The sequence below is a fragment of the Alosa sapidissima genome, chromosome 4 (assembly GCF_018492685.1).
Source record: "Alosa sapidissima isolate fAloSap1 chromosome 4, fAloSap1.pri, whole genome shotgun sequence".
Classification (NCBI taxonomy): Eukaryota; Metazoa; Chordata; class Actinopteri; order Clupeiformes; family Clupeidae; genus Alosa; species Alosa sapidissima.
The window spans coordinates 10437026-10580707 of record NC_055960.1 but is presented as its reverse complement, the minus strand read 5'-3'; the positions used below and the strand labels follow the sequence as shown (position 1 = coordinate 10580707).

The following is a 143682-nucleotide window of genomic DNA, read 5'->3' as shown; positions in this document are numbered from 1 at the left end:
TCTGGTAAGTAAATTACTCTAAAGCTGTCATTAACTGCATACCTTAACCCCAATAGAGTCTTAAGATATTACAACAAAAAAATCAGTTTGTGGGCTAAAAACTTAAAAGATAAATGCCAGCTAGCTAGCTAGCGTTAACGTTGACATCAGTTGCCATTAGCATTTATAAGTTAATGTTACTTGCAACATTGAGACTACCGTCCCGGAAAGGGAAGTGAGAAACAAGAAACTCGTTTTAAATCGTGTTTCTTACCTTTTAACATCCACATTGTTCTTCCGAACTTATGCTAACCGTTTCGCTAGCTTCTAAACAAATCCATGTGCTTTATCGTTACCTTTTTCCACAGTTTGAAATAGCATAATGCACAATTTCTCCAGCAGAGGCGGGAAATATAGATAATCCTGCCAAGTTCCCTTTAAGGGTAAATTTTGAAGCTGCTGCTACCTAAAAAGACACTTCTGACAATAATAGAGATTTGACAATTACAAGATAGTATAATGAACCTGTTTCTTTTTGCAGTATCCTGCACACCTCGTCAGGGACCGGACACAGGGGCAACAAGCACTGCAGAGGAGCCAAGACCTCCCTGCCCAGACGGAAAGGTACATTTCATAATTCTAGACTATTCCGTTCTTTTCCCTCGGTGCCATTGGCTGCAGGAAGTGTTGAGTATGAAGTTGTTTGTTAAATTACATTATACAACAGTTATTGTGCACATATAGGGCCCTATCTTATACCCGGCACAAGGTTTAGTGGAATCCTGGGTTTGCATATACAGTTTTGTGTGCAAGCAGATTCCTTCTGCAAAGAAGCGCTCACTTGTCGACAAAATACCAACACCCTGTTTGATGTTGGGCTCCTTGCTTTTAAAGAGAATAACAGATGTCACAGATAACAATACAGATAACAATAACAGATGTTTTTGTAAGGGATAATGTATGGAATGGTGGTCATTATTGGGAAAATAAGTCCCAACAGGCGTACCGGACCCCAACGTACCAGCGGAGGGTTCTTGCTTCGCCCTGAAAGGCCTTATTTTACCAATATGGTAATATGTCTCTTTCAAATCAAAAAATCCAGTGGAAACTAGATGGCAGAAGTGTGTAGGCCAATCGGCCCACCATTTTTTTTCTACTTCGCCACCTACAGATGTTTTTTATGTAAAAGTTAATTAATGATCACATACGTTTAAATAATGACAGTGGGTCTAGTTATATGTGATAACAATGTGTATGGGCAGTGGGCAATAGGCCCCCGGAACAGTTTATACACGGGTTTCCCGTTTACCAACAAAACTAGATGCGCGTGCAGCCGTGGGGCAGAAGACGCTTGGTGGCCGTCCACAACGTTATAAACTTAACCTAAATAGTCGGCTGCTGTAAGCTACAATCAAATTTTTTTGTATACCCCTGTTGTCTCAATGATAATAACATCTCATTTCAGACTATATTTCAAAGTTTGCCGTTTATTTGCATTATTAATATATTTAAAAATATATTTGTCATTTTTGGCGAAGACATGCATTCCGTTAGGGATATTGAACATATTTAACATTCTCTAACCATCGTGATTTCGAATTGGTGCAGTTTTCAGTACAAAAACTTTTGCTCTTTTGCATTAGCCTGACGAGCCAGACCCACATTAAAATGTAGGGTCTGGGCACTCACCGTTCGAAGTGCTCAGTCCAAGGGGCGGGATAATTGGTTGTCTTTCAAATTACCTCTGCACGCAATAGGACAGCGAGTCCCATGCGTTTCCCACCAGCGGAGCTAGTTGGCTAGTTCAATCTTTTGCCATCTTAAAACAAGCTTAACTCGTGTCACACTGTTGGCCAACAGCAACATCCATCTTCTTTGTTTTCAAGTAGCAGGGAATTCAAGCCAAACCGTTGCAACTCTGCCATCAATCATTATGTTAAGCCCGCCTAACGACTCTATACACGATTTGATTGGCCTGATAGAAGTTTATTTTTTCGAGCTCACAATTAAGTCAACGGAGAGTTGCTAGACTAGCCCTGGAAGCAAATGTAATTTGCTGCCGCTAGGGTGCGTCTAGATTTCTAGGCTACTTTTGCATTGCTCTATGCTGTTCTATGGTGCATTCTGCCTCTTGGTTGCGCACGCATGTTTTTGTGACGTTGCATAGAAATCCATCTATACAGATAAGAGATGAAAATGATAATGTGTTTGGTTTGAGTATTTGTTGACCGTCACGCATTGAATGTGTTTTGCTTAAAAATGCAACAAAAATGCATGAATCAATCAAACGTCATTAATCAATGACAAATGGTTAACCCTCTAGGCGCCACGGTCGACTTTTGTCGACAAGATGCGGTACTGAATAAAACGGCCGATTTAGTCAAATAGGGTGTCATATTTTGTTCGACCTCCACTCCACTAGATGGCAGACATGTCATACGTCATCCCTGAGTCCAAAAAAGAAACAAAACCTTCGCGCTACAGCGCATTGAATCAGTGCGTGCAATACCGGAGCTAGTGTGCGTGTGAGCCACTTTATCAGAGCGATATTGTCAACGTCAGCGAGTATTTGCATTAGATTTTCGTCTAATGGCATCAAAAAAGTTTACCCGAAATGAAGTGTTGGGTCTTCTATTTGCGGACCCTGATTCTGAAGGGGAATATCTGCCTTCAGAAAATGACGGTGATTCGTTTAGTGAGGCTTCAGATGCGTCCGTGCCTTGCAATGATGCAGCTGGACAAAGTGAGAGTTTACTCCATAGTTTAGCTTACACCAAGCACAAAAGTTGAATCGTTTGCCCAATGTCACTGGTGGGAATAATGTTTCACGGGTTCGGAGTGTTCATCGGGAAATTAGCAGGGTGTTAGTGGTGTGGCGAACGAGGCTGAGGTAGCCTAATGTCCATGTAGCGCTAGCTTCTGTCTTCTGAACGTGTGCCTCTTCGCAATCGCGGCGACAGTAACGTGGTGGAGCCTTTGTCTAATGCCACTGGGTATGTTAGACGAGGTCGAAATGCTTATAGGACAGTTAGGGGGGAACGTAGAGGCAGTGTGGGGAGTCACAATGAGAATGACAGTAGGCCTAGTCCGAGCTGCGCAAATTCTTGACGCGAGCGCGAGGCAGATCTGGCCATGCTGCTCGCATAGGCTGCTCGCAGCAGGAGCAGAGGTGGTGACACGGGGCAGGGGAGCCATTAGGCCATGCATAGTCTTTCACAAGATGATGGGAATGCCGGCCCTGTATGGATAGGATATGGATAGTCATCATCTCTACAGCAAAAGGCCTGCTACATAAAAAAAAAAATGGTCAGCCATTTATTAGTAATGATTTACACTGTTGATTATCTATTTCCCTGACCATTTAGGACATATGTGTTCTTTTTTGTGTGTTCATGTCCTTGTGATGTGTGTGTCTTTGTCAGCTAAGAAAAAAACAACAAAAAGAAAACAAATACTAACATTGTCTCTTGTCTTGTCTCGTTATCTCACTCCTGATCTGTGCCTTGCCGTGGCAAGTGAGCTTTTGAACTAAACAGGTCTTGTCTACTTGTGTTTGTGTGTCATCTGAATAATATATATGTGCCCCATACATGGAATCAGAGTGCCTACTGTATGTAGTAAATGGAAAATCTCTACAGCAAAAGGCCAGCCTACCGCTACATGCATTTGGTTTGTTTCTGCCATTTATTAGTAATGATTTACACAGTTTGTTTACTACTTAGTATTTACCTGAGCATTCAGTATTGTGCAATATAGCATACAGAAGGTGAGGGACATTTTGGGGGGAAAGAAGTGGTGCATTTTATCATTCAAACATGCGACTTTTCATAAAAATTCTATAATCCAAGATGGCCGCCACCATATGACGTCATAATATGCAAATTAGATATAAACATTTAATCCCTACATAAACTTTGGGTCATCCTTAATATTTCTCTAATTTACAGAAAGATATAGCCTTTTGAAATGAAGATGTCAAAATCGAACGTTTCGAGAAAAAAACCTCTGGCGCCTAAAGGGTTAATAAAATAATGAATAGTAAATCAGACATATAATGACGGGCAGACTGTAAAGACAATGATGTAGCCTAATGACAAACACCAGAAGAAATCTTGACTATTTAGTGGCAGGCTGGTTGCGTGTCAAGGCTCAGTCTTTGAAGTTGAAGTAAATTCAGATCGGCCCATGGATCTCCTAATTTTTTGGATCCCCGATCCAGCAATTTTGTCAATATCGGGGCCGATATCCGATCCAAATATCGGATCGGTGCACCCCTAGCTGAAACTGAATCAAACATTCTTTAGAACACAGCTGATAGTCCGGCAGCCAAATGCCATAATATAGCCTAGGTGAACCGTTTTTTTTGTTTGTTTGTTTTTTTTAGAGATGGTGCCCGGTGATATCCCTTGGGCAATTTTCGATATTAAAACTTTCTTGTCCAATGTGGTGAATATAAGACGAGACACTACAGGTGAATAGGGTAAAAAATAACTAGCAGATATCACACCATTGACAGTGGGAATTATGTGTTTCAGCGGTAATTACTTTTTCCTGCAGAACATCAGGAAATCCCATTCAAGTCATTGGAACATACCCATGACTAATTAAGCCCAAAACATACCCATGACTAATTAAGAGGAGTAAAAAACACAATTAAATGTTTGGAACTTAATTAGTTGGAATTGGATCTTTACTCTTTTTCCCTCTTAGATACATCTTGGTGGTGGAGCATATGTGTCCTCTCGGTCATGGGCATGGATTCAGGGGTCCAAAAACGACTCCAGATTCTGCAAGAACCTGTGTGTTGCAGTCTGGGGGTGTCCATGGTTCTTAGACTACGGTCCACTGAGGGGAAGATCTGCAACAGGATGAAATCCTGCTGTGGCCAAACCTCCTCTAACGCCAGAAAAATATCAGGCAGTTAAAGGTTTGTATTTTATATCATTACACGGCTCTTCACAATGCAAGTAGAACGGTCCATTGACTTGAATGGGATTTCCAAAAGTTCTAGCGGTCATTATTTTCAAGGAAAGGACCTCTGAAAAAAATTATGACCGTTGTCAATGGCAACGGAGTTTGTGCTTCTAATTCAGGTCTTTCATATCACTACGCAAGGACTGGAACTTCATTCAAAAGTGAAAGCAGACGGTTGATCAGCTGTGTTCTTAAGAATGTTTCAATTTCAGAGTGTGTTGTTGCGAACAACAGTATTTGTTTCTCAGCAAATGCCACGATGAACGGTAACAAATAGGCTAGGCTATGTAGGCTAAAGTCATATCGTGGGGAGGTTATTATTTTGTTTTGGCAAGTAGCCGTGTAATAAGCTGGATAATGTATAGAACGCCGGTCATTATTGGGAAAATGAAGTCCCTTCAGGGCGGAAAAACAGTCTGGTTCGCTCTGTCGGGACTTATTTTCCCAATAATGACCGGCGTTCTATACATTATCCCTTACGTGAAAGATGTTGAATAAGAAAAGAAGTAGCTTTAGCCTACTGCAAACTGCTTTTCACTCTTAGAGAACATTTACAATGTCAATATCAAAACATCATGTTATAGAGATGACACTCTTTGTAATCTCAATTGCAGCAGATCTAACTTGAACGTTATGCTACTCCATTTAATTGGGAACGCTCTGAGCGCGCACGAGAGAGAGAGAGCGAGCGGCAGGTTCCAGCTGGCTTGACATTGTTGACAAGTGACAGTTCATCATTTATAAATAGTTAAACAGCACCAAATTAGCAGTATTTTTTAAGCAATTAATATTTGAAAACAAAATTACTTTGTCAAATAGTGATAGTGAGGGTGGCTGTCTTTTTTGGACAGTTGCATCATCAACATGCATATTGCGATTAAAATCTCTATTGTAGGCCAATTTCTTTATTAACCCAATGTGGCCCTTGAGCCAAAAATTTACCAGCATGATAAAGAAAGGTGAAAGAGGTGACTCCCTACCTTTGGTGGCCATAAAACTCAAATAGGTCTCCTGTCATGAATCATCCAGGACCTTTCAGATCCTGAGCCGGGTTTTCCTGTACCTACCTGGCTGGCGGCACTTTTAGGTGCTCCATTCCCAGGTGGTCAACTCCATGCCATGTTTTGCTGCTGACCTACTGCATCACCTGTCCCCCTGCTCTGCTGCTCAGCACACCTGTGTCTGATTACTTAATCAGGCACAGTATTTAGGCTGGGCTCTTGGAATCCTTCAGTGCGGAGTTATCGTGCTATGTCATCTGGATGTAACGGCGCCTCTCCCTCCTCTCCCTCCTCTCCCTCCTCTCCCTCCTCTCCCTCCTCTCCCTGTGGAATTACGTTTTGACCTTTTTGGACTGAACTTTGTTACTGAACTTTGGACTGATCTCTGACCACGATTTTGGATTACTGTTTTTGGATTGTTTGCCCTGGACCTTGTGTGTTGTGCTCACTCTTTGACTTTCAATTGTGCTCTGCCATTGCCTGCTGTTTGCTTGAAGCGGTTTTTCACTGAACATTAAATCACAGTTTAACCCGTTACCATTTTTGCTTGTGTCCTACTTCGGGGTCCAACCAGTACCTCTGGCCTACTGGCCGTAACAGCTCCATACTTATACCATAATCAATATGTAGTATAAATAGTATTTCTCATCTTTGCTAAGCAAAAGTTTTATTTGAAAAGAAGTAAACCCTGGCCGTTATAGATGCCTGACCCAAATATAAGCAGCTTGAGTTCGACGAATGAAGCAAATAAAAGACTGGGCTATTTATCAAGTTTTTACGCATAGGCTATTTTCCATTTACATATTTTGCTTCTACATATTATCAAACATTGGGTGGAATCCTGTCTTTACATGTTATTTTGATCCCAGTCAACAAAAGTATTTAATTCACACTCCAGGAACAGTTTTGTACAATATTTTAGACTAGGGGCTTGGTTTTCAATATGTTCCAATACAATCACAGGGATTAAGTTTGTGATTACTGAATTATACAATAGTTTGTCAATTTTATGTTGGCAAACTCTTACCTAGTGTATCAGCTTGACATCTACTCTTGTTACAGCTATACATGTCTTTTCATTTGTGGCAGTCTAGAGGATAGGGCCTTGTCTGCTGAAAAGTGAAATATATTGATAGCATAAAAATGCTCTGAGGAAAAACAAGATGCACATAATATTTAGGCAATATCAAAGCTGTTTGGTGTGGTGCAGTTAACAGTGACCTATCACAATATCAAATGATATAAAGCAGTAAGTAAGTGTTCTGTTCTCTACCTATAAACTAACAAATATTGTCTCAATTGTCTTAGTCTGTTTACCACTGTGATAAATGTACCACAGTGATAGCTTAAAAACAGCATAGGATGCTCTTGATACATTGGCATAATGTGATGTGTGCTTACAAGACACATTGCACTCAGATGAATGGAACATAAGACTATTGGCAGAATTTGCTGTTAGTAGGATTCAAGAATGTACATTTCAAATATGATACATTTTTATAGTCAATTTAACAATTATCAATCCATTTTGTAGATCAACAGTCTGGGGTTTATGGGCTAAAAAGAGGAAATACATCTCTTAAAACTGTTGCAATATTGTCATTGTCGAATTTAGTTTCAAAATCATAATGAAATGATAGTCATTAAAACCATGTGTATTTTAATTGTCAGAATACACTTCTAATGCAAGCACAATTGACAAGACAGTTTCTATGGCAATAGTTATATTACAAAAGCTATATTAATGTCAAATGAAGACAGTAGACAGAGAGTTTCATGTACCTCAAATAAATCATAAGCTCAGTTGTCAAAAAATAGTTTTACATACATTACAGTTAAAAGGCTGCTACACAGTAGATTCATATAAACAGCTGGATGCTTTGCCCTTTCACCCCTCTTCTCATGATGTGATGACTTGCTTTATGAAATCACTTCCATACTCTCTCAGGGCCTGTTCATTAGTGTATAACACTGTAAAGTAATACCTGTGCTGTTGCGTTTTGACCTCTGACATGTTCACCCCACTTTTACATTGACTTTAATAGAGGGCCTGACTTTTTTCGTCCTGCATGTCAGGTAGCGCAGCCAGTACTTGCGGAACTTCTCATCCCTGAAGCCGTAGATCATGGGACTGAGGAAGCGTGGGATAATGTAGACCAGCAGATAGTTGACGTAGCGGATCTCCAGGTGGTGCATGGGGAAGAGGCGGATGAGAGGGGTCTGCATGGAGGGAACTACAAAGGCCAGCATGCACAGCAGCAGCTGAACGCCGTGCAGCAGTACAGTGTTACGGGCCCTCTTCACCGAGATGTAGTCAGTGGAGGCAGCCCTGGCGGTCAGCATGATCTTGCAGTAGGTATAAAACAGCGTGAGGAAGACAAACGAGAAATAGACAGTGTCCACTATGCAGTTTTTTACATAGATGGAGTAGTCCCCAAACAGTATGGCATGGTCACAGAAGATGTAGGCGTAGAAATGGGCCAGCGGCTTGTTGGCCAGTGTGATGAAGAGGTCGGTAAAGGGCACCGCGGTGGTCAGCGCCAAAATGGCCAGGATGAGCCGCAGCGTGCGGCTGAGCGTGCAAATGTGGCCATAGTGCAACGGGAAGCAAATGGATATGTAGCGCTCGATGGCCATGCCGGCCAGGATGAGAGGCGTGGCGCGGGTGGTGGTGGTGGCGGCGATGATGAGCACGCTGCACACGGAGGCGTGGATGCGCGAGAAGGCGTAGCTCACCACGTAAAGCGCCGTCACCAGGCTCAGCTGCACCGCGTCGTTCAGCACCATGAAGATAAACATGATGTAGCGTGGGTCCTCGTAGAAGAAGTTGTGGCGCAGGAAGGTCGTGACCATGCTGCCATTGATGACGCTAAGGGCCAGCCACACCAACATGGACACAATGTTTTTGGTCAGTGCCGCACTGAAGCTGTCTTTTGGGAAAGACTTGTTTGGAACAGTGAAGTTACCTGACAGGGAGACCAAGGTGGAATTCATGTTTGCACAACAAGCCTCCCAGTTTAGCTTCCTGAAATGCAGTAAAGTGGAAATATACACATTAAACAATATATTTGTGGAAGAAGAACCTTGATGGACATGTACAAATACAAATACATAAATAAATAAAGTCATATTTAGCAGTCAGTTTAGGATTGTGCAGTCTATTTTATATCTATGAAGTCACATATTTTTGCTATTTCACAACAACTTTTACTTGGGGGAATGTATTGTAAATACATCAATTATAACAACATGTTAGATGATTTTGCTCAACTAGTATTACTTTTTTGCATTCAGAGTTCACACCAAAGCAGTATATATGGATAGCATGGTGAACACACCACATGGCTGACATAACACAGCTTACCTCAGTCAGAGTTACCTGACTGAGCTTCAGAAGTTGTTACCTGCTCTTTTATAGGCTGTGTTTCACCAGTTAGGTGAGTGGGATTAACCAGGTGTCATGAGACCTGAAGACTAAAATCAAAACAGTTAGGTCTCAGTTGAATTGATCATACTCTTTTTGAATGCTTCTTTATTTATGTACTCCTTTACAGAGATTGCAAGAATATTTGGAGTGATGAAAAATAAGAATACTTAACTGTGATATCTATGTGCTCTATATTCAAAATGAACATGTATGTTTTCTCTTTTTGCATATGTATGTAATAGGTTTCTATATACAATAGTCTATTAAAATATAATTTCAATTAAAATATTTTTAATTATAGTGTGTTTGGAATTGTGTGAATGGATACCAATTTTGTTTTTTATCAAACTGAAGCATGCGTCAGTGAAGGTGTATATGTCAACTTTAAAAAAAAAATGTTAAAGTAAGACTCCGGTCTAAAAACAACCCATGGACTAAATGTAAATGTACCAAGTGTAAACTTTCCTTGGGGACAAAAATGATGTTAATCAGAGTAGTTTTGAGTAAGATTGGAAAATTGCATTTGCAAGGAAATAGCATATAGCGTAGTCTTGAGGGTAAGCTCCCTATGTCAAAGTGAATTGTTGTTAAGTCTTTGACTACTGTAGGCTCAATATATCATTATACTTCTATGCTATTGTGGGGATGATCCCTGAGCACAGAATGAAGTAGTTTTACCTTTGTGTAAAGTGTGTAAATAAGGTTTATAAAGGACTGTTTGTGTGGTCAGTACGTTTCCTATTCACCACCATATTGCTATAGGAATCTCTCAAGATGGTGGTGCCCGGAAGAATAGTCATAGGCCTTTTCCACAGACAGAAAACCGGCTCCGTTCCCGCTCGTGAACCAACATTTGAACCGGTCGGAGCATTTCCACCAAACAAAACATGGTTCAGAACGTGGCACTTTGGTTCGGAGCTTCGGTTCGGAGCCTGCAAACCAGAGTGGGTGTGTCACTTTACCTTTCAGAGGGGAGAAGGCTAAAAGCATGAGTTTTCCGTCCATATCAACTGTTGCCACGAGTAAGCAAAACTAGTCAACTAGCATTACACTGCAGACGTTGACTAGCATTTTAAACAGCTAATTTCTGCTGTTTTTACTGGGCAACTTTTCATATCATTCTCCCGTTTATGCATTAACTTTTGTTTTACATGCTGTTGTGATTTTATTTAGTTATGTAGCTTTATGAAAATATATTCTTCTTATTATTATGTAGTTGTATGAAAAGATATTCTGTACATTGGGAAAACTGTCTGAGGTCCATGTGGTGAAACAGCAGGGGGTGAATATAGCTAATGTATACATACAGGCTGGGAGCTCACATACAAGGGCATGTAGCTAGACGTTTACCTATAAAAGGCATAGAGACCTAGGGAAATTGGTAAACCTCAAGCGCTTGCTCAAGCAGGGTCAGAGGTCACTTGCAGAAATATACAATGAGTATCTAGGCCAGGGGTCTCAAACTCAAATGAGCTGGGAGCCACTGCCAATGTCATCTGATTGGAGGGCCACATCAGTGTTAAAGAATAATACAAAAAAGAACGGCTATTTCCTAAAATGCAATGTTTTTTTTCAAATACTGTATTTTCAAACACAAAACTACAAACAGAAAGTGCAAGTATTTGTATCTATGTTTAGACACCTGTGCTAGCAACCTTGCAGCTTATAAATAAAATAATGATAAAATAAATATTAATACAAATTATAAAAACAAACAAAAAGCATAAAAACAGGTAGGTGTGTGTGTGTTTCACACCAAATAAAAATATTTTCCTCTCATAACTTTTTTAAACCTGGCAATAGGCGTCAGGGTTAAGAAAGCAACAAACACCATTGGATTTTTATATCAAAATTTCAAAAGGCCATGGCTTGAAAGTGGTCAGAGATAAAGTCCTACTGTAAATGTAAAAATCTTTGAGTATAAACACAAGTTTATGAAGGGGGTACATTTACCCATCTAATTTGCCACTGGATGGCAAGCACCTCAAATTATGCACCTTTCAGTAAATACTGGATGCACATATTTGAGCAGGTTTATTTTATTTTTTGTCATATTACCCACATAACAAATTAACAGGAAAACACCTAAGATGTAGGCCTATACCAACAATAGTAAACTATTACTGGCCTATAACCACAAGGCCTACAATAAACCTGGTCAAATCAGTTCCTATCGAGGGTGACTTTGTAGTTCTTCAGAGCCCTATTTCTACAAGCCCTGCTGTCTGTACCATGTCCATTACGGACACTATCATCACGATTAGCACTGCAACCTCCGAGCTATGTTGGGCAGAGGGTCGAAATAAGCATGGTATGGACACCGTCGTATAAGTTACATGCAAAGACACACCTCCATTCACAGTCGCACCGTGACTATCACTGTCAATAGACGATCGATCATAATCTCCAAAAGGATATTCTCCTTCAGAATCAGAATAGGTGAATAACATAGCCTACCTAAGACTTCATCACACGTGAACGTTTTTCAACATTTGGTGTAGGCCTATTTCTGCTTCAATTTGTGCAAAACTATGGCCTGCATCGCGTCATTACAAATGCACGTCTTCGTGTTTCTCGCGTGTAAGTATTTCCTGAAAACTTTGTGCAGCGATTTTGGGTTTGAATCAAGCTCTGGATGTCTATCAAATAGTGGAGGAGAGTAGCCTACAAATGAGATTTGTCACCGTACCTGGATCTATTGTCTGTTTTAATCAGTGTCGTTGTTTGTCGCTATTAAAAATACCCTCAAGGGCCGGATTACATTATTATTTTGACATACGTCGCAGGCCGGACCTAGATGCATTACCTAGAATGGTAAGAAGGACTTAGGAGCAGTTCTATTCTGAGTTAACAGAAACAAATGATGTTACTGAAAAAGGGGTATATAAGCTGTGTAAAGACAGGATGCTTGTAGATTGCTTCACAAACCAATGCTCTGGAGTGCATTAAAGCCATCATCTGCAGTATACATCCACGGTGTGCGGACTTCTTTTTGAGTTTGAGTTTGTATTATTTAATTTCGATCTCTCGATTCAAAACTGGTGGAAATGTGGGCTGGTTCACGAGATAGCACCAGGGTACAAAGAATTCTGAATGGAACCGGTTCAAGAATGGGTTTGCTGTCAGTGGAAAAACGCCTTCAGAGTATTGCCTTATCATTCCTCCAGTCACCGTCATCTTGTGTGGAGTCCTAGCAAGATGGTGGAGGATAGCTTGCCTCGAGTCTATTATGTTATTTCCTTGCAAATGCATAATCAGATCTTACTCAAAACTACTCCAATTAACATAATTTTGGTCCCCAACGATAGTTTACACTCATACCCTCATCATCCAAAAACAGGTAGTTTTTTTTTTTGTTTGTTTTTTTTTTAAGAGCAGCATTTTTTAACATATATTTTAGATCAATACAATACTTTTGAGTTTGCTCAAGTTTTGCTAAAGGGACACTGTCCACATAAACAGTGCTGAAGTATTCCCTACTTTGGTAATATTATGGTGACCTTTGAACTTTATAGGATCTACATGACTGAAACATAAAAAAAAACATTAACATCTTAGTTCAGAATAAACTATCCCCAAGTAGTGTTGATGTCACACATAGACACAAATAATGCTAATGATTAAAAGTTGTATTATTACACCATATTCATATCTGCTTGTTGCATGACGTGAGCATAATAGGCTTCGGCTGGTCAATATGTCCAACACAATACCTGCTCATTGCCTTGTGCATATTATGACTTACAGTGTGGCATGCTACTGAGCAAAAGCGTTTTTGTGTTACCTTTAGGAAGGAATTTGAAGGTTGTTCATTACCCGACATATGACATATGAAAAGATGCTGATGAAAGAGCATGATTATTGCACAGATGTCTGTTGGACTAGTCACAGTAAAAGGACATTTTAATATGTGCAGTTGTACACAATGCCACAATGTCTTGAGGAAGCATGCAAATGGCATGTTGACTGCAGGTATATCCACTAGAACTGTTGCCCATGAACTGAATGCATGGTGTTTTCAGTAATACAGTTTGTAAATCAATAAACCTTTTATGGGCATAGAACAAGTATTTTACTTCAACTCTGGGAAATGGGAGCGAAAACTAACATGTTGAGTTCATGTTCAGTACAAAGATCTTGTAATACAGAATATACAAAGATCTTGTAATACAGAATATACAAGTAATGGTAAAGTCATTTCAAATGGACACTAGCTGCAGCACCTGTACTGTATGTCCAATTGTTTATACATACGCATTATTAAATGTGACATCTTTCTATATATTACATCTACAAAAAGTGCATATATTTAGATAATAAAAAAATCTAGCTATACAATATGATGACAATAGAATGATGACATTTCTAATATATTACAGTGTTGTAGGAATACAAAGTTTTATATCGTAAGTACATCTATAACTTTATTTACATTTCTCGTAACATTGAACATTTGTCAAAAATATGTCTTCTGATCATGTATTAAGTATGGGTTTCATGTACAAAGCACATAACAGGATCTTTTGATGATGGCACAGACACAGATACACACCAACATCAAATGTATGACTTTACAACCTCAACCTCAAAAAAATATAAAACGATGAGAAAAACTTCTAAGCCACTTTGTCTTCTTCTCCCTCATGATGGACTTCCACGCTGCACTGCTTGCACAAAAAGTACCTTTTCAGATACTTCCGGAACTTCTTGTCTCTGACCCCGTATATGATGGGGCTCAGGAAGCGTGGGAAGAAGTAGACGATCAGGTAGTTGGCGTAGCGGATCTCCAGGATCCTGGTGGGGAACACCTGGGTCATGAGCACGTCCACGCTGGGCGAGATGTAGGAGAGCATGCACATCAACAGCTGGGCGCCGTGCAGGAGGATGGTGTTGCGCGCCCGCTGCGCCGAGTGGCTGTTTGTGGACATGGCCCGCGCCGCAAACAGGATGCGCAGGTAGGTGTAGACGAGTGTGAAGAAGACGAGGGAGAAGTAGAGCGCGTCGAAGGCCTGCCGCTTGTACAGCAGCACGGGGTCCTTGAACACGTTGGGCCGGATGCAGAAGACGGCCGTGTGGAAGAAGCTGATGGGCTCGATGGCCAGCGTGACGAAGAGGTCCGTGATGTCCGGCACCACGGACACCAGCCAGATGAGGCCGATGAGGGCGTAGGTGCGGCGGGCGGTGCAGATCTGCGCGTGGCGCAGCGGGTCGCAGATGGCGATGTAGCGCTCGATGGCCATGCCGGCTAGGTTGACCGGCGTGTTGCGGGTGGTGAAGACAGCCACCAGGATGAAGAAGCAGCAGAAGGAGACGTTGATGGTGTAGAAGATGTAACTCAGTACGAACAGTGTGATGGTGACCGTGAGCTGCACGCCGTCGTTGATGACCATGTGGATGAACAGGATGTAGCGAGGGTCCTCGTAGAAGACCTGGTTCCGTAAGAAGGTGGCCACCAGGCAGCCATTGACGTAGTTCAGGGTGACCAGCAGGAGCACCACAATTAAGTTTTTCACAAAGGCTGTGGTGAAGGTATCTCTCACAAGAAACTGTGGCATCGAGGAGTTCATTATTATCACTATCAGAGAAAACAGAGGAAACACTTAGATAAGTCCCAGACTAGACCTAGTTTGTCAGTTACAGTGGAAACATTTTATTGTACAAAAAGCCACATACTCTAGAATTAGGGTTGTACACACTTTGATCAAATATCCACGTTTTCAAATAATGTCTAGTATCGTACTTTACATTATTAAGCAATCCAAAATGGAACTTTAAATCTGTATTTTATCCCATCATTGGCATATTCAAAATGAATAAATGACCACAGCAGAATTCAAAAAGATAAACAACCACAGTAGCATGCTGTGCAGTTGTTTCTCACACAGACGTTTATACTACACATTGTATCATTGTATCATTACACCTCTTTGCACACACACACACACACACACTCAGTCCAGTAAGTTGGAACATTAGGTTTAGGAACTAAGGATATTTATTAACTAGGTTAATAACTTTTCTATTGTCACACAGCACATGATTTGTCATCGGCACACAAGTTACAGAAACAGAAGTATCAAATAAGAATATTATGAACTAGGTTAAGCTCTCACAGAAGAATCAATTCAAAATGTTTAAGATCTCACAGAAACACAAGTGTCAAAGCAAAAGCACAAGGTTAAATTTCATTTCTCCCTAACACTGCTTATTCATGCATTGTATGTCTTAAAATAACTGGCATAGTATAATATCAACATGAAAAGTAGGGGTCATCTGATAGAACATTAACTGACATGTATAACAAAAAGCATCAGTGATACAGTGTATGGTTGAAATACATATATGTTACCAATGTATACTGTATGTGTGTATTACTGTATTACATTCAAGCCCAGCAGAGACTCACCTCAGGTCAGCCGGCCCACAGCAGAGTGAAGGAGAAGCTGGTGTCTCTTTATAAATATTTTGCCAACCTGCTGAATTGTGTTAGCAAACAGCTACACAGGATTAGATTACATGGTATCCCAAGAGTAAAAAAATCCACACGTAATCAACCTGGGCTCTGTAAAGTATCTTGAGACAAACTATGGTGCTTTATCGTTGGTTCTTCAGCCAATATCCAGGTCTCAATGATCACTGCATTTAACCGTATGTCTATACAACATTACAAATGTAAAATAATGTAATGAGTGATCTGGAGTGAAACGGAAGGCAGCTTCAAAGTTCGTATTCTGTTGTACTGAAGTTGATACACCAAATACTATTTGGTCCTCTGTGTGCGTGTACGTCTGTCTCTGTGTGTGTACTGTATGGGTGGGTTTTCATCCAACACTTCAACTATATACAGTACAGTAGGTTAATGTTATGTGTTGATCAAATCTTGCCTGGCCTTGAGGCAGCAACAGTGGACTACTGAAGACTAGAAGAAGGTGTGATGCACCAATCAATCAATATGTGAAATGCTCGATTCAGAACGCCTTTTTTAATGAGAAAGGATGACTAGAAGAAGGTGTTACACCAATGAATCAATAATTTAAATGCTCGTTTTTTTTGTGCGCCTTTGAGATGAGAAAGGATGGTTCTTTTATGTGTGACACCAGCTGTCAAACACAGGGGAGGAAGTGTGATGGTCTGGGGCTCTTGGGATCGATCCAGAGTAGCAGACTTGCACAAAAAGAATAATACCAAAAGGCCTATCAGCACATAAAACCAAGGCACTCATTCAAAGAAGAAAAATATTTTACTGTCCATGAGAATTACAGGTCTTCAGCCTCTTCTTCACAATACAATTACTTATTATTTATAGCCTAAATTTATATTATTAAATATCATAATAATAATCCACTGGGTTGGAGAGATTCCGAGCACAGGTCAGTGGCTATCAAGAGAACCATATATGAGGCTATCTACACAGGTTAGCTACTTAGGGCCTCTCAGAGTTGTGCTCTTAAAGCAACACTAATGTATGTCTTTATAGGCATTCTTGTGTTAAATTTTCAAAATCATTTTGATGGTGTGTGCTGATGAAGGCCAGATAAATATGTGCTGTTCCTACTAGCCATCAAGGATATGCAAGATAGATTCTAGTTCTGTGCTGCTGGGTCAGAACAGTCAAGGAAAATACCCCTGCTGAAAACAGCTAGAAACCAGTTTATACTGGTAGCTGGTTTAAGCTGGTTTTAGCTGGTCTTTGCTGTTTTTTTTCCAGCTCTTGCTGGTCTTTGCGGGTTTAGCTGGTTGGGCCACCAGGTGGACATGCTGGCGTGACCATTTGAGGAAGCTGGTCATGCTGGTGTGACCAGTCTGTCATGTGGAATACAGCTGGTGTAAGATGGTCATGCTGGTGACCAGTCTGCCAAGCTTGATATTGTTGTAGTAAGATGGTCATGTTAGTTTGCTAGAATGACCAACATAAGATGGCATGGCCAGTTGAACCAGCAAAGTAAGACCAGCAACACCAGCTAAAATGACCAGCTTGAGGTGGTACAACAAGCAAAACCAGCTGAATTGCCATCGCAAGCTGGGTAAACCAGCTGAAAGTATGTTTCCACAACTTTTGCTGGTCTAGCTGGTCAATCATCATAGAGTGGTGAAACAAGCTGGTTAACATGCTGGTCAACCAGCAAACCACCTTAAGCTGGTCAGGCTGAATTTTCAGCAGGGATGAAAAGCTTTTGCATGATATTGCCAAATACATACTGTATACAAAGAGACAAGAGTTATCATGTTAGCAAGCTTAACAGTGCTCCACCGCACTCTTTATGGTGCTTGTGAAAGTGTTTCATGTGCTTTAGGTAGTCTTGGCTTTTGTGTCAGTAAGGTTTTTTTGCATGCACGCCTTTTACATTGTTAACACATTTATTTCAGGCCAAAACTCTACACTGCTGCTTATTAGCTCTATCCAATATTTCATGTTTTCTTGTTTTATTTGTCAGTTTTATGAGTTATTATGCATACCAGTAGTTTTTGGATTTAGTTTTTAGTCTGAAGTTCACTGTTCTTATGACCACGGCAGCAGAAACTCCACAGCCACCTCTACACACATAGATAATTTGCAAGTGTTTGCCTTTTCTGCAGAGATGCTTAGTGTTGACAGACTCATTTTGTGCCATGTTGACATTTCTCCATAAGACGTAAGATTCTGAAGGACCTCCAGAGGTCAGCTCCGCTGCATGCATAACCTCAGTGTTATCGTGTAACCCATGGCTTTGAATACATGGCCTTGTATGAAGACTCTGGCCGTGTCTCTAACCTTTTGTAAAGTAATGTTTATTTTGCCTATTTTGGGCAATGAAATGTACATATGAGTGACCCAGTCAGTGAAAAGTCACCCAACAATTCAACTTCATTTTTGTTATTATTATTATGTAAATGATCCAAATATTCCTGTCCTTTGCATTGTTGCCGATTATTTAGAAGGATGCATAACACTAAAAACTCCACATGACAATATTGAAAGATTGGCAAAATGTTTTGCAAAAGTGGAGACATTTTGTATAGATTTTGCCATACATCAAATTAAATAATTGTGAATTGTAGAGTATATCATGGACCAAATCCCTCACTCCAAAGTGTATCACCTTAACATTTGATGAACTAGTCTCAAGCAGAATAACATCAACTGCATAATTGTGCAGTTGCAGTACAGACAAATAGGGCTTAGTGGAAATAAATCAACCACAATAAGGCACACACAGTCAGAATAACAGAGAACATTGAAGTACAGTAAATGATAAACAGACTTTACATAAACAAAAAGGAAAATAATTACAGATATGATCTGCAAACAGTTTTACATACTATGGCCATGCAATAGCAAACATACACAGCTAATACCTCTCAAAGAGCTATGTATGTGTGTGTATATAATAATCCTTTTTCAAGGTATATGTAAGGCAGCCATGGCCTACTGGTTCGCGCTTCGGACTTGTAACCGGAGGGTTGCCGGTTCGAACCCCAACCAGTAGGCACGGCTGAAGTGCCCTTGAGCAAGGCACCTAACCCCTCCCTGCTCCCCGAGCACCGCTGTTGTTGTTGAATTAGTGTGTGCTTCACCTCACTGTGTGCTAAGTGTGTTTCACTAATTCACGGATTGGGATAAATGCAGAGACCAAATTTCCCTCACGGGATCAAAAGAGTATATATACTCTTATACTTACTTATCATTTAACTCAGTGAATCTATCGCTTTCAGCATCGTGTAGAGTTGTTCTTTCAAGATTGTATTGTCTCATATCACACATATGTCTTTGCACTGACTTTCACAATGGCCATTCAAATACACATTTGAAAATTACAGTTTTACACTGCTTTACAATTATCACACATTTCTCATAAACTTCTAAAATAGGGGCCTTATTTGGAGATTTTCTTTAAAGAGCTCATATTTTCAGAGGGTTGTACCACATTACACTTAGAGCACAGGTAGTATTTTTTTAAGTACATGCAAAATGCCTGATCTCTCAGTCCATAGATTATTGGACTCAATAACCTTGGTAAAATATGAACAATGACATAGCTTGTGAAACGCATCTCAAGCAAAAACATGGGGAAAATATACATAAGCAAGCTGTCAAGCAGAGGACCGATATACGTGAACATGCACATTAAGAGCTGTGCACCGTGGAGGAGAATAGTGTTCCGAGCCTTTTTGGCGTCAGATTTGGCCGACTTCGCCGCAAACATGATCTTGAAGTAGGTGAAGACCAGCGTGAGCCAGACCAGCGACAGGTACACCATGTGGGAGATGTTCTTCTTCTCCACCAGGTACGGGTGGCGGAACACAGAGTCCCGGCTGCAGAAGATTCTAGAGTGGAAGAAGGCCAGAGGTTCCGTGGCCAGGAGGATGAAGAGGTCCGGCAGGATGGGGATGGCGCCCATGAGCCAGATGAGGCCGATGAGGGCGTAGGTGCGCTGCGTCGTGCAGATCTGCGCGTGGCGCAGCGGGTTGCAGATGGCGATGTAGCGCTCGACGGCCATGCTGGCAAGGTTCAGAGGCGTGTTGAGCGTGGTGAAGATGGCGATCATCAGCAGGAAGCAGCAGAAGGAGACGTTGATGGTGAAAAGGATGTAGCTTATGACGTGCAGGAGGACGGCGATGGTCAGCTGGATGATGTCGTTGAACACCATGTGGATGTAGAGGATGTAGCGCGGGTTCTCTGTGAAAATCCGGTTCTTGAGGAAGGTGTGGACGAGCGTCCCGTTGATGTAGTTGATGGTGATGCACAGTGCCACCACTACCACATTTTTGGTCACTGCTGTTGCAAAAGTGTCCCTGAGTCTGATGGTGGTTACATTGCTTGAGAAGTTCATTTCTTTCATATATGGCCCTGTTCAGCACACATCAATATCAAATGTATAATAATCACATAAACACAAGTGAATGTAAAAATAATTCAGTGACTATACATGTAAACAATACTCTCAAATTGCTATACTATTGCTCCATTGTGTTCCGAGTCATATACAGTCAGGGTGTTAAATGGTGTAAGTGAAAATCTATGAAGTACAAAATCAGATCATTTCCTAACTTCTCTAGTCAGATATGGATAACTGCAGGACCTTATATAATACAATTTGATCCAAAGAGCAGACTTAATATTCCCATATGCATACACAGGCCTATCACACACAGAGACAAACTCACGTGACACTTGTGTGCCTGTGTGAGTGTGTGTGTGTCGGTCTGTATGCTCTGAATTGTAACAGCAATGTGAAAGGATATATTTGTCATACAACATACAGCTCTGGAAAAAAATAAGAGACCAGTGCACATTTTTCTGATGTCATCCTACAGTTGCTGAGTGACAGAAATGTTGGTCAACTGAAAAGTATGAATATGAAAAGTATGAGCATGTGCAGCACTCAATACTTAGTTGGGGCTCCTTTTGCCTCAATTACTGCAATGCGGCGTGGCGTGGAGTCGATCAGTCTGTGGCACTTCCCAGGTGTTATGAGAGCCCAGGTTGCTCTGATAGTGGCCTTCAGCTCTTCTGCATTGTTGGGTCTGGCGTATCGCATCTTCCTCTTCACAATACCCCATAGATTTTCTTTGGGGTTAAGGTCAGGCGAGTTTGCTGGCCAATTAAGAACAGAGATACCATGGTCCTTAAACCAGGTACTGGTAGCTTTGGCACTGTGTGCAGGTGCCAAGTCCTGTTGGAAAATGAAATCTGCATCTCCATCAAGTTAGTCAGCAGCAGAAAGCATGAAGTGCTCTAAAACTTCCTGGTAGACGGCTGCGTTGACCCTGGACCTAAGAAAACACAGTGGACCAACACCAGCAGATGACATGGCACCCCAAACCATCACTGACTGTGGAAACTTTACACTGGACTTCAAGCAACATGGATTCTGTGCCTCTCCTCTCTTCCTCCAGACTCTGGGTCCTTGATTTCCAAAAGGAAATGCAAAATTAACTTTCATCAGAGACCACTCAGCAGCAGTCCAGTCCATTTTGTCTTTAGCCCAGACGAGACGCTTCTGACACTGTCTCTTGTTCAAGACACAAGGAATGAGACAGCTGAAACCCATGTCTTGCATACGTCTGTCTGTCTCTAACGCTTGCCTACAAAGTAGTCTCCGGTTCTGCTCCCACCTACTTGAATGCCCTCATACAGTCATATGCTACCTCCAGACCGCTGCGCTCCTCAGACGAACGACGTCTAGCTCTACCACCGGTACGCTCAAGCCAATCCAAACTTTTCTCATCTGTTGTTCCTTGTTGGTGGAACGCACTGCCAGCTCCTACAAGGGCAGAGACATCCTTCTCCATTTTCAGAAAACTCCTGAAGACCCAGCTCTTTAGAGAACATCTCCGCTCATAGCAACACTTACAACAAGTCTTACTGATCCTAGCACTCACCAGCCGTCTCAAACTAACAAGTAACTGTTAAAAACAGCACTCACTGATGCACTTATTCTTACTGTACTCTAATGTTTTTAAATTGTCCTAAAATTGTTGAGAACTGCTCTAAAACTTAAACTGTTTACTATGTTGTTAGTCGCTTTGGCTAAAAAGCGTCAGCCAAATGTAATGTAATGTAATGTAATGTAATGTAATGTCTGAGAGTGGTGGTACTTGAAGCACTGACTCCAGCTGCAGTCCACTCTTTGTGAATCTCCTTCACATTTTTGAACGGGTTTTGTTTCACAATCCTCTCCAGGGTGCGGTTATCCATGTTGCTTGTGCACTTTTTTCTACCACATCTTTTCCTTCCCTTGGCCTCTATTAATATGCTTGGACACAGAGCTCTGTGAACAGCCAGCATCTTTAACAATGACCTTTTTTGTGTCTTGCCCTCCTTGTGCAAGGTGTCAATGGTCGTCTTTTGGACAACTGTCAAGTCAGCAGTCTTCCCCATGATTGTGTTGCCTACAGAACTAGACTGAGACACCATTTAAAGGCCTTTGTAGGTTTTTGAGTTAATTAGCTGATTAGAGTGTGGCACCAGGTGTCTTTAATATTGAACCTTTTCACAATATTCTAATTTTCTGAGATACTGAATTTGGGATTTTCATTTGTTTCATTAGTTTTCGCCAGTTATAATCATCAAAATTAAAAGAAATAAACACTTGAAATATATCAGTCTGTGTGGAATGACTGTATACATTATACAAGTTTCACTTTTTGAACGGAATTACTGAAATAAATCAACCTTTTCATGATATTCTAATTATATGACCAGCACCTGTATAACACCGTGGTGGCCAGTGTACTGAGTCCTCTGAGGAAGACACAGTGCGTTGAAACGTCAGTCGATTGTGCACCACAATAAAAAAGTTCTCTGAGTGCTCCGGTCACCACTGAGAGCTGTGTTGGAGAGGGACACATTGAGCAGACTGAATGCTGTAATGGACAATACTAGACACCTTCTCCACAGCCTCCTGGAGCAACAGAGGTGTAGCTGCAGCAGTCGGCACCGCTCACTGTACTGTAGAACAAAGCGTTTTTAGGAGATCCTTCGTCTCCACTGCAATAAGACTGTTCAACACCTCCTGAAGTCCAGTCACACACACACACCCACGTACACATCACATCTGCCACAACTTAACCACAACTTTACTGACTGTGCTGTGAAATGGATTGGCACTTAACCTATTTATTCTACTGTATGTCTATTTTAATATCCTGTGCGACTGATGATAAGTGGAAGTGTGGTTGTTTTTAAGCTACTAGACAGTTGCATACCCTCCTGGGATGAATAAAGTTCTATCTCTCCCTCTCTCTATCTATCTATCTATCTATCTATCTATGTACTGTATGTGTGTAGCCAGTTGCGCCACAGCATCCCCCATATATGGCTACTTTTAACTGTAAATTTTGATGTGGAAGACTTGATATCTATGCCCCTTGTAGGTGGCGATTTTCAACGCCGTTTAGCGTTAAGACAGTACCCAGTTAGATGATCCCACTGATTAACATTACATAGTGCAATATAGCATTACGGGTGCATATTTCCAATGTCAGAGACTTCACATAAGTTAGTGTAGCATCACAATGAGATTGAAGCTGGTATCGGTAAGAGAACCGCATGATTATACAAACCAGTCTTAACTGCCCATAAAACAGTTATATAAAGCAAAAATATTGTATGCTGTCTTTTCTGCCTGGCAATAGTTGCCATTCCTAGTTTGACTACTGTCTGCATAGTTTGTAATACTTTGTACACAGTTGGCCAGGTACTTGTTACAGTGCATGAAAATGCACTGTTCTGTTATCCAAAGTCTTCTTCTTATTATTATTATTACAGTGCATGAAAATGCACTGTTCTGTTATCCGAAGTCTTCTTCTTCTTCTTCTTCCCACCAAATTTCTGCGTCTAATTCAGCTTCAACCGTTTAACGTAGAAACTTCGTTCAAACTTTGTGATGTAGGTCTTGAAAAGGAGACTTGAGGAATGTATTTTTCACTTTTGTGAACTTAATACTTTTTGAGATATTAATAAATGGTTTGAAGAGGGTGAATGGATAGAAAGTTGGATGGAATGTGCCTTATATCCTTGTAGAATGGAGAGACACAGAGAGAGTTGGCCTAGTTAAGCAGAAAGCAGTTGATACAGGTGCAATCAGTTTAACTAGCCCTTTGATGGGTCCTAGTAGTGAGCAGCTGAAAGTTGATACAGGTGCAAATCAAGTTAATTAGTCCATTGTGATGTCATAGTCTAATGCAAAGTCTATGGGGAAAAATAAGCTTGTTTTTTATTAATATCTCAAAAAGTATAAAGTTTACAAAAGTGAAAAATACATTCCCCACGTGTCCTTTTCAAGACCTACGTTACAAAGTTTGAACGAAGTTTCTACGTTAAACGGTTAAAGCTGAATTAGACGCAGAAATTTGGTGGGAAGAACAAGAACAAGAAGAAGACTTCGGATAACAGAACAGTGCATTTTCATGCACTGTAACAAGCTTATTTTCCCCCATAGACTTTGTATGGGGACTATGACATCATAATGGGCTAATTAACTTGATTTGCACCTGTATCAACTTCCAGCTGCTCAACTAGGTCCCATCAAAAAGCTAGTTAAACTGATTGCACCTGTATCAACTGCTTTCTGCTCCAAAATAGGCCAACTCTCTCTGTGTATCTCCATTCTACAAGGATGGAGGCACATTCCATCCAACTTTCTATCCATTCATCCTCTTCAAACCATTCACTCATCTACCCATTAAACTATCCCATCAACATCCATTAAACAATCTGCCTATCAACATCCATTCAACTTTCTGTCTATCAACATCCATTACACTATCTACATTCAACTTTTAAACTATATACTCTGTCTCAGACTTTAAGCATACAATCTGGCTCTCTTAAGACTACTATTTCCTCTGCCCACAACTGTTTCAAAATACATGTCCTCACTACAATAATTCACTATTAAATAATGTAACTATTTAAACTACTCAACTATTTAACTGTTTAGCCATTTCAACTGTCAGTTGTTATCAACTATGACTCCTGCCAACTGTTTCCCAATAAAAGTTTGTTTGGCATTTTATGTTAATATACAGTATGTTTATATTTTCATGCACTGGTAATTTCCTCGAAATTACATTTTCTAGTTTGGTTTAACATTCCTGGTTAATCTGAGACTAGAGCAATCTATTATGGCACCTGGGGTCATTAGTGGGGCCAATAAGCAGGCTAAGGGGACTCGTTGACATTTTAGTCTCCTCTGAGCCCTGCCAGGCGAGAGCGCAAATACACTGAAGGAAAGTGCAAATTCATCCCCTTAGCATTCATTAAGGGATCCTGGCAAAGGTCAGCTCAGGACTGTTGTTTTTTAAAAAGCGCATTCCGCATCTAAGGGATTTATTAAGACCTCTGAGGAGAGACACAGTGAAGTTCATTAAGTGGAAAACAAGCGGAACACCAAAATGAACCCGTTGCTACACAAACACTGTCTCTTTGGAGATCTCCCCAGGGCAAGGCAACCGAACAAACACATCCAAGTGTTATGAAATTGGCAAACGTTCTTGTAAGCCACAGGTGACTGTTGTAGGAAAAAAAACATACATTAGATGATGAAATAAGCAAATATTGTGACATTGATTTGGCAAAATAAGCAAATATTGTGACATTGATTTGGCAAATGTCAATGTCAGTTTTTGAATATGAAATTAATGTAAGGTATACTTCAAACTGACTGTGATGTACAATTCAAGAAGGCTTACTGTGCACAATAAAACAACATAGGCCTTATAATTAAAAGTTTCATTTTTATTTCATCCGTTGTAAGAATATAGAGAATCCTCATACTTACAAAAATGGATATTAAAATATACAAAAGTACAAGTAACCAAAAACAGGGATATTTTTTTTGCTTTACACTATGACCATTTCATACAAGGAGAAGAAGAAGAACATAATGCTTCTTCGTAACGATGGCAATGCCTCAAAAAATATAGGCAGGCCAGTTTTCTCCTTTGGCAAAGTGTTCCTTATTTAATAAAAAAGAGTGGTCTGCACGGACACCTGGGCATGCTGCTCATTCTGGTGGTCTTCATTTTCCTCTCCTAATATTCTCGACACTCACTCACAAACTATTTCACATTCTGTTCTAGCAATCCTCATGATTTAGGTGGTTTAGTTCTCTCTCTCTCTATCTCTCTCTCTCTCTCTCTCTCTCTTTAGTAATGCCTCCATTTCCAAGAGCTCATGTGAGTAAAATGACTTATACATTTTTATGTCTATACAGGGAACAACTGCATATATTTCCTATACTCTATATTATTCTGTCTGATTTTACATCACACGCTTTAGGTTTTGTATGTGTATGTGTGTACTTCTGTTGGTCCCTGGAAGCATTAGTGTTCTAATTTCTTTAAGGCCCTAAATTGATTGTTTTTTTTGAAGAAACAATAAAAATATTGGTATACAGATTGATACAGTACTGTTGTGATGATCAGGCTATGGAATGTTCTCCAGCACATTTGAATGGCTGAGGAAACATCATGGAGCGGTACAATGCAAACTCGTCTTAGTCTCCACACAAAATGACTCACACCGATGAACAATTTCACATAAATAAACCTTTTTAAAACTATAAACTGTAACTTTGATCAAGTATAAATAGGGTGCCATGAAATATGGGTGTAAATGTTCTGGGGGATTAAAAAAAATAATAATGTTCAAAGGTCATGGATACTGTTGCTTTAAATGAGCTTCCAGTCTTTTTGTTTTAGTAAGTCTGCATGGGAACATGCACTGGTACTTAGGATATGGTTGAGGGAGACTACTCCATAACAACCTTTTTCACTCCTCGCTGTGAAGTGCCCTTCATAGGCAATCACTCCCAACCCCACTTCCTGAACGTCTGCAAGGAACATACAAAGAAGAAAGCGACAGTGATATCACAGAAAAACAAAAAAGCTTGCTGCTAAACACAGGAGTCAGAACTAACGTTGGGATCAACCTGATTTCGTCTGTCATACAGTTTGACTCCTTAGTGCAGTGGGTATGTCTGTGACTATGACGGAACTCCAGCTCCTTCTTTCTATTTTCCTGATTGTCTGGGGGTGGACAAGGCCTTCTTATTTCCTGGTCAGAAGCTGGTTCTCCAGGTCTTCCAATCGGGCAGTCATCGTAGAAAGTGCGGTCTGGTTAAGGAACTATGCCACTCAAGGATACATTGTGTATATTGTGAAAGCCAATTCAGGATCTGTTAAGCATCAAAACTTATTTGCCCCAGAAGAACTCCGTTAGGACAGAGAGAAGTAGCTTCTGAGACAAGGCTGGCATTGTGCTCACTCACGCTGTCAATTACAGGAAAAACAAACAAAGCCAGACCCAGTCAGGGCAGAGCCAAACAGTGCAAAATTGTCCTCCCAGAGACCCTCCTCGCACACATCTGTTTCTGGACTCTAGATACTTGGACAAGGAGGCCTTCTCCGCTTTGATGAATGAAGGGCACTGAAAGATTAGGTGTGTCAGGCGTGACTTCACAAAGACTCATTGAGCCTCTCGTTCAGGCTTCCTGTGAAGAGACTGAGCAACACAACCACCCTATTTCCCCAGAGTGGACAAGTAGACACGAGAGCTCGACAGAAGTCGGCTCCAAAGAGCTCCCCTCAAAAAATAATCGTCTAGACAGAGCATTCTGCCAAAACACTTTCTTTTGGCTCCCCAAAATGAAATTAATGTCCCTCTTTGTCAGTATAAGTCAGTTCAAAGTTATGTGTAGTTCCATGAGTCCTTTGAACACAAGCAAGTAAATTAGTTGTTTCTGTATGTGTGGTGGAGAGATGACAGTGCTGTGGATGTACGTGACTGGCAGTGGGATACGAATGTGTAATACGTTTGTGAACTCATGGATTTGGTAAAGGATATGTTTCTGGTTCAGCTGGTCCAGGGCTGCCATGGTGGCCTGCTGGAACTCAACAAGGCTTTCACAAGCACATGGGTCCTTCACTTCAATCTCTCCTTGGCTCTCCTCTGCAAAAGGCCGGTAAGGTCAGACATAATTATATAAACAGGTTGATATTTTGCCTCACACAAATTAATTTGTGATAGTGGTTTACCGTGTATGCATTGTTTCAGTAGCAAATAGTGTTTATCTATTGTATAAGTGTCATATGTGTTTCTTTCAATACATTTTTTTCAATCATTACAAATAAATGCCAAAAATTGCACTCTTTTTTACATTTACTTTCTGTTTTCCTCCTTGTACATTTTCTCTATTATGTCTATGCATTTTCTCTACCTTGATAACGCCTACACTAGGTGGTGCTAAAGGGCAATAAATGTGTGCTACACAAACAACATGAGAGCTAACATATATATATATATATATATATATATATATATATATATATATATATATATATCTATGGAGCTAACTCTTGCTTGAATGTTTTTCTTGAATTACTTAAACATAATTAGGTATTTAAGTAAATATTGTACTTCTGTATACCCTGTAGTAAAATTTGGATTAGAAATTGATTGCTTTACCTGCACAGACATTGAGTTTAAGATTCTCTGCGATCTGATTGATGGCAGTGAAGTCAGCACTGTAGAAGAAGTGCTTGTCTACTGGGTCTGAGGCGATCTCACGGAGCTCATCCTCCACAGCTTTCCCAACACCCACAGCATACATGGTAATACCTAAGGAACAACAAGCATATACATATGTATGTTAGAAATAAAATACTGAATGTGATTTAATGAAATACACAACAAGACTATGAAAAAAAACCCTTTCCAAACTGTAGTCTTAACAGCTTTTATTAAATACATTGAATTACAAAAGACAGTGAAATAATCACAGATGGGCCTTTACTGACTGCCTACCTGCGTCCTTGGCTTTCTTAGCCCACTCTGTGATGTCATCCTGAGAGCGTCCGTCAGTGAAGACCAGTCCGACGCGAGGGATCCTGCTGGCATCACGAGCTCCCTCTGCCTCCGAGAAGCTGTTCTCCACCATGTGCTTGAGAGCCAGGCCCGTCATGGTGCCCTTCTCCATGTACTGGACATTCATGACTGCAGTCTTGATCTCGTCAGCCGTCTGGTACATGTTGAGGGGGAACTCTGTGCGCACGCGGCTGGAATACTGCACCAGGCCGATCCGTGTGCCACGCACCGACACATCCAGAGAGTCCACCACCTGGTTGACAAACTTCTTCACCAGTTCGAAGTTCTGCGGCCGTACGCTCTTAGACCCATCGATCAGGAGCACCAAGTCAATGATGGCCGACCTGCAGGCTGAATGCAACATCATACTGAACTCGGTTAATCTGACACAATGTTTGTGGGCCTGTTTTTCACCAAATTATCATACAAAAAATGGTGTTCATGATCCTACAAGGATTGATTTCAAAACCTACAATAACATTTATCAATATAAGAACATAATATCTGCAAGTCTTCTTGGATTGCTAATGGTTCATGTTTGTATATTAATCTAAACTGCTCAAATAATTAAGGAAACACTTACAGTTTTCCACAATTGTTAAAACACATTTTTTTAAACCTTCCACCCTTATCTCCATTCTCAAACTACATTCACAGAATGTCTGACAGTTCTTGCTAAATAAAACACTCGCCTCAAAAGTTTTACTTGTGCTCAGAACCAAACAGTGTCAGAGTACTGATCCAGTGTATGATTGAAGTATTCCCTTAATTTTTTTGAGCAGTATATTTTCTTGTAGCTGGAATTTTTCGATATGTTTGCCATCACTTCCTGCAGCCCAGTGTTATGTACATTATGCCTGTACATTCCTCACTGTATCTAAATTCACATTATAAGGAAACTGCATATTCTGACTATTCGTAAATAGGACTAATTGCACTGCAAATATTTCACTGATTACAAGTGTTTCCTACAGACTTCTGTAGGTGTACAGTATGGTATAAGGAGGCATACTTCCACAGGTCTTGCCATCGTCTTGCAGAAGCTGGCCCTCAGGGCAGATGCAGAAGTAGGACCCTGGTGTGCTGACGCACTGGAACTCACAGCCATGCTCCACTGTGTTACACAGGTTATCAGCTGATGGACAAAACAGACGGTGCACATGTTGAGAGAGGTGTAGATGGTTATACTGTATAAGAGCCTACTCAGTCCACTGTAAAATCAGGATACATATCAGGATACATACCAGAGAAGAACAGTTAAATCTAATTAATGCTTTACACTTACACCTGTGTTGCCTAAGGAGCAAAATGTCATAGAGCAACGTGGCCATACACCTCTCAATTAAACCATACTTAAGACAAGTGTTAAGAGATTGTTGCATAGCAAATGCCTAAACATGTAGAAAAAAAGTGTAACTCTAACTCTAGTTGGAACAGAATGTCACCAGGTTCTTAAAAGCAACCAGAAATTCTCCATTGATGTAGTGATAAATGAACAACGCTTCACTTGTTATTCTTGGCAGCAAAGTTGTCCAGTGAGATGGTCTGGAAAGACCATCACACCAGAAGACCTCAGATGAGTCCACCAAAGTTTTGTTGATTTTTAACATTCCCAGCATATTCAATCACCAAGGGCGGTGTTGACTGTTATTCTGGGCTGAGCACGATTTTTTTTTTGGAAACACTTCTGGTTTGGAACACACAGAATAGGCTTTAAAACAAAACACTTCCATTGTCTTCTTTTTTTCCTCCTCTACTTGAAACACACCTACAGTAAAAAATGGTCCATTAGGTCTCTACAATATGTGATACTTGTCTCACAGCAAAATTGACCTCCATACACAATTATCTTATTTATCTTTGCTAGTTGCAGCTGTTTGAGACTCATTTGTTTACACAGTAAGTGTTTGTTTGTGTCTGCTGTTATGTTCTCATAAAATAATAATTACATATTACAACAGCCAAAAATAAGACAAAAAACTGGCTGGCTAGTAACAATAGACTTTTTGCAAGCCAATGACAAATGATACACCAATGACAAATATGTAGATACCTGGGTTCTAAGAACAACTTGGTCACCGCACACTCTATCTCTTTTTCCTTTTATTTTTATCCCAACATTTCGGCCTGTCAGCCTTTGTCTGGGTTTTAACCAGAAGCTTATACTTACGGATGCAGGTCTTGCCATCCTCCTGCAGAGTGTATCCTTCATTGCAGCGGCAGAAATAACCGTTGAGCACACTGACACACTCATGTTGACAACTGTGATTTCCAAATGAGCAGTAGTTGATCACTGGGGAGAGAAACACAGCTGAGAAGTTACTGATCAGTGACACAGCATAACCGGAAACATAGCCTTCGATCTGGAGTACACATCAAGGTCACCAAGGTCTGATACGTGTACGCTGTGTGTTCTTTTTTTAACATAACCTTGTCAGGTGGCTTTGAATATGTCAAATTAGCCAGCCAGTGCTCTGTTATTGTACATTATCTGTTAGGAGAGTTAGCATGCTAATGAGGCTAAGCATGTGTTCTAGATATGTAATGGACACATGGAATGTTTTAGCTTCTGAAGTTAGTTTTTCTCAGTCGATTTGGTGCTTTTCTCAGATCAAAATGAAAATTCTCATAACTATTAGTTCAACCTCCACAACATTTAGTCATTTGTGCACATCAAAGTAGCAATTTCTCCTTCCTATGAACAAATTGCAAATGCTTTTGGACATGTATCAGTTGCTTTCATACAATTTTCTGCTGTTTTATAACATTATCATTTGCTTATGTCTTGTCAGTCAAAATTAACTATACTTATGGATGCTGAATAGTTAATAGTCTTCATTTCATTGCTTGAGTCATTACATACAAAATTGTTGAACTAGTTATCAAATTCTGTTACAATGTTGTAGAATTGCAAAGAGCATATACAGTAAAAATGTGAAACGTACATATTCAGTGTCTTGTACTCACTTACTCCTCTACCTACAGCAATGTGTAACTTTATGGCTGTACAAGTACTGTATAGTGCTGTCTTGAGCATGTTCAGACCTTTTTTTGCATTGGAAAACTATGAAAAACATGACAAAGCCATTTGACTATCTTGTTCATGAACGATGGTGTCAAGACTTCTCATTTTGATGACACTGGCAGTTTCATTGACATGAATACTTGCTTTTGTGGAATGGACTCTCCATTTTGAGAAAGTAACATGCTTTTGCAGGTTAGGTTTTGCAGTTGGCACTAATTGCTTTGAGAAATGCACTGTGCTTGTTTTGAGAAATGCTGGGCAACTGTTAATAGTGATGTGAGAAAAGCACCAAAGTGACTGAGAAAAACTGTAAAAGCAGGAACTTGTTTCTTGTGATTGTCACTAACTTGTGCAGGTCTTCTCGTCCTTATTCAGGTTGTACCCTTTGTTGCAGGCACATGTGAATTCACCAGGCGTGGGGTTGCAGATCTGCTCACAATCATGTTTGCCCTCAGCACAAAGGTCAATCACTGGAACACAATGCAAATGTCTAAAGTGTGCAGTGTTGTGGATAAAAACAAACAATAAAAGACCAGTCCTGTGAAGCTATCGTGGAATCAAATTATAATCCAAGGCATCTATCAGACCAATGTGGCAACTCCACATCGAAATACAGCCTGTGTTCTTTGGTGCTAACAAAATTACTAGACTGAATTAGTGAAGCTGTAGGACAAGTTAAACAAATATCAATAAAACATGCACATATTTGTCAGGTAATTAGACTGTAAGACTTCTGCCATGCCTAGTGCTATTTACACAGCCATCACTGATTTGGCATCTCCTGTGACTGTTTTTGCATGTCATGCTGCATAGCTAGTTAGCAAGCTAAGCGTTGATCATGGATCTAAAGGTAGCTATGTCTTTGCTGGTGGACTTGGTGTTTTGTAAGAGTGAGTTGTATAATTTATTCTCTAGAGCCCTGACATCACTAACTTGTGCAAGTCGTCTCGTCCTCATTTAGGGTGAACCCTTTGTTGCAGGCACATGTGAATTCACCAGGCGTGGGGTTGCAGATCTGCTCACAATCATGTTTGCCCTCAGCACAAAGGTCAATCACTGGAACATAATGTAAATGTCTAAAAGTGTGCAGTGCATTGTCAACAGTGTTGTGGATAAAAACAAACAATGAAAGACCAGTCTTGTCAAGTTGTTGTGGAACTGAATTATAATGCAATGCAACTATCAGACCAATGTGACCGCTCCTAATAGAAAGACAGCCTGTGTTCTTTGTTGCTACTGAAATTACTAGACTGAATTAGTGAAGCTGTAGGACAAGTTAAAAAATATCAATAAAACATGCACATGTTTGTGAAGTAATTAAACTGTAAGACTTCGGCCATCCCTAGAGTTACTTACACAGCCATCACTGTTTTGCATGTCGTGACTATTTTTGCATGCCATGCGGCATAGCTAGTTAGCAAGCTAAATGTCGATCATATCTTCAAAGGTACCAATGTCTTTGCTGGTGGACTTTGTGTGTGTATGAGTAAGTTGCATAATGTATTCTTTAGAGCCCTTTCATCACTAACTTGTGCAAGTCTTGTCGTCCTCATTCAGTGTGAACCCTTTGTTGCAGGCACATGTGAATTCACCAGGCGTGGGGTTGCAGATCTGCTCACAATCATGTTTGCCCTCAGCACAAAGGTCAATCACTGGAACATATTGCAAATATCTGACGTGTATAGTGAATGAAATGCCTGGATGTATCACAGATCTGAAGGGCCAGCACTTATCAGTAAAGTCAGATTAAGTCTGTGTCTGAAAGTGAGAATTAGGATTAAATCCACAATAATTGGTGAACACCAACTACAGTTAGTTTTTAAATTGATATGCTAATTTTTGTGGTGACTGTATTAGCCCATATTTATCCCCACCATTTGACACATTGAGGAATATTTAAAAGGTATCAGTAGATCAATGATATGTTTGTCAAGGGAACACAAAGATTACTTTATGCATTATCTAGTTAGTTAGCAATTGAAAAACCTAAACATGTGTCTTGGGTGGCCATTGTTTTTACTGGTTGAGACTATGTGTCTACAGTGCACTAGACTACTGGTATGTTCCTGGAGTGTTCTGAGGTATAGTTGATGAATAACATGAATTGTTTTCTTTTGCCTCATCACCACTAACTTGTGCAAGTCTTTTCGTCCTCATTTAGGGTGAATCCAAAGTCGCAGGCACATGTGAATTCACCAGGCGTGGGGTAGCAGATCTGCTCACAATCATGTTTGCCCTCAGCACAAAGGTCAATCACTGGAACATAATGCAGATGTCTCAAGTGTGAGGTGCATGGATTGTTTGGGGTCATTTTTGTGTTTGAAGTGCCAATACACCTGTACACCCAGGAATGATAGACTTTTTTGCAAAGACAAGTTGCTATTCATTGGTGATATTGCCTAGCCTGGCTTCGCTTGTTGGTATCTCAGCTCATTTTCTCACTGAGATATCAGTCTGGAAACGCTTATCTTATCAACGTTTCCGTCAGCCACCAGGATGGGGAACCAATCAGTTTGCCAGAGGGGATGACATCACAAATTTAGAAATGGAAAGTTGCAGCAGTAGAGCTATATGAAGCAAAGCAACTGTAGTAGCGTAGCGACGCCAGCAAACTTCAAAGAATTGGAGCTGAACGAATGTGTACATTTATACAGCAAAAGTAAATACTGTACATTGTTTCCTTGTTGCCGATGGTGTTTATTAGGCACTATCAGTTTGCAAAGGTTAGTGACGAAGTAGGAGGTAACATTAAGAATCCCTGATCAATGCAATTGGTTAGGCTGGACCAATGATTTCAAAGTTAGGATGCTATGATTGGAAACATTCCCCAATGGAGCGTTACCAGACCCTACTGAAACCAGGCTAGATAATACCTGCTGGACCTTAGAAGATTTGGGAAATGATGGTATACAGTATACAGGCAAAACATGCATGTTTATCAAGAAAGTCAAATGTCTGCCATGCCTGTTGCTAAATATGCAACTATATTATACAGTTATTGCAATGATTTCGTAGCAGCTAGTTAGAAAGCTAGCAAGCTAGAAGCCTTAACATTTTTTCTAAGATAGCTATGTCTTCATTGATGGATAGTGTGTGGGTGTGGGGGGCATGCTAAATGCTAAACTTGCCACTAACAAGTCATCAAACAACATCAATAATTCTCTAGTCCCCTGACATCACTAACTTGTGCATGTCTTGTCGTCCTCGTTCAGGGTAAACCCTTTGTTGCAGGCACATGTGAATTCACCAGGCGTGGGGTTGCAGATCTGCTCACAATCATGTTTGCCCTCAGCACAAAGGTCAATCACTGGAACATAATGCAAATGTCTAAAGTGTGCACTGCATGAATTTTGAAGTGTGACCATCTACTTCAGACTGATTAGCCAATTTTGAGTTGTCCAACTGAATGAACCTACTAACTTGTGGACATGTTAGAAACATTGGCAAAACATGCATTTTATTAAATTAAATAATAGATTTCTGACATGCTAGATACCAGTTATGCAGCCATTACAGTTATTGTATGTACTATCTTAGCTAGTTAGTCAGCTAGCAAGCTAAAAGCCTGATCATTTGTTCCAAGGTTGCAATGCCTTCATTGATGGACAATGTCAGTGTGTGTATTTGTTTCTAGCTATGCACAGAGGGGGGAATTCTCCTATGTGTGTAAGGGTGCGTAAGTAAAAAAAAAAGCTCGTAACTATGTACGTGCATTTCACTCTGCACAAATTCTGCCCTTGGCTTAAATCTGTCATTTACGTGCAATAAAGGGAGTTACGCGTTTTGAGAGGAGCAACCCCAAAATTTGAGCGTTTCTTATGTATATAACTCTTACGCGCATTCTGCCATGGCTTAAGCACCTTTCCAGCTACGCACTCCGGAGGGCTGTGTTAAGGTTGAGCGCCACTACAAGGTGAAACAGCATATTGCTCGATGTCGGCAGTAGGCCTAGTTCTAAATACATGTAGGTTACACAGAAGGTTACAAATTAACATTACAGTATCAAATTTGGTGCTTAATATGCTGATACATACAGCTTCATGTTTTCCCCCATTATAGTGTCACACGGTGGCATATTTCCCGACATTACCTTCTCCATGATGCTACATTGTTAAATAGTGAAAACCCTGTTATAATCATCCACTTTGGATATTGGAGCTTACCGACTGTGCATCTTCAGTCAGTTTTAACTTGACGTGAAGTCATAATCCCAGAGCCTACTTTGTTCGAATCTGTCCATTTCTTTCCAATTTGACCGATACAGTAGGCTACAGACGTCTGCACTATTGTCGAGCAGCGTTTATATTCGCCTGTCTCTTAATTCGTTTGTAGGTTGGTATTGTTATGCCAGTCTCTCTACTGTATTCAAAACTGCAGGTGTCAGTCTACTACAGCTTGGTTAGTATAGATTAATTGATATTATGAGAAGCAGCTGCCATTGAAACTTTCTTTCTCAACAGTGAGTTTTTAAATTATGGATCTACACACCTCAAGCACGTCTTGACTCTTTATAAACAAACCTGAAAGCAAAAGTGAAATTTCGTGAAGTCAATTTTTTGTTAGGCTATGTGATGACACCATTTTACTGTAGGCCTTCGCTATTCAGTTCACCGTGCTTACGTTTTCAAAATCAAAGACAGGTTTGTGTTCTTTCTGGATTTAAATGGCATTCCAAAAGTCAATGAGAAAGTCCACGTTCCACGTTTTCAAATCAACCTAAATTAACGAGGTAGTGGATCAGTCTGGTTCTATTTTAAATAAATCACGCCTCTTTCATAAGGCCGCCTTGATTTTGAGTTTGCGCGCTGTGGGCGTGACAAAAGCGGGAATTGGAGAATACCCGTAATACAGAGGTGCTTAACTGAAGTGCTTAAAAAAAAAAAGCTTATGTGCGATTTACACGCGAATGGGAGAATTCCCCCCAGAGACAATGGTTAAGATAACATAGAGTTGTTGGTGAAAAACATCAGTTATTCTCTTGCCCTGGCATCACTAACTTGTGCAAGTCTTGTCGTCCTCATTCAGGGTGAACCCTTTGTCGCAGGCACATGTGAATTCACCAGGCGTGGGGTTGCAGATCTGCTCACAATCATGTTTGCCCTCAGCACAAAGGTCAATCACTGGAACACAATGCAAATGTCTGAAGTGTAAAATGAATTAAATGCCTGGATGTATCACAGATCTGAATGGCCAGCACTCATCAGTAAATTCAGAATAAATCTGTGTCTGAAAGTGAGAATTATGAACACCAACTACAGCTAGGTTTTAAATTAACATGCCAATTTTGGTGGAGACTGTATTAGACTACATATATCTGCACCATTTGAAATATTTAAAAAGTATCAGTAGATCATTGATATGTGTGTCAACAAGGGAACAAAGATTAATTTATGTCAGTTGCACAGCCATTTGATGCATTATTAGCTAGCAAGCCAAAAGCCTATGTGTTTTGGGTAGTCATTGTTTTTACTGGTTGAGACTATGTGTCTACAGTGCACTAGACTACTGGTATGTTCCTGGAGTGTTCTGAGGTATAGTTGATGAATAACATGAATTGTTTTCTTTTGCCTCATCACCACTAACTTGTGCAAGTCTTGTCGTCCTCATTTAGGGTGAATCCAAAGTTGCAGGCACATGTGAATTCACCAGGCGTGGGGTAGCAGATCTGCTCACAATCATGTTTGCCCTCAGCACAAAGGTCAATCACTGGAACACAATGCAAATGTCTGACGTGTATAGTGAATGAAATTAGGGGGGTTTAGCAGCCTGTATGCTTTTAAGGTCTCTCCACCCAGTCAATAGGTTTTAGCCTGATTGAGTAAGTCCTATTCTTTGGTGATATGACATTGCCTGACTGAAGGTTTGCAGCTGCGAGAAAAGCTTAAAATAAACATAAAACTTGCATATTTTTCAAGTGAACTGAATTTGCAATTTCTAGCATGCTTAATGTAATTAATGAAGCCACTACACTTATTAGTTGTGATCTATTTAGCAAGCTAAAAGGCCAAACATGTTTCCAATGCATCTATGTCCTCAATGAAAGGTGATGTGTGTGTGTGTGTGTGTGTGTGTGTGTGTGTGTGTGTGTGTGTGTGTGTGTGTGTGTGTGTGTGTGTGTTTTGAGTGTGGCAAGGGGTAATGGCTGGTGAAAAACATCAGTTATTCTATAGTGCCCTGCCATCACTAACTTGTGCAAGTCTTGTCGTCCTCATTCAGGGTGAACCCTTTGTTGCAGGCACATGTGAATTCACCAGGCGTGGGGTTGCAGATCTGCTCACAATCATGTTTGCCCTCAGCACAAAGGTCAATCACTGGAACATAATGCAAATGTCTGACGTGTATAGTGAATGAAATGTCTGGATATATTTTAGATTCAAAGTAGCTAGGCATATCAATCTGGTTCTTACACTGGAAAAATATATTACAGATTGTTTTGCCGGTCAAAAGAGGTGTCCATATTCTTTGTTGACATTACTAAACAGAACCTGAGCAACTGTTGTTCAAGCCTGTGTTTTGTTACCAAATATTTTGGTAAAACATACAATTGTTTTCCACAGAAATAACAAATTGAGATATGTCTAAGGCCAATAATGCAGTCATTAGTTATTGCATGCCACTTGTTAGCTAATTAGCAAGCTAAATGCCCAGATTTGTGTTGAAAGTAGCCATTTCCCAATTTGTGGACAGTGTGTGTGTGTGTGTGTGTTTAAAGAATGAGTTACTAGTGATAAACATCAGAAAACTCTTTTAGGCCCTATCATCACTAACTTGTGCAAGTCTTGTCGTCCTCATTCAGGGTGAACCCTTTGTTGCAGGCACATGTGAATTCACCAGGCGTGGGGTTGCAGATCTGCTCACAATCATGTTTGCCCTCAGCACAAAGGTCAATCACTGGAACATAATGCAAATGTCTAAAAGTGTGAGGTGCATGAATTTGTTGGGGAATTTATGTATTTGAAGCGTGACAACCTACTTAAGTCTGTGTTCACGCTCAGAAACTAGTCTTTGGACTGATTAGCCAATTTTGAGTTGCCCAATTGATTGAACCTACAAACTTTTTGGACATGTAAAAAACATTAGCAAAACATGCATTCTATCAAATGAAATATTAGATTTCTGGCAAGCTGTCTGCCAATTATGCAGCCATTACAGTTGTTGCATCTAGTTTCTTAGCTAGTTAGTCAACTAGCAAGCTAAAAGCCTGTACATTTGTCCAAGGTAGCAATGGCTTCATTGGAGGACAAGTCATCAAACAAAATCACTAATTCCCTAGTGCCCATCCATCACTAACTTGTGCAAGTCTTGTCGTCCTCATTTAGGGTGAATCCAAAGTTGCAGGCACATGTGAATTCACCAGGCGTGGGGTAGCAGATCTGCTCACAATCATGTTTGCCCTCAGCACAAAGGTCAATCACTGGAACATAATGCAAATGTCTCAAGTGTATAGTGAGTGAAATGTAGAAATGAGTTTGTATTTAAAATGCCAATAGAGGTCAATATGTTCCCAGGGCAGATAAAATAATATAGATCATGTATGTTTATTGTGAAAATATTGTTAAATGTCATGCAATTAGGTTCCCTTGTATATGTCACTATCGTGCGAGTGGTTCTCTATCAATTTGGACTATTCTCTTTGCATTAAACACATCCAGTTATAGATATAAATTATTCCTAGAAAGATCTAAAATACCTGAAACAGTATTGGGAAGTTGGCCTTGAACTCAGATGCAACCTAAACCCTTTCTCCTTCAGCTATACCCCTCAGATCTACCAAGAACCACCACCAGCCCAGAGCCAACCCCAAAAAACTAATCCTGTGCCACCTCTAGTTCAGCCAGTGGGAAATTGGCTTTTTTTTGGCCACATCATCACTAACTTGTGCAAGTCTTGTCGTCCTCATTCAGGGTGAACCCTTTGTCGCAGGCACATGTGAATTCACCAGGCGTGGGGTTGCAGATCTGCTCACAATCATGTTTGCCCTCAGCACAAAGGTCAATCACTGGAACACAATGCAAATGTCTGGAGGGTTTAGTGAATGAAATGTATAGATAACTGGTATATTTCAGGTGCCAAAACAGGTGTCCAGCAAGGTGTCTGCAGATTTATAACTTCTAAAGACCAGTGATGTCCAAGAATAAAGCAGTTTCAGGTCAAAACAAAGTGAAATTGTGGGGGTGGGGGGGCTGTTAACTTTTTTACACGGATATGTCAATTTTTAATAGAGCTAGAGCCCTTGTTGTTTTATATAACTGACCCTACCAAACTGACACAGTGGAGCCTGTGGACAAGTTTCAATATTATTGAGCAAACATGCACATATTTATAACAAAATAATATGAGACATCTGGCATGCCTGATGCCATTAATGCAGCCGTTACTGTTATTGCCATTATGTTAGCTAGTTAGCAAGCTAAAAGCCTGACCATGGGTTTAAGGTACCCATGTGTACACTGGTGGACAGTGTGTATGTGTGTGTGTGTGTGTCTTCTAGGTAGAATTGGTGATATTAAGATGAGTCGTTCCCTTTAGTTGCCATCACTAACTTGTGCACGTCTTCTCGTCCTTGTTCAGAGTGTATCCAGGGTTGCAGGAGCATGTGAATTCACCAGGCGTGGGGTTGCAGATCTGCTCACAGTCGTGTTTCCCCTCAGCACAAAGGTCAATTGCTGAAACACAATGCAGATGTGTTTTGAGTTGCAGTTCATTGGACACAATATCACTTGTGGGTGGGTGAAAGTTCTGACCATTTTTTAAATATTTTTGACAATCATGTGACATAGACCGCTAAGTCCTATTTGACCGTCATGGATTTCCCATAATGCAAGGCGACTTACGTGTACAGGTCTTGTCATCCTCATTCAGTGTGTAGCCTGGCATGCACAGACAATGGTAGGAGCCTGGTGAACTCTCACAGATCTGCTCACAGCCATGGTCAGAGTCCAAGCACAGATCCATTCCTTGACATATATAAACACATTTTATATCCCATTTGAAATGCTTTTCTGTGAACAGTGTTTCTGTGACAATGAAGGTTGAACAATGTCCAGTTGTTTTGCATCTACAGTCATATTGCAGTCACATGCAACACAAACTGCTAATAGTACAGGACAATGTCAGTTCATCTCTGGACACTGGAAGGGGATGAAAATGCACTCTTACCACAAAGTTTGTCTTGGAACTGCAGGCCAAACTGATGGATGAGGTCGAAGCTCTCAACCAGGAAGACGTGGTCCTCAAATGGAGGAGAAGCCATAGCTCGCAGGGAGGTCATGTCAGCCCTTGCCACGCCCACGGCATAAATCTCAATACCCGACTCTCGGGCGGCTGCGGCCACCTCCGCCACGCGGTCCTGAGGACGCCCGTCGGTCACAATGACGGCCACGTGGGGCACGTCGGGCCGGGCGCCCTCCTCGGCGGAGAAGGCCACGTTCATGGCGTAGCGGATGGCCAGGCCAGTCATGGTGCCCTGCGCCAGCGGGATGATCTCGTTGATGGCCTTCACCATGCCCGGGAGGCGGGTGTGTGTCTTCAGCGAGAAGACGTTCTGAACCTGGCTGGAGTACTGCACCACTCCCACGCGTGTGGCGGCCGCCCCGATGTCCATCTCGTGGATGATGTCGATCATGAACTTGCGCATGGTCTCGAACTCGTGGGGGCGCACACTGCGCGAGCTATCAATGATGAAGACGAGATCCACTGGCCCAGACTTGCACTTCTCCTTAGCGGCTGTAGATGTGAGAGGGTTTATACATGAGACATTACTCAATGGGGGAATGAATAAGCTCAGAAGGATAAGATGACAATTTGTGGCTTGGATCCCAGACAAATAAAATGTATTAGTCACAATAAGGTATTTTAAGATGCTAAAATACTGAGAGCAGTTGTCATTGTATCATGTGTGTTTCATAGTACACTACAGTTTCATTGATATTGGATTATTTTCATATGACCTAATGATATCCAATAGCGTTAATCTGTTTATGGTCCTGGTGGAAGCATTAGTGTGTGGTGTGGTGTGGTTGTGTCTGGCTGACCTGCTTTTTTTGGTCTGGCCTCTGACACCACTGCCAGGGTGAAGAGCACAGTCGCCAAGGTCAACGGGGCTCTCATGTTCAGACCTCTGGGTTCGGATGCTGAAGTCTTGTGCTGGATTCAAACCGCCCTGCGCGGGGGAAAAAAGAGCTCCAGGTCACAATGTGCACTTAAAGCACCGGCACATTCCTTAGCCAGCCCTTCCATAAAAAAAACGTCCGACGCCAAACAGATGGCTTAGGCTGCACAGAAGCCATTCCTGTCAGACGCCCACGGAGCGGGAATAAACTGCTCCTGAAGCCCTCATATGACCGCAGGCAAAAGAGTTCAAACACTACGTGAGGTAATTGCTGGAAAATAACAATGTCTGGGAAGTGTTTCCATAAAGACCTCTTGTCAGATCTAACAGCCATAACAAAAGGCTGTTCTCTCCTTTTGGTCAGACTGCGACAGTTTATCTCTCTCTCTCTCTCTCTCTCTCTCTCTCTCTCTCTCTCTCTCTCAGTGAGTAAGAGTTGAAAAACTCCCAAAGATGTTGTCACTGGCTCTGTCCGAGCTGGACAGCACTGTAGGCTCTCAGGCTTTCCATTCTGATCTCAACTCAATAATTTATAGAACTTGGGGTGAAATTCCCAGTATAATTAAACCATGTATTGGTTTTAATAACAATAAATTCATTTAATGTATACATGTAATGTATTGCATATACAACCCCATACGTGTCACTTTACAGAGCACATTTGTTTTAACCTGACAACATGCTAGAATGACAGTGAACTGAGTATGTCCAGTCCACACTGACATGTTAAAAAAGCGAATATGTGTGAGTGAAAAAAAGGAAAGTACGGTAGCCAGCAGGGTGAAATAGATGCACAGATCGGCCTCTCTCTCTCTCAAAGCAGTGGCCCCCTTGATGCCGTGGCCCCTACAACCTTCTGTGGAGACCCCGGCACATAACTCGGGGGCCTGTCTCAGGAAGCAACTGAAGCAGCCTGTAACCAGAGCCTGGCTCGATGCCCGTATGTGTCCCTCCACCACAAAGAAGCCCAGTGTGCTCCAGCCCCTACACACCAGTTCAGCTCCCAGGTTCCTTCACCACGGGTCACCACAATATATACACTCTAGAATTAAACACTGAGAAGAACCCATGCAGCGCCATTTACTATGTTTACTTAATGTTTCAATTTTAGTGAAAGGCCTACTGCTTAGCTCGACGGCTAGCCAAAGGAACTGTGTGTTTGGTGAAGGTAAGGGAGAAACTGCAATATAACTCAGGAATATGTGAACATAGTCAGCAAGACTAGGCAAAACCACCAAGGGTTTCCTCTGAATAGTTCACTGTTATTTCATCCCGTAACTAGCCCCTATAATTTGTACCAAAGCTCACATTTATAGTCAGTGTACGTGGGTGGGTGGGACAATAATTGTTTGCCTGTGGCTGGTATGTCATGACCAGCATGTTTTCTGTATTCATCCATTGCAGACCTTAAGAAACTAAAGAGCACATGTTGCTGACAAGTTAAAATTGATGGCTCCAAATGGCAGAGCTCCCCCTTTGGGAATATAGACGGTAATGCAACTTCCATGCCTCCATCAAGCTGGAGGCCGGGAGAAGGCAGTAAACCGTCAGTTATCATTCCTGGCCAAGGGGACTTTTCAGGAAGTGCAGCTTGCTGAGTTTGTTGCTGGTAACTTAATACATAATACAGGTGTTGGTCTTGTTTGCTTCTTAAGAGGCCCTTAAACACGTGCCCCATCACAATTACTCTCCCAGCCAGGCAACGACTGTCTTCGCTCTCCACCTGTGTGGCCAGTAGTGGTTAGTCGCGTCATATCTTTCAGAGTGTTTGCAGAGAGTGTGGATAGGTGAGAACTCAACAGGTGACAATCTCTGAAAACAAACACAGGAGGTGGGGGGTTGGAGGGTGCGACGTAGTCACATGGCAAGAGACACCAGAACACAGACACACCACAGAAGCCGTAAAAGAGATTTTTGGTTCAGAGAAGTGGTGGATGTTTGCCTTTTCCCCCCTTACTTTATTCTCCACAAACTCTGTGTCAGGAATAGGTTCAACTGCAGACAGATGAGAGAGACATTTGGTGATTTTCTAACTTGTGCTCTTCTGACACGTCAAAAAAAAAAAAAACACGTTTTGAGGTGGATTTTCCTGCCAGTGTGATGCAGGATCACAGGGTTCCAGATTCTACCAAGGACAGTAGAAGGGGTGAGTGGCTCTGCATATACACTACTGGCTGAACAGAGGGACACTGAGAGTGAGAAGAGAGTCTGTACATTGGGTCGGTGAATGACAGCACCTGTGAATACCAGGGGGGACCATGAACAGCACTGGCTTGTGGCAAGACGCTAGAAGAGGTATAGAGAGCACTCTTACACCATACAGTATCCCTGTGGTAAGCTGTTTAAACATTTTCAAATAAGCTCAACCCCAATCATCTCCATGGGGAGAATCATAGTGTAAACATTTAAACAGTTTGACATGGAGCATTGATTAAAAATGTGAGTGATGACATGAATAGAGAGAAAATAAGAGATAGGAGGGAGAGAGATAGAGATGTCTCTGGTTAAAATGTGAATGACAGCTTTCCCACTCTGACATGAGGAAACATGCTTCTTTTTACTGATGGATTGAAAGCAGATGTGGGCTTTGCTACCGCTAGCATTTCCCCCCCCCCCCCCCCAACACACACACACACACACACACACACACAACTCCAGGCTGCCACTGTGCACCCGCACATGTCCCCCCCAAACATGCTTCTCAGCAGCACGGAGTTCTCTTAGAAACAACAAACAATAACACAGAAACGGAATCAAGAACGGGAAGAAAACGTGGAATACACAATGAACCATTGTTTTCACGCCATGCGCTAAATGTTGGAGAGATTAATGTTTGCTGATGAGTTAAATTATAGGCTGAATCAAGCCCATATGGCCTGCATTGTAGCCGCTTCATACTGCAACGTTTGTATAACGTTTTTTCTACAATTACACATTTGTACTACAAGTAGTAGTTAATTGCAAAACCAAAATAGGCCTATGTCACTGTATATACAACTGGGGAAATGCCACTCTCGTTTTCACACAATGCTTTGAAAAGCATTATTGGGCTATATCCATGGCTATATCTCAACCTAGAGTCACCTTCACGTAAATGGACGTAAACTGACTGACTAACAATATTCCCAAGTGATGCCAGTGTGGCTACTCTCATACTTTGTTACGAGACAAATGAATGCGTCAATCAATAATGTTCAATGAGACAGAATTTAGATAGAATTAATTTTCTAAAAGTTCGCAGGCCCGGAGTTGAACAAACACCCATAACTAGAATAGCTGACCTATTGTTTTATGCCCCCAATTAGCACAATAAATATGTTGTGAAAGCAGTAAAATAAGCTTTTGAAATGTTGGTAGCAGGATAGACAAGGATAACATTAGCTAGGTGCGCTTAATAAAAAAAAAATTTCAGACCAACTTATTAAACTGAGACTGTATCATCAAAGGCTTCAAAAACTCTTCTCTGGCTAAGGTATAACAATCGGCTAGTGTGCGATAAAAATGTAATTTACTTTGACAACAAGAAAAACATTTCCGTATACATAATAATAGGGCTATACTTTTTTTAAAACAAAGCTTAACATAACTTTCTTGTGACTCTTTCGCAGAACTTCAGCATTTGGAAACAATTGATGTCCCGCACCTGTATACACCTGGGAGTTCACTAACTCACCTGGGCACGCTGCAGAGAACAGAACTGCGCTCTGCTGAATGGGACAGGTAACAAGACGTCGTCCACGCGCAAAACTCCGTTAGAACGAGTCCAGTGAGAGTCAGAGGTGGTATCCAGCTCCTCCAAATGTATCAAGTGAATGCTGATGCTCACACTCAAATCTTCAGTGGTTCTCTGTGTGAATAACCTACTTGGAAAGTTGCTCCTCAGAGAGCGGTTTTAACTTAGTTGCTGCTCAGATGTGGAGTGAACGGCAAAGAGTTTGGACAGGTATTTAATCCTAGAACCATGTTTAAAAATCTAGACCCCACCCCCAGTGAAACGTGAGGGCAGGACGACTTTGACTTTTTTGGGGGGGGGGGGGGGCAGTACAGAGATCCAACAAGATGCAGTCTCAGAGAGCACAGGCTTTTGCTCCTATAATATTAGGCTATATTATTATTATAATATACATGTTATGTTGAGAATAAATATAAATACCATATGTAAATATTTCAACATAAGAAATTTATAGTCCTACATATAGCCTAATACCTGATCCACAACTACAACTGGCACACCATAAACATCAACAAGAACGGAGGAACATATATTTAAGATGCTGTCTTTCTTTCAGAACAAGTTCTTGTTTTAGACCCCCAACATACCATAGTGGTTCAGCGTCTTTGCCCTGACGTGCTCCCAGTGTGAAATGCCATCAGGTCTGCTCTCTTGACCCTCTGACCCCTGGAGGGAAATCCCAAATGAAACCTCTTGCTTAGCTGTGTTTGGACAGACAGCTCAAGCATAGTGCTTTGGCTGAGCCCTCACTCCACACATAAGCCAACCATTTTCACATCATCGAGAATACCATGGTTAGGAAGGAAGTATGGAAATGCTTTTAAACGGATGTTTTATGGTCTTTCTAGTCTCTCCAAATGGCATGCACATGGCATCTGTATGTCGTGACAGTGGGAAGGGGAAGGTTATACAACCCAAATTTCGCAGTCTCAGTTAATCATGAATCGTCAGTGCTTGTTCATCCTCTCCCAAATCTAAGACCTTAGTTCACCTCTATTGTGAAGGAATCGCCTGTAGCTGGGCAGCAGCATGGTGCAGCCTTTCATTGACCAGTCCTCCACCGTCCAACAGGCCCTTAGAGAAACACACAGCACTGCGGTGCCAAAGACAATTAAGACTGCTCCATGCGCAAAATGGCACCCTGCAGACTAGTGCATTTTCCACTAACCACTTTTTGTTCGTGATTGCTTGTCTTTTTCCCGTTTTTGACATGTAGAACATTACGGACCATATTCCAAGCCTAAAAATGCTAGCGATAAATAGAAACAGATTAACTCAGTTTGAAGCCCATTTCTTAGGAAACTAAGTGATTTTGCGGAGACAAAAGAATAAAGGAACTCTCCAATAAGCCATTGTCATTCCCAAGGGGGGTGGGGGTGGGAGCAGGAGGGGGTGTGCGATCTTCGATAACAATTTGTTTTCCCAGATATCTCAATTAATTCTTGTTGCGTAATTACTTTTTTTCCGAAAACCTCTCTACAAATTAATTTCACTGCTATCCCCATCTGCCATGGGTGTCCATAACTGCTTCTAGAAATGTCACTGTTTGTTATGAAATTTACATTGGCAGGAAATGTTCCATTTTTTTCTGGTCAAGGACAGAGCCAGTACTTTAATACACTTGACTTTTTTTTTTATCATGCACAGTTGTAATGAAGGAGCAATGAAAAGGATTAAGTGGCATGCATGCATCACCATAATGTTGATAGGCCTACATTACTGTAGAGGCTGCTGTAAAACTGAATTGCTGCCTGACACGTTTTGCGCCAGCTGGAGGGTCAAGCAACTGAAGTGACCCTTCAACCACTGCTCTTTCATCCTGCAGCATTGTCTGATGGGCAAAGGTTGTGTGTGTGTGTCCTCACACGATCTTCTGCTTTCTCTGGGGTGGGGGGAGGTTTGTCCTCACACAATCTTTTGCATTCTCTGGTGGGGTGGGGGCTCCACACTCCATTCAGCTTTCAGAGAGTGCTGTTTTTCTGATCACAGTAGGACTCATCTTGTAATGTTCACCATATGGTGACTTTTGGAAGTGGGTCTTCTGATCCTTAGTTACTGTCTTTGTTACCAGTGTTTATTTACAAGACCCTTAAATGAGTAATATGCATTTTGCATGATATTGTGACACCTGAACTTCACATTATTGATCACATTATTGATCTGAAGAACAGATTTGATGATAATTTCATAAAAAGACAGGCACGGTGGTGTTATCTGGTCTCTGTTTTTCATTTTGCAACGTTTAAAAAAAAGCTCAGAACGGCAGAGAAGTGGAAGAAATGATGTGTGTGTTTACAATGCTGCATCATTACAGAGAGCTGCGCTTGGCGTTATGGAATGTGTTTGCAAGGGCCAGAGCCAAATGTAAGCCATGTGAGGCTGCCAGGCTTCCTGGTAGCTTCTCTGTCACCGTCTGGTCGGGACGGTGTTATTTCACTCAGCCAGCCTAGATGGCCAGGCTAGGCCAGACAGACATGGTATCGGGTGCGTGTGCTGTGCTACTTACCCCTCAGAAGCTGAGCCCATCGCATAACCACGGAAAACCATTTCAGGCGTCTGATTGTATATGACTAACCCCATGCGGAGTGTTTAATGTCATCATAGCAACCTGAGTCCCAGAGTGCCTGTGGCTCAAAGGAAGGTATCCAGTGAATAGAAACCCCTCTCTGTGCCTGAAAGGCAGACAGAAAGCATTTACAGATGTATTACTTTAAAAGAATATCTATATGAATATTGCAAAGACCTGAAATGAAAATCCGAGCTACTACATTTATTTTCATCAGCCTGAGGCACAGAATCAGTGAATTAATATTCTACTGCTGTTCTCAGTATTCATCACCTGCTGTTCTCAGTATTCATCACCAGATATAAGCAAGTTTCAGATATAATCAAATTCATAACTCTCATTAGATAGATAAATAAATAGATAGATCGACAGATAGATAGATAGATAGATAGATAGATAGATAGATAGATAGATAGATAGAAACATGTTTTGTGATCCCGATGGAATTATAGGCATCCAGTAGTTTATGATTGTATATTAGTTCAAATGTCCTGTGTTGTGGTGGTTTAATGATGCAGTGTTCCTTTCAGGGTGGACCAGAGTTTCTCCTCAGTGCCCAGGATCACCCGCGACTCTGTGAGACAGTACCTGCAGTTTCACCCAGACCAGACCGTGCGCATACTCCATGCCCGGGTGGCACAGAAGTCATATGGCAATGAGAAACGGTACTCTCTCTCTCTCTGCCTGTCTCTTTACCTCTGTCTCTCACTCTCTCTCGCTCTCTCTCTCTTCCCCTGTGAGTGTGTGGTCTTCCCATGGCTATATATTTTTACACCACTCTATACACCAGTCAATAATCCTTGGGTTGCTGAGTCAAGTGGGAATACTGCAGTGGAATCCTTTTTGAGAAATGTGTGAACCTTGCCTTAGTCACACTCCGAAACCATGGCGGTAAAGCCCCACTGTATAAACATGGCCCACCTCATCTCGCTATAGGCCCATACCATCAGGCCAACACTTTGGTGAGGTGAGATGAGGACTGACACATCACCACTGTCCACCCACATGCCTCAAGGCCTCCTACGATGGTCATGGAGCAAAAGAGAGAGAGAGAGAGAGAGAGAGAGAGAGAGAGAGAGAGCAAAACAAGGCGGTAAATAAACTCTGCGTCTGTCCCATAGATTCTTCTGCCCCCCGCCATGTGTTTACCTCAGCGGATCAGGCTGGAAACTCAAACAGGAGCATCTGAAAGGTCAGCACCTCTGCCACTCAAAGGTGGAAAAAGTAGACAAGTCATCAGTCTTTTGCAGTCAGTGCATTTCTCACCTCTCCCTTACCAATGACTGAACGGACATCATTCAGGGTTGCTCTGCTCGTGTCCCCCTCAGCTACCGGACTCGGGGAGGCCAGTTGTCGACTCTGCGGATATATGAGCCTAGACAGCACGGAGGGCACCCAGGCAGACACCTTCAAGCTAAACTTTGAGGAGCAGTCTGATAACAGGGTGAGAGACATGACACGGCACTAGATCAAGGTTAAAGGGGACGCTCTTTTATAGGCAAACGCACATCGACGTCGTTTGAAAGTAAATGTCAAGACGGGGCGATATATTTACCCAGTCTAGATTAAATTGCATTTTTATTTGAGGGCAGTATTGACAGAGTCAACAGACCCTAGGGAGACGTGGTTTTAGTCACACGTACACACACATACTGTACAGACACAAGCACACACACACTCTCTCTTTCTACTTCCTCTAGATGTTTGCCTGTGCTAAGACCCTGTACATATCGGACACGGACAAGCGGAAACACTTCCGCCTGGTCCTGAAGCTCTTCTTCAGCAACGGGCTAGAGGTGGGCTCTTTCTACAGCAGGCTGATCAAAGTCATCTCCAAGCCGTCGCAGAAGAGACAGTCCATGAAGAATGCTGACTGTGAGAAATGAGCCATGTCTGTCTCTCTCTCTCTGTGTATGTGTGTGTGTGTGTGTGTGTGTGCGCCTCTGTGTGTGCGCCTCTGTGTGTGCATATGTGTGTGTGTATGTGTGTGTGTGTCTGTGTGAGAGCCTGTTTGTATGGCGGGGATAGGAAAGGGATCACAGCCAGAGGTCAAGCTTGCCACTGTCAACAAGTCCAGTCATTTGACCTCCTGACTCCGGAACACAGTCGAGAGGCATACTTTCTGTTGACTTCGGCAGTGCAGAGGTAAAAGAGAGAGGTGCCATAAGTGTTTGACAGCTGCGATCACAAGTGAGGTGACGTCGAATTTCACACAGCACTGCTGAAGATCGGACATTGCGCAGTTTCAGGAACAGGACAGGAAGCACATATGTATTTGTCATGCTACGCCTTCCACTTGAGTCTGTGTGTGTGTGTGTGTGTGTGTGTGTGTGTGAGTGAGTGTGAGTGAATAACTTTATATGTCGTACAGCACATTTAAATGCCATTCCATTCCAATGCCATTCCTCCTCTGTCTGTTTTAGTGTGCATTTCCTCAGGATCTCGTGTTTCCCTGTTCAACCGGCTGCGCTCTCAGACAGTTAGCACACGGTACCTGGCTGTGGAGGACGGCGCGTTTGTGGCCAGTGCCAGACAGTGGACTGCCTTCACCATCACTTTAGGTGGGAACAGTCAAGTAACTCAAGTGACAAGTTATCTCCCATGCATGGCTGCAAATTGAATTAATAGCCAAAGACACTACAACTCTTTCATGATGCCAGTAACATTGTCTGTCTGTATTTGCAGTGGGAGACGAGTCGTCAGAGCATGGGGAGTATTCGGTGTGTGAGGGCTACATCTGCTATGGCTGTGTGGTACAGCTAGTCTGCACGGACTCTGGAGTGTCTCTGCCTCCGATGGTAGTGTTTGGCTACACATCACACAACAGCAGCCACATTCTCATTCCCTGAGTGAACAAAAACTGTAGTGCCCTGTCTGTACTTTTCTCTTTTCCTCTCTTCTCTTCTTTTTTTCTCTCCTCTTCTCTTTTCCTCTCTTTTCCTCTCCTCTGCTCTGCTCTTCTCTCCTCTCCTCTCCTCTCCTCTCCTCTTCTCTTCTCTCCTCTGCTCTTCTCTCCTCCCCTCTCTTTTCTCCTCTCCTCTTCTCTCCTCTGCTCTTCTCTCCTCTGCTCTTCTCTCCTCTTCTCTCCTCTCCTCTCCTCTCCTCTTCTCTCCTCTCCTCTCCTCTCCTCTCCTCTGCTCTGCTCTGCTCTGCTCTTCTCTGCTCTCCTCTTCTCTTCTCTTCTCTTCTCTTCTCTTCTCTTCTCTTCTCTTCTCTCCTCTCCTCTCCTCTCCTCTCCTCTCCTCTTCTCTTCTCTTCTCTTCTCTTCTCTTCTCTCCTCTTCTCTCCTCTCCTCTCCTCTCCTCTTCTCTTCTCTCCTCTTCTCTTCTCTTCCTATTTGCCTTCTCACAGTGCCAGGGTTGTTGTTGAAGTTAAGGTTTCCAATGTCTGAAATATTGCATAACACCCAGCCAAGCTTTTGCAAATATTCTGTACAGATTTTGTTCAGTACACACAGATTGAATTGCTTCTTAGCTTAATATTGACTCAAGTGTACAATATTTCAAGCTTTATTATAAAAATAAGGATTTTTAGTATTTTTTTTAGTGTTCATTTTGGCCTGTATCACAGATGTCTTAAGGCTTGCAGCTATGTAGACGTCTGCCCTGCTGGAACCTCTTAGGGAGGTCCCTTTGCCTTCTCCCACCTGGATATTTGCTGATATAACACTTAATCTATCCCACAGTGGTGTTCTAATAAAACACAGGATGATTTAGGTAATGTGCACCTTTTTTTTTGTGTGTGTGTTTTTTTTTTGTTGGGTGAAGCAAATTGCTGATGGGTCAGTTTCCAGAGCAGAAGAGTATTTTCGTATGTAAAGTTCACCATGGTCTTGGCCAGGTGGACAGTATTTGCATTACAATTGAAAGTCATGAGAAGTGAACCAGAGAAGCAGAAGGCCCGCCAGGCTGTGGTGTATATGAGTGAGTTCATGCATCTGTGAGTCAGGTACCCCTCAAGGCCAATCCCGTGTCTGGTGGTCTACGCACAACCATTCTTAATTAGACAGTGTACACTGAGAAAACTGTGGAAGTAGCAAGTTAGTGTGGTCTCAGGGCCATCTAACATGTAATAGACTGCTTCAAGTCTCGCAAGTGGTATGCCTGTATATACACATGCAGATGTTCCATATTTGGTGCCAAGTGTAACAGACCTTTTTGCATAGACAGAACACATTTTGTGCTATGTAATGCATAATTTTATTCCAACAGTGTCACACAAGTGTCCTTGTGAAAAGAGCTTTCAAGATCAGTCTGTGCACAACACGAACAATCTTTCATTTTCTTGGCATGAACAAAGGCATTACGACGTATGTGATAAAATAGCTCTGTCTATGAAGTCATCAGTGTATCTTGGACAAACTTCTCTCATATCATTTGAATTGATATGAATAAAGTTTTAAGTATGACCCGTAAAGAATGTGCTATTTTTCTATTTCCTTTAATGGCCCATCTCTAAAGAACCGTAAAGTGAGGTTTCCCATAACCCTTTTGTGTTTTATGAAGGTCATTCGGAAGGTCAATAAGCAGCATGCCATTCTGGACGTGGACGAGCCAGTCTCTCAGCTGCACAAGTGTGCGTTCCAGTTCAAGGACAACAACCAGATGTACTTGTGTCTCTCCAACGAGAAAATCATCCAGTTCCAGGTAAATATTACAAGCCATCCATGATTCAGTGTTCCACAAGAAAAAGACAGATGCAGCATTTACCTCCACAGTCATGCTTTTAGTGAGTAGAAGAGTTCTTTCTAAACTAGTTAAAATATTATGTGGCTTTGTAAACCATTCTAGCATGTTCTACAGGACCTATTTCATGTTGAGTCCCTTTTGTTAGGGTGGTATAAACTTCAGCTAAAAGCATAGTCTTCCATAAACTGCGGAAATTACTGGCTACAGAAAAGGGTCAGAAGAGAAACCTATTATTAGGCATAGTGAGACGTGTGTCAGTGAAACATTCATGGAATTTATGGACCTGTGTCAAATAGGAATGTAACGGTATGAAAATTTAACCTCACGGTTATAGTGACCAAAATTATCACGGTTTTCGGTATTATCACGGTATTTCTAAAAGTGTGTTCAATATGTTCAGAAAGCACTGATACTGTAGGCCTACACAAGCTGAAATAGTTTCAAAAAGTGTCCCACTTTTTTCTTCATGTTTAATTGGCTATGTGCTTATAGCTTAACTTACCCTACCATAACTTGGGAGTTTGCTATTTCTGTTATTTGGATGCAATGAGTGAGACCAAAGTAAGCGGACGTGGAATGGATTTAATGTGGACGCGAACATAAAAAGACGCAGAGTGGCTACAGTACATGATACAGTGCACATTTTGCGGTGAAAAAGTTCCGCCTCAGGTGTAGCCTAATCCGAATCGTAGTTAAAACCATCAATTAGACAACAGAATCAGTAGGGTACCAGTTTTGTTCCATTGTACCAGGCCTACTGTATGTCAAAAGCAGGCTCGGATGAAGCTGGGAAGGATTAAAAACACGGTTTCCACACACCGTGGTAATCAACAGTGATAATTATGATATTTGAAATGAAAACGGTAATTATTATTGTCAACATTTTTATCGCGGTTTACCATTATACCGGTAATCGTTACACCCCTAGTGTCAAAATATCAATTTGGAGTGAGCAATGGGACAAATATGGTGAATATCACAGACAAACGAAATGCTTCACTTGCAGTTTCTTTTGGAGTGATGGCTTTGTCTTTCACCATATCCCTCTCTTTTGTGCGAGTGCAATCTATCTATCAATCTATCTATCTATCTGTCTAACTATGTATCTATCTATCAATCCATCCATGTCTACTTCTCTTCGCTGTCTCTTGCACAGGCTTCTCCATGTCCGAAAGAGCGGAGTAGAGAGTTATTAAACGACGGCTCCTGCTGGACTATCATCGGGACGGAGACGGTGGAGTACACCTTCAGTGAGAGTCTCACCTGTAGCCAGGGCTCCATCAGCCCTGTACCTGTCATCACGGCGCTGGAGGTGAGGACAGAGGAGGAGATTAGGGGCCTATAGGGACACAAAAAGCATGCTCCTGTAATGACAAGGCCTAGTATGGAGCATGACAAGGCCACTTGAAGGCCCCTTAACTAGGAGAATTCTCATCATGCTACATGGCATTGTATGAAATATCTTTGTTGAAAATGTTAAACTAAAATCTACATGAGATAGAAAATACTATTTTCTAACTAGATGCCACCTGTCCACCATTTAATTATAAGCTTTTTTGGTGGTAGATGTGCTGTACTTGAAGCATGTACAGTCACCATTGTGATGTGCTCTTCCATACCACAAAACAAAAAACGCCGCCTTGTCAAACTCTGCTCTGTCATTTTCACCATTTTCTCAAAAACATGCAATTTAACACATTTTGTGAAATGTCATGGCTGTGACCATATTATTGTGGACGTTATGTGTAAATTAGGAGCGGACCACAACACTTCAAAGTCCATGATCCAAATACAGTGGAGACATGAAGGAATGTATAAGTATATATACTCTTTTGATCCCGTGAGGGAAATTTGGTCTCTGCATTTATCCCAATCCATGAATTAGGGAAACACTGCACACAGTGAACACACAGTGAGGTAAAGCACACACTAATCCCGGCGCAGTGAGCTGCCTGCAACAGCGGCGCTCGGGGAGCAGTGAGGGGTTAGGTGCCTTGCTCAAGGGCACTTCAGCCGTGGCCTACCAGTCGGGGTTCGAACCGGCAACCCTCTGTTTACAAGTCTGAAGCGCTAACCAGTAGGCCACGGCTACCCGTGTTCATGTACTATACTGCAAATGTTACAGTTTCTCTCAATTGCGTTACAGTTTTTCTAGATCCACTTGGTCTTCATTGTGTTAATGAAGACCAAGTGGATCCCAGTTTCTTTAAGCAGGTCAAAGCAATTGAGAAAAAACTGTATTACAGAGGGCGATGACTGATGGATGTTCGCCAGGACATTTTTTGTTTTGTTTCCAATTCAATCCTCCATACAATCACAGAACGTGCTTAGTCATTTTGTACGAGATGGAAAATACCTTTCTCTATTGTTTATTTTTTGTTGTCCATCTGTTTTAATCTAGTTGAATGGGGGAGGCCATGTAGCCATGCTGGAGTTGAATGGTGAAAATTTTGGCCCTCACCTAAAGGTTTGGTTTGGAGATGTGGAGGCAGAGACAATGTTCAGGTAAGATCTCGGTTAGACATCCATACACATTTTATGTGTCCTTTATATATTTCCTTTGAAACTTTATACTTCATCATTAATTATTTAGTACTTTCTATACGGCTCTTCAGAATGTTGCAGGAAGTTACATTAACATGAATGGTCCTTTCCAATGCTCTGAGGTCCGATAAATCTCTATAATGACCATTGCAAAAAAATAATGACCGCTGTCAATAGCAATGGGTTTTGTGCTTCTGATTCATGGACAATACATTATCCCTTACAACTGGAATATGATTAGATATGTATTATAACTGTACGTACAGTTAGAAATCGCCATAGATAAAAATATGAGAACTCATGTCATGAGAAAACTTGGTACAAGTTTGGGTTTGGTACAAAATATGGCTACAGACATTTGTTGTTAAATAGCTGGTTATTTTCTCTGAAGTGCATATTTCTCTCAAGTCAGACAGAGAACATTACATGCATTTACAAGTAACAGCAAACTTGCTGCAACAAGTTGCTGTGACTCTCATAAGCAGTGAACACATTTTTATCACTCAGCCCAGGTGAATTTTTCTGGTGTCTGACTTCGAGTCTTGTCGTGTGCACTTAAAGAGGTCTGTTGCACATTTTTATCACTTCCGCCCCTTCTCCTTGTAAACTGCAGGAACCCTTGAGAAATTACCGTGTGGGATATGAGTGCTTCTCTTTCTAAGTTGGCCCACATACCAGGAATTACAGGCAAAATCTTTTCAAATATATCAGAATGAAACGCGAGAAGGATGGCAGTACTCTGTTTTGGCCACACTCACAAACCCTTGGCCATGCAGTTGAAGCAGAACAAAGACTAGCCATATTTGGTGAAGAAAGGGAAAAAAAATACCAGACGAATAGTAGTCTGGAGGGAGCTCTTTAAATCTTTTCACAGGTCATTTAACCTTTGCCAGCCGCACGGGAGAGTCAAAGTGTCAACGAGTAAGCAGGGTGGGAGTTTACAGCCTCAGGGCGCCATCCTGATAGCGAACCTAACAGCAATTCTAACAGGGCTGCTGTGGTTTAGATCTTTAACAGGGAAAATGGGCTATGCATCTACACCATGGAAGCAATCAGGTGCAGAGGCAGGAGGGTATATGCCAGCCAGATTGCTCGTAAACACAGCCAGAACCACTTTGGTAGAAAAGCTAGCTAGATTTAGCCTAAGTTTGCTGGTTGAAAATTACTTAAGCAAGGGAGGCAAGTGCTTAAGGGCTCACAACAGGCTGACAATAAATCTGTTGACTGACACCTATTGGTGTATTCTATTCTATGTGAGTAGTACTAAATGCTGCATTAACAATATCCTAGTGGCACTGTACATTTATTGTACCTTTATTGTATCTTGATTGTTGTTAAGTCGCTTTGGATAAAAGAGTCAGTTGAATTACTAAGGCTACGTTTATACGGTGACGATGAAAAGAGAAGACGCAGAAGTGGCGTCTCGTCTTCATTTTTTTATTCGCGTTTAGACGAGCATTCTCAGGGGGAAATCTCTACGCAAGAGTATGTGATATTCGATTGGATATGCATTCCAGACCGCTGGGTGGTGGTGTGAAAGAAACCCGGTACGTCACGCGCAGACATTCTAATTTGACAGTTTAGCCAGAGAGGTAATCAAGGATCTTTGGTTTAGCCGTTTAGACGGAGACGCAACCCGGGTCGTCTTCAAAACTCTACACTCTGGAAGGAGTCTTCAGATTTTTGCGTCTTCAAGCCCTGATGGCGGGGTCGGCGTGTAAACAAAAGGCACTTATGATAAAATATTTTGTCATCTTCCTTCGCAATCGTTCTCGTATAAACGGCCCCTAAATTCAAATGTATCTGTTTTACACTGAGAGTGACTGTAAAGGATGAGGACATGACACTTTCATGACACCTCTGAGAGGCGTTGACCTATTTGGCCACCCATTTAGAACCATTCAGAGTTGTCTGAATAGAATAAAAATGGAACTCTGCTGTTGAATGGTTGATAGCTATGGCCAGTGGATCATTTGATGTGACCATGTAAAAATAAAAAAGTCTCAATTTTGACCATTGCTCTTCTCTTTTAGCCTAGAAATCTAGACGCACCCTAGCGGCGGCAAATTAATTTGCTCAGCCTGTACGTCTAGTATCAAACCATAGGGATTTCTATTGGCTGACGCCGTGGACATCATCCAATCACAGCGCTCTATTTTGTTAGAGAGTCTTAAGGCGGGCTTAACAGGATAACGACAGTCCTGCGACGGAGAACAACAAGGAAGGTGGCTATGGCAAACGAAGAGCGGTTGTTTGAATCGGCGTTGGCATCAACTTTGGAGGAGTTGGACTTGTGCTTTTCTTTGAAAGTTGAGCAACACAATGCACTTAAGTCATTCCTTTCGAAGAAGGATGTATTTGCTGTTTTGCCGACCGGATATGGATATGGTCGTAGCGCTGGCCTATTGCATGCCTAGGCAGTTTGAAAGACAATTCTCTGCCCGCCCCTTGGATTAAGCGAGGTGAATGGGTCGATTCCAGACTATACATTTCAATGATATAGGATGGCCCGCCAGGCTACTTCTCTTTCCCAATACTACTACATTTTATTATCTCATACAGTATGTCACCGTACTGTATAGGTGGAATTGGTGTGGGTGAACCTGGTTGATTAAAATATGTCACGTTTTAATCCCTCCCTGTTTACTGCTTCCTCTCCTGTCCAACCAGAAGCCCTAAGTCCATGTTGTGCGTGGTGCCCGACGTGTCCGTGTTCAGCGGGGAGTGGCGGTGGCTCCGGTGCCCCATCACCGTGCCGCTGTCCCTGCTGCGACTGGACGGTCTCATCTACCGTAGCCCCTTCTCCTTCACCTACACCCCCGAGCATGGCGCCCCGGCACAGCTGCGCCGGCCCAGCGCCGAGCACACCGCCGACTCCGACACGCTCATCGACACCATCCACCAGGAGTTCACCCGCACCAACTTCCACCTGTTCATGCAGAGCTAATATAGCGCCATGCAGAGACATCTGGCTATGAGTGTGTCTGTGACGCTTTGAGTGTGTGTGATGCTTTGAGTGTGTGTGATGCTTTGAGTGTGTGAGACCCTTTGAGTGTGTGAGACACTTACATGCCAGGGGTGAGTAACAGTTTCCACCGTAAGTTGTATGAATGTAATAATTATTCAGTAGCCATACATCTAGACACAGTGATTTGTATAATCTTAAAGACAACCACGGGTGCCTAAATTATGTGGATCCATGTGTCTATTATGTGTTTGAAGTCTTTGCATGTGATTGATGGTCATATACACATTAATCTGTCAGTTAAGGATTATGCATTCTTATCATCATCATGGCATCAGTATGGATAAAAATTACATAAAAGAGTAATAACCAAATCATTCCATCACATTCTGCATTTTTTGTGTATTCCGTACAATCCAAATGTTTGGCATGTTTGGCATGTTTGGCATTCTTCACCTGCCCTTGTTATCTGTGTGCCTATTGAAAGTATTGGATGGCAGGGGCAATTACACTCAGAGAGCCTCAGCCAAGGGGGCTGCTGTGCTGTTTTGCTCTTGGCTTCCAGCTGCCTCTGATAGCTATCGCTTGACCTGGGAAGACCAGCAGGCCAGTACCCCAGAACAATGCAGCCTTGTAGTGCAGATCACCCTGGCTGAGGCTGCCTGGCATGTCCCCAAAGCAATATCTTCTGCACTTCAGATACACATACCAGTTAGCTGAATTCCTGAACAAATGGATATAATTGGATAGGACATCATAGGATAGGATACGAGCACAACTTACAGTATCACTGCTGCCATCAATAAATCATCTGAGAGTAAAAAAGGTCTATCTATCTTGCGTGTCCAGACATTTGAGTTGTATGCGCCAAATAATAAAAAATAATATGATTATGTAAAAAATAATTTTAAATAAAATTATGTGGAAATAAATTCCATAGAATGGTGGTTGTTTTATTCTGGATTGTTCACTGCATTCCAAGTGCTCTTGGACGGTGACCTTGTTAATGATCAGTTGATGAAATGCTAACCATGAATACAAGGGAGATCCAAAAAACTAACCAAACTAATATAATGAGAATATATTACTTTTAGTGAAAGATGTGCAAGAAAATGTCAAGGTATTTAAAACAAAGCACTGTGGCCAGTGATTATTACATAAGTTAGTCCAAATGTTGAAATGCTTACCTTGTCATTTTCTCAAATTCAAACATAAACACCACATTCAGGAAAGTGCTCATTACATAACCGGGAGGGTTGGTGAGTGAAATTTGGATTGTCTGTTGGGAATAGTGTGGTGGGGCGCTCAGCTTCCTCCTAGGTTCTCACTTTTTACCGGCTCGCGTGACACTGGCAAGATAGGACAACACCTCTGTACCCATACTAATCTCTGTCACGTGTCGGGGAGTTACAGGCCCTCAAAATTTACACTCCGGAACACAGAGGAAGCTGCTTTGGAATGAGGGGGACATGAAAGAGCCCATTCTTCTACCTCCAGTTCACTCCGTCTTTTCTGTTATGGTCACGAAACGTTCAAAGGGAAGCCAGCTGTATTTCCCGGTCCCCTCACATGGCAGATATCAAGTAGTTATGCGACTACCTTTGGTGCTGAAGGACTGAGGGAAGGAAGAGGCCGGCTGGTCAGCGGGGTAGGGGAACAGAATGCCCTCTCCTGGCAGTGTCAACAGTCACGTCCCTATGCAGAGCGGAGAGAGCCTGGAGCCCAGCGCTCCACTCCACCCCAAGCATAAAGAGCGCTCTGTCAGCCTGCACCTCCCGATCACTGTGGCCTTTCTCCAATACATCAGTGCCATCATATCAAACTGGATGGCACTGGCCTGAGGGTCTGGTTGCAGACGTGGTCCGCCACCCGCCCCGGCGTAGGTTGCTTGGGCTCAGACACGCACAGGAAGCTGGGAGTAGAGAAAAATGTCTGCACTGAGTGCTCTTGTGATTCTGTGTCACTCTTGGCCAAAGCTAATCAAAAATACTCAAGCTGTGAGAGTATCATAGCCCAATGGTGTAGCCTAACAATTATTCTCATTTATCCAAACTCTAAACCTATTATGAGACTGCTGTTGCTTAGTTAAATAACATTCACTTTTGTTAATGCACTCTTCAAGCCAATTTTCCTTCTCCAACAAATTTACAGAATGTCTTACATTTGTGACCCAGGTCAGATGTTAAACAGAATGCATGCACATATGTAAGTGGCACTCTTCTTAACGTAAAGCCTGTATTATGTTCATATATCACTCAGCCGACATCTCAGATCTGTGTTTTTTACAAGAACCCCATCATTACAGGACACTTGAAACACTCAACATGTGTAAATACAGCCACTGAATCCAGTTGTTCACTTGTACTTGAAGAATTTAACAAATTTTAGACAAGACGGATAGCGAACACAGAACGTCTCTGTCAAATGCCGGGCTAAAAGCTGTAGACCAGACAGCTTGCAAGACACACATTAATCTTCTTCCTGTGATGAACAAAAACACTGTCAAATGTGTCAAAATGTGTGTCTGTATGAATGATATCGGAAATAGACACAGACAAACAGTATTTTACTCTCGTTTCCTGGAACTCCATGCCATGATCTGCAATATCATATATCACAGACAGTCAGCTTTTCTCTTTGTTAGCAGAGCTTGTGAGTACAAGGACCTTTTTCCCTGTGAAAAAGCCTCTCGTCTCTGCAGGGTACCCGTAATGATTCCTGACCTGTTATGGACGCACTGACCTTCACATCCTTCCGCCAGCCTGTGGAGAATCCCTCACGTCCTCCTCCTCAGCTCTGGGCGGCTATAGAGCAGAGAAGATGGGATAGGAGGCCGAGCCGTGCCGTCTGCAACAGTCATGGTTCTAGTTGGGAAAATGGCAGCACGTGAGTATTCCTGGCATTTGGGGTATTATTAGAGGGCCTCATTAAAACAGAAAATAAAGGCAGAGCTGTGGGTAGGGGAGCCTGTGATTCAGGTCTATTAATTATGTGGTTTATGGGGAGAGAGAGAGAGAGGGGGAGAGAGAGGGGGTTATCGTTGCTGGCGTACCCCTCCTTTTTCAGCCCAGCTCACCTCACCAGGGCAGTGGTCCGCTGGGATTCTCTTTCCTTACAGGAAGTAGGTCCCCTTTCAGTGTCAATAAGCCTCTCCACTCTCTAACCCTTCCCTTTACGCCAAGTCACATGTACAAACACACAGAGACACACATCCAGACACACTTGCATACGTTTACAGTCACCCACACACATGCTAACACACACACACACACGTTAGCCTGATCTGAGCCCATGAATGAAAGGTCTGTTAGGAGGTACTTGTGTGAAGGGTAAAGGAGCCTTTACCTAGACCCACAAGATTAGCCTATATACATCAGCATTGTGGATAGTCATAACAGATCATCACTTTGTCTCATTTAGAATGGTGGGGGTCGTTTTCCAGTCCATTACAAAAGAGTCAGTGTTTAATTTGTTTGTTTTGTGGTTTTGTTGTGTTGCCAGCCTTGCAAACTCCTAATGCTGTGGTCCTCATGTTTACAATTAAGGCACTCCATATTGGAAAAAATGCACATATACAATGAGAGAGATTGTTTTTGTAGATTCAAATAACAGTAATATTGTAATTCAAATACAGACCTGGACACTGAAATTGGCTATTATCTGAGCTTACTGGTACCTCATATCAATCATTTGAGTTGATAAATCACGCATTCGGTTTCATTGGCATGCACACAAAACAAGTGTTGTACAATTACATCATTCATTGTTGACCATTTTGGTGACATAATCCGTACCGTACTCCATTATTCTCTGCTTAAGGGGCTCTCCTAGGTTGCAGAACAGGTCGTGATATGTGCCCTCTGATTTAATTGAAAAGCCAAACGTTCAATACTTCCTGTCATGTGTCATCAGTGAGACAGACAGATTTTGATGATATGGTTTCGATGGTGACAAAGTAGTTTTTACTTTATCTTCTTCATCTTAAGTCGTCCACGCTGTGACAGAGTTCCAGTGAAGTCTCTGGGTTGAAAATGTCTCTAGCAGCCAGCCTCTGAATCCTCTGTTGTGGTTGTGATATGACAATATGTGAGCCATGCTAAAAAAATATGTTTGGCCAAGTCTAACAGTGTAAAAGAAGCCTTTTTGATCTATCCCCACTGACACATAGTTGGACAAGGATCTTTGGCAGAGACTATAACAGTCCACTGTGTACTGTAATGTAACTGCTGTGCTTGAGACCAAAGGAGAAAGATTTTACGATATCACAGACCTGGTTTGTTCTCAGACTATCTAATACGCTAGCAAGCCTGGTATGCAAAATAGCCAGTGATTGAGACAGCAACCTGGCAGCCACAGGATGGAATCTGGCTCAAGGGAGCCACTAACAGAACAACGAATAGATTGGCTCAATAACAACATAATATTGACCGTTTCAAAAGAGTACCATTATCAGCATCATAGTTGTTTCCACAAGGCTTCCGTTTTAACATTCAATATGTTATCTTAATGATAGATTGGGAACAAAATAATGTTCAAGCATTGTTTTTGTTTTTCTAGCTGAAAGGTTCTATAAATAATCATCAGGTAATCTGTTTCTACATGAAATGATTTTGTTTGACAGAGCTGCGTCAACAATAATGGAAGCTGCTTTCCCCAATGCCTTTGATCTGTAGAATTGAAGGGTGTCTTTGTGTTTTTTATTTCAGATGTGGGTGGCCACATGGTGTGATGTCGGGAAGGAAGAGAATTGAGATGATACTTTTACTGGAAAAATGGGCAGAGCATCTGATATTGCTCTTCAGGACAAAGTTGTTTCACAGGGACTTCCTTCTCAGTTTCATCTGATTTGCTGCAAAACTACTCGAAAGGTCAGACAATGCACTCTTTCAGTGATGATCTTCAAGTTATCTTGAATTAATTATTTAAGGCATCTTTGATCTATCGACTGTGAGTCCAAGAGGGCCAAAAGTCCAGACCAGTCAAAATTACATAACTCAGCATCATCATCACGTTGCAATATTCGGGGAACGTAGAGAGCACATGGATGAGGCATGTGGGAGAGCGGGGTGGGGAGGCATTTTGGCCTCAGCTCAGCCGCCAGCGTTCATACTGAGACAGACAGCCGAGAACCCTTCTTTGCTTTGGACGCTGGGTGGGCCCTAGATGCTCATGGACTCAGCAAAGAGCCAGCGTTGTTGTTATGTTGTCATGTTGTTATCCTTTTTCTGTTTATTTGCCGAGGAAAAAAATAATAAAAATAATAAAATAAGAAGGAAAAAATAGAACGTGCTTGTTAGAAAACGCCATCAGGTAAAGAGTGCGGACTGCGGAGCCAGGGGGTGTGAGCGAGGTCTCGGTATGAGCTAGCAATGCTACCCCTCCTGCAAAGTTAGCACAATGACTGTGTTTTCATTGAGGGGAGGAGGGAGACGGTGATAAAAGTGAGGTTTATGCCCAGGAAATTTTAGTGAAAAATAATCCCAGCTTCAGCCTCCGTCCCCTGCAGAAGCCAAAAATAACACGGCGGGCTGTGTGTAGCTTATTGTGTGCCTTCCTCTCACTCCCTCACTCCCTCTCTGACTCCAGCCGACACTCTTGTCCTCCATCTGTCTTTAGGCCCTCTCTGGCTGGCACTGCAGAATGTTGGCCTCCAAAAAGTGCTTTCCAGGTGAAAATGGCCACAGAGTATTTGTTAAATAAAGCAGTTTTATTACTCAACTGCTCTTGATTGCATTGAGAACAAATCTGTCAATATGAGGAGGAGAAGCAAATAGATGCCATGTACACAAAGAAGAGAAATCACAGACAGCAGTGCCAGACATTATGCATTGAAGCAGGACCTACAGTCATTTTTACAGGCAAAATTAAATACAGCTATTTCAAAAGTATTCATAATTGCCCATAAAGATTTTAAAACACTCTAAGACATCCCAAACTCACTGAGGCATATTTATCCTATTCCTGAAAAATCAGACCACCTCTTATGATAATCCTTTAAGTAGCCAAAAAAGTTCAAGTCAAGGTCAATTTATTTCCCTGTGATAAATTAAAGCTTTGAAGAAAGTTGGAGGTGTTGATATGATTCTCGTGCAAACCACTGTGACCACGCTTGACCTCATTTAATCGTGTTCTGGACTCTGAGTGCATGTCTCACGGTTGTGTTTTGCCCTAGTGGAAAATAGAGTTAGGATCTGGTCCATTATAATGGCTAACTCTCAGGTGTGATGCTCAGTCTTAATCAAATTTTGCATGGAAATTTACTTCTGCCTCACGAGACAGTGCTTAATAGAAATGCCAACAGTCAAGCACACCATGCAGTCACTTTATACTGCACCCCAGGAGCATTTGTGTTTCATTATTCCTGACGTGCAGCGCAGTATGGTGAATACATCCCTCCCTTGAAGTGAAAAGGCCCTCGGGTACCACTCCGTCTCTTGTTATCGCAAAAGATTCCCACTGGAATTGAGCCCAATCACAAGACTGCTTTGAAGTCTCCCAGTCTGGATGCTTCAAATGGTTTCTGAAGAACAGCCACACCTTGAGGTTGAACACTCTTGAGAATTCATTAGAAACAGAATCAGATGTTTCCTCTCATCAGATGTCACGTTGCAGCACTGTGGGTCTGCAACATTACGGACGGAGAACTTAATCTCACCATCATGAAAACATCAACGTGTGTTTATGAGTAAATACAGATTACTGCACCATGCCCACGCAGGGGAAGAAGATATACACACTTTAACCTTTAAAGGTGCCCTGCCACACCTATTTCATTACTTTGTGGTAATGTCTGAAGTTCTACCATGGACTCTGTAACATTTTTTGCCCAAACATAAATGATCACATTCATCTAATCTTTCCTAACGATCCACTAGCTGCCTGCCCCATAAGCAGGCTGTCAAAAAAACGCATCTCTGTAGGTAGCCTAGGCTCCGAGATCTGTACACAAAAACAATTGCTACCAACAAGGGTTGGCAACCCCTCAAAGGCAAAATAAAGTGTTTCAAATAACCGATGAGATGCGCGTTTAGGAGAGCTTTAATTGTACGGGAGGGAGTAGCGAGCTAGTTCTCTGTTTTGTTTAAACATCAACAGAAGTGACATATCCCCGCTATCGCTAATACAACCTTTAAGCCATCCTTGCATACAAAAACTGTCACTGAGCTAGACGAATTCTGTGGGCACGGTCTCAACTGGGCGAGCTCATGAATAGTAATGAGCTCATTCAATTCCACATCAGACTGAGCAGCTTTTGTAATTGGCCTGATTTCTCCGTTTATTTCTTTTCAGTGGCTAGAACTGACAGAGGAGGTAGCAGTTCATTTTCACATTCAAGACATAACACAAACACATATGGACCTAACATATTTCAAAAAAGATATATACGGTATATATATACAAATATACAGTTAAGAACAAAATTATTCATACCCCTTGCAAATATTGATGTAATGTTGATTTTCTCTTGTGATTTTCTAATGTTGATTTTAAAATTATTTTTATTTTTTTAACATTTTTATGAAAAATGGCATGTCCAAAATTATTCATACCCTTTTTAAATAATCAATGGAAACATCTTTATTTACCATCAAAGCTCTTGAAATGGTTCTTATAATACCTACCAAGCCTCTCCATGTCTGCACAATGATTTTAGACCTCACCTTTTTAGCAGCAATCTGGGTTTTGAGGCAGGAACGATTATTTGCCATCACTTTGGCCTTGTGCTAACTTTTTTGACTGATTAAAGGAATTATCCGGAGTAAAATGCACTTTAGATCAATTTACAGATGATTGGGAGTACATACGTTGAGTTGACATCAAAATCATGTCATTCTGATGTGTTTTGAGAAAGTTCGATTTTACCGTTTTTAGTCAAAACTCATTAGCCTGGAAGTGACCCGGGCATGTCATTTCGCCGCTACAAAACGCTATTTTTATACCTCTTCTACAGTTCCAAACACTTACGTGGTAGTAAGTAGAGGGTCCCTAAAGCCAAACCGAAGTATCCCGAGGTCTTTATGTGGTTGGATAGAGAGTCCAGAATGGCATCTTTAGGGGAAAGTCCGTAGGAGTCGATTGCCGGTTGTGGAGTGACACGCTCTAGAAATTCACAATTTCGTCGTCGTTTTTTTTTTTTTTTTTTTTTTTTAAACATAGTCCAGTAGTCCAACTTCATTTCAATTTCGAAAGAAATACTGGACTATGTTTTTTTTTTTTTTAAAAACGGCGACAAAATTGTGAATTTCCAGAAAAAAAGTGTGTGGCAGGGCACCTTTAACCTTTTAAGTTCAATCAGATATCAAGGCAAAGAAATGTGAAAGCATTCCGCTCAGGTAGGGCCAACACAGGAGTAACTGAAGCAGATGAAAGTGTATTTTAGGTTTTTGAGATCAGTCTCATGATCGCTTTGGTGATTGATGAGGTGATAATACAAATTCTCTATTAAAGCAGGTTTCTTATGCAGGTTTTTTAGCTTAATATGCTAGTTTTTTAGCTTAATTTACCTTAATTTAACAGCTTCAGAGTCATTGGAATGGTTATATGACTTTTTTCTGGGTGAATGGTGGCCGTCTCGCTTCCCCCTAGCGCCTGTGAGCGGAAAAACCACCCTTGCAACTGTGGGCCGGCGGGCCGACGGCCTCAGTGTCAGGAAGTATAACGTGTGTAACGAATTGCTTTACTGCATTCAAATACACATACATGCCAGGCATCGGCTAGAAAAAGGTAGCGATGGAGTTTCTCAGACATTCGTCATGACAGAGCCAGCGAAAAAGAAGCAAAAACTGAGAAAACAGTAAGGAAATTGCCAATACTGCATAGTTTACCTTTAACACAGAAAAAGACTAACAATTTCAAACATTATTAATGTGAGTATTTGGCCTTATACTGTTACAGATTTGGCCTTTTGATATCAGAGGAACTGTCTTTTCCAAAGGACAAAATGATCATCTGACATTTTAAGGTTGCCCTTCATCTATACACAAGTAGAGGTGCAAAGGGACTCTCTGTCTCTGCATTCATCTCTCACTTCCAAGCTATTCACAAGTAGACATTTTCTGGTATTACATTTTACGTATTCCATATAACCAGTATACCCTTTCCATGTAACTTTGCCTCGTGCAGAACCTAGGTTACTGTCCATTTACCATTCAATCCAGTTCCCAGGTGAGAGTATGTTGCCAAAGAAAACCAATATGAAGTCTTGACATGAGTAAGGCCCGTCCCTCAACTGACTGACGTCTGCATATAGTGGATTGCATGTCTGCAAGGTGTGCTGTGCCAAGGACTGGAACTGAATGAAAATGGAGTCAGTTAAAGGAAACCACATGATTATGCAAGGTTTTTAGAGAGCTTTAAATTCTAAGAGTTCTATTAATCAAAGTAATATAAATTGCAGGGTTTTTTACTTGCCAAACCTAGAAATCACATTGATTCTAATGACAAATACAACCGGAAACCCAACTGAACTGTGCATATAGAAAACACATGGCAGAAATACCAACAGTTGAACTTTGACTTGGGCAAATAGTATATGTCCCGATCTTTTGCAGTGATATGGCTTCAGCTTCCTCTGTTTATTAAGGACCTCACATTTCTGTTGAGGAAATGAAGACCCAACCCTTAAGAATAATGATGGGAGACAGCAAGAGGAAAATTGTATTAAATGAACCTTCTTTGTCTAGTGTCCATGCTAAACGGTATAGAGAAACTGTATCCTTTCACAATCGGTATTCTTTGGAATTATGACCCCCCCCCCCCCAGGTGTGAAAAAGAAATATTGCAAAAAAGAAACTGACTGAGGATATAACACACGTCGCAAAAGGAACATTGAAGTCATGTGCAAGAGTAAACCTCAAACAACTGCCTGGAAAAATGAAACATCATTAAGCATTTTCTGGAAAACTGCCTAATATTATTCTGAAACTATCACTAATAGATAATTGTCTTCAAACAATTATCTTCAAGTACTGCAATTGTGGAACTTCCATTAGCACAACTATGCCCTTTCTACTTTAGAGTCTCCAGTCTATTCATGAGTATATTCTCAATCTATTACTTCAGGAATTGAAAGGTGAGTGCTATAGGAAGAAAAGGCTGGCATTGTGTTAATGAATGGAGAACTGTATATAGTTCAGCAGTGTTTCCATAAATTGGGTAATGGCTCACTATGAGGCACAGGTCTTTATTTACACAAGAGTTTCCACTCTGTAGATACGCAGTAGCCCACAGAGTCTGGGGGCCAACAATGCACCAAGTGTCTCTGGCTAGCATGCAGGACGTTACACAACCTGCCAGCATACCACAAGATAAAGATACCAGGGAGTATTGTGCTTGGCATTCACTATTCACTTACACTTTTTAAGAGCAAGGTGATTGATGTTTTATTTTATAATCATTTGAAATTTGACAAATTAGGCCTATTACGCCACCTACTCTACTGAGATGCATTGGATCCCTATAATGATAAGGATATGCAACAGAGGAATATCATGAAGGGAGGAATGTAAACATGGGCTTAAATACCATGGACCATTACTGCTGAGGCAAAGAAATCTATCCTCAACATCCAAGTGACATTCATTTATGGCCCCACTCATTACCCAGCTCACCTGTTCAAAAAACAATTTGCTGTGTGTTGGAATTACACCCATAGTCAACACTTTAGCACCACCTGCTGACCACCTATACACATTACAACTAAGACAAAAAAACTATGGAAGGCTCCTTGTCCTTGGGTTAGAGCAGCCCATGAGAAAGAGACTGGTGAAAACAAAGTGGCCAAGAACATGGTCTAGCAATTAGATTTAAAGATACTTAATGAAAACATCCAACAGTTTTCAATGGTGATACGGAACAAATGGATTAAACACCTCTCTCCAACTATCCAAAGAATTTGTCTTGGTCCCTTAAGAGTCAGAAATGTTCGGTCAGCTCACCATCTCTCACATAAGTGTGACATTTGCTTTTAAATGGTGTAAATGCAGACAACCTGATAGGTCACAGACTGTCTACAAGAGACGTCTCTCTGTCTACTCTCGAAATAGCAAATGTTCCATCACTATCTGACAGATGGAACAAGTCATGTCAAAACAACTGTATGTGGTTACAGGGAACTGGGCATATCTTAAATGCAAAATCTTGCTACAATTTAATCATAATATAAATGTAAATAATAGTCACCAAAACTAAGATAAGTTATTATGTGGCGCTTCAGATAGTCTATTTACTGAACTGTGATAAGAAATTATAAACCATTTTGTGATGAACTTCAAGATCTATCATCACATTTCACTGAATTTAAGAACCAAGGGTTAGGCCTGATGGGGTTTCGATGAGGGAATGTAAAATGTCTCCTTTCGTATTTTACAAACAAAATTGAAAAGACTTCCATACTTTCAATACTAACTATTTCTTTTTTTTTTTATGTTTCTTCAACAGGAACAAGGCCTAGTAGGCCTTATTCAGTGACTTTCCCAGTGCCAGCTTATAGGTCATTTTGTTCCATTATCCTATCATATTTGATAATGGCTTGTGTATTGTATAGGTATTCTCCTTGGACTTTTTTTTCCTCAAAAATATGTATTTTTCTTCCTTTTTCAATCTTGCGGTTAGACTAGCCTACCTAAAGACCAACAGGCTCTGCACCACTACACGTGGTGCTGGTGGCTGTCTAACTTATTAACCAAAAATGCCAAGCAAAGATAGGTTTAATGAACTTGGGTTGTTCCCAAGCACCTAGTTATGTTGCTGAATTTTTCTTTACATGATATGATTTTTTTTATTGGCTGCGGCGAGTGACCTAATGGCGAGTGGTCGAGAACTTTCGATTACACAAGAACCACCGCCTACGTTTTATGTACGTTACGTTTCGTGCGTGTAACGTCAGCACAAATTGCGTTGTTGCAGAGTCACTGTGTGGTTCGAGTGTAAACAAGAGACTGGCAAAGGAAAACTCTGGAACTGGATAATCCATTATATCTAATTAGTTAAACTAGGATTGTTGTTTTATATATAAGAACATATATTGTGTGTTTATGCAACTAGCCATGTGCCAAGAAATTATGTTTTAAACTGGGTTTCATGTTAAGATAATCGTTGAGGCGACGCGCTGAGCTAGTTGGCTAATGCTAGTTAGTTTGCCAGCTAGCTAGGCAGCTAACTTAACTGCTGCTGTTGTCCGCATTCAAGGCCTCGGCTAGCGCTGTGCAGAGGCTGAAACGCCCCTGCATGCCTAGGCCCAGTCTAGCCAGGACGACGGGCTAGAGCCCTGAGCCGTGAGTATTTTCTGCTTCTGTTATTTTGTTTTAACCACTGTTATTACGGTTAGCTTCTAGGTTTAAAGTTTTTTTTTCAATTGTACGGCAATTGATTATGAAACCAACAAAATAATTTGTTCTGAGTCCTTTATAGCTCCAAGTAATGCTAGATAGCTATAGCATTGTTCGATAGGTGTTTGTTCTGTGGCCAGATAGCTTGCTAGACTGTTATGCTACAAGTCTACTGAAATAGCAGAGTTAGCGTTAGTCATCACTAGCTGGCTAGCCTAAATTTAGCAGAAGAATTTGTGATAATATTATGAAATCTGTATTGTTTCTTGTCACTAATTATTGCATCAGTTACCTGCGCTATGTTAGATAATCAGAATTGGTGTCATTATTGGTTGTATAATGTTAACATTAGCTTTCAGTGAAGCCTTATTTACCATTTTAGCCTGTTGACTGCTAGTTAGCATGTTGTGCTACTCTTGTAATGATGGCTCCTTCTGTAATCCCAGGCACCCAGAACATTAAACGTATAACGAAGAGTTACCTGATATTAAAGTAACCATACTGTAGTGGCTGAATGCCTTATATTTCTTTGTGTTAGGTGACTAACTCGGTTATGAGAATTAGTAGTAGTAGTTGTCTGGATGATGTTAAAGTCTATGTACGCTATATCAACAGTTTAATCTCAAATGTAGGCCTATTCTCAGTAACTGCCACTTTGAATAACATGGGCTACCTTCTGTCCATGTAGTCCGTCTTTAAGATCGGTAGGGAGGGTTTTACTATATTGTGTTGTGATAAATTGTGATTTGCTTTGAATCATGTTAGAAATAACAGAGAATTGCCATAGTTCAGTCTCTAAGTCTAAACTACAATGTTTATCCTTACAGCTCAAAAGGCTTTTGAGGCACCTCTATAGCCACGATGGAGTCCGGTGGCAAAGAATGTGAAGAAGAGATACTGCAGACGGCATTCAAGAAGCTGCGAGTGGATGCTGAGAGGTGATTATTTTTTTGTCCTGTGTGCATGTTGGCTACTGCAAATAACACACTGTCATTGCAGCAGATTGAATTAGAGCTGAACAAGATTAGAAATTACAGTTTTAGTTTGCTTGGCGATATCAAATGACTGACTGTTGTAGTTGCGGTGTGTGTATGTTTCTCCAGTGCGTCTGCAGTTCCTGTGAGTGAGACTGTGTCTACAAGGATGTCTCCTCGTGCCAACTCAGAGGGAGCAAAGTCCAAAATAACCTGTCCGAAGGAGAACTGGCATGGGTGTGTAAATGCCTCGTAAATTCGTAAATGCCTCAATATCTTATGTAAATTATGAATAGAAGTTTCAATGCAAGCTTACAATGCTTCTGTTTCAACAGGTGTATGCGGAAGTCTACAAGAGGAGTGGTAAGAAGCCAGAGAAGGCGACGCTCCAAATCTCCCATCCTCCACCCTCCTAAGTTCACCTATTGCAGCTCAAAAATGTCCTCACCTCCAGGCCACTTAAAGCATAAAACCCTCCCAGAGCCCGAAGACACCTGTGCCTCCATTGGAATCCCCGCCAAGAAGGAGCTCCTGTCCTCCAGCCACGGCTCGCCTGTGTTTGGAGCCACGGGTTACGACCTCCGTGTCACATTGTCCCAAGAAAGCCTTGGCTCTCCGCAGCTCTGCCACAGGAACCAGTCCGACGAGGACAGCGGCTCTGAGGCAATTGTCTGTCCGCCCGGGGGCCCAAGTTCCCCAGAGGCACAGCGGCAGGTGGACCCTGCAGCAGAGCCCGGGTCAGTCACCGCTGGAGCTGCCGCTGCTACGTCCACCTCAGACTTTCAGTCTCTCTCCCGGCTTAACGAAACCAGAGCATGTCCCTGTGGGCAAGGTGACTGCCAGTGTCCAAGCTGGCAGGGTGTGGAGGTGTACTCCTTCACCGGCCTAAGGAATGTCATCTCCGAGTGCGAGAGGGGCCTCCCGAACCCGGAGGAAGCCAGTGGTCATAACGCAGCCCACCGCAGAACTCAGAACACTGGAACCTCTGGCTCCCCACGCTCCTGCTCGGAACAGGCCCGGGCATACGTTGACGACATCACAATAGAAGACCTCTCTGGCTATATGGAATACTACCTTTACATCCCCAAGAAAATGTCACACATGGCTGAAATGATGTACACTTAAGATTATAGGTTTGATTGCCGCCTATGTTGAATGGTTAAGCGGTTATAACATTGATTAGGTTATATCTGGTCAGAACTTAACTGTTCACTTGATGAGTTTTCTCCACCTCTCCTAAGTTAAATGCATTAGAGCTAACAAATATATTTCCATCAGATTTGTTTTTGTTTTGTCTTGGTATTTTTATGATTGTTCCAATTTCATATTTACGTACACACGTTGCCAAAGCTCTATTGCTAATATTGCAAGTTTGACTTATTGCTATATGCAAACTTGTAATGCCAACTATGATTATGTTTTCCAGAGAAAAAAAAAAGCTGTTCATTGTGCTTTTTTGAGTTTTCATTTGTCTCAATAAAGAGTTTGTTTAAGAAATGTGTGTTCTGTTTGCTTACCTCATAATTTAGCAAGCCCTCGGACAACTATTGATGGAATCCTATGAGCTCTTTAACAATTGAGAGTAGGTCAACCAAGATAACTAAACACAAGGAGCAAAATTACACTTGATAAAAGTCAGGGTTTTTTTATATTCTTTCCCTGGACAAAGTAAAATGAAAATAAGCTTATAGTCTGAAAAACCAAAGGATAAAGGGCAATGACATGAGCAAACAGTTCTTTTTTTATGCACCAGTTGACTTGAGACTAGCATGCTGTTTCCATCAAAATAATTCCAGAAATGCTGGAAAGATTAGGGATTTTATTCACTGAAATCCTCTGAAAGGTGTTTTAAGATTTTGTCTTGGATATGCATACATTCTTTGTGTGCGTGTGTGTTTTTAAACGTAAACCTATTTGCTCGCAATGAGATGTGATGCCCCCCCTTTAACTCAATCTATGTAGCATAGGGCTGTACATGTGATTCCGTTTTGTCTTGGCAACAGCATGAGACTATTACGTAATTCTGCTGCCGAGTGACATGCACTTAGACTACCACAAGAGAGCGCAAGTGCAGAGCTGTTGGTTAATGTGTTTAGGCTACTCCACGGCACCAGTACTGTAAATCTTTTGGTTTTCAAACTGGCAGCCAGGCTGAATTTTTGCAGAGGGTGTTTCTCGCGCAATCTATTGAGACAGGTTCACTGCTCGCGTGCCAAATAACTGTTCAGTTTCTTGAGAAAAGCTGTTAGGTCTACCCGTATTTGGAAAATGTGAGTCAACAACAGTCTACTCTGCAACTTTACTTATGTCGTCAGCAGGCCAGTGTTTCCCTTGAGGATACCGAAGTCATGCAGCTATAGTTACACAATATGGGATGCGTTCCTATGGACCCTTTCAAGAAAGTTCCATTATCAGCATCATAGTTGGCCCCACAAGACTTCCTTTTTAACATTCCATATGTTATCTTAATGCAGAGGAAGTAGATTGGAGCCCAAATAGAACGTTCAAGCATTGTTTTTGTTTACCTTGTTGAAAGGGTCCATATGACGCTTGGCCTGAAATTGGAGAACTAGACCTAAGAATTCACGTTTTATTTCACGTGGTACTGCATTGTGCTTAAGTAAAAATTGCAGTATAACTGACGTTTTTGGTCCCAACTGCTATGTTTTGTAAAGGGAGTCGAGTCGCAGGCAAGTGAAAGGTTAACTGAGTTTAAAAAGGGTTTGGCCTTGCAGTAGGGTTGGTGCCAAAAGGAGATACCATCCAACATTTGAAGAAAATACGGGATAGTACAACAACCATTTTCCTGTTAAAAATACAACCACGGATAGATTACAGTTTTCATAATAAACATAACTCAATAGTCTGTATTATCTAGACGTTTGTTATCAGAAATCAACAAATGCAATAGGATAAGAGAAACAGGCAGTTTATCCTGAAAAGAGAGTCACTGAGGAGGGGAAGAACCGTCCAAAGTAAGTCCTGATAATGCCCTGCATATGACCCCTCAAAAGATCATTTATCCCTATACCTCTTTTATCATCAGGCATACCAAGGAGGTTGTGCTATTGTTTCAGTTGGTTAATTTGTCAGCACTAAATAAAAGCTGTAATTTAAATGAAACTGGGTGAAATGTAACATACAATGTGTAACATTGTTTTTCATTTTCATTAAAATAGCAAAGTCTGCATTTTATACTTTCCTGCAACTCCCTCTCTCTCAGACACACACACACACTCTGTCTCTCTCACTCTCTCTCTCTTTTTCTCTCTCTCACACATACTGTACACACACAGACACACAGTTTATCACATAGGCTACAGTGATATACCCAAAAATGTGTAATAATGCATTGTAGTCCACTGCATGGGGTTACAGTGAGGATGAGGGTTCGCATATAGACACTTTTGACCTTGTTTTTTATCAGTCCTGCCATATATTATCAATGCCAATTGTTCATTATTACATTGGTAACCTGGGAACACCCAGACCTGGGTCTGGAAAAGTTTCATTGACTTACGACTTCCAGCAGGGGTGTGGAATTAAACTTACATGAAACAACCGCCCGTGTGTTAAGGACATTGGAAATGGGCTTTAAAGCAACACCAAAGAGTTTTTTGTACCTTAAAATAATGTTTCCAAAATCGTTTCAGTGGTTCATCAACTTGTAACAGGGTGAACGGCACTTCTGCATTCGCTTCGCAGCCCTCTATCGGCTATAACCGCACTATGTAAGTTTGCCAGATCGGGTAGCGGATCTGTAGTTCGATGAAATGAGACATAAGAAACTACAAATTTGACTTGCGTTTGATGTCGCAATACATCGTACTTTCATAAATCATGCAACATATTCTACCTTGTCTGTGGACATTGTTATTTGCAAAGCCAATAAATAATAAAATAGCGTGCGTGCGACAGAGGGAAAGTTCTTTGGTGTTGCTTTAATGGTCTCTTGGCGAGACTGACCTGCAGAGCAAATCCCAAATTTGCAAAAAGGTTGTATGGATATTCCCAGGCTATATATTTGGTCCACATATTATTGAATGAAGGGACCCTGAAGAGAAATCATATTGAGTATGCTCCTGAAGTAGATCTGGTTTGCTTTGTAAAGTTTCTACATCAGAAGAAAGGCAGCTCCTCCTTGTCAGCTGACTTTTTGCATTCTATGCCCTTGGGCTGTGAACCAGATCTTAGCAGACAAACAGGCTGTAATGGCCCTTTGTTATAGGGGTCATCTGACATGTTTTCAAGCATGCATGTTAAAGAAAACTTCAGTGTGTCAAGTATAGTATGACTGAAAACACTGATTACAAAAAGATGGTTGCATACCCCCAGTGAATAAACATAAAACAGAATCACCATCTATTCAACCCCACAAGAAATGCATACGCATAGCCACACACCCACTCAAACCATCCTGTGAAATAAACTTGCCTGTATTCAGTGTCCCATTTGACATATTGAATACTGAAACAAAAATAACCACGTCCTCCAACAAAACAGGGGCAGTGTTCCCTACCACTGACTTTTCTCACAGAATGTGCCAACTGGTCAGGCAGCTTTGTCATTCTCCAGAAATCCTCTAATTTGTACGACCATGTTTAAGTTTTTGTCTGCTTCGCCGCTCGTGCACTGGCAACTTTGCCTCTCTCCGAGATGTATGGGGCACACAAAGGGGCAACTGCATCAAAGCATACCGTTCAGAGCTATGGAAACAGACAAAGGGATCTGTTAGATGTCGCCAGTTGACAGGGACTGCTTGGCTAACCAATTTGCCTAATAATCACATCTTTGTGGTGGAGGAAATCTAATGGAGCTACTTGTGAGCACGGAAAGATTAATTATCAAACTCTATGTTCTCAACCACAGATTTCCCTTCTGTATGGGAATAAAAAAAAGATTTGATCCTGTACATCTTTTCTATATTACCTTTATATGTCCATATTTATTTTATGCTGGTATCTAGACTTATTCTTGCACTGTTGCACTGTTGGACTTACTCATTTGCACCATCACCATGACACTCACTCTCACAGAGCACCTTACCTTACTATGCACAGAGAATCACAGGCTCAGTCCCTGCCTCAGTCATTGCAAGCGTCTCATGCTAAATCACACTATGTGGTTACTGTTTTAGACTTAAGTGTTATTTAGTATAAATTGTATTTTAGTATATTCTTTATCTTCTACTGTACTTATTGCTTGTTGTGTTTTTTATATTATATACTTTTATTTACTTGTTCTGCTGTTAGTGAATGTTGTGTGTGATGTTTGTATGCTATAGTAAGACCTTGAATTTCCCCTTGGGGATCAATAAAGTATCTATCTATCTATCTATCTATCAAACTAGTGAACTAGTTATTATATTAAAAAACATTTTTTAAGACTTAAGAGATTTATTTAATTTGAATCTACATATTATCAACATGAAGCACTTTTCTCCAGGTACAATAAAGCTAAGGATAATAAAAGCAGCCTATAGATTGCCAGTGAAGCTTGTCATGAAAACATCAAAACTGGTTTGTGTAATATGATCATGTTAGCCATGTTCTGACTTGCTCTCTCACCTGCACTGATTCCCTCCCTCCTTTTGTCAGATGGAATGTTTGCTCGCAGATTGAATTCACAGTAAATTCAATGGCTGATTCTGGAATAGAAGCGCCATTGTCCTTGACCTATTGGATGCATCTCCCACTGGGAGTGTTTCAGTGTTCCTTTGGGACTCCACACTGCATATAGCACATGTGTCACAGGAGTGGTTCACTGTTGATGACACAGTATGTAGCCATTTTTATGATTAATGTGGTAGTCTTCTTAAGACCTCGGCAAAGTATAGGCCTAGTTATACACTGTATATGTACATATCTATATGTATATGTATGTATATAGATGTTAGAATTACATTGTCCCATGTGCAGTGTGGGCGGACACCCTGAGGGCAACCAGTATAGAATTGCAGTAGCTGTCTAACCTGTTTGCATACATGGTGGTTGGGAATGTAAAAACTCAGTCTTTCCTCTGGGTTCCCCCATGCCCAAAGCCCATCTGCGTTAGGTCGGATCTTAGTGTTGTTCTAAGGGTCTGGGGTCTATCTGGGCTCACTCTGGCTCGGTGACCTCTGACCTTTTGTTGCTAGGATCATGCCCCATTGAGGGTGGTTCTTGGCTGACTGGCGACAGGGCTACTCAGAGCCACACAACTTAAATACTTCCATATGACACTCCCTAACTGCTCTGGGAAAGAGATGCAGACACTGACAACAGACGTGGGTCAATCATGCGTTGCAAGCATAAAATTTGATTTTTGTTTATCAATATATTTTGTGGAACACAGTGTTTTAGCTTCTTGTTCAAAATGCACTTTCCCAACAATAAATAGTTGCACATGTGGGGCTCTTTTTTAAGAAACTCCACAGGGACAAAAGCAGGCCAAAGGGGCTGACCATGTTTGTCAGCATGAACATGAAATATTGTCAGTGTTTCTAAGGAAATAATAATTTCTAATATAATTTTAAAAAGTTTATAAGTTTAAAACAATTACACAAAGCTGAGCCCTTTATTCAATAGATTTTAATGTCAGATGCAATAAGTAAAGTTGAGTTTAAACTGCATACACTGTTATGCTCTCCTCTGAGCAAAAAGATAGCTACCAGGTTTAAGTGACCTAGGACTTTCGGTTTTAAAACAACAATGAGCTATTTAAACAAAACAAGTTTCAAGAAATAATTGAACATGGTCACTATAAATTGTTATGTCTCACACTACTTTACTAGGGGGGAAATATTGTTTGAACTTGTAGTGACCGACGTTCTCCCTGCACTTGATAAGTGTGCTTGTTGAGGACCCTGCTTGAAACTAGATTACAAGTGGGGACTACAACACCACATCACTCTGGGTATCAAAGTGGAAAATGCTAACAGCTGTTGAAGGGGACACATTCCTGAAATCAAACCATAATAGTACCCTTTATACAAAAAACCCTCTCAAACCTTTGCTTTAGGAAATTTTCTCCAGAGGGGAAAATATTTTCAGACCCTTTCAGTGGCTCTTTGAAGAACCAACCAAGTGCGTGCCACTATAAAGACTTCGGTATTACAATTCATCTCCCTTGATCCCTACTTATACCCTCTCTCTCCAACTCAATTCAAACACCAAACACAGTTAATCCTGAAAAAATGTTTAAGTTTAAAATGTCCAAACATATACAGAAATATCCAAGTGCACCACGCAGATACCACTGTACTATTTGACTATATATTCCTATGACAGTTTTGAGAAAAAGAGTATAGAAAAGGAGCACCATACAATGGTCCATTAAGTCATCTGAGAGAGGTGTGTCTATATTGTTTCTAGATAAATGAGACTTAAAGGAATTATCCGGAGTAAAATGCACTTTAGATCAATTTACGGATGATTGGGAGTACATACGTTGAGTTGACATCAAAATTATGTCATTCGGATGTGTTTTGAGAAAGTTCGATTTTACCGTTTTTAGTCAAAACTCGTTAGCCTGGAAGTGACCAGGGCAAGTCATTTCGCCGCTACAAAATGCTATTTTTATACCTCTTCTACAGTTCCAAACAACATTACACTTACGTGGTAGTGAGTAGAGGGTCCCTAAAGCCAAACCGAAGTATCCCGAGGTCTTTATGTGGTCGGATAGAGAGTCCAGAATGAATTTCATCAAGCCAGTACCTTTCCGGAAATGTTGCTGCTGCAGCTGGCGTCTTTAGGGGAAAGTCCGTAGGAGTCGATTGCTGAGTGTGGAGTAACATGCTCTGGAAATTCACAATTTCGTTGCCGTTTTTTTTTTTTTTTTTAAAACATAGTCCAGTCCATACAACTTCATTTCAATTTCGAAAGAAATACTGGACTATGTTTTTTTTTTTTTTTTAAATGGCAACGAAATTGTGAATTTCCAGAGCGTGTTACTCCACACTCGGCAATCGACTCCGGTTTGGCTTTAGGGACCCTCTACTCACGTAAAAACGAACTTTCTCAAAACACATCCGAATGACATGATTTTGATGTCAACTCAACGTATGTACTCCCAATCATCCGTAAATTGATCTAAAGTGCATTTTACTCCGGATAATTCCTTTAAGCAGTGGTCAAATGATCTGCCACTATTATAATCTTTAAAACATCCATAAAGCCAGATAAGGTACCATAAAGCCAGGTAAGTCCATTGATTTTCCCCACCCAAAAGTGTCAAAACACTGCACAAGTGCAGACCTCATTTGCAACAGAATAAGACATGACTGAAACCAGACGAGAAAAGGAGAGAGACTAAAATGAGACTAATGAAAAGAAAATGACGTCAATAGAGGAAGTTCAAGCACATCCATTGAACTGACATGACAACACCATGGTGTGAAAGGCCTTTTGACATCATTTCAATGTCACAATATTTCATATATGAACCATGCCACATTGCTTTTCTGGCTAACAAATAATACACTGGTTACAATTTATGGGTACAATGCACATATTTCTTACTTATCAAAAGAATTCCCATACTAATTGCAAAGTGTGGTTTCATGTTTCAGAAGTTCCACCAATTCCAGGGTAATTCCCATCATCATTCAACGGTTTTTGTTTTGTTTTGTTTTTTGCAGTCGCCACTTGTTGTTTCCTGTCTCCTCCCCTACAAGCTCTTAAGCTGAAATCACCCCTCTCCAATTAGACACACACACACATGCATACACACACATAATTATCAGTCTCAAAATTTTTGTTTTTTATTGTTAAGTTTGTTAATGTTTTGTATAAACACTGTATCTGGCAGTTAGCCAAAGCCCTGTGAGTGCTGAAGTTATACGATGAGCAATATGTTTTCGCCTGGACAGAGAGACGATAACATATTTCTAAATGAAGCCTTGCCTTCTTTAAAACAATGCAGGCACATAGGGAGGTACAGTAGATGCTCTGAATGTATTAACAGGTACAAAGTCCAGTAGACCAACCTTAAGAGGGTGGAACTTATTCAGATGAAATGTACAATAAAATCGAGTCATGGGTGAGAGTAGGGGAGAGGAAACCACTAGGAATGAAGGAGAGAAACTGAGGGGGAGAGAGAACTACCAATTGGAAAATGAAAACTCCACCTCCACATGGGAATATATTCCATAATTTCCAGGCATACAACTGCTATTTAAAGCCAAAGTTGATTCTTTATTTGCGGAAAAAAAAAGGAATATGGAAGATTACTATGACAATGCATAATACCTGTTGGTAACACACACATAATGACCAACCTGGTTGGCAGTTTCATGGTGGAACCAAATTACTCTAATTATGGCAATACACTATCAGTAGCTAAATACAATCACCTCAAGCGCAGCCACGACATGATGAAAAAGTCAGATAATATAGAAGTATCTATATAAGTACAGATAATATAGAAGTTAGTTGGATTGTGTTCCTTTAATCAGGCTGCCATTGAACAACAAGTAAAACAATGTATCACAGATATGATCATAGCAGGAAAATTCCAAGTGGTATGAACTTAGTGCTGAGTTAGATGGAACAATCTCAGGGTCTGATCTCATAAAACAGAAACAGCTTAAGCCAGGATAAAAGTATATTTCAGGAGCTTAAAGTCGATATTAGAGACAATTACTTCTTTCTCAGAGATAATGTCTTGATCAACGTTTCTTGATCAAGTTGCCTGATACAAGGATACAAGGATACAAGGAAGTTTATTGTCACATGCATATAGTTACTGGAAGTAAGAAATGCAGTGAAATTATGTCTGGTGTCAGCCTATTTGTGCATTTATGGGGGGTAAAAAGTGCAGTAGAATAGGGGTTTAGTAGATTAAGTGGCAAGGGCTGCATAAGAAAGGTGGGGGAGGATTGGGATTGGCGGGGCACCAACAAGGAGCACCCAAGAGCAACAGGGGCAAGGAAAAACTCCCTTACCAAGGAAGAAACCTTGGGCAGATCCACGGCTCAAGGGGCTAACCCAACTGCCAGGGGTCATGGTGTGTGTGTTGGGGGGATGACAAGGGAGATGGGATAGTGTGCTGTGTATGTGGGGAGAGGGCAGTGTGCAATATGTGTGTTGGAGAAGCTTCCTCATGAGACAATGTGCTGTGTATTGGGGGGGGGGGGGGGGGGCAGTGTACTGCAAGTATGGTGAAGGGACTTACAATTGCAAGCAGAGTACTGTATGTATGATGTATGCGAGTGATGACAGTGAAGATGTGTGTGTGGGCGGGAGGGGAGTTGAGCAGTGAGGTATAACAACTTTAGTTATAAAAAAAAGAGACCAACTTAGAATTTAAAAGTTAGTGACTTTAACAAGACTACCTACCAGACAACTCCGACCTGGCCTTTACATAAAGGCTACTTAAAGATGTAAACATCAATCAATTGCTGTTGATAGTAGCTGTGCGAATAGGCCTAGTGACTGTTTGATCAACACCTTCTGAGTTATTTTTACCAAAACAGGGTCAAACTGGGAATGGCCAAACTGAAGAGTTTCAGTCACTTAGGTGGGTGGCTTGAATTCAGTGCAGACAGAGACACAAGTATGTTGTTGTTATCCATTATCCATTGGATATTTGTAAAGAACGAGCACATGCCTCATGCTTAGACATGCCAGTCAACCCATCCAGAGAGCGTCCATAGTTGTTCTAAAATTTAATGTGAAGATGTGAAGAATTAAAAAATAAAAAACACAGAGCATTATGCACACAAAGACTTTCTTTGTATGCTACAAAGGAATGTGTATCTGAATGTGTGTCAGAGGTTGTGTGGAATTTAGTATTTGCATTCAGTGAAAAGCCCAACTATGACTGCTGTTAAACCAAACACGCAATGTTGCACCTTGTTTACAACAAGTGAGCCTATTTTCTAATTTCATACATGTGGATCTCATTTAGATTGATGTCTAGACTTGACACACTGGTGACCCTGATAACAACAGTGTACGACCTTTGCTATATCACATGTAGGGCCTACACTATTATTCCCACTATGTCAGTTATAGTCACAATACCGGCCACTATAAAAACAATTTGCTGTTATTCTTTTAAAGCGTTTTCTTATCTGTAAATAGCAGGGGTAGACTGATCATGCACTAAATGTAAGGAACTTGACGTCTCTTCTGATAGCCTATTGATAATAAGTCCATGACATTTCTGAAGGTCTAAGTTCACTCACAGGCTGCAGCAATCCATTATACTGGCATCTTCCAAACAAAACGCAAGCTAGACACATTATTCCAGATAACTTTATCTCTTATTTACTTCTCACTTGCTCTAATACAGTAGCCCACCACCAGTAGGTCACTGCCTTCTGTGTAGGCTAATTTAGACAACCTTTAAAAAACAAAATGATTAAATAAGCCTATTTGTTGGTCAATCTTATCTTGTGTCAAAAGTAACTATCATGCCATTTACTGTAAAATGCAGACAGACATGAAGGCCTACATCATTGGCTAGCCTGTTGTATCCCAGTTTCTAGAAAAGTATGGCTAGGTTGAACCAACCACTTAAATAGTCTAGGCTTCTTTAGGGCTTGGGAGAAATATCTTTGTGAATTCTCATATTGCGATTTGAATTGATTCACAATAGGTTATAAATCAAACTCCATTCAAGATGATTGATGACTGCATTTAGTTTAATTTAAAATATGTGTTGAAGCATTAGTAATTAATCAATAACACTGCAATACAAACTGCTCTGCTAATTCAAGGATGAACGTGCAATGCTTTGCAGGCCTAGGCCTATTGTCAACGTTAAGAAATAACATCAAAACAAAGTCTTGCTTTAACCTGCGTTTCAGAGTGCGATTTTTTATTGTCTGTGGCCGGATATGAATTAGGCTATGTGACAGTCCTTATTATAAGAGAAAGCGGTAGCTAGACGTTGCTGATCAAAGCAATTTCACCAGACGCTGAGCACATCAAGAGACGTCAAAGACAGCGTTCGAAACTTTTAAGGAAGTAGAAAAAGGGTAGTAGCAAAGATCCTTGATTACTCCGCTTTAACCCTCTCTGGTAGTAGTGAGTCTAGCACTGATAAGAAGAATAGGGTAGAAAGCTACAGTAGAAATCGAGAGTGGAAAGTGGTAAAGGAAAGGGGAAATTACATGCAAACGTCAGAGACATGGCAGATTCCCTTGTTCCCTTTTTTGGAGGCGGGGGATCCTAACATTTCCCGGAAGATTACGACAACGGAAAAATCCATGTTTTAGGTTGCGACAACAATTCCCTGGAAACATGAAAAGAAGTCTAGAAAGAGCTAGCCTACGTAGCTACTCGCTAGTAGCCTACATATTGATATCGTATTAGGCCTATTTCATGTCACATTGTAGCCAATGGTCCACAATTTAGCTGCTTTCGTTAGACACATTTTATTTAGCGTTAGGCCTACCATTTGTAATAACTCGACCACTTAAACTGTTATCAACACTATACCTAATTCCACTTTCAGATAAAGTGTAGTTAGTAAAAGTTAGTAAATCGATGGTCTGAATACTATAAATTCCATTCGGGATCAACCTGTTGCTGGATGGACAGTTGCTGCTTGTTGCTGGTGAATTTCCCGGAACATGACGATTCGAAAATTACTGTCATTGGTCTAACGTCATTTGGAGGCGGAGTCTGAGGTGCAAAGTCCTAGAAATCAATGCGTACGTCGACTTGACTGGTCAGTGACTCTGTACGTGGATTCGGGGACGACAAGAGGACCTGTGAAGTTGTCAGCGAATTTCTGTAGAGGATAGTAACGTTGTTGAAACTGTTGTAAAACTTCATCATATCATTACAAGAACAATACTAGTTGCCTTCGACGTTGTTAAGAGAAGAAAGATGCAAAAGCTGTTCCTTGTGTTGGTTTTAGTCGCTTCAGTCTGCTCTGAATCGGTGAGTAAGTTAATATTCAACAGTCAGTCGTTAGCTTCTGGCTAACTGTCGATAGCTGAAAAACTAAAGTATTGTGTGTTACACAAGGTTGGTTTAACCAGTAATTCCTCTTGTTGTCTATGTTGAAGTTGGTGTTCTGTTACTGACGGAATTCCTATGTGGGTTCATGCAAGCGAGTTTGACGTGATTTCTTCGCCTCTAGTTAGTAACTCTTCTGAGCACAATATGATGTGTTGAAGGATGCGATGAAAGTTAGATAACATTAACGTTAACATTAGCTACTGCTGCGCTAAATTAAATTAGCTAACTTAAGGTAAACTAACAAATTGGTATATTGTTGATTCGAGAATGTCCTTTCACGCCGAATGTCTTTGACACTTGATAGATTGTATCCTTTTATATGTTTCACTCGTTTGCTCACTCAACGTAGAAGTACTTGTCTTTATCCAGGGCTTACGTTTACTGTCCTGTGTATTGGGATATTAAGACTACCCATTGTAACTAGCCAGATAGCTATTGCAAAGGTTAATCCAATTCAGACAGATGGACTTGTAATACCATTGAGTAGTCACTCCAGTCTTAACCATGGTGGCACTGCATCACGTTTAGTCTAGTTCAAGTGTATGTTAAAGTGTCTGTTAAATATTTGTTTACCTGTTTTTATTTTAATTTAATAGCTTGTATTCGCGGCCTCTGCAAATGATTAGCAATTCAAGCCAAATATGTTTTCTTTTTATATTGAATTGGGTATTTTGGGCTTATCATTTGAAGCTATAGGCTATGATGTAGTGTGCAGGGTTGTCGACATTTACGTTTGAAATGGAGGCCTGTGTAAGTTGCAATCTCAGGGAATTTTTTTTTGCCCTGCCCCTCTTGTTTTGAGGAAAGTACACATTACGTTCTTGTAAAGAATTTGTACAGCCAACACTGTCGTCATTATGTAAACAAAATGTGAGAACATGATTTTAAGATCCGTTTCTCTGCAGATTGCAGAATCTCCATACATTATTATTATTATTATATACTATTATTATTATTATTATTTTAGCACAAATGCTACTTGTTTATCAGTAAATAATTTGTGATACTACTGAGGTTTACCACTTTTTTTTTTTTTTTAGCCCTACATGGCTGTACATCTAGAGTTTAGTAGGCCTGTGTGCTCACTTAGAAGCACCTGAGAGTGGCATGTCCCGTCACTGCTGATGCATTGTTTTCCTAATGGGAAAGAATCGCCATGTGCAGATGTCAGCGCTGCTTTGAATATGGGGGTGGGTCAAAATAGAATGGAATGGTAATAGACAGATGCCAGCCGCCCAGTGTGAGTGGTGGTCGAGCAGCCGAACTCAGGAGCAGAATGCAAATGAACGTCATGGAGAGTTTACAGCACTCCACTCCCTGGCCTTGGAAAAAGGTGTAGGTTAGGCCTACCTCTCACTCCACCTCACTGTAGTGGCCCTCAGATCCTAATCTTTTGCTCAACACAAGCAGCAGATCTTATTACAGGCCTTCATACAGGTCAAATCCCCTGTGTCGTTTTTCACAGTACTCAACGCTCAAGAGCAAATGGATTGAGATGCAACCTGTTGGATGGTTAATGGTGTGTCAACGTGATTCGATGGCCAAAACATGAGCGGCTTCTCCACTGGCTGCGAGCTGTGCCCGCGTTTCGGTCCGTCGGCCTGTCTGTCTGTGTGTGTTTCTATTCATCTGCCAGTTTTGTAGATGGTAGCGCGACTGTTTTCCCAGCAACTTGGAAGGGCCAGTGGCAGTGGCTGACCAGCGTACATCAAAAGCTGCACACAGCTCGCTGAACTCTGAAGCACATCCCGTGCCAAGAGCAAGAGAGACTGCTACATTCCTCAAAATCATGCAGAAGCTGCTGCTCGTTCTTTCATTTAAAAAAACAACTCCTTTTCTCTGCGCGCCCCCCACCCTTACTCCTTTTGCGTTTTCCTGTGGAATTTGACCCCTGCTGACCTTGACCGGCCCTCATTGGGATTTTGCACACATGGGCGGATTTAAATGGTCAGGGTTCTTTCGTTAGCCTCCTCCCAGGCCACTGGACAGAAGAATTGCATTCATTCACCATGACCCACACTCTTGTTTGTCTCTTTGAACAGAATGTTTAGCCACCCTCTTTCAAATTAAGGATGCATTCACGCTTTCTACATGTTAAAGTGACTTAGTGTTGTTGTACTCCATAATGTTTTAGGTACGTTTGTGGAATGGTAAAGATAAGACTTCCTTATTTGACTGACATGGATCGTTATATTACATGGAATAGTTTAGTTCAGTGGAGCTAACTACTTGAACACGTAGGCCTAAGGCAATGCGTATCTACCAAATGGGCTTGTCATTTGGCCGGAACAGTTTCCAGAAGAGACTTTCAGCCGCCCAACCGACCACACATGAAAATATGAAAATATTTGTCCCCTTCTGAAAAATCTTGTAATTCTTGTCTCTCTGTGTTGTGGGAATGTGTTTTTTCTGAATTAGGCTTGAGATCATTTGCACGAGAATGAGCCTGTGTCTGTTTTTTCTTCTTCTGTTTCTTGATGAGCTGAATTGAATGCCCAGTGAAAGGGCCACAGGGAGAACATGATAAATACTTTCACCAGGATGTAATAATGGTTTCTGCATTGCTGTCCACTGGGCTATAAAATCCCTTTTTGAGGATGGAATGTTGGCAGTGTGAGGGAGGGTTTTGATCTGCTTTTGGTAAAAAGATGTTAAGAATTTAATGCATTTACTCTGTCTTCCTTTGAATTGTCCTCAAGCTCATTAGCGGCATGTTAGTCTACCTTTTTGAGCTTTTTCTGAATGGGCTGTTTTGTTTTGTGATTAGTATAATGTTTCTTAGATTTCCAGAAGACTTTTTTTAAGTTCCCAGAGATGAGCTTTAGGGAAATGGCACACGTTTCAATAAAAATTAGCTTTTTGTAGACAATGTTTTGTTCATTGTCAAGGAATGACAACCCAGTTTCCGGTCCTCTTAATTACATGGTGAACATGCCCCTGCTTTAACTTAGTTTTCAGTTGCTCTGCTGAAGCTGTTAGATCTTTGGTAAAAGTCTAAGTAGGCATTGTACATTGCCAACTTATTTTGAGTTTGTATTTCTAGTTCCCAATAGATGTAGGCTAACTTGACTTTTGTGATTTGGGAGGGGCAAACCCATGCCCCCAATGCATGTAGAGAAATGGAGTCACTTCCTTGAACAACTGTACATGTGTTAAACAAAAGCTTTTGATGTGTGTGGTCTGATGCCATACTAAAGCTTTCTCAACCTAAAATATTGGCATATTTGCGCTATACGTATTGACACCATGTGTACAAAAAACGACTTTTGTAATACCCCCCTCAATGTCACTGTTTTTTGCACTTTGTTCTGAATCTAGAACTTTATGTAAAATCAGTGGGCATACAGTACAAACTTTAATTCTGAGAACATCTTCCATCCTACAAAACACAATTTGATCAGCCTAGGAATACTACTTCTGAGATGAAATCCAAACATGGTTTTCAAGATGAGGTGTTTTTGACAGTGTATTATATGATAATATATATGTATATGTATTTCCGTTAAGAATGTGCTTTGTGTAGGTTATGGTTCTATTTTCTGTGCTCTTTATAATGAAGACATGCCTCTACCTTAACTGGAGTTTTCAGCTGTTCTACTGAAGTTATTAGATGGTACCTAAGTGGGCTTTGCAAACTTGTTTTGTGTTTTTGTTACCAGTTTCCAATACATGTAACCTTCTTTACAGACAAGAAGGCCATAGTTGATGTTTGCCATTGAAATACAATGACATTTGTGTTGGGGAATCCCACGTCCCCCATGCTTGTAGAGAAATGACTTGTCACTGCCTTGAACAACTGCATATGTGTTAACCACGGGCTTTTGATGTGTGAGGTCTGATGCCGCACACACTTAAAGCTTAATCTCACAGTCTGCTGGTTGTGGTAGATCTGAAGGCAAATGTAGAGCTCTCAAACCCCTTTGTGAAGTCCATATGTGAATTATGAGGTGGTTTGTGAAAGGAATCAAGATGGCTGAGCAAGGACTTTTTTTTCCTTGGTGGGTTTCCCCAGTGCTATTGCTCGACATTGCTTCCTGCAAGAAACATGCCCCAGAAATTTCCCCTAAGATTTTCTTACTTAAATTCATCTCTCACTAAGTCATTAAGGTAACAAAAGCAGTGTAAAGACTTTAAAAAAGGCCTTCTGATGTGATACTCAAACCAGTATTATTGTTTTTGTTGGAGACCTCTGTGACACAGTTGTACTATACAATACCAATTGTTTGGCATGGTGGGACAATGACTTGGCCATTCAGGTTGATCAGAGCCATTGAGTATTGAAATACCCTCACTTAGAAGTGAGGAGCTTAATTAATGAAAGCCTGTGACCTACTCAAAGACATGAAAGAACTTCCCATGAAGTGGGCAGGGGTTGGTCTTCTGTTGCTGATCTTTCCGTCGGGAAATCACATTCCTCTGAGTCATCTATAGTGGGAATGGCTGATGTAGAAGTACTCTGGGACAGCATGGCTGTGCACACAGACGTCCGAAGTCTCATTTGGATGACTCATTTGTGTGCTTGCGTACGTGTATGTCTGGGTCAAGGGGGGATTGGTTACCATATCATTGGTTTGATACACATTCCTTCGAGGAGTTCTCCCACTCTTTCATATTTCAACATATCCACGTCAGCTAGGCTGAAATAACCGTATGACATTGTTGTTTTCAAACGTCAGTCTTTTGTGTCTGGAGAGTCCAACCTACCATGCCGTGCCATTTGGGAGGCCTGTGGTGGTGAGAGTCGCTCAGGCAAGGCCAGATGAAAACCCTTGGCTATTTAAAGTCCCGGTGAAGGTGGATGGAATCTGGAGCGGTTTCAACCGTGTGTGTGTGTGTGTGTGTGTGTGTGTGTGTGTGGCTGCCTCACTCCAGCCAGTCAGCCAGCATGTATCTCAGGAGGACATGCATCCTACACTGAAGCAGGACTGTGCATCGCAAATCCGATTGGTTCAAGTGACACGGAACAAGAGCCAGGGCATTAATTACATGTGATCAGAAAGGATGTGGTCAATCTCATTGAGCCAGAGGACGACACACCGCAAGGACTTTCTACCCGTTGCCATGGGGTTATGATCAGGAATGTGTTTGGGTTTTTTTTTTTTTTTCTTTTTTTTTTTTTTTAGGCTGTAGGGGACCCAACAGTGGTTAAAAATCAATCACAAGTTGCGCTAAAATTTCATGGCCATAATTTTGTGTTCATCAATTACTTGAACAGTTCTTCAATTCTCAGCATTCTTAGAAACAGTAGGGTTGATGGACCCTCACATGATTAAAACATTGCACGAGGTAGACCCTCATGCATGGACTGATTGAGTCAATGGAACAGATGCTCGGCCATTTGCAAGCAGATGGGGGGGATTTAGCTCTTCTAGTCTGCCAGCCCTGGGTATGGCCGGGGTTTAGCCAGCCTCTTAATTTGCATGGACTCCAGGCAGCCAGTGCCACTACTCACTTCAATTTAATGAGCTGGGGGAGGGATGCCCATAGTTAGGGTTGTAACTTGTTTTATTTTTGCTGGCAGTGTCTGGCAGAACTGTCCTCAAAGGGTTTCACTAACTAACATGGCTTAGAGAGAAGGCCTGTTCTTTTACATGAAATGAAAACAAATGGAAAAAAAAAAGATTTTGAAATTGAAAGCGTTTAACTGACCACAGAAGGGACTTTTTGTGCAGGGGGTGTTTGAACACAGGAAAAAAGAAAAACAACTTGAAAATCACAGTCTTACCCAGGATGGAGACCATTCCACTCTTAACCCAATTTTCATTGTGAAGATGTGTGCCTGTGTCTTTTCAATCAGCTCAAGCATGAGTTTGGTTTATATTGTTGTGAAAAATGCCTAAGAATGTTGGCTGTTTTCTTGTAATGACGGTCATCTGCCTTCACAAATTTCTGTGTGCAGTGTGGAAAAAGGTTTCAAACCGTTCTTGTTTCTTTTAGCTGTTGTCTCATAGCTCTGAAGCGTTTAGCTTTTTTTTTCCCCCCATACTAAATCACAAAACAATATGGAAAATCACACAAGTTTAACTATGTGAGCTTAAGGTGTTGATGCCAGCAAATTGAGTAAAGATTTTTTTTTTTACCCTTTTCTTCTTCTTGTAAGTTCATGTTTGACTTTGATGTAAAATTTGATCGGTCTTGTGTTTAACAATTGGCATGAGAGTGGACCTCAGAGCTCCTGCTGTGTACATGTCAAGATCATTCCCCCAGCCCTGGGCTTTCATCATTCAGCTGGCTGCCAGCAAACCTGTCACGACAGGCTCTCTCCCCTGCACAGCCACTATATGGAGGAGTGAGTGGCTCACAATAAAATGGAGGGATTGCCAGGTGTGTGTGTGTGCGTGTGCATTGAGAAAGAGATGGCTGCTGGCTTTGACTTGTTGGAGCAAGATGGAGTACTGAGTTAAGTTTTGGAAAGTCCCCAGCCTTGAGCTCCATCAAATGTGTCTGATATGTTGCATTGTATATGTTGATATATAGCCTAGTCATTTTTCAGCACAGCACCACAGAACTGTAGTGTTTTTTTTATTTTTATTTTTTTTTTTGATTGTGCTAGAGTGGTTGCAGTTTTGATTCTGGAGCAGTTTTTTCACCACTTGGTTCAAAGTATGTGGAAGCTCGCTGCTGTGGCAACAGGGCAAATAAAATGGCCTCCTGTTCCAGCTCCTGGTCTGGAACAATGGCATTCTCTGAGCACTCCCTTAAGTCGAATGCAACCTAAAGAGACGGAGAGAGGATTAACTTCCATCTAGCCAATTTGAAACAAAGCGTTTTGGCCCAATTAAATCAGTGGAAGTCTTTGCCTCCAGCATGGAATTTTGTTGCCAGCTCCTGATAAAGGAAGCCTACGCATAATCACTACAATGAGATCTTGAGTAATGTGGTAGGCCTACTCTAAAGGTCACACCGACGATAGAATTTTATACTAGATTTGATAGGGACGTGGTTCACCACAATTAACAGACTTTTTTTTCTTTTTAAATGGTTCCCCTGTCTAATGTTCTCTTTAACTTGGTAAGAAAAGGATTGGGCTTTTTATGTAAGGAGCAGACCACCTGGCTGAGGGTATTTGAAGGCATTGAGTTGCATTTCTCCTGAACCAGCCTTGAGCAACCATCCAGAACTGATATATAAAAAAAAAAAAAACCTCCCCCCTTCACACTCCCTTGGCAGTCCAGCCAAAGCTCAACAATGAATAATGCATGACTGTTTCTTTAACCGTAGACGAGGCCACAGCCAAGCCAGGTGTTACCTAAGCACATGCCTACGTCTGGTGTCGGCTCTGCAATCAGTAAAAACCCAGCACAACGATGATATCTGACCAGGGCGCGGCTTTGTCTGCCAGAGACTTTAACCCAAACATGCCTGGCTCCGACTTTGCTGCGAGAATGTTACCTTTTTACACCTCAGGGCTAGTGGCCTCACTCTGTGTCCATACGAGTGCATGTTTCAGCCTCCTCAGGCCAATGGATGGTTGATAATTGGATCAGGCCATCAAATTGTCTTTGTTTAATCTCATTGACTGTGCCTACTTGGCAAAGGGCAATAAAGTTAAATGGTGATAATATGATTAGCAAGGGTAATGTCTTTCGATTACATTAAGCTCTGCCTTGTGATGACTGTGGATATGGGGAGAGAACCATTACTTAAATGCCCCTCCACCACCACCACCTCCTCCATGTTTGTTTTCAGGGGTATGTAAAGGGTAAAAGGTCAACAAAACCAGATCAGTGGAGGTGTAATGTGTCTATTTCTCTGAAATTAGCTGCGGCTGCCGTGTGTCTTTGTTCATGTGGCTGTGCTATCAGCCACTTCCTGTCTTGCTTTCCCGTCCGATAAGATGGCCCAAAGGTTACTAGCTTCCTCGTCTGGTTTGACCTTTTGAAGACACTTCCCTCTTGGGATTTTTTTTTTTTTTTGGTCTGGAGTTGAGTCTCTCACCACCACTGTCTTTTAAAGCCAGGATGCTTGTGAAGTAGGCGTGCTGGATCAGTTGTCCTCTTTGCTCTCGCTTCATTAAAAAAGACCTATGTGAAACCAAATACATGGGAAATAGTTTCCCTATTATGTAGCAACCTTGCTATTGTGAAATGTCTGCCCTGAACTCATTGTCTTGCTTTGTTAGCGTGCCAGCCCTAAAAGTGTTGTTTTTCTCACTTGTCTGTTTGTTTCCGCTCAGCAGGTGAGGGAGACTGAGACGTGGATGCCCATGAAGGCTAAGCAGTCTCATGAGGACCTGGTGTCATCGGGTGACTCCCAGAATGGTTCCGACTTCGAGATCACCAGTGATGATGAGGATGATGAAGATTCATACTTCGACGATGACGACTTTTCAGGCTCTGGCGATGAAGGTCAGTTTATGAATGATAATAATACATTTTATTTAATTTTATTTAATTTCATTTAATTTAAAATGCATTATTTAGGTATGTTATACTTCTAAAGTTTTTGCAATAGGATAATACCTCATGTGACTGTTTACCTTTCATTGTGTCTAATACTGTTGTTTTCTCCCTGACTTCTACAGAGTCCTTCAAAGAGACTGTGCCAACACCTAAGGTATTACTAATTCCGTTTGCTTACCATCACTCATTTAATGAACTATTAGAACTGCTTGTGTCTGGAGCCACGTGTAACACGTGTTCATTTCTCCCCACTAGCCAAACCTCATCGACAACAGGATCCCAGAGCAGGGAGACTCAGAGAAGCCATGGCCCACCGTGAACGAGAACGACATTGTCGCCGAGAACGAAGTCGGCGTGCGCTCATCAGGGTTTGACGAGCACCCCCCCAACGTGCTAATGTCCCAGTCGGAAGACGATAAATTCTTTCACAGGATTGAAGTGATTGCAGGTAAGACTCCTTCCCCACACAAACAACACCACAACTCGATGCGCCATTACGTAAATCCCTCAAGCATGCCATGTAAGAATGCTGTGCTAGCACTAGCCAATGTCTTTCATAATTGTAGCTGCATGCCGTGCCTGTGCACTGTTTACAACTTCCCTGTTGGCTCGCCTGAATGGATGTTGATGTCTTTCTGTTCCAGCCCTGATTGCTGGCGGTGCAGTGGGTCTGCTCTTCTCTGTGCTCCTCATTCTCCTGCTCGTCTATCGCATGAAGAAGAAAGATGAGGGCAGCTACGACCTGGGCAAGAAGCCCATCTACACGAAAGCCGCCACCATGGAGATCTACGCCTAAAGGTCGGGGAGTGGAGTGCCTCTGCAGCCCCCCCCCCCTTTCCTCACAGTGCCTCTGAAACTCAGCCGCTAAGCTCTCTCTCTCTCTTTGTATTTCTCTCTCTCTATTCCTGGACTGCCTCACACCTGATCCTCCATACTACCACAAAAGCCAGAGAGAGAGAAGGAGCGGTAAAACTCTGAAAATTGAAAGAAAGATGGACTATAAAAAAAATACTCTCTCCTCAGTCATGCCATTGGAATGTGATGAGATGTGCCCCAATCAGTGGGTCTTGCAACTAGGGAGCCATGTTCCATTTTTTTTTTTTATTAACATCATGAGAAGGCAGTTAGGAGAGGTGTTGCCAAACATCAAATATGTTTCTTTTGTTTCCTTTTAATTAATTTAAATATGTAATATCTCCACCCAAAGTGAAATGCTTAATGTCCTTACCTGCACTGGAATTCAATACGATACGTCTATCAGCGTGCATGCCCCTCTGGCCTCTGGAGGTGTTTTTTGTTTCGTTCGTTTTTAAGCTATAACACTAAAGGTTGTAATGCGGTGCTCGGTCTGTGATGCGGTACAGAGATCATCGGTAAAGTTATTTATTTTCTCCCCTCCAATCATCCACCCCTGTCCTCATATCCGTCATGGTGCTACAGGAGTTGATGTTACTGTGGCATTTATGGGTTTTCTTTCTTTTCTTTTTTTTTGTTAAGTTTCTTATTTTGGATGAATCCCGGTGTACGATGACTGATGTGATTATCTCAATTTTATCTTTTTTAAGCTAAGGTTAAAAATCAGTGGTTCGAAAAAGAAAATGCAGTGCGTTAATATGAAAAAATCCATTGGTACTATGTGCTCTGGCTATCATGTAGCAGAGGGACTCAAAGGAAAAAGCTGCTTTAGGTCTAAGGGGGAGGAGCTCGGCCTCAGTCTCGGTACAAGGGAGTGTGTGTGTGTGTGTGTGTGTGTGTGTGTGTGTGTGACATGAAAAAGACATCACATATACTCTAAAGCGGTGTTCTATCTGCTGATTGCCATGCCCAATCGCATAGGCTCTCTGGATGCAGCTGTCTTTGTCAGCAAAGCCATTTTAAACAGGTACATGTTTGCTGTTGATGACTCACATTCTCTGCACATGAACTTTGAACTTCCAGGGATTTGTAAATAGCCATCAAAATAAAGTCAGAAAGAAAAAAAAATGGGTACTTGGCCATTTTGTGGCAGACTGTTAGTAACCAAATATTTAAATGCCAAATGTTTTATGATTTTTTGTTTTTGTTTTTTTTCCTCCCATGACCCTCCTCCCTCCCCAGTTTCACAACAATACTGCTTATATAGACACAATAAAGAAATAAACTGCACAATGTTTAGTTTCTTCCGAAACTCAGTGGGACACATTTTCAAAATGAATGACCAATTCTAGTACTAACGTTTCTTTGTCTGCGTTCAGTGTTCTGGTAGATAACATGTTTCAGGTTTTTTATGTATTAATTTAACTGTCATATTTTATTGCCTTCTTTCAGGTTGGGGCTTTTCCCCTCTAAGCTGTTGTATATGTGTTTTTTTTTTGTTTTTTTTTTTTGGTTTGTTTTTTTTTTATATATATAATTACACTAGTTTTAAGATTTCTGAAGCAAATAGTTTTGAAGCAGTTTTTTATTTTGTAAGAGTTTCTATTCCTTTTAGATATTTTTGAGCGGTATATATTTATGTTTTGTAGAAGGATTGCTATGTAATTGTTCAGGGGAAGAGGATTGAGCCATGTGTCATTAGCATGGGAAAAATAAATCTGCTGCTTTTCGTCATAACAAGAGATGTGAATCACCAATCGAGTGGAGGAGTCAATGAATCATTGATTTCTGCATGCAGATTCTGATCTGTTTGGAAATAAAGCTATTTTTATGCACACAAGTTGAACCTCTTAAGTGTCTCTCTTTTTTAACAATGTCTAACACTTTTGATGTAAGTTTTTAATGGGCAACTAGTTGGTATCATTTTCAAATGTATTTTTATGGTATATGGGTATGTGAAGGACAGATAAAGGCACATCTTTGCCACCAGCCACCTAAGCTATGCACTACGTAGCTCTAGGACAGCACGTCCTCCTAAAATGTAAGAGGATGGAATGCTTTCACAGCCAGACAATGCAGCTATCTTATAAAGCAGTGGTTCTGTTCTCAAAGTGGAGTCTGTGACACCAAACCCAAAGCTTCTGCAAAACCATTTGCTTTAGTCGTGCTTTATTGTTTTTAAAACACAAATCTCTACTTGACATAACATTTTACACCAATAAAACAACAAAATTGAGTCTGTTGCCCACCTACACCGACATTTAACTCTGATGTGAATCACTTCACTCAGGTCATGATGAACTGTCCCTAAGAAATGCAGAAATGTTTAAAAATTAGTCAGTCCACATTGGCAAGTGATGCAAAATCCAGAGTTGACAAAAAAAAAAGAAAACAATATACCTGCCAGAAAACATCCAAAAGTGAACCTGGCCACAACTTCACAGTATACGAATGACATCTAAGTATACCAATGCAAGTAAGCATGCTTATAATTGTTATGATTATGAGGGGGATCCTCAGAAATATCCTTCCCCACAGTGGTCCTTGCCACCAGAAAGTTAAAGATCCCCTGGTCTAAAGACACCAGTTAGCCTACTTTTCCAGCGCTTGTGTGGCTGTTAAGATTCCATTTTTCCATGCTTTTTAGGTAGTTGGCTTGCTAGTTTTAGACCACAACTCCTTACTAGGCCTACTGCTGCTGAAAGTAACTTGAACATGCAAATAAATAAACACTGCCGAAATAAATTGAATAGCAAAATTTATTTTGATGGCATGCAAGGCATAACATGTTGAATTTGTATCTGGATAAAACAGAGGTGTTGCTTATGCTAAGAGCATTTAAAACAAAACTGTTCAATATGGCAGTTATTCATTCTCTCTAAAGAACAGATCCTGGTTTTCTTGTTGCTATCTATCTCCTGTAAAATGTCTGGACTTGCATTTTGTGTATTTTATAAATGTCAGCTATACTTTATGTAGGCCACCATACACAAAACTGTCAGGTAAAAGTTGAATGGTGGAGATTTACTGAAATATTTCTAAATGAATTATACATTTCTGCAGAAACATATCACCTTGTCCTGTTTTCTGGAAGCTAGTTTTACTCTGAATAATGGATGAAAGTGGTCATCAGCGTTAGCTGTAACTTGGGAATAACCCCACCCTGTATTGAGACGTGTGCGCAAAGATCCACAAAGGACCAAAAAGCCAGCGTGCCATGGCCTGTCTCTGCACCTGAGCTGTGTCTTAACCAGCAGTAGCCACGCTAAACAGCTACGTCTTCACCCCACTCATACAGTAGTCAGACTTCTCCCCTGTCTGCTACCTGTACCTGTTACCTTTGACACTGTAATGCTGAAGAGCGGTCCACGTTCACAATAACTCTAGACAATATCAATATTGCTATGCAGTAATTTAAGCCTCCTCACTTGTCATATGTCAAAGCCACAGGTGTCTGAAACAAGGACAAACGCTCAGGTTACATAATGGCGTGCTATGAGTAGAGGGTTTACATTATATCTCACTATGGGGTGAGGAATAGGCCGTGTGTTTGTGTCCCGCATATGGTGATTGTCAGGTCAGTTTGTTTCATGGTTAACATGATGACTTTGTAGTCAGGTACCACTCAGACCCAAAATACCTCACAGGGCCCATCCACACCGTCACCCATCTCCAGATATTCACTTGTGCCAAGACCTGCGCCAGGCTAGTCATATCCCTGATGTGTTGGTTCCTGAGGTTGTGTGTGTGCATGTGTGTGTGTCACTATGGAATCCTCACATATTAGTGAGACAGGTGGCAAGTGTGACTCTGTAGGAGTGTCCGGTTCAGCCCTGCCCCACCTTCAGACTCCTCCACCAATGTACACATTCAAACTTCAACCTCGATATAGAGAACCTGATCAGCAGGTCCGTGTGGGCAACATAAGGAGGATAACTATAAATACATTTTTTTTTTTTAAAAACGATTGAATGACATAGAATTTACAATGGTCATTTAAATGCTGTGTGTTCAGTTATCCCGGAGAAGGAGTAAAAATTATTTTCACATCCCCAACTATTTAAGAGTCTGCCATGCCCCCTTCAGCAACAAGCGTCATACAGTTTTTCTGTCAGCAGCATGTTTCTGGATAATGGCCATGCCTTGTCACCTGCAGGCTCCTCTGACACACAGCTCCCGGTAGCACTGTAGTGCTTCAGCACACCGAGCCTATGACGCATCACTCACAACACTTGGAGTTCCAGAAACATATGGCTGGAGGCTGTGGCTGGAAATGGGACTAGGACACCGAGTCATTAGCTCTCCCCCCACCTGAACTGGGGAGGGGAACCATGCATCAGGACCAGACTGGATTGAGCTGTCTGAGTGATCTTAGATGGTTTTCCACTGTGCATTTAATTCACTGCTGGTTTTAGAGCCGCCACTTGAGAATAGTCCAGCTTCTCCTCACACCAGCCATTCTGTCCTATGTGTATATATGCATATGGTTCAATATCTAGATAGATAGATAGATACTTTATTGATCCCCAAGGGGATATCTCATACTGTATAAACCAAAAGTCAAGGCCCCCTGCTGACTGGTCCTTTAGATGTGAAGAATAGTCTCTTGGTGGACCACATCAAATTCCCATCACATTATTCACTTTGTATGCATAGCCACCAGGAGACCGCACTGGAAACACTGTGAAGATTTGCCTTCACTTATGTGACCATTGTCTTCCGCCACTGCATACTGTAGACTCATCGCATAGTTTTTCTTTTTGGTGTTGTGTTGTCTTGCCCTGTGTGTGCTCTGCTTGTGTTGACTTTGTGAAGTGACCTTGAGTTTGAGAAAGGCGCTATATAAATAAAACATATTATTATTAAATATGTATATTATTATTATTTTAATTGTTATTAAAGCAACCAAGGAGGTTAATGCAGTAGATGCACCGACTCAAACACTGAATGATGCAGTATAACACGGTTTATGGCTAAAAAATACACCAGCAAATGCACTCTCAATTCAGTCCATTGTCCCACAAGGTGATTTTCTGTCTTATCTCAGACAATACAGACCATTAGGCAGGGTTTAAATGACTTACAGAAGTTGAAAAATGTAAAGGTGCTACGTAAATGAAAAATCATTGCGGTGATCATCATTATGGTTATAACTCCAAGGCTCATATTCTTCAGATGTTCATTCATTTCCACTGAATGTATAAAAAATATCACCTTGCCTGGTTTATCTCCTTTTCAAAGGATTAGAAAGATTCATTGTGGTGTCATGTCTCATTTGCAGTGAAAACAACATTGCTTTAGTTAATGATAAAGGGAAATTTTAATGGGGATTTCCTGGTTCTATTTACAAAGTGCCATGGTGTTAGCTTACATGAATACCCCAGTGTTTCGATAAGGAAGTAAGTTGAAGTTCACCTTTGTTTCAGAGACCAGGTAAATTGGTTAGACCATGGTCGATAAACTGGGATTTTTTTAATGAATAGATTCACAGTTGTTTTTTTTCCCGTAGCATATCTCCCCCTCCCTTTTTTTTTTCTCTCTCTCTCTCTCTCTCTCTCTCTCTCTCTCTCTCTTCCCCTTGAATCATGAACTTTCTGCTCTCTGAAAAGAAGACAAGGAAGTGTGATGACCACCATGCATGACAACACAGAACCCTGCAGTAAAAAACCCAGAGGAGAGCGGAGGACTCATAAGCACCTGGCTGTTTGCATACCTGACTGCTGGCTGTGTCACAACGCCTCTGACTGTAGAACAAAAACAAGGAAATGACTCATCTGAGATAAGCGATAAAAACGATGGAAGTCTTTATTAACACCATAAAGCATAGGAAAGTGTATGGAACATAGCCTTCACCAGAGCAGTGTGCTTTGGAACAGTTTTATCTTTAGGTTATATGCTCTCCTTCGTTATATATCTAGATTATTTTAATACAATTCTATTACACCAAAATTCATTTGACAATCAAATTGCTGATCAATAGAATTGTTTTCTGTTATGGGACACCTGATACAACTGAGGAGATTTTTGCTATACCCATTGACATTTTTCATGCATGGAACTGTTGTCCTCTGCTGGCCGAAAGTGGTTACTACGCCCTTGGCAGGTCAAAAAATATTTCCTGTTATGTAATAACATGTGCTGACATGTTCAACCCAGGCTGAAGTGGCATTATCTAATGACTAGACAATACATTTTGGTAAACGTTTTATGTCCTTGACCACATATTTGGTTCTGGTATATATTTTGTATAATGTTGCAACACCACCACCACATAAAAAAAGAGAGTGAAAAAGAAATTATCTCAATCTTTCTGACACAAAAGTTTGAAGTGACATTTGCAAACACTCCAAATGGACAATGGACAGTGGACAGTGGACATAACCAGTCAATCATATCACACAGATGACTTTCTTACCTTCACCACCAATCTTCCAGTTGTCACAGGGCTTCCATTTTCAGAAGATGATATCAATGAAGGGGTTAACTGATTAGAATATGTATTACAGATTCGCAAGTATCGCAAGTATTTAGTGGATTTAGCTTTACATCCATCCATTGACTTTGGCATTTACACCAAGCCATGTTTTATCCACAAGATGGCATTGTAAACCTACGTCATCTCAATTTCGCTCCCTCTCATAAATGATAGGCCTATGGGTCGTTTGTGAACACTCAGAAGGCAAATAGCTTTCATCTGTTTTTCTGATTATTCTAAGCAATTGCAAACATTGGGACACATTTCAGGCTGAATAACAAAACAGATGCAAAAGCCCTGATTGTAAATAAGGAAGATGACTGACAGGGCCAAAGGCAAACAGATTCCACAACACCGCCAAGACACAGGAAATGTGGGGGTCTAGACGTCATTCATGTGTTCTTCGACAAGGACAATTTAGTGGAAAAGACCAGGCTACCAATAACCTAAATCAACTAACTTGTGTAATGACATTTACATTGCAATGAAGAAACTGTGGCTTTAGCAGAAAATGAGACAATTACAGTCTACTCAAAAATTAAGCAGAGACAAGGATGAATGACATCCAGTAATCACCTGGAGTTCAGGCGTGCGGTAATCATTAGCGATCCTGCTCCAGAGTTTCATTAGCCAGTAGCTCACACAATCCCTGCTCTGTTTAACAGTGCCAGGAGCAGGCGCTGGAGTTTATTTTATCATTCGTAACTTTAACAGTTAATACCTGTATATTTCCAGCATAATATTGTGTCTGGCAGAGAATGCTAGAAAAAGTATCCCCGCATAAATAAACCGATATATCCGCAAGCTGGGTATGGAAGGGCCACGCAAAGGTTGGAGGCTGCCGCTGTCATGCAGGAGCACGTATTGCGATGTATGAGCCACTCTCCAGGCTTTCGTTTGTCTTAAAGGTGATTTCACTTAAGTTACATGTGTGAAGAGTTGTAAGTTCACCCTCAAAAGCCAGGTCAAAGTCATCAGTAATGTGCTATGCCTTACAAGACATCAAAAAGGTGCTCCTGTTTAATTTTTCCACCTGAAAAAAAAGTCCCAGAAGACTTAAAGTGAAACATGGCTGAGAACCAAAAAATGTTTCAGGTGGTTTCATGTAGCACGCTTGCATGCTTAAATCAAAGAGCCACTCATTATGCTACCAGTTGGCCTGGACAAGACTTTTTTCTGGATTCACTGACCAATTAATTGCAATTAACTACAAATGGATTCTAAGAACTACAACCCCAAAACAGAAAAAGTTGGGACGTTGTGTAAAATGGGAATAAAAACATAATGTAATAATCTGCAAATCTCTTAAACTCATATTTAGTTGCAAAAAGGACACAGACAACATATCAAATGTTGAAAATGACAAATTTGACTATTTCATGGAAAATATATGTTAATTTTTAATTTGATACCAGCAACATGTTTCAAAAATAGTTGGGACAGGGGTAACAAAATGCTGGAAAAGTTGTGTAATGATAAAGAAAACAAAAGGAAGAATGTTTCACAACTAATTAGGGTAACTGGCAACACGATTGGGTATGAAAAAGAGCATCCCAGAGAGGCAGGGTCTCTTAGAAGTAAAGATGTAGGGGTATTCATCACTCTGTGTAAACCTGTGTGCACAAATGATGAAACAATGTAATTTTAATGCTTCTTAACATGAAATTGTGACATATTTAGGGAGCTACAGGACATAATATTATTAAAACATTCAGAGAATCCAGAGAAATCTTTGCAAACAGGGGAAATAGCTGAAAAACAAATTGGATGGCCGTGGTCTTTTGGACCTCAGATGGCACTGCATCAACATCAGACCTGTTTCCAGACCTGACATTGTATGGGCTCAGGAAAACCTCTGATAACCATTGTGCCCAGTTTGATACTCAATTCAAAAACTGCAGCCAAAATTGTAACAGCTAAATTTGTATTGAGACATGATATAGAAAATACCACCCTCTTATCTGGGCCTGAGCTTGTTTAAAATGGACTGAGGTAACGTGGAAAAAGGTCCTGTGGTTAGACCAATCAAAGTTTGCCATTCTTTTTGGAAATCATGGACTCATCTGGGCTAAAGAGGAGAGGGCCTTTCCAAGTATCCAACCTATCCAACTTGTTTTAGTGCTCAGTTCGAAACGGGGCGGAGTGGGGCACTAAAATCCACCGGGAAAATTCTGACGGCACCGGCCCCCCTCCCCAAACACGCAAACTCATCAATAGCACAAACGAAATATATGTCAATTTAAAATACTAATAGGCTACATTTGGAGAAAGGGACTGTAGTGCTAATGCAATACAACAAGCCTATCAACCACAAACCAGGCACTTTCAATAAATGTGTAAGGAACTAGATATTTAAAGGACAAGTTCGGTATTTTACACTTAAAGCCCTGTTTTCAGATCGTTTATAATTAAATAGAACGTTTAAGATTGAAATTTGGACACATGCTGCTGTCCTGAGAATTTTCGGTTTCTGTGGTATGGCCTCAACGCTGCATAGGTGCACTGGAACAATCCTTCCTAAAACGCATTAAACTTTCGTTTACAAAGACGTGAAATTCACCGAGTAGTCAGGGGTATTCGCTGATATGCTCACACAAAAATCGCTGCAAAAGATTCTTTCCAACAGGTTTTATCGTAGTTTTTGTCCAACTCTATTGACTTGGATGTGCTGTGAGGTACGGTATTACTCCGCTGCCGGAAACGGATATAGGGTTGTTTGTATTCTTTCTGTAGTCTTATGCAGTCGCGGTATCGTCTATTTTTTACAGTCTATGGGTATCGTAGGCTACTACCCAAATTATTGTCACATCCAACCATGGCTAATGCTAAAATGTCTTGGAACTTGCACGATGTGAATGATAGCCTATGTGAATCATTACGTTTTCATCATGAAAGTTCCACAGCCAAAAAAATAGTAAACGTACAAAATCATGTAGCCAAATTATCCATGTAGGCTAGGGTTAGTGTTAGGCTTATGATGTGAACATGACAGGTTATGGACATAACAAATAAGCTCATTTTCCGCCTGTTACAAACGTTACGTTACAAAATGTCAACCTTACCCCAAGTTCTTCTAACTCTGTCGTCCCAGGAGGTAATGTGGGAACCGCTGTATTTCTCAGGCGAAAGAGCTTTTTGGGCGATTTCTTTCGACCTCCAGCGAAGTTCAGTAAAATGCAGACCGCAGAGACACGGTGATCAGCTTTCTGCAGATTCTCAACAGGTGTGCTCACATCCAACCCCAGAAATTCCAGCCACAACTTTAGCCTTTCTGGATCGTTGAAAGTCTGTGACAACTTTTTTTGCTATGAATTTTCCCGCAATTAGGAACTGCACAAAATCGCCTCATTTTTAGCTGTCTGTTGCAAAATACTCCAAGACAGCGATCCTCTGCTTCTTCTGTGTATTCAATGAAATGCCAGTGGTTTGCTTGTAATTGGCAAGACGGTGTGGTGCATTATCGACACCAACTGGGCTGGAGTGTCTATTATTCAAGCTCTCAACGGAAGAATGTACGGGTGTGAGGCGTTTGGAAAAATAGCCCCACAGTTTTACAACGCATGGTAAAACACCTGTTGGAAAGCATCTTTTGTAGCGATTTTTGTGTGAGCATATCAGCGAACACCCCTGACCACTCGGTGAGTTTCACGTCTTTGTAAACAAAAGTTTAATGCATTTTAGGAAGGATTGTTCCAGTGCACCTACTGTATGCAGTGTTGTGGAGGAGGGGGGGGCGCTACCACAGAAACCGAAAATTCTCAGGACAGCAGCATGTGTCCAAATTTCAATCTTAAACGTTCTATTTAATCATAAACTATCTGAAAACAGGACTTTAAGTGTAAAATACCAAACTTGTCCTTTAAGTGCAGTATAAAAACAGCTTTGTGGGTGGATGGAAATTTCAAGCATCATGCAAGGACATATCTGGGTATCATAGCACTCCAATAGTTGCCTGTATAAATTTTAAAAAAGGCCTAGCCTGTCAACCTAATAACACAGGTAATTAAATAATTGAAAAACCAGGCACTTTGAATAGGTAGATTAAAGTAGGCCTAAAGGCTTAGGCTACTAGACAGTTCCAACGAGTTCCACAAACCATTTATCAGCCTGAGTGGCCTATTAAAGGAGAATTCCGGTGTGATATTGACCTAAAGTGTGTTGAAACATGATACCGAGTGTGAACGTATGTCTCATAGCCCATCTCGGCTTGTCCCCTGCACTCCAAAATCTGGCGCTAGTTAGCCGATGCTACCAACAGCTTTTTCAATGGTGGTGCTTCGGCATCGGGCTAGCCATGCAAATAAATCACTGTTTTACACCATTTACAAGGCTCAATGTATCTCCACACTTCATTGGTAGACTTCCGAGGGCCCTGACATTTAAAACGAGACATTGAGAACTTTGAAAAAGCACTGGTAGTTTACTTACAAGACGATTTATGGAGACAGTATCTTCACGAAGTTTAGCGTTTGCAGCCATCTTGAATTTAGTCACGATAAGTCGAGCGACAAGTAAGAATGAACAGGTATGATAAGGGATCAGATTCCAAAAATAATTCAGTGGAAATGCATGGATTCCAGTTTCTTCCAGTAGCAGCAACTGGAATCCATGCATTGGAGTATGTATCATAAAAGTATGATGTATTGCGACTTCAGATGCAAGTCAAATTTGTAGTTTCTTATGTCTCATTCCATTGAACTACAGATCCGCTACCCGATCTGGCAAACTTACATAGTGCGGTTATAGCCGATAGAGGGCCGCGAGGCGAATGCAGAATTGCCGTTCACCCTGTTACGAGTTGATGAACCACTGAAACGATTTTGGAAACATTATTTTAAGGTATAAAAAACTCTTTGGTGTTGCTTTAAAAGCTCTATGGGCCGGCCCGCACCTCGGCCGGCCCACCGGGAAAACTCCCGACCGTCCCGATTGCCACTCCGCCCCTGGTTCGAAACCCAACATCTATGACGGTGCGGAGGAGCATTAGTGCCTACAGCATGGGCATTTTGCACATTTGACAAAGCACAATCAATTCTGAATGATGTACATGTATACAGGTTTTGAGCAACATATACTGCCATCCAGGCAATGTCTTTTCCAGGGACGACCTTGAATATTTCAGGAAAACAATGGCAAAATTAATTCTGCACATATTTAAATAGTATTTCTCTATAGAGGAAGAGTCCAGGTGCTAAGATGCCCTGTCTGCAGTCCAGATTTGTAAAATTATGTCCATAATGGAATGAAAAGCATGACTAAGAATACCCCATACTGTTGAGCAACTGAAATCCTATATCGGGGTGTAATGGAACAACATTTCATTATCAAAACTGTAGCAAATGGTCTCCTCAGTTCCTAAACATTTACAGAATTGTGTTAAATGAAGAGGTGAAGCAGCACAGTGGTAAACATGCTCCCGTCCCAACATTTTTTGAAACATGAATATGGGTTTACGAGACTTTACTGACATTCTGTTTTTATTTGCATTTTACACAACGTCCCAACTTTTTCTGTTTTGGGTTGTATGTTTTCTGTTTTGGGTTGTATGTGGGTCAAAATAAGAGTTAAGCTACAGTAAGAAATAGTTTTAGCACATTTCCACTAATTTCATAGCAGGAAAGCATAATGCTGTGGGAGTTGTTTATTGGATATTTTGTCTATTTGTGGTATGAATCCTATCAAATTCACTTGTCTTTGTTCAGTATCATATTCATGTCTGAACCATGGGTTCTTCTCAGGATTACAGTACCATTGCACAACACATCAACAGGGTAAAACTAACCTGTCTCACAACGGCCTAACCCAGCTCACGTTCCCTATTAGTGGGTGAACAATCCAACGGTTTGAGAATTGTGCTTCACAATTATCAAAAAGTTCCTTCATCTTTCAGCTCAACGATTCATAAAAACAAAGTTAATTTGTCATGTACAAACAAATGTCTTGAAACAAGCAAATGTCTTGAAAATGACTTGAATTTCCCCTTGGGGATCAATAAAGTATCTATCTATCTATCTACACTTCATGTATTGATTAAGATGATATGCGTCAGTATTTACACTAATGTCTTATTACATATTTTTCTTACGTCTTAATCATTACACTTGACCTGCAAACTGCATGAATTTCTGCTATTATGCATGAAGCATGTGATTATCTAGTAAAATGATTGTGTTGTGCATGAAAAGTCTTTACTAACAGATTCTAACAGTTAACAGATTCAGTTGAACATGCACTAATTTGACATTGTATATATATATCTTTTTTTTATTAATAGGAGGGAATGGCAAAATCTCGAATCGTCATACAGACCTTTAAACAGTATCTCTCACATGGAAATGTTTATTTGTCTAAATATCTAATAGTCAGCCTGGATGTAATTTCCCAGCAAGGCCATTTTTATAATGACATTCACAACAGCGTCAATCAAACTCAAGCCAGGCGGAAAGCAGAGCGGAGAAGAGTCAACACAGATAATAAAAATATCAGCTTCATGCATCCACTGGGAACCAATTGCTTGCGGAGCGCAAGGTAAACATTTCCATCCCAAATTTAAAATGAATGAGGCCAGGCCACTCCCGCCCACAAGCACGTAAAGCAAACACCTGCAGCTCAGGTGGAAAACGATGCTCTGGGTACAGACGTCTCTTTCTTCCTGACACGCTGCTGTGGAGCGTTTCAGCGAGTCCCACTCATTATCTGCTAGACGAGGCAGCAGCCAGCTCCCTTTGCTGCGGGTCAGGAGAAGGATTTCGGGAAATGGCCTTTACATCTGTAATGTATGCTCCCTCAGGATGGCCAAATAAATCCACGAGCAATATGACTCGAAGATGAAATTTTCCAGGCGCAGGGTCTGGTAGTAGAATGGAGAAGGTCAGAGCTGAGATTTCTCCGGTCAGCCCGGTGCCGTGCTCTTTGTGCATTAGCAGCCACAGAGTTCCTCATAAGGCGGCTTTTGTCTGATGCATTAGAGGTCAGAGGTCAACCTTTAAGGACCAAGTACCCCTGAGATGGTGGAGGGACCCCCTGTTAGCCTACCATATAAAATTGTGTTGCTTAATAAACCAGGTCAACAATAACGTGTAGGTAGGCGTGTAGTGCACATATTAAAATACTGCTGAGCCCCTGCAGTAACTCTGAGGGTCTGCTGGTTGTTGCGGACCCCCTGTTGAAGATCTCTATATTATGGGAATATCTATCATGGCAATCACTGTCAAAATGGCACAAGTCATATGTTATCTTCATCATCATGTTCGTCATTTTTCATCACCATGTTGTTCATTTTTCATTGTATGTTTGGACATTTGACTTAATAATTTCATAAGTCACTCATGCCTAACTAATTAAAGACACACAAAAAGACATCCAACCATTAGGACATGCAACATTTCCCCAAATGAAGATCTCCCAGTGTCCCCGTCTCTCCACACGGGATACCAGAGAGTGGCCTGAGGGGGGCAGTGCTGCGCGAGCTATTTGGGTGCTCCCCCTGTCAACCACTCTCTCTCTCTGTCAGCCCCCAGATGCCTGTGTGGTGATCACATCTTATTTGTATCAATAACTGTCCAAAGCAACATCTGCTAACGATGCAATCTGCCACATTATTTATAAAATATGACCACTCAACACGTCCTATAAACTTTCCCAAACATATTTCAGAAATGATCTGCAATCCTCAGGCACAGACTGTTCTAGATATTCCAGTAATACAGGAATGTCTAATAGGGGAGGTCGCCACCCAATGGCAGTCAGGTCTCCTAGTAACATTTCAAAACTCTGTCCACCTTCATGGTAACAAGTGGTCTCTTTATTTTATTGGGAACTGGGCTGGCGATGGAGAATTCTTCTGCGGGTTTTGAACCGCCTCCCGTCTCAATACCGATAGTGTACACTTTTCTCCACACAGAGTTATTACCGTGTCGGGGTACTGCCGATGGGGTGTGTGTGTGTGTGTGTGGGGGGGGGGGGGGGGGGGGGGGCACAGCGGAGGAGCACATGTACAAAAGATATGTTCTTGCCATTGCGTGCCGCTGAGGCGTGAGGTTGACCACAAGCTGGTCACAGATTTCCTCCTGAGCTTCTTAAAACATCCTGAGAAGAGCTTGTCCAGGACAGTTAGCCTGAGAATGTGCTGCGCTCACCTTTTTCAATAGTGTGCCTGCGCAATGAGGTTTTCATTTTCATCCCTCAATGAGAATGTTTATGTGTGTGTGTGTGTGTGTTTCTGTGTGTGTGTGTGTGTGTGTGTGTTTCTGTGTGTGTGTGTGTGTGTGTGTGTGTGTGTGTGTGTGTACGTGTGTGTGACACAGGGTGGCCTACTTCTCCAAGTCCTTATCCACTGAGACAAAAACTCAGTGTCTTCTGTTACTGAAAACTGTTCTGCAAACTGAGGCCTTCACTCTCTTCTTATACGTGTATTTGCATCAGAGAAAAGCAGGGATTGTGGATTTGGGAACGGTAATGATGAGCAAAGTATGTATGACTGATCTGACTTCAGCTCAGCTGGACAGGTTTGGCCATTCACCCTGTTCTGGCCCAAGTGAAACCATGGTTGTTGGTGTCCATGGTAACCATGGAAGTAAGTAATGTAACATACAGAAATAAACAAGAAGAATGAAATGGAATTTGTTAAGAGAATTCAGAGAATGTCTCCTTAGTCTGGCATGGTATTCATAGCAAGTGTCAAGCAACATTCATTTGATCAGAGTTCTTTCCTGTGAAGTCTTCCACTGGCAATCGGCCTACATGATTAAAGCTGCAGTATGATCCAACTAGTTGTGATGCGAGAGGGACGTGGGGGGGGGGGGGGTTGATGGGTTGTCAGAAAGAAGGTAAACACTGTTGGGGGGAAGGAGGTGGATTTTAATAAACAAACTAATGAGGTATCCTGGCCTATGTTGGTCAATGTGATTTATCCTGTGTTCCCCAAAGTTCCACTGGGCTACGTTTCCTTCACGATCACCACAGGGTCAGTTGAAGACTATTATAAGACTCCAATTATAAGACTCCAATATAAGTATTGGAGCTACTATGGGGTGTAATTCAAGCATTAAGACACTGGGCTTGACATCACCAGCTGAATAAGTCTGTGATTTCATTTAGCTCTGCTTGTGTTCTCTGTCCTGCTTATACATTTTCTATTGCAGTCGAGTAACTAAAGCAGCCACATATGCCTAAAGCTCCCCCTCCAACTAACGTACAGGTTGTGGAGCAGAGCAAGTGAGCCGAGAGTGCTTTCCAAATTCCCTAATGCCTAAGCATGCCCCTGGTTTGGGGTTGAACACATAACAGCGTGCCAGTTCTCATAGTGCAGTCCTGATTTTAGGCATCTAATTATGTCAGTGACAGTCCCTGCACGTCTGTATTTATGACACTGTTTAAAAAGATTGGCTTAATGACGTTATAAATTCAGGTCTCATGGCTTCCCGGTGTCAAACACCACCTGAAATGTAACAGGGTGAAATTGTATCAGATGTCCTCAGAAGTGACCTATGTCAGTGGGGATAACCATTACTGTGTCTGCTGGGCCTGTAACTTACAATGCCTAATCAATTTCAGTGTGCAAGTGTGTTTTCTTTGTTGTACAGTTATATTCAGCAATGAAAAAGTTTGCTTCACTGGACAGATCAAACTTATGTTATGTTCTACACAGTATCCAGAGCTTTCACTCCGATGTAAATGAATAATATTTATAAAGTAATGTGTGATAGTGCATTGTAAAGTAATACTGAGTTATAGTTCTTAGACTGAGGGCTTGCTTTTCAGTGACAAGTTTTTATTGTTACTTTTGTTATTGGTGGCATTGCTGGGGAATTGTGGATTTTAATATTTCTCACTAATCATATCTGCCACTTTAACCTTATTGCTTGAATGAACAGTCTACTTATTTCAAGTGACTTTATGTAAAGAATTGTTTCAGTGCCTTTTTATGTAGCCTACCATATGACTCATAGTGGCATAGTGGTTAAAAGGAGCAAAGAAGATTTCAGAAGAAATATTGCACTTAAATTAGTTTAGACAGCATGACATCAGAGAGTAATTAAACTGGTTTTCGTTGGAATTCCGTTTCCAATTCCTGAGCTCAGGTTTGCGGAGAATTCTGAGCACCTGCAGGTTGCAGTGAGTGAGCTATTTTCACTGGACGTGGTTCAAACTTTGAGAGAGAGAAAAAAACACCGACAGCATTACGCCATTCTTCCCTCTTGGAAAAGAGGGATTTAAACAAGTCTCTTACAAGATATCGAGCAGAATTGCTGGGCTCTTAAGCAGTCAGGTTGGTCTTCCCAATGCAAACTATTTTCTCGGATATCTATATCGGAAAGCAAATCCAGAGGTTAACAATTTGCATCACTATGGTACTGAAGAACGGGGTAGAGGATAACGGTTTGCACTATTTATTTTATCCCAAGATACTTAATTTCATCCCAAATTTTCTCCTTTCCAAACTTGTTCATGATTACTTACTTAAGTCCGAAGACGATAGTGTGCATTTCTCCTACGTCAAAATTCAAAGGAAGTTCAGAGGATGAAAGTATTGAAACGTCTCCCTCTTTTATTGGGGTGCTGGACTCTTTTATACCTCAACTTCGTCTCAGTGTCTACGGGCCTTACAGGCGAGGGACAGCGCTCAACTGCGAGGAGACCAGGCACTCACACAGACGCAGATCGAAGCGGGAGTACTGCATCGTTAATGGTGGGGAACTATGGTGCTACGGGTGGAAAGTCTTCCAGTGGAGCAAGGATCACACGGATCCGAACTGGACCCCCACTGATAAAGGGCGAGTCCTCTAAAGCGCAGTCCGTGACATCAGTGACAAGCGTAAAGAGGACCGCAAGTGGGGTGAACAGTCGCTCTGTGGCACCCATCAATTTGGGACGCAGGGAAGCTGCGCGTTCTTGGGTACCCGGAGATGGAAGCCGACCAGCCTCCGGTGGCGCATCTGCCCCCGCGGCACTCAGCACTCATTTAGGAAAGAATGCGGCTGCACAGAGCAACGGCAAGGCGGGTGCCAGGACAGTACCGGCTGCAGGGAGAACAGGACCGGCGCGCGCTGTGTCTGCACAGAGAGGATTCTCACCCTTGGCGCAACGCAGTTCTAAAGTTTTACCAAAAACTGACACAGACCCGCCGAAGCACCCGCTGGTGACGCCGCATGATTATATGCTGTCGTTATATTGGTCGCTTTCAACAGGGGAAGTGAATACTAGTGTTTTACACGAGGCTGGCCTGGCCAACACCATCACCAGTTTTGTTGATAAAGGACAAGGTATGTGAGAGCACAATAACGATGAATTGTTAAAGTGGACCCTCAATGTTTTGCTGTTGTTTGCCGACAAATATGGCTCAGTGTACGGCTGCTGCTTGTGTTCTAGACTCACAATTGAAACAGTTAATTCTTAGCCAACTCTTGAAATCGTTTAATCCATGAAACATAGACATACCTTTCTGCACTCCAATACAATATGCACAAGATGCCACACAAACCTATTTCTATTAAGATATGATTTAGCCCAGTGAGAAACATCTCTCAAGAAAGCCAATGAAAATCATTTTGGGAGTATTTCAAAAGGGTAATGCGGATCGACACACCTCTCGCTCTGCTGATTTCTTGAGCTTCTCTGTCTGCATGTCTGGCCTGTCTTAGTCAGTATAGGCTAGTTCTCTGCACATCCACGCGAGATTTACGGCTTCTCAAACGTAAATAAACTCTCCATGAGGCTACAAGTAGGTGGCCTCCGTGTAATGTTTTCTTTTCAGTGTAAAACTGTTTAAAGTGATGTTTAAACCACGTCAGTTTAATATTCCTAGCTGCTAAAGGTTTACATTTCAAGCACCTAATGTACTTTTAATTTGCACTTTATTTGTGTAGCTTGTCCTTTGAAAATTGTAGATGACCTCCTTCACATGGGGGTGGGGGGAGAGAAAATTGAAGCCTGCATATGTTTTTGCTCTGACTGAGAACACAAATGGATGGATTACTTATGGTTTTCTGCTTTTCATTTCATCAAAACTGCCTCAACTTTAGAAGTTCAACTTTAGAAGTTTCACTCTCAGTCTCTGACATGCTAGAGCATCCAATCACAAACACCCTCCTAAACTTGCGTGCTTTCCCGCACACATGCACACACACACACACACACACACACACGTGCGCATACATACACAGGCACACACATACACACACAGTCAATTATCTGCCCCATCAAAATGACGTTTTGAGTTGTCAGCTCAGGTATGTTTTTTTCTGGTGCTCATTGCACATGCCATATGTCACGCTGGTGGGCCCACTGGTAAACAGCTGCAGGTTGATAATAATGGTCTGTTTACAATACCTTGTGGTCCGCAGTCTGGACATGTCTGGTTCTAATATACTTTTGAAAGCAAGCTTTGCCTGGATGAAAGTGACTCATTTCATTTGTACACTGCTACACCCTCATATTTTCTTGCTTCGAAGAAAGAAAGAAAAAAAAGCTGGGGAAAAGATGAAACATTTGGTGTTCGGCACAGAAATGAAAATGAGAGCTTTTGGCGCCTCAAAATGAGAACTGTCCAAATACAGGAAAGGTGACTGTCCACTCTGTTTCTCCGCAGATGATCGTCTCCCGCAGCTGAGGAGGCAGCGGTATTCCTTCAACATCAGCTCACTGGACAAAGAGGGCCTGCTCGGCGCTGAGCTCCGCATTCTCCGCAAGCGCCTGACCGAGCCGCGCAAGCCGCAAGCCTCGGGCGGCCCCGTCACCCTGAGGCTCTACACCTGCGCCGCAGGTAAGCAGAAGGCCTCCTTGCTCCAGTCGCGCCCAATCGAGGACCATGCCATCTCCAAGTGGGAGGTGTTTGACATCTGGAAGCTGTTTAAGAGCTTCCGGAACGTTGCGCAGCTCTGCTTCGAACTGGAGGCCGTGGAGCAGGGGCGTGGGGCGACGGACCTCAGGAAGCTGGGCTTCGCCCGCGTAGGCCGCCAGACCAAGGAGAAGGCCTTCTTCGTGGTGTTCAGCCGCACGAAGAAGCGCGGCCTCTTCTACAACGAGATCAAGGCGCGCTCGGGCCACGACAACAAGACCGTCTACGAGTACCTGTTCACCCAGCGGCGCATGCGCCGTGCCCCGCTGCCCCGCAGCAAGAAGCCCGTCAAGAGCCCCAAGCCGCGGTGCAACCGGCGCCAGCTGCACGTCAACTTCAAGGAGATGGGCTGGGACGACTGGATCATCGCGCCGCTGGAGTACGAGGCGTACCACTGCGACGGCGTGTGCGACTTCCCCATACGCTCGCACTTGGAGCCCACCAACCACGCCATCATCCAGACCCTCATGAACTCCATGGACCCCCGGTCCACCCCCCCGACCTGCTGCGTACCCACCCGGCTAAGCCCCATCAGCATCCTCTACATAGACTCAGCCAACAACGTGGTGTACAAACAGTATGAGGACATGGTGGTGGAGTCATGTGGCTGCAGGTAGCGAGCCATGCAACAGTCATAAAAACTGATTGGCGGATGACTGTTATCTTTCGCTCCCTTCACCCACAATAGAAGAGAAAAAAAAGACATTGTAAACTTCAGATCCACTTGTGTTTTTTAGGGCACTGGACTTCTAACACTTGGTATATGTGTAAGCTAAAGAAAGTGACTTTTTCTATGGTATACTGTAACAGATTATTGTCTGTTATTATGGTAAACTGAAAAGCCTGGATGACTTAAGTGGCAGAAGTGGCAGTTTTCTGAGTAGCTAAGGACACTTAAGTGGAAGATTCTGGAAGTATGAAGCCACTGAGTCAACAGACCATGGCTGTGTCTGTGCCATATTGACAGCGAATTCTATAGAATGCATATACTGTATGTGAAATGCATATGTAAAAAAAAGCTGTTGTGTACTTCTCAAAGCATCATCTATAAATCTATTTAACTTGGTGTCTTGGAGTGTACATGTCACCTACCATTGGGTCACTGTTGAAAGAAATAGGTTTTTTATGGAAAAACATTTCATGCTCTTACTTTATATAATGGAAAACATTACAGTGCTTTGGACCAGTGTTCCATCTCGTCACCAGAGGTTAGCAGCACACCTGTTTTCTTCACGTTTTAAAGCACTTGGACCATGGGAAGTGTACATCTGTATGTCGTAGTCCAAATCACTGTCACCTAGGTAACAATGGCTGAGGATCAAGTGGTTCTCTCTTGTCTCCATTATGCACCATTTCCCAGTTGTCAGTTTCAGTTTGAACTCTTCTGTTTGAACATGCGCTACTCTTTCAGTGAAACACATCCTGTTCAAAAATCTCGCTTCGATTTTGACAGCTTAGTAATGTCGGCTGATGACAGTTGTGCAACAAATGCACTGTGTGTCAAGAGCAAACACATCATCTTTGAAGTTTGCTAGGTTTCCTCTAGCAGAGTGTCATTTTCATCACAGAGAAAGGCCAGTGAGGGAACTAGGAGACATTTGTGTAACTTCATATAAGCTTCATTTATGATCGAAAGGCTTTCAACTCTCAATGAAGGCCCATGGTAATATTATCTCAGTCATATTGTTGGAGATGTGTTGGACGACAGAAAAAAAAGAAAAGAAAAATATGAACTGAACGGTGCTGACATCAATTTACAGTGGCAGGAAAGACATTGAGTCATAACACATTCTGCTTAAAATACTTGATCATTGGCAAATGAAGAATATTCCTTGTGTGCAACTCATCAGAGGTTCTCTTAGAGTCCAGTTGTAACTAGTACTGTATGCAGAAGCAGAATTCACCAGAGTCTCAACATGGTATGTCTTTTTCTCTCTTTGCAAAGAAAATTGCTGCTGTTAATTTGTTTCACCTGTGTCCAGGAGACAAGGGCACGTGTCAGACTTCTGCACCAATCAGGTTGTTTCTGCACATACAGTCAGGATTTACGAATTTGTGGCATACCTATGTTTCCTAAATAAAAACATATCAACAAGACATTTCACTCAACAGTGGTTCTTCAAAACTTGCCCAAGTGAGTGGATTTATGTGCATACATGCCTCTTATAGAGCCAGGCCTAATGCGATTATGTTCTATGGGATATGTGGAATTCTTCATATATGAAAGCTGAAATGTCAGCACTACAAAATGCACAAATTGTTTAGAGGATTTCGTTTCATTTGTCACGGTAAGTGGCCCAGGGTTGTGGCAAAGTGTCAAACTGCATTAAATCGTACAGGATCAGATGACATCGAAGAGTGGTGTTATGTTTCTGGACATAATCGGGAACACGTGCTCGGTCATATTCCAGGGGAAATGTTTTTTTCTTGCAGAGTAACCTAATTGAACACAACTTTAATTGCAAAGCTGTCCTGCTGCTTTTTTTCCTCCCTTCGCTGTGGTATTTCAAGAAGCTGGAAGACCGTGAGTGCATGCGTCTGTGCAAACAGACTTCTAAAGGACACCCAGTAATCCCAGTTCCCGAGACACTCACTTTTATAGACTTTCTGTGGCTTTGTCCAGAATGAGTTCCTCGTCCCAGAGGTCTCTCCTCCACAGCTTTGCATTTTTTCTGGTTTATTATCAGATCTGGCACGGCTTGCCTCACCAGTGTTTAGCATTTTGTAAATGCAGTCTTATATTTCCTTGACAGATGTTGGAGGAATTTCACTGTGTTGCAGGCCAATATTTAAAAAATAAAAAAAAAAAGTAAAAAATGGGCAAGTGAGTATAACAGAGCGAGCTGGACAGAGAGCCAGAGAGGAATGGGGAGAGGCAGAGAGACAGAGAGAGAGAAGGAAAGAGTGAGAGAGAGAGGGGGGATTACAGAGGGAAAGAAGAAACACGGAAAAGAGTTTTTTCTGGCAAAGAGCATGACACATGCATACTCCGTTGTGTTTCAGTGATTCTGTGCCAGGATCTTAAGGGGCACTCTGAACACATGTAAAAGTTTTGAGACACACTTTACTCTCTTACAACACAAATGGCTTGCGCTATAGGAGCGTGTTATTCCGGGGAGTTCACTAGCCCCTTGCGCCTGACCTCCTACTGTGAATCTGCTTGGCGAAAGCTTATCCAAAGGGTTGTGCAACTTACTCCCACTGGAATGCTTTTACAGGAATAGCAAAGGTACGAACTGAATTGTGTGTGTGTGTGTGTGTGTGTGTGTGTGTGTGTGTGTGTGTGTGTGTGTGTGTGCGCATGTGTGTGTGTGTGTGTGTGTGTGCATGGGTGTGCGTGTGTGTGTGTGTGTGTGTGTGTGTGCATGGGTGTGTGTGTGTGTGTGTGTGTGTGAGATGGGCCAGACTAACTATCACACAGTAGTGGATTGGAATGCATGTCCCAGTATGTAATGGTGATGCTATGTCTATTCCACACACATTCTTGCATGCCTTCCATTATTTCTTCCCCTCTTTTCTCATCACATTAGCACTGTCTCACACGTGTACACCTCTTTCTTTTTGTTCTCTATCACACACATGTACTCTATCGCTCACACTCACACACACACACACACACAGACACACACACACACGATCATCCACGCACACAATCATCCACACAGGCCTGGCTTTGTCTGCCTCATACCACAGCCAGGTCACCTGTCCTGTTGAATTTTGTCTGTTGGAAATACATTTAGCAGATTAGACAATACCGATTTTCATCATGTTTAGTCGGAGTGAAATAAGAAAGAGAGAGCCTGCTACTCACGGAGGAGGAGTGTGGGCTAATGGATCAATGGCATGCATAGTTCCACGTCTCGAGTCACATGTTTTTGGCTGGCGTTTCCTCGCATCAAGGCATGCCTTGGGAGACAGACAATTTTTCTGCCTCCTTCTATTTGCGTTCTCGACACCGCGGCCGCCTAACGCGCCACTTCGTCATGGCTAGACATATTAATGGAGATGTTTGGGCTTTTGTAATAAATCTGTGTCTCCCATCTGCAGAGGAGGGGTGGGGAAGCGGGGGTGGGGGGTGGAGGAAGAGGAGGAGGAGGAGGTGGTCTGTTTAAGCTGCGTTCCCCCTAAAACACTGCCAAGTACCTGTCTCTCTGACTTTGCTTTCTTTTCCTGCCTTGGTTTCCAATGTGGCGAACACCTGCAGAAATGCATGGACATTTCCAATTGTCACTGAAAATGGACTCTCTCATAATATTTGCAGGCCACCCTGGGGGAGTATTTATTTGGCCATTTATATCTTTTTATTTTGCTTATTGTAGTATGCCAGTGGTGCTTTCTTTTCTCACCGGAGCTGAAATTCCGGGGCAAGGAGTCTCAGAGTGATCTCTCTCTCTCTTTCTCTCTCTTTCTCTCTCTCACTCTCTCCCCATCTGGGACAGCCAAGAAAAAGTACTGTCAGACACAAGGCTTATCTCAGGACATGACTTTGCTCCAGGATTAGGTTTAGTCATAATACTCAGATATATATTTTAGTTGTGCTAGTAAGGCAGAAGTGTTGGATTAAAGAAATATATGCTAGATATGAGGGTTATAGACTTTAATCACATTTAAAAGTTACATTTACATCTTTGCCGTCCATAAAAACTTGATGTAAATGTAGCCTCTGGATGGCACTATTTTCACTAGCAGGGTAATCCTGTTCTACTCTAAACAGATAAAGGGTTGTTTTATGATGTGTCCAAGGTAGTAGTCAGCATGTAAATAGATTTAGTCGTCAAGGTCAGGATTTGTGCGGTTTCTTTGTCAATGATGGAAAGGGAGTTAGGTGAGCTGCTTGAGAGACACAAATTCATGAACTTCTGATTCATGGACAGCAGCTTTAAGCTGTCTGAACTGAGTTACAGAGCTGCGCGTTTCATTGAGTTTATAAAGTAAGCATTTCCTCTTTTGAAAGTCATGTGAGCATCTGGCACTATGTACAAATATTCTGCTGCCATGCTCTGAAATGACATGGAATTAGACTGGCTTTAAAATTAAATACTACATGAAGAAACAACAAGAGTCAAAAATGAGCTGATGCATGTCTAAGATGATCAATGGGCACTTCATACATTTATATTCCTCTAAACAACTTATTTGTAAACTGTTCCAGTGGCTCTCCACAGTATCGTAGTTTACTGGCTCAAACTTTTTCATCTCATAGAGGTGAAGCGATACCTTCTCAGTAAACCACTCGAGCGAGGTGAAGCTGGAGTGAGTTTGTTATTTATGAACAGGAAAGCGCGGCATCCTCTGGGACTCACCTGGCTCCACATCAGCTGTCAAACGAACCCCCGTGGAACTTCGTTTTGGGGTTCAAATAGGACACAGGTATGTTTTGTTTGATTGTATTGCATTTGGCCGCAGTATGAAATTTAAGACGAGTGAGTAAACACACTGTGATGCCATTTTAAACAATGCTTGCCCGTTAGTGGTTGAAAAACTGCCTAAACGCCATGTACCCAATTATGTCATTTCCTGCATAAAATGTGTGTATGTGCCTGGTAGAGCACAGTTCAACAGATGCAGTGAAATATTGATGAATATTAGCCTTACACATAAAGCGAGCAGAGCCAGCAATGATTCTATCACGGGATTGTGTCATGCTTAAATAAACATTGTGATATGGCCATTTCCATTGACAAAGTAGTGTTGAAAGAGCACTTGGGTGTATGTTTGTTCCTTCAAAATGTTTTGAATTATATGTTGTTTTTTCTCTTACCACGTTGAGCTGAATATAGAAGTTAAGGGCTGTTTTGTGCACCTAAAAACACAATGTTTTCTCTCCATTTCGCAGGGCTGTGGGAGGGAGACAGTAACGAGGACGGACACATCTTCCATGCAATGGCAACATAAAGATTCATAATTGATGGGTTGAGTGTTTTTAAGCTTGATTTTGATTTTAACCAGCACGCCAGCATTCTTTGGGTCAAGCAGAAAGGGCCGCACTACGAAAAGGGCTATTTTCAGGAAGGGCAAAAAATACCAGGCTACCACAAATCAGCTCTTTATATACTCCAGCCACAACCCCCCCACCCCCCGTACCCCACACACACACAAACACACACACCCACCCACCCCACACACACACACACCCAACCCCCTGCATCTGTTCAAATACCTGTAATCATTTTCTGAAGGCTCCTCAATCTCGCAAGAAAGTGTTCGGCCTTTGGACAAAACATGTCCTCAGTCTCACCTGTTATGATTGGCCATCTTATTTCTGATTTGCACCCCAGCAACACACACATGTGTGCATGTACGCTGTCACGCACCAGCAAGTTCACACATAAACATACACACACACACACGGACACACACGGACACACACACGGACACACACACAGACACACACACAGACAAAAACACAGACAAACACACACACACACACACACACACACACACAGACACACACATACAAACACACATACAAACACAAACACAGGCACAAGAGAAACTTTTCATATGAGCAACTCAAAAGAAAGGTGCTTATGGACTAATAAAGATTAATAATGGCTTGACTTGCAGTGAGTGAATGAGCGTGTCAGTAAGGAACGGGGAGGGACAGAGACAGAGAGACAGCAGTAGATGACCCTATAGTACAGTAATACAATCTAGCTTATTATGCCGTTTTTTCAATCAAGAAACATCAACATGTGGTTTCCGAGAAAGAAAAGAAAAGTGCATGGCAGTCAATCGAGGACAGATTTGAGATTGTTCTGGTGAGCCCATCCTATGGATCACATTGCCCTGCCAGTGATCAAAGCTGGTGTGCATGTGGAACCCAAATCAGAGGGCCACCGTGGAGTGGAGCGGAGCAGAGCAGAGCAGAGCAGAGCAGAGCGTGCAGCTCACATCTCTTCCTCTACCGCTGCTCCCGCCGCCACTACCGCCGCACCTGGTGGTGGTGTGGCTAAAGCAAATACCGCCTGAAAACCCCTCGGCCCTCAGCTGGTCCTCCACTGGCCATATGTGAGCATAGCTATTACGACTTTAGGCCAGCACATGGTGATCAGGGAACAGGCTAATCATTCATGTTGTTTATTTCACTTGGGGCACCATGACTTGACGTAAATTTTGTAACCCAACTTTGTATAACAAATACAGTGTAAATCTGAACAGAAGCAACACTTCTAACAGCATCTGCAGTTCATTCTGTTCCATTTAGACAGAAGAGCCTAAAAGAGCACGGCCCAAGTTAAGATTGCTCCGTCATGCCCATTGGGATAACAAACAATCTTCTCCACTCCTCAAACTCAATTGGATAAGAGCAGTACAACTTCTTCAAATTTGTGCAAATCACGTATGCTGTAGGTTTCAGGGCAAGCACAAAAGAATGGAGGTTTCATTTATCAAAAAAAGAGATGCTTTTGCCTTGTTTATTTTAATGCCCTGTTGTTGCCACCCCCTCACATCTCACTTTTGTAGAAACGACCCAACCATCTTTAACAAGAAATAAAACAGGTGTCATGTCTATAGCGACCAGCTCACAGAGACTGTGTGTGTGTGTGTGTGTGTGTATGTGTGTGTGTGTGTATGTGTGTATGTGTGTGTGTGTGTGTGTGTGTGTGTGTGGGGGGGGGGGGGGGGGGCAGGATAGGCTTACTCCGAAAGGCCAAAAAAGAAAGTAGGGGCTAAGTGTTCCCAAGGAGGGCTTGTTTTATATCTGATAATCTTTTTAGCTCTGGTGTGACCCCTCCTGCCCCGCCCACCTTGCCTCCCTTACCTCCCACCCTGTCCGTCGGGCCCAGTGTCCAAGAAGCAGCCTTTGTGTTCACCCTAGGCCCCCTGATTGTGGCCCATCAAAGTCAGCAAAGCTAAAGGGTTTCTGCATCTGGTGCTTAGTGTAAACTTTGCGCCGTAGACCCCGGGGGCCTCTGGCTACACGATCCCACTGACACTTTCACCCATTACCCGTCATTAAGAAAACACTGTTTTCTCTCCGCAAGGTGCTAGGTAAATACGCCGTTGTGAAAGGAGAAAATATTCGCTCTCTCCCAAGCAATTTCCTTCAGCGTAGCCATACTCTGAAGTGCACTGTCAGGAAGTGTGTGTGTGTGTGTGTGTGTGTGTGTGTGTGTGTGTGTGTGTGTGTGTGTGTGTGTGTGTGTGTGTGTGTGTTGGGGTGGGTGGGGTAAACAAAGAAATGGAGGAGGAATAAAAGTTTTTTAATGTTCGGAAAGGGACTTTTGATTGACATAAGTGACTGTTTTCTTTTTTTTAAAGTGAGGGTGGTATCTGAATGACGGTCAAGTTGTTTAAGAACTGAATGACCCAAATTGAGAAGTGATTTGTCACACTCTGACAGCACGTTTGTTTTTGTACTCTGAGAGAGGATGGGAAATGTGAAAAGGTCTTTGCTGACTCAAGACAGGCATATTATTTTGTTATTTATTTATCTGAAGAAAAATATTTTCAAAAATAGCTACATATTTATTCAGGAAAAAACCCTGACTGCATTAGCACGGAACTGGCGAACTAATAATGATCCTTTGTCCAGATTATTCTTATGATGCTGTTAAGCCATCTTAAAAGGGTAACTCCTAACCACACCCAAAACAACAGACAATAAAATTAGGTTTACCTCATGTTTTGTAATTGCCAGCATTTAAATGTGGACAATTCCAGAGGCCATTCTAAGAATGGTCCTTCTCTTGCATGTAACTGTGTACAGGCTGAACAATGTGCCAAGGGTTTCTTTCAGAGACACAAAAGAGAAGATCTGAAGGTCTCAGCCATTTCCCTCTAAACAACGCCCGTTTGATGTTCCCCTGCAAAGCTCCTTTCCGGCACTTTCCATGGTCATCTATCATCATTGCTCACCTTGAACTGTCGTGGCGATGGAATCCCGTTGCACAACATGGCAACCTTTCCGCTATGAGGCACTCCCAGAAAAAACAAACAACAACAGGGACTGTTGTCAACAAACAGGGGCTCAGTGTGTGTGTGTGGGGGGGGGGGGGGGGGGGGCAGGTGGGGCATCAGAGTGGAGGGTAACAGGGTAGATCAGAAGACACATGTCTGACACACGGACCACAACGTCGGGGCCCTCCACACTCCAACTCCACCACATGCGGAAAGAAAGACAGAAAGAGAGAAAGAAAGAGAAAGAGAGACAAAAAAGAAAGAAAAGAAAGAGAGAAAGAAAAAAAGAGAAAGAAACTGAAACCTCACATTGCATGACAAGTGCTTAAATACGAGCATATGCCTCCATTGTGACCCCTCGGCGCACCAAGTCTAAAGCTCTCATCTGTCAATTATTTCTGGAGACAAGACGGGTTTGATTTAAAGGCATCGTGCATCGGAGAGTGGTCGGAGGTTGGTGGGTGGGTGGGTTATGGCGGTTATGGTGTCTTTGACCAAATACATAAATTGTTGCTATGGGCTATCACCGCCTTTTATAATCTTCCAAATGATGTCACGCTGACGCTTTCTAATAGCATCGACCAATCAAAGCATCTGGCCGCCCTGGCCATTAAAACGCCGCAAAAGCCTGTGCAGCGCGTGGCCCTTTGATCTGGCAAACCTGTTGGGCAAACCGTGATTTGATCGGTCCTCCATTTAGACATGCATTACTACGGCATTATCGTGCAGGCTGATAGTGTTTCAATTGTTGGGTGGTTCCATATGTGCATATTTGGCCCTCCCAGGTTTAGCAAGGGGTGCTTTTAGCTGCTCTCTCTCTCTCTCTCTTTCTCTCTCTCTCTCTCTCTCTCTCTCTCTCTCTTTTCCCCAGCACTGCACATCTCCTCAGGCCCTCTGCTGTTGTGACTCCCACACAGGGTCTTGTTGGCCAGTGGCCAAGGGCTCCATACTGGGCTTCTCAGCTCCATCAATAGAAAACAGATGGCAACCAGCACAATAAAGTTGTAGCCAACTAGCAAAAAAAGGAGTGGGAGCAAGGAAGGGAGGAGAGGAGAGGAGAGCGAGAAGAGAGCGAGAGGAGAGGAAGGTTTGGGGCACAGGGTGAAGGGGGGTGAGGGGCAGAAACGGAGCATTTGAGAGGAGGTGTGCAGGGGAGGAAGAATGAGAGTGAGAATGAGAAAAAAAGGGGGGGGGGGTAGTGTAAGGAAAAGGGGGTGGGGGTGAGGATGGAGGGATATAGAGGAAAAATGGAGGATGGATGGCAAAAGGGAGCGAGTGAGTCAAAGGAGGGAAGAAAGGAAAAAGGAGCAAGGTGAACGAGAGTGAGAAAGAGAGAGGTGAAAGTGAGCTCTGGGTGTGTGGAGTTGGTGGGGGTGGGGGTTGAGGTGGAGGGGCTGAGGTAGAACACTTCAGGAGCAGAGCCACATAACCGGTGCCTTTGTTTCATTTTTTTCCTCCCTCTCTCTCTCTCTCTTTTTTGGAGCTGTAGGAACCCTCGCGCTCCGAGGTGTTTAGTGAAAGTGGCAGCCGCAGGAGGGTGCTGGGGGAAAGAAAGGGCTCCTTTCACGCCGGAGCGCGCTGCAGACTGACCGCTAAGTTGCGAGGGGGATGACGGGTTTCGCGAGCGCTGCAGTGTAGACTGATGCTCTGGGGAGCACACACACACACACACACACACACACACACACACACACACACACACACACACAAAATGGCTGCACCACTTCCCTCCCTTAACCACGGCCTCTTCATTAATTACCTGGCGTAATACTGAGACTCGATTCCTGACCACAGTAGCCCCTTATTGTCACAAGGGAGGAAGGCTGCCTCTCAACCCCCCCCCCCAAATCACCCCCATCTCAACCCAAGTTTATGAGAAGCACGTCCAACAGATCTTCCCCATCTGTGAAGGCTTCTACATTAAAATGATTTGGAGGACCTAAATGATAAGATTAAATGCTGCAGGAACTCCTCTCTCCCCTCAAGTAATAAATAACGCAGAAGGGCTTTTAAAGCATTGTATATAAAGAAGTGTTTAAATGAACGCATTCCTTGAAGATAAAGACAACTTAAAGAGGATGAGTTACTGAGATGTAACGATCACAAACACCGAGATGGAAAAAGGTCGTGGGAGCAGAATTTTTGGTGACTTGGAAAAACATGCAGACTAACTCGCTGAGGTTATTCCTCAGGTTATTTCATATGCAAAGTGACGTCCATCTGTCAGAGATTGCAATGGTTCCAAACAGCAGTGTGTGTGTGTGTGTGTGTGTGTGTGTGTGTGTGTGTGTGTGTGTGTGTGTGTGTGTGTGTGTGTGTAATACAGCCGCCCCACACAGCAGTGAATAGGCCTCCCATTCACCATTTCAGTCTCAATTCTGATATAACGAAAAGCAACAGGGCCACATTTGCTTTCAATAAAGGCACACCTTCAGAAAATGAAATTGTAAAGTAGTTGAGTTGACAGCGATTTGGAATGGAAGAAAGTGCAGTTTATGACCCGACCACAGTCAGGAACGGTTGATCTTAGCACAGAGGAAACAATATCCAGTTAAGTTGATGGCGACGAGACACATTCTAGAAACGAATTCTACACTTCCTGAAGTGGCACACACACTTATCTGGCGGGAGAACATTGTCAGGCGAAGAATTAAAAACATCACTTCTCTTTTCGGCCCAGCCGATTGCTATCCATTCTCTCTCTGGCTCTCTCACTCACCCACTCGCAGTCCTTTCCCTTCTTTCCCACTTCCCCACAGAGTGTGCCAAAACAGTTCCAGCTGTACACTGAGAGTTGCTATTGCCTAATCAGGTTTAAGGTAATTAGGAGCTTAGATCAAATTTTATAAACAAACATTGTGTTCAAATCAGTCACTTTACAAAGTCCTTCCTGGGGTTTGCTGGGTAAAGAGGGGGGCACGGGAGGGTTTCACACCCGATCCGGATTATTTCCCCCAACCAGATCCGTCTCATGTGAACTCCTCTGTTTGTGTATTGCTCCTTTTTTACGCAGTATGATGATTATGTAGAACATGCAGTTCTGTCTGGCATCCACTCCCCAGTTCCTCCCAGAGATACCCCATGTGGAATGTGGCTGTTAAACACTAAAATAAACACTTGTGGCATCGGCTTTGCCAAACTATTAAGGCCAATTTTATTGCTCGGGTTGCATGAGGCAAGTTCAGCCACCTCATTATTTTGTCACTGCTTCATGAGTCGTCAGTGTATGTTACTGTTATTCTCTACTTCTTTCTTTCTCTCTTTCTCTGTTTCTTTTTTTTCTGTCTTTCTTTCATTCGTTCGCTCTTTCTCAGTGGAGTCTTTTGATGGCTGAGCATCTATAGAGTAAAATGTCTCAGGTACCCCAGTGAAACGTTCCTCACACCACCCCACAATGGTTTGCGGTATATGTCACATGTGATTCAAGGCAGCTCTGATGAAAATAAGCCTTTGAGTTTTTAATCTAATTCCCTTGTCAAACACAATTTATAACCAGATAGAATATGTAAAGTAAACCCACCAACATTCTTGCAAGAGGTTGCATGATTAATTTAAGACAGTGCACTCTTTGGAAATAAACAGGCCATCCAGTTTGCCGTTGATGTAAACTTGCACTTGATCAAGATGCGCTTAACATTTACAGGCAAATAAAATAAGATTTGGGATGTGTGCAGCTCAGGGAAACTCACTGCCATTAACCCTTCCCCAGGAACAGCCGGGAGGAAGTCAGTGAGAAGACGTTTGAGAGAATCGCTTTTTGCTCACTCTTCAGGTGAAAGAGTCAGTCTGAAATGCTGTTGCCTTCAGCACTCCAAATGTACTTGAGTGTTGACAATTAAATCCTTACATTACATCCTCATTGACTATCAATATGTATCGATGTGTATTCTATGCTATAGAGCCCATTTTGACCCCCTTTTCCTTATTGGACTACTTTGGCAAAGTCCCTGAGAATTATCAGTAGCGAGGGCTAAGCATGAGCCCTTTGTCCTTGTTGTAGAAGGTTGCATTGCGGTGTTTGACAACAGAGTAGTCCTGGCATGCTAACATTCGTTTGGTCTGGATGTGACCCAGCAATGGCACATGCTCTAAGTAGGCCGCAAGGAGCTCGCTCTATGCATACTAGGATGCATACTTTGCTGAACAAGCCAAAAACGAGAGGAAAAGAAAAGCAATGCCTTGGCTGAAGAATTGCCCTTGCCTGTCACGTTACACTGCCAATCTGATTTCATTTTTTGAGCTGTTATCAAGTTGTCGGTGGTATTCACTGCAGTCAGTGTCAGCAAGCATGGATAATGTGTGCTGACTTATTCGTCTGCAGTTTGTTAAAGTTGCTTTCTACGCTGACCTAACAACTCTGTTTGTTTCCATTTGACTCGTGTTGCCACGTTGATCTACTGCAGAGATCAGGAAACAAGGAACATGTAGAATTTTATTTCTGTTGGCACATTTGGCAAATAAACCTGAATCTTATTGCCAGGTCCGAGAATGGTTGACAATTGTATGGTAGATGCACAAAGGACATGAGCATGTCTGGATTACAACAGGAAGCTCTGAAGTTCACCCCCAGGAATGATTACATGTATGATTTACACACAGTGTTATGCTTTTTGGCCACGAATGACAATACACCTGAGATTGGGACTGGACTGATGATCATTATGTAAAGAGATCTCTGTACATGCGGGATCATATGATGTGTGAGTATATGTGACATATGAGATACTGCAAGGGAACACATATGTCCAAAAATCAACACAAACTGTTTTTTATTAGTCCAGCAGATGACTTTTCCCAAGGTTTGGGCGACCGGCTATTTTACCGAGTGCACTTTCACACACTGCACTGGTAGCACAACCTGCCCGGTGAGGTGGTCTCCTTCACCTCGCTGTCACGTCTTATTCACAAACAGACAAGGTTCCTGCGCTCTCGCAACCCCACCAGATGAATGGCTTTGCCTCCGTTTGGTCCAGACATGAACCCCAAGGTAAAGGTACACTCGAGTTTTTTTGGAGGAGAAAAAAAAAGGTGGTGAGAAAAAAAAAAGAAAGAAAACATTGCTCTCTGGCTTTCATGATGTCATTGTCCCAGTGCTCATTTTAACTTATCAGCCCCTTTTTTACGGCCCGACGGAGAGTCCGAACCTCTAACGTGGCCCAATAAATCCTGACAGAATCGCTGTAATTATTTGGATGACCTTTTTTTCTTGCTTTCCTTTTTCAGTACATAACACATTATTTCTACCACCTACTGTTTTGACGTCCTGGGAGGAGAGCAAGTACGGCCATATCTGTGTGCAAATGTAAGGCCAAGTCAGCTGTGATGTCAGCAGCTTGTCAAAGACCAGTAACCAGAGAAAAAGCAAAAGATTGCTTGAGCTGAAGTGTTGATTTCATTGAAAAGCGTTTTGCAATTTCACCCTACTTTTCCTTTTGAAGGCCTTCACTTGTGTTCCACCGTGAGCTGTTACACACAGTCCTATATGTCATTAAAGTCTAAAAAGCATAACAGTGAAGGGTTCCTGCTGGACTATTTGTTCAAACCTTTTCAGAAAAAAAAAAGCTTTTTGTTAACTGAGGTCGCGGAGATAAATCACATGCAAGGGTAGCATACCATGAAGCTGGATTCCTGATTTTTGTTTTCTTTTTAAAGAACATGTCAGGAAAGTCAAGCAGGTGTTCAGCGTTGAGCTCCTTAGTGTTTGTCTTTAGTGAGGGAGAGAGTCCTCCAGCGACTGCTTCTCCCCACATTCCCCACTCACACACACAGACACAGACACACACACACACACACACACACACACACACACACACACACACACACACACAGACACACGTGTGCGCATACACACACACAGACACACACACACACACATACAAATCTCCTGACAGCACTGTTCCCAGAGATAACAGTGACCTCACATCCAGCAATGGTCCTGCTCCAGTTATCTGCCACTTTTCCAGTGATTCTCCCGTTAAACTTTCTTTTTTTTGTTTTGTTTTCGGGGAGGGTGCGATGCGAAGCCCAAAGAAAACAACGGTGGCCACATCCACCCTCCCCTGCCATTTAACAGCTTCCCCCGGTTCACACTGGCGTCGGCACTCCTTCTCACAGTGTTCGTTCTTCCTGTGGCTATGGGCCGTGGGGCACTGGGAGAGGCCGAAAGCTGCTCATTCACTGTCACTCTCTCTTCCTCTCTCTCTCTCTCTGTCACTCTCATTTCTTTCCCTCTTTCTGTGTCTTCTTGGTTCTCTCATTCTGGTTGTCACGCGTCCAGTGCTGTTTTTGTAATGTTTCGTTTATGAGCGGAGAGCTCCAGCACACTAACCTTTGTGTGCTGACATCACTCACAAGGGCTCACTTTACTGCACTTTACTGCACGTCGGAGTTGTTTACACGGCCGGGGATCTTTTTTATTATCTAAACTACTATTAGACAATAAAGGGGCCACTGAGGAAACTCTGATGTGTATTTGTGTGTGTATGTCCGTGTGTGTGTGTGTATGTGTGTGTGTGTGTGCAGGGGTGCTGCTAGAAAATTTGGGCCCTATGATAAAAAAATAATTTTGGGCTCCCTCAATAATACTATATATTCTATATGCTCTCTGGGGCCCCCATGTGCTGGCCCTTCGAACTGTCCTAACTCCCAACCAGGCCCCCCACCCCCCCGCCCCTAGTGGCGCCCCTGTGTGTGTGTGTGTGTGTGTGTGTGTGTGCGTGTGTGTGTGTGTGCACGTGTGTGTGTGTGTATGTGTGTGTGTGTGTGTGTGTGTGTGTGTGTGTGCTGATTGTTAACGTTTTAACAGTCATGGTGCATTACTGAAGTTTGTAGACTTAACTACCTTCAACACAATGACGCTGGGCCTGAGTGTAATGTTAACAGTGGGTGCAGGTCTGTTGCATGGTGGAGGGAGTGTGTTTGGGGAGCGGAGGTGCTGGTTTGCCGGTGAGAGATCAGGGCCTGGATGTTTAACAGGGCCCAGCGATTGTGGCTCCTCTGGAGCGCCATTGTCTGGGAGCAGCATTGGGGAGCCGTAGCTGCCCCGTTAAGAGTCTGATGGGACATTCAATGAAAACCAGGCTGCCGCAATAAAAAAAAAAAGAACGACTGCAAAACAAGGAGCCACTGAATAGAGCGGCCCCCCTACAAAGCCTGGCAGGGCACAATACTGCACAGTTACGCTGAATGTCAACAAACCGTAAACACATGTGTGGAAAATGCTATTGTTTTACGGGGGCCATCCCAAAGACAAAACTTTGAGTTGGTCTCCGTGCTCAGATTTCACGCCACGGTTTGGCCATGGGAACATGTCACGCTTGCCCTGATGAGACGCAGCGGACGCACACACCCAGCCACCGGTGGGTGAGCGGGTGAGGGTCCTCGGCTCTGCCCGGGCCAATCAGCCATGGCCCAGCTGGGGCAACAGCACCCCTTGGTGTTCCTAGCGTGACACTGCATAAGAGGCCATCCGCCCGAAGTCAGTGATAAGAGGCCATCCGCCCGAGGTCAGTGATAAGAGATAGAGGCACTCCAGGACCCACCCAGTGCATTCCAAAGTGCATCCTGCGGCACTGTGCGCCCATTCCCACCTATCGATCAAGGCTCGATCTTTTTTATCATAACGCCTTGTTATCAATTGCGTCAGTCACGGTAAGGGAAATAAAGCAAGTGCGTCATAAAACAAAACGCATTGTGCATTGTCCTCCTCGCACGCCGCGCTGCAGAGTTATACTTGGTGGTAATTTCAAATAAAACACAAAAGCCAATTAGGGCCTGCAGTGAGCGGGTGAGTGCGAGGGGAAAAGGCAGAGCCTGAGGCAGCAGGACGTCACATTGCACAGGCCTCACAAATCCTTTTAAACGTTTGCTGCTTAGCATTCGGGGAGCGATTATACATTACTGGGGGACTTTAAAGATATGAGGTCACCTCTGCTTGTTGTGCGTTTGGGCCCCAGGAGTCCATGCCAAGCAAAACATTGCACCTTCGCCACCGTGCAAACCCAGCCGCAGGCAGCGAGGGGAAAAAAAATAAGTGCCCTTGCCCTCTACTTTCCCAAGCCTGGCAGTTTACCAGAAGTGTTTTTAAGCATCTCGGCTTTCAGCACCATACTCTTAATTGATTCTCCAAAGAGTAATTTGGATATATATTGTGCTGCTGCAAGTCCCCCGTTGGAACCGGGTTGGCTTGTATCGGCTATAGTGCATAAATCAATGCTGCCATGCTCTGGGAGATTGAATGACATTGCGTCGTCCTGGGTTGTATCATGCAGGCCTGAACAAGTCAAAACGGAGGGCAAAATTGGCCCATTTGCCAGCTGGGCTTTGGAGAGGAGCAGAGGTGAGGAAAGTGGGCAGAACTAGCACATCCAATCCTTCATCACCAGGCCCTGAGAAAATATTCACTAAGCATGCTTTTTACAGGCACTGCTTATTTGGGTTTGTATCTAGTTCTAAGCAGGTGGGGTGGCCCTTTGTTAAAGAACAGATTATTCAGTGTGATTGTGTATGTATGTGTATATATATATATATATATATATATCTATATATATATATATAGATAGATAGATAGATATATATATATATAGATATATATATATATACCTATCTATCTATCTATCTATATATATGTATCTATCTATATATATATATATGTGTGTGTGTGTGTGTGTGTGTGTGTGTGTCTGAGTCTGTGTGTGTGTGTGTGTGTGTGTGTGTGTGTGTGTGTGTGTGTGTGTGTGTGTGTGTGTGTGTGTGTGTGTGTATGTGTGTGTGTGTGCTTCAGTACCAGTATTTACTTTTGTTGCCTTATTTCTCTCTCTCTCTCTCTCTCTCTCTCTCTCTCTCTCTGTGTGTGTGACTGTGACGTTATGTTGGTCATGCTACACAGAACAGCGCTGCACTGGGGAGTGTGTGGCCATCTGACCCATAGGCCGGGCAGTGGCCCGTGTGCAGGCGATGGCCCGTGTGCAGGCGATGGCCGTGTGCAGGCGATGGCCGTGTGTTGCTGTTGGCTGCACTGTCGCTGGGCCCTATTATGAAGGGCGTCTCTGACATGTCACAGTTTCCACCTAAAGCATCATGACCTGCTCCCCGCCAGGAAACACCGAACAAGCACAGCCAGCGCAGCGCAGCCCCCCTCCACCCCCCCTCCACCCCTAAATGTGTGTGTGTGTGTGTGTTTGTGCAAGAGTGAGAGAGAGAGAGAGAGAAGAGAGCAAGAGAGAGTTCAACGTTGGAAGTAAGCAATGGAGTGACTTTAAATGTATGTGTGTGTGTGTGTGTGTTTGTGCAAGAGAGAGAGAAAGAGGGAGAGAGAGAGAAAAGAGAGCAAGAGACAGTTCAAGTTGGAAGTAAGCAATGGAGTGACTTTATACATGTATGGGTGTGAGCACTCATGAGAGCTTGTGTATGTACATGCATGTGTATGTTTGTATGAGATCATGCATTGGAGCATGTGAGCGTGCATTAAAGAAGTGGCACGCAGTTACTGGGAATAACTGGGAATAATTCTGTTTATATTATAGTTTTGGTACATCCAAAAATATGCATCTGTGTGTATGATGACGCATTCAAATGAATGACAGAGTGTGTGTATGTGTGTGTGTGTGTGTGTGTGTGCATGTGTGTGTGTGTGTGTGTGTGTGTGTGTGTGTGTGTGTGTCTGTGTGTGTGTGTGTGTGTGTGTGTGTATGTGTACGCATGAGTGCAGGAGGCCAGTAGGCATGGCTTCTGTGAATGACTCATATTTTCTTGCTGTAATCCCTGTGGCCCCTCCATGCTGCTTTCCTAACCAGACAGCAATCTGTCACCCTTCCTTTTAGGAGCCAAACAACATCACTCTCACCCAGTTACAAAAACGACCCGTCCGCCAGTCCGGCCAGCTAGTTTGATTAAGCCCGATCCCAGCCAACGCGCCTTTAAATCATTACTGGGTGCTGAGCACCGCTCCGAGTTGACTTTGCAACATGTAACAACTTTGGCAATTATTTCTTGGGGGCCTCTACACAATGTCTTTCACCCTCGTTTCAAGTGTGATCATGTGAGACCCCATCACGACCAAGGGGCCAAAAACAAACAAAAACCTTATAACTGAATCCCCCCTGCCCCAACACCCCACATACACAGACACACATACACACACACACACACACACACACACACCCACATGCACACACACACACACACACACCACACACACACACACATACACACACACACACACACACACACACACACACACACACATACACACATACACATACGCACGCACGCACGCACGCACACACACACACACACACACACACACACACACACACACACACACACACACATACACTCATCCTGCTCCAGCACACCATCTCCATTGCTCAGCTTCCCACACGAGGTCTCCTTAAAAACAGCCATAAAGAGCAGCTGCCTTCCACTGGCGCCTCCCTTTCACACCTTGGCACAGGCGGCACTGTGATTGCGCCTCGCCCCGTCCGCTGGATAAATACACAGAGACATCGGATTACGCTTCCCCGCGCTCGCTGCTAATGAGGCGCACCCGGCAGAGGGGCCGCCGCCGCGCAAGAATAACCAGAGACGTCAGGAGCCCTGAAAATTGCTGGCTTCAGAGAGAGGGTGAAAGTGTGTGAGAGATTGAGAGAGAGAGAGAGAGAGAGAGAGAGAGAGAGAGACCCAGTTCAAGGGGGCTCTCTGGTTTCCTGCGTGCCCTGTTTGGAGTTGGGGTGGTGGGGGGTGAGGCGGAGGAGTCTCTGGGCCCTCGGATCGGCCCCGGGATCGGGGCTCCGCTGCTGGAGGTGCTAATCGCCATGCCAACAGACATCAGTGGAACTCGGAGATTGATTTCGCAACTTTGTTTTTCAACCCCGCTCGCTTTTCCCGCATCACTCCGAGTTAGAGGCACTTGCCAAGGTCGACCTTGCAGCATTAAAGACATCACTGGCTGCTCCAGCGATTACAGTAATGGCTGAGGTACCGCTGGGAAAACCCAGAGCCTCCTACTGAAGCAGTTCAAAATAAATGTTCCAACAGGATTGAGTGTCTTTTGACAGGTCAAGGAAACTGGCTCAACAGCATTTTTACTGCTTTTCATGTTTCGAAAGTGATCATACTGGAATTGGATACAGTGTGACAGCCTTTAAACACACGTTCAACACGTTCAATAAATTACTGTTCGAAAGTTTCAGGTTAAACCAAGATCTCACTAAACACTGAGCTATTTACAAAGGTCTAGTTCATAGAGCTTTATACAACAAGGTTTTCATAAGGTCAACTGAGTTCATACAACAGGGCTATTGTAGAACATCTAGAAGATTTATAATATTAGTATATTACTATGTAATACGTAAAAACTCACTGTTGCTGGTGTAATTAAATATGTTTGTCCCCATATGGCTTTTGGAAAAGCTATCAACACCTTTGTGTGACTCTGTATTTAGACTTTTAGTGAAAATGTCATGCTTGGTCCATAAACTTGAGTAATCCCTTCCAGCACACAAATGGGGAACACAGCTAAATGATCTGTGCTGTCCAACCAAAGACTTCTTTAAGATTAAACATAATGTGAGTTGTGAAGAGTCAACACTCCTGCAGCCAAATGTCTTGGCCATCGTGCAAGCCAACATTATAGATGGTGTTGAGCTTAGACCTAAGAATGGCGTGAAGGCATTTTAAAATGGATGCCAGTGTTTGCTACTTGCATTGCCCTCAAGCATCTGTTTCAAAACTAGCACAACACAGAAACCACTGTCCAATCCCTGCAAGGACATGTACTCTCACCTTCATAAACTTCTTTTGTTCTGGCAAATGTCTCTATCAAGTTCAGACTCTTGGCAATGCAAAATTCGCAGGACTCCAATGACTGCAACAAAGAGAATCATGTTTCTGAGAGACCTTGGCAAAGTTTTATCAATAGACATTTAGTTTAGATTGTGTGCTGCAACATCGTCCAAAAAACATTCTCCACATGGCATGAGGGCATATCAAGATGTTCTCAAGACCATTACTTTTTTTTCTAGATCTTTTTGGAGATTTTTCCCATGTGAGATTCTGCTTATGATGGCTGGATTACCAGGACCTCTGTTTTAGATTCCGTGTCCTACTATGTCATGTTTCAAATTTCTGTACAAATTGCCACTGACCCCTATCTCTTACAGCGTTTCGCTCTCAAGCTCTCTGTGTGTTGTGGCCAGCGGCTTGGCTTTCAGTGAGATGTCCTCTAGGCGCGAAAGCCCAGCAATGGCACTCCATTCAGGAAGTCTCCGCCGGGGCAACCACCGTCGGCCGGCTCACATGGGCAACACTCACATCGCAGGGTGGATTTATTTTTCTAAGGCAGAAACTGCTCAGACAAGACCCCTAATGAGAACTGGGTTTATTGTTTCACGGACGTGTGCGTCACTCGGGTGAAATGCAATGATACGAGGCTGACCCTTTCTGTTCCTCCCCAATCTGGTCCAAGATATCCCAATTCCTGCCTTTTACAGATAAATGGATTTCACCTCTGTGTGGAGTCTAAACAGCAATGCCTGGACCAAATCCATTATACTTTTTTTTTTTTTTTTTTAAATCCTTTTATATTCACTGTAGCCTAACAGCATTTCACCTGGGGCCATGAGTATATGAATGTTAGAATGATAAAGAAATGCTTGTTTTGGAGAAATGTGCACATGAGAGAAACCAAAAATTCCAGCATTCAGAGGGCCTCTATTTCAAATACATCTGCGAAAAGTTTATGTGTTTTCTAATGCTTGTTTGACACAGGTCTGGCGATCCATCACTGCCTGTGTCTGGAATGGGGTGCTGTAAAACACACTGCATGCCTGTGAATAGGGAGAGCTCTGCCATGCCGTGTGTTTGTTTGTATACGTGTACACTGGGTGTTTTCCTTGCCTGGCGTCCAAAGCCATGCCATCAGGCTTTGAGCAGGATGAATGAGGCCTCAGCCCTCCCTCGCCCGCGCTGAAGAATTCCTAAGCAGGATGGCCACAGCGCTCCGACATTCTTTATTTATGGCTGCTTTCTTTCCCAAGGTTTCTCACAGGAACAGGAACAGACGAGGAATCCGACGTTTCCTCTCCCATCGTCATCAATCACCCTTTATTAATCCAAACATGGCGAAAAGACCTGTATTCCACTCAAGGAAAAGGGTGATTTTGTTTTCTGAGTGGAGGAGGAGGAGGGTGAAAAAAGGAACACCTCACATTGAGTCATCAAGCGAGTTTTAAGGACCACTGTGGCCTATGAAGGAAAAGTGATAAAAAGCTCAGTGCCCAAAAGCTGAGGCCCAGCAGCAAGAAGGTACAAAAACCGCCCTGTTTGACAGTGCAGCTTTACTGTGCCAGTCAAACAAGAACCGAAAAGTGAAAAGTTAACTGTCACTTGCTTTCTCAGCCGTTCACTTCATGTGCTGGAAGTGAGACTTTGGTGTCCAGTGATGTGGTTTTGTTTAAAAGACTGTACACATGTCAATTCAGAAACGTGTGGTCCACTACACAATGTAAGCGAGTAAGCCCAGAATTCTATTCCCTGAACTGGAAATGATATGATGAATGAGACTTTGCAGAGTGAAGCTTTGTCCTATGTGATTAAAGAAAATATGCATGCAAAGGATATTTCATAAAGGTCTGTTTGGGACACGCAAGATTAAGATACATTCAGTTAACACAAAAAACAGTGATCAGTGCACCCCTTAAACGAATGTGTTAGAAACAACACAAACTGTGCTGTCCCTATCTGGACATGGAGGTGTATTATTTTCATTCATTTTAAGAGTGTGTTTGCTCTTTATCTCAGCAGACTGTTTGCTTGACTCAATGAGTCAAAACTTGGTGTACAAGTCTAAAGAGTTTTCTTGGATACTGCACTGCACAGCTGAAGCACCACTTAGTTTACCCATAATTCCCCATCACATTTGGAGCATTGTTTATGAAGCAATGTGATGCTGTAGGAGGGGTTCATTATAATAGTATAGTGGGTAATTGTACATTGTACATTTTGTGCCCATAAGACATCCGATTCTAAATCTAATTATCAAGTATTTCCATCTGTAAAATTGAAAGGCATTTCTCAAATTCTTTACTTTAGAGTGAAGCCAAATCCATTTGTTAAACCCGACTCTTCTAAAAGCATGCTGTAATGCTCCCTCTGTCTCGAGTGCATAAACAAGTGGTAGTGAGAGCTAGACAAATATTTCATCAGCAATGAGGGTGACATGCTTCTTCCTGAATCAAAACATGAAAACCGGGTACTTGTGACATTACGTGAAGGTCCAACGCGCAGAGGAAAATTCTCACCTACCATAAACAGGCCTTGGAGAGCAACGCACAGACAACTAAAACATTACCTCATCTACTCCCCGCTGTGAAAACATCCCCACTTCAAAGCCCAGTGTGTTTTTGGTACTTTAACGTGTGTGTAGTGTGGGGGTTTACGTATTATTTTTCTCAATCTTTCAGGCAGAAGTGCATTACATATTTTGTGATTTTTGGATGCTGTTAGGCAGGAAGCCGCCCCAATGCTTGGATGCCTTTGAACAATTTGTGGACGCAACGATGCGTGGCATTGCTTGCTCAGTGGCTTGGGAGCTGTGAAATCAGGTACTTATCCAACATTAATCTTAGTTAATGCCCCAGGCCAGCTACTTGTCACTACAGAACATTTTGATGTCATTAAATTGTAACCCAGTATAGATGTTCATATTAGGCCGCAACAGAAATGAATGAAGAATACTGCCAGACATTATGTTTTGGGCAAAACAAATAGTCTTGAATGTCTCTATTCTGAATTCCTGGCCATGCCCATTTAAAACTGGGGACATTGTAGAAAAAGGAATAACACTGTGAGTAGGCTACAGTGAATGAATGTGGTAAATTATCTATATCCGCAATATCCTGTAACATTCCAGTTCATTCAAATGCTGCAAATGCACACACCACACACCAGTGCTCAAATAAAGAGTGCATTCTCATCTATTATTCTCATCCTAACTGTTTTCAATCCCTAAACTGGCATTAGTTCTTATAATTTCCAGTTCCACACCAGGCGAGCAGACTTGTTGCTAAGTCGCAGATTCAGATACAGCCCATCTTTTCACAGAAAGCCATTTAATATTTTTTTTTTCTCAACTCTGGCATTGGTAAACCAAACTGGACCATGCTCCAGAAACAATTAGGTCTGATTATAAAATAAACAGAGGCCTGATGATTGATTTCGATAAGCCTATGTTCTTCCTGAGCACTTCTTTGTGGTGCTTGCATTGGCGCCAAAATGACGAATGTCTGTCACAGTGGAAATTATCGACGGGAGGAAGTTAAATTAATTACTTACTTGACAGTCATTATCTTTATACATGAACACGCAAGCCAAATGTTTGTTCTAATAAGTGATCATGAGCTATTAATAAACTTTATGGATAAAACATTAGACCTCATCTGTAGCGAACTAACATAATAGCCTAATTGATCTTGTGGATTATAGCCCTAGGATATTTTCCACAAGTCACCTTAAAACGTTCAGATCGCTGTGTGTGACATTTTATCGTGCACACTCTGAGTGCTGCTTCAAGCCACTGGCAGGCTGTTTCCATAGACTGTTTCACAAGTTGCACACACTGGGAATGTGTTCAGGCAAACTGTTTCAGCACGGAACGGTTATATTGTGGGACAGGCAGATTCCTTTGACATTGCGGGAGAGGAGGAGGGACGATATTGGTGTTACAAAACGTGTAACACTGTCGCTCCAATTATTTAGTGTAAACAGTAAATGTTTACCGCTTCAAAGTTGCAATAGTAAAATATTGTAACTGTTAGCGGGATAATGTATCGGCGACCAATACAGTCCGCCGTCAGGAACATTTTAAGCGTTTCAGCATCCAAGGCCACTCTCGGAAAGGTAACGTTAGCGTTAGCGTTAGTAATTTTAGTGTTAGTAACACTAATAGCGCGAAAGCTAGCGTTAATATTATCAGAAAATGTATCTTATGTCAGTGGTCGAAGTGCGTTTTCTTTCAAATGTAACTATGTAAAAAACAAAACAACAACACATCCAAGTGAGCTGTCGTAGACAGTTTAGCCATTCTATCTAGCCAAATAACGTTGCATGAACTTGGCTGATTGTGGAGGAACTTTAACATTAGCTATTTGGTTTTAGTGATTACCTTAAGTCTTAGGACGTACCTGGACGCCAGCAGACTTTAGTTTATCCTTAAAGGTTGTCGAAATATTAAAAATAATATATCAGAATGAAGTTAGGATATTTGTATGATGTGAATAGCGGAACACGAGACCACTAAACTGGAACAGTGAGCAAAGGCACTTGATTATGATTATGGTCATGTTTAAGAAAGTAACTTCCCATAAAGTTTCAAGTTGAAACCGTCCACCACATGTCTGTGGTAAAGCTTTTTTTGTAAAGCTTTTTTTCCCCTCACCATGTCAGATAAAAACATGGCCGTAATACACTAATTTACTTATTACGTATTTTCATATTTTACAGGCAGTTGAACAAGATGGTTGTCTCAAAGCTTTAGTTGTTGCAGCCACCATCCCCTCCTCACAGACACAAAGCAGGACCTTGCACAAGAGTAGACAGGTATGCCAAGGACTCCTCCTATGAGAATTGTCTACAAGTGTAAATGAGAGGTTTTTACTATTTCTCTGAACAGCAGCTGTTCAGAGAAACACCTCTTCAATATAAAAAAAGTACTTTTTTTATATTGAAGAGGTATTCCATACCTTATGCTATATCTTTCTCTTGTTTGGGTTGTAAAACACAGCACCAGGGATGGGTTTTAGCCCTTGATCAGGAGTGCACTAATGGCTTCAGATAACTTCACATATTATTGATATGCATACAATATTATTGATGCATGTCTTTGTAGAATGCTTAGTGGGCCATTCCAGCTGGGCTGAATATGTAGTCAGTCATTAGTACCAAGTGGCTTTGTAGTCTTCTTAAATGGCACAGTGTTCTTGGCATTTGATTATGGGCCATGGAAGTTTCATTCCTACTTCATGATAAACAAATTGTCACATGGCGATGTATGTCCATGACTCCAGCTTCCAGGGACAGGACCATATCTAAAAATAGGCAACATTAACTATTGGACCACTGCTTGAAGTTTATGTAAGATTATGCAGATGTGTGTGAGCGTGCGTGCGTGCGTGTGTATGTGAGTGCGCGTGTTTGCATGTCCTCGTGTGTACACACTTTGTAATGTGCCTAGTTATATTTATGGCAGGGGCCAATGTGTCCTTGTTGCTGTGTTCGTCAGTCAGCTGCCAACCCTCATGCACACGTCTTGTGTAGGTTGCTGATGCTTGTGTCTGTGTGATCCACAGCTTTATACGGTAAAAGAAACCCCCCAGGCTACAGATGAGGAAGTGGGGGCCTTCACCAAGCTCATTGAGGCCATGGGCTTCACCGGACCCCTCAAATACAACAAATGGGTGAAGTGGCTCCTTTCAATTACTCACACTACTTTAGATCGAGCATTTGCACACACACACACACACACACGCACGCACCTTTCCTCAGAGTTATCTAATTCAGATGATACTGTTTTTTTCTAGTATAGCTCAGTTTGTGTGTATATTATCTAATAAAAACATAAAAATGAGGACGATGAGATGAGGTTTGCACAGAGGTACACAGAGCGTGAATAGCTTGTTTAGCAGTATTACATTTTAGTCCAGCATTTCCAAACTGACTGTAATTAGATTTATCATAGAGGCACAGACATTTTTAAAAGCCAGGCTGGCCTTATTTTTGTCATCGATGAAATATTTGTTCTAGGAAGATTATGTTCTCCAGCAGTCGTTTTTATTAGACCCCATCAAAGTTTGGGGGTTTGTTGGGGCTCTAATTTGCCCTCTGTGGAACGTGTTGAGTTCAGGCCAGGATACTGTATGTATATGATGCCATACCCTCTGGCACACGCGTCGAGTATGCGAGTGGTCAGATTGCAGCTGAGTTTCCGCTGTCCTTGTGAGCCCGATGTGGCAGCTGCAGCGGGATCTCTGAGGGACCTGCTTGGACAGACAGGCTATAGGACGCCCACACAGAGGCTCACCCATCACCCACTCACTCACTCACTCACTCGCCAGACTGTGAACGCTGGCATCCCCACAAGTGTGAGAGCGGATTAGAGACACGTTATACTGTAGGCACAGGCTTGCAACTGATTGGCAGACTTCAAATAATGACTAGTAGCCAGCGTTCATTTTACAGTTTGATAGTGAAAGTTTATAGGGTATGCATACTTAATTTTGGAGAGACTGTTGTGTTCAATGTTTTAACATCTTTGTTCTCTCTGGTTCTCCCTTCCCTTTGTAGAAAATAAAGATTGCTGCCCTGCGTATGTACACATGCTGTGTAGAAAGAATCAACTACGATGAGTTTTTTGAAAGTAAGTCTGTTTCTTCTGTTTTGTTGCCATTCATTCTTTATAGGGGCGCAGCAAGTGTGTGGGATTGTTGGCGTAACAACACATCACCCCCACTTAGTTTTGTCACCAGAAGCATAAAGACAAAAGATCACACAAAAAATATAGTAAAGAAAAGATGCATTGAAATAAAATAGGGGTGTGGGGGTCTTTGGTCCTTGAATCTAATATGGAGAGAAGGACTTATGAGTCTTATGTCATGCTCATTTTTATTTTTTGAAAAAGATCCAAACTCCCAAATGCTGCTCACTTTGACAGAAATGCTGAAATGTGCCTGAAGGGACCTTTTCTTCCCTGTCCTGAAAGATTTATGTGACACTTTACAGCCTGGTTATGCTGTTTTCTTTAGCAGGGGGAAAAACAGGTGTAAACTCAATAGCGGTTTTGGAATATGTGCCCAAGTTTGCATAGGCTTAGTTTTCCCTCCCTTTGCTCTTGCTTTCTCTGATCTCTCTCTCTCCTCTCTCTCCTCTCTCTCTCTCTCTCTCTCTCTCTCTCTCTCTCTCTCTCTCTCTCTCTCTCTCTCTCTCTCTCTCTCTCCCCCCCTAATGTTTTGTTTATTTTTTTTACCCTTCTTTCCCACTCTTTCTGTATCTCTACCTCTTTTTTCTGTCATGGGCACTCCTCTTTCCCCATGTGATCTCTCTTCTTTTCCTCACTTTCTCTCTGCATATCCTTGCTCTGTTCTTTCTCTAACTCTCTTTACCCCCTCTCTGTTTTTCTCTCTCTCTCTCTTACACACACACACACACACACACACACACACACACACACACACACACACACACACATCTAATCTCTCTCTTTCTCTCTCTCTCTCTCTCTCTCTCTCTGTCTGTCTCTCTCATCCAGAGTGCTCCCTCCCTGACACGCTTAACTCCTGGTTCCTAGTGGCGCAGTTCCATGTCTGGTGAGTTGTGCTTCCTGCACTTTGCTTCCTCACCCTTCGTCAGGTGTCACTGGCCCAGACTGCCTCGCTGCTCCAGAGACCCTTTAAGCTCCCATGCGCAGTTCCGCAGAACCATCCCATAATCAGCTAGGTGAGCGGATGCCAGGACCTGATTTTAAGTTAGTTATATAACACGGCTGGCGCTTTAAAAACTCTCCTAGTCTGTTTCGGTCAGGCTCAGCTCATGCCGATGACTTCCATCCATCCATTCGTCCATCCGTCCATAGGAACTGGATGAGGCAGGAAGCTGGAACAAGGTAAATGAGGAGCACTAAAACTGTCATGCGAAACGGATGCCTGACCTGTTTCAGTCATATGACCCCCCTGACCCTGCCACACACACACACACACACACACACACACACACAGTACCTCCTAAAAACCCCTTAGATTTTATGTCCGCGGTCATGGCTTTTAAATATGGTAATTTATGTTAAGGCCCAGGTAACTCGGGTTACATGTGGCATAAAGGAGCTGCCTGTTTTAGAGGCATTAGGGGAATGCGTGAGCTCATGAGAGTCCTGATGATGAATTGCACTGCCACGGCACTCTTCATCAAACGGCCTCCAGCCCGGCCTCCGACTCACAGTCAAAGCCAGTTTCCTATGAGCAACTGTTTATTTAGGGATTCAATCAAACTCACTCTACCCCTTCCGAGAATGCGGACGTGTGTGTGTGTGTCTGTGTGTCTGAGTGAGAGAGCGTGTGAGCGAGAGAGGCAGAGATGGAGAGAACGAGAAAAAAAGAAAGAGTGAGAGAGAGGATGTCATGTGAATTGATGTGTGTGTATGTGTATGTGTGCATGCGGTATTGTATGAATGTGTGCTGTGCGGTGATGGGAGTCCATTATTTTAGCTCTTGGTCTGTATGTATGTGTATTTTGATGCAGATTAGCAAGATAGCCACACACCCACCTCATTATAGATAGTAACCTGTAGCCAAACACAGAAGATAAGACACTTATAGTCAGACCCATTCAAGTAATCCACTTTAAACCTTTAATTTGCCCTAGTCTGACCTGGTACTATTGTGTGTCAATAGTTTAGGCCATGCCATCTGCATACACTGAAACATTTGGCCTGCTTTTTTGGCTGCGGTTTAAATCCAGCTTGGCTTAAAACCCTGATAAGATTTTTGTGAAATCAAGCTTTTGTCTAAGACGGTGTTTAGGTGTATCAATTGTTAAAAGGCTCTATGAAGGTGTCCTTAAATAGTCTGTTTTTTTTTTATCTGATTATCCTCAGTGTGTCTTTGTAAGACTCCATAAGCCCTTCTTAAACTTTAAACTTGCCCATCTGTTTGATTCACCCCCACCCCACCCCACCCCCCAACCTGCAGGATGTGTCTGGTTCGAATGCGGCAGGAGGGCAGAGAGGGGAAGTATATGTGTCGCTACATCGTCCATTCCATGTGGGAGGATGTGGAACAGAGGAGCAAGATCATGGGGGTGAGTCACTCTGCCGAGCACTCGGGCCTCCAGCAGGCCAGGCATAAGCCCAGCCAAGAATCTTGTTCTTTTTAATATTTTTTTCCCTTCTTTTTGATGGGGGTGGAATTTATTGGAGGAACAAGGTATGTGTCTGGGTGGAATTAAAATAAAATTTGGAATGAAAAAAAAAAGGCAGAGAGAACCAATCCAGGAGCTCAGGAGCTCATCTCGTGAATCACGGGGGCTTTGCCACGTCATGCACTACTGGTGTTTTAGATAGTTCGTCCCCCAAACAGTGCCCCGCCAAACTCAACCACAAATTCCATTGGTCGCACTGAAGCCGTTTGACCCAGTCTGTGTCATGGTTTTTGGTCCACCACCAAGTCTGAATGAGACAGATAGGCAGCTGAATGATGGTGTGATGTCCTGAGGTGTGTGTATGTGTGTGACTTTAGGTGTTTGCGTATGAGGTGTGTGTGTGTGTGTGTGTGTGTGTGCGTTTGAGGTTGCGAGTGCTCGGGGGGGGTGCCGCTGTCAGTTAAGGCGGGGGGGCGAAGTCTTGGGCCCAGCTGTGAAAACAGTCACTGCGGCTCCCACGTTCGTCTGCGATCGCCCCGGCTTGTGCTAAACTCCCGACTGCCCTCTCGTAGGTCTTTCACACCGCTATGTCACTCTCTACGGGCCGCCCCAGGACCTCACTACCACAATAAGGGCCTAGTGCTGACCAAACAAACACACATCAGTACCACTTAAGGGCTTCAA

General features: G+C 42.2%; 9 protein-coding genes and 1 long non-coding RNA gene across 16 annotated transcripts in view; 5 read left to right on the top strand and 5 right to left on the bottom strand.

Annotated features, from left to right (window-relative positions):
- Positions 1–7970: 7970 nt before the first annotated feature.
- Positions 7971–9329, bottom strand: LOC121706979 (odorant receptor 131-2-like). Its single transcript, XM_042089160.1, has 2 exons — positions 9235–9329; positions 7971–8979 (listed from the first exon to the last, which is right to left on the bottom strand). The coding sequence occupies exon 2, from the start codon at positions 8946–8948 to the stop codon at positions 7971–7973; it is 978 nt and encodes a 325-aa protein (XP_041945094.1). The 5' UTR covers positions 8949–8979; positions 9235–9329.
- A 4668-nt stretch (positions 9330–13997) lies between these two features.
- On the bottom strand, positions 13998–14948 carry LOC121706978 (odorant receptor 131-2-like). Its single transcript, XM_042089159.1, has one exon. It carries the CDS (start codon positions 14946–14948, stop codon positions 13998–14000), a length of 951 nt encoding a protein of 316 aa, XP_041945093.1.
- Positions 14949–19235: 4287 nt separating this feature from the next.
- Positions 19236–20192, bottom strand: LOC121706977 (odorant receptor 131-2-like). Its single transcript, XM_042089158.1, has one exon. The coding sequence runs from the start codon at positions 20190–20192 to the stop codon at positions 19236–19238; it is 957 nt and encodes a 318-aa protein (XP_041945092.1).
- Positions 20193–25602: 5410 nt separating this feature from the next.
- Positions 25603–45808, bottom strand: matn4 (matrilin 4). Of its 5 annotated transcripts, XM_042088153.1 has the most exons (22): positions 45542–45808; positions 41792–41919; positions 40917–41483; positions 40592–40714; positions 40301–40423; positions 39634–39756; positions 39049–39171; positions 38526–38648; positions 37946–38068; positions 37341–37463; positions 36755–36877; positions 34942–35064; positions 33891–34013; positions 33287–33409; positions 32691–32813; positions 32105–32227; positions 30903–31025; positions 29745–29867; positions 28673–29083; positions 28334–28486; positions 27713–27817; positions 25603–26975 (listed from the first exon to the last, which is right to left on the bottom strand). In XM_042088153.1, the coding sequence occupies exons 2-22, from the start codon at positions 41865–41867 to the stop codon at positions 26917–26919; spliced, it is 3216 nt and encodes a 1071-aa protein (XP_041944087.1). In that variant the 5' UTR covers positions 41868–41919; positions 45542–45808; the 3' UTR covers positions 25603–26916. The 5 variants fall into 5 exon arrangements, with proteins under 5 accessions (XP_041944087.1, XP_041944088.1, XP_041944089.1 ...); XM_042088154.1 differs by lacking the exon at positions 37341–37463; XM_042088155.1 differs by lacking the exon at positions 39049–39171.
- rbpjl (recombination signal binding protein for immunoglobulin kappa J region-like) lies at positions 43479–59240 on the top strand. Of its 2 annotated transcripts, none has more exons than XM_042088166.1 (12): positions 43479–44014; positions 45477–45588; positions 48698–48832; positions 49289–49359; positions 49496–49611; positions 49868–50042; positions 50591–50728; positions 50853–50965; positions 52673–52813; positions 54012–54167; positions 55257–55360; positions 58070–59240. In XM_042088166.1, exons 1-12 carry the CDS (start codon positions 43969–43971, stop codon positions 58344–58346), a joined length of 1584 nt encoding a protein of 527 aa, XP_041944100.1. In that variant the 5' UTR covers positions 43479–43968; the 3' UTR covers positions 58347–59240. The 2 variants fall into 2 exon arrangements, with proteins under 2 accessions (XP_041944100.1, XP_041944102.1); XM_042088168.1 differs by having other exon boundaries at positions 43479–44163.
- Positions 59241–59477: 237 nt separating this feature from the next.
- On the bottom strand, positions 59478–79289 carry LOC121706448. Its single transcript, XR_006031052.1, has 3 exons — positions 79263–79289; positions 61107–61228; positions 59478–60276 (listed from the first exon to the last, which is right to left on the bottom strand). It is a non-coding gene; the product is annotated as an uncharacterized LOC121706448 (long non-coding RNA).
- Positions 70253–73164, top strand: oser1 (oxidative stress responsive serine-rich 1). The gene is made up of 4 exons (XM_042088174.1): positions 70253–70639; positions 71521–71631; positions 71797–71904; positions 72003–73164. Exons 2-4 carry the CDS (start codon positions 71555–71557, stop codon positions 72790–72792), a joined length of 975 nt encoding a protein of 324 aa, XP_041944108.1. The 5' UTR covers positions 70253–70639; positions 71521–71554; the 3' UTR covers positions 72793–73164.
- Positions 79290–84322: 5033 nt separating the features above from the next.
- sdc4 (syndecan 4) lies at positions 84323–95717 on the top strand. 2 transcript variants are annotated; one of them, XM_042088188.1, is made up of 5 exons: positions 84323–84539; positions 92800–92968; positions 93145–93176; positions 93278–93470; positions 93667–95717. In XM_042088188.1, the coding sequence occupies exons 1-5, from the start codon at positions 84486–84488 to the stop codon at positions 93816–93818; spliced, it is 600 nt and encodes a 199-aa protein (XP_041944122.1). In that variant the 5' UTR covers positions 84323–84485; the 3' UTR covers positions 93819–95717. The 2 variants fall into 2 exon arrangements, with proteins under 2 accessions (XP_041944122.1, XP_041944121.1); XM_042088187.1 differs by having other exon boundaries at positions 92797–92968.
- Positions 95718–110617: 14900 nt separating this feature from the next.
- On the top strand, positions 110618–115242 carry gdf5 (growth differentiation factor 5). Its single transcript, XM_042088164.1, has 2 exons — positions 110618–111616; positions 112942–115242. Exons 1-2 carry the CDS (start codon positions 110875–110877, stop codon positions 113805–113807), a joined length of 1608 nt encoding a protein of 535 aa, XP_041944098.1. The 5' UTR covers positions 110618–110874; the 3' UTR covers positions 113808–115242.
- A 22519-nt stretch (positions 115243–137761) lies between these two features.
- Positions 137762–143682, top strand: part of LOC121706435 (ubiquinol-cytochrome-c reductase complex assembly factor 1) — a 22334-nt gene continuing 16413 nt past the window's right edge. Inside the window, exons 1-6 of the mRNA XM_042088180.1 lie at positions 137762–137991; positions 138595–138690; positions 139440–139547; positions 140434–140506; positions 141395–141452; positions 142830–142938. Coding sequence (XP_041944114.1) covers positions 137917–137991; positions 138595–138690; positions 139440–139547; positions 140434–140506; positions 141395–141452; positions 142830–142938 — 519 coding nt within the window. The 5' untranslated portion in view covers positions 137762–137916. The remainder of the gene's footprint in view (positions 137992–138594; positions 138691–139439; positions 139548–140433; positions 140507–141394; positions 141453–142829; positions 142939–143682) is intronic.

Bases quoted from the DNA above. Each gene is read 5' to 3' on its own strand.
- LOC121706979 (XM_042089160.1), bottom strand. From the start codon at position 8,948: ATGAATTCCACCTTGGTCTCCCTGTCAGGTAACTTCACTGTTCCAAAC.
- LOC121706978 (XM_042089159.1), bottom strand. From the start codon at position 14,948: ATGAACTCCTCGATGCCACAGTTTCTTGTGAGAGATACCTTCACCACA.
- LOC121706977 (XM_042089158.1), bottom strand. From the start codon at position 20,192: ATGAACTTCTCAAGCAATGTAACCACCATCAGACTCAGGGACACTTTT.
- matn4 (XM_042088153.1), bottom strand. From the start codon at position 41,867: ATGAGAGCCCCGTTGACCTTGGCGACTGTGCTCTTCACCCTGGCAGTG. The intron at 34,014-34,941 runs GTTAGTGATGTC...ATTATGTTCCAG, and splicing joins GGACGACAAGACATGCACAA to TGATTGACCTTTGTGCTGAG. The intron at 27,818-28,333 runs GTAAAGCAATCA...GGCCTTTTGCAG, and splicing joins TAAACTCAATGTCTGTGCAG to AGGAGAGCCAAGGAGAGATT.
- rbpjl (XM_042088166.1), top strand. From the start codon at position 43,969: ATGCAGGATCACAGGGTTCCAGATTCTACCAAGGACAGTAGAAGGG. The intron at 48,833-49,288 runs GTACTCTCTCTC...TCTGTCCCATAG, and splicing joins TCATATGGCAATGAGAAACG to ATTCTTCTGCCCCCCGCCAT. The intron at 50,729-50,852 runs GTGGGAACAGTC...CTGTATTTGCAG, and splicing joins TGCCTTCACCATCACTTTAG to TGGGAGACGAGTCGTCAGAG.
- oser1 (XM_042088174.1), top strand. From the start codon at position 71,555: ATGGAGTCCGGTGGCAAAGAATGTGAAGAAGAGATACTGCAGACGGCA. The intron at 71,632-71,796 runs GTGATTATTTTT...ATGTTTCTCCAG, and splicing joins CTGCGAGTGGATGCTGAGAG to TGCGTCTGCAGTTCCTGTGA. The intron at 71,905-72,002 runs GTGTGTAAATGC...CTGTTTCAACAG, and splicing joins CCGAAGGAGAACTGGCATGG to GTGTATGCGGAAGTCTACAA.
- sdc4 (XM_042088187.1), top strand. From the start codon at position 84,486: ATGCAAAAGCTGTTCCTTGTGTTGGTTTTAGTCGCTTCAGTCTGCTCT. The intron at 92,969-93,144 runs GTCAGTTTATGA...TGACTTCTACAG, and splicing joins TTCAGGCTCTGGCGATGAAG to AGTCCTTCAAAGAGACTGTG. The intron at 93,177-93,277 runs GTATTACTAATT...TCTCCCCACTAG, and splicing joins AGACTGTGCCAACACCTAAG to CCAAACCTCATCGACAACAG.
- gdf5 (XM_042088164.1), top strand. From the start codon at position 110,875: ATGAAAGTATTGAAACGTCTCCCTCTTTTATTGGGGTGCTGGACTCTT. The intron at 111,617-112,941 runs GTATGTGAGAGC...GTTTCTCCGCAG, and splicing joins TTTTGTTGATAAAGGACAAG to ATGATCGTCTCCCGCAGCTG.